General features: G+C 42.7%; 1 protein-coding gene across 1 annotated transcript; it reads right to left on the bottom strand.

Moving 5' to 3' along the window:
• Nucleotides 1-53,754: 53,754 nt before the first annotated feature.
• On the bottom strand, nt 53,755-108,296 carry LOC141145238 (immunoglobulin superfamily member 1-like). The gene is made up of 9 exons (XM_073631753.1): nt 108,178-108,296; nt 107,828-107,978; nt 103,949-104,233; nt 95,951-96,241; nt 88,721-89,005; nt 86,683-86,994; nt 84,473-84,574; nt 80,846-80,886; nt 53,755-60,178 (listed from the first exon to the last, which is right to left on the bottom strand). The coding sequence occupies exons 2-9, from the start codon at nt 107,895-107,897 to the stop codon at nt 60,152-60,154; spliced, it is 1,413 nt and encodes a 470-aa protein (XP_073487854.1). The 5' UTR covers nt 107,898-107,978; nt 108,178-108,296; the 3' UTR covers nt 53,755-60,151.
• Nucleotides 108,297-144,179: the final 35,883 nt, after the last annotated feature.

Here is a 144,179-nt window from a genome sequence, read left to right as displayed (position 1 = left end):
ATGGCTGACAGTGGTAAAGCCACTATCAGTTTTTTTTTCGTTCAACCCAGCGGGTTAAAAACAAATTGACAGCTCAGGTCGGAGCTGCTGTACTAACAATCTGATGTTAGTACAGCAATCTCCCCCTCTGCACTATTGTGTCATGACAGAGGGACCCTCCACCCCCACCACCACTCTAGTCAGCGCTCTCAGCCTAGGGTGACCATACATTAGCCTGCCACCAGATGCAGCTTGTCATTTGCCACCATCGCCTGCCACCAGATGCAGCTTGTCACTTGCCACTGTAGCCTGCCACCAAATGCAGCTTGTCACTTGCCATCGTCGCATGCCACCAGATGCGGCGTGTCACTTGCTGTCGTCGCCTGCCACCAGATGCAGCTTGTCACTTGCCACCCATAGCCACACTAAGTATATAGAAGGACATGTAAGTGAGTGGCACCATACTGGTAGCAGGTTTGTGCACTTAAGGTATTAGTAAGGCTAAATCTAACTATTGTTAAAAACGCTACCTCCCCCTTCCTACTGCTTATCCTTCATATCATGAATAAAAAGATCTGTACACTTACCTTTTTTTTTAAATCCGGGCTGGTCATAAGATTGAGCAGCTCTGCAGTTTTGACATCACCCATGGCCTAGCCATTGACATCACTCTTTCCTTTCCCATGCAGTAGTTGCTTACTGACAGAGAGAAGCCACATGAATGAACCAGACCAGATAAAAAAAATAGGTAAGTATACAGATCTTTTAATACAGGGTATGCCGGATTAGCAGGAGAATGGGGAGGGAGCATATTTAAGAATAGTTAGTTAGCCTTTTCTTCAGCTTTATATACTCAGAGATCCTTGGATAGGGATCCCAAAAACTAAGAGGCGACCGTTAGAAACATCCCCAGTGCCATGAATGGGGTGCCAGCTTGCAGCCATGGTTTAAGTGCAAGTTATCTGCCCTGGGTTTTAGTATAGGGGTCCCTTGTCCCTGAACACAATCACTAATACCATAAAATGATGACATCTCAATTTAAAATAATCTTTATTAAACAGAAACACTAATCTACTTTTATTTATATTCATATGCTTACCCACATTATTATTCTAAATATAAAGAGTTTCTAAAGGTAGACTTTTTTTTTACCTTAATGTATTTTTTTTTGAGCATAGAGAGAGAGGATGCCACAGGACAAGAAACTGGCAGTCATGTTCCCCCAGCTACAGCATACTGCCAAGTTTGCTCCAGTGACAAGGAGGGAGGGGATGATTGGGCACTGACTGTACTTGGGTGCCTGAGAGAAGAGAGGAGGAAGAGGCACAACTCCAACGAGGCAGAATGTCCTCTAGGGGGCAGCTTAAGGGCAGCCACCCTATTGCATCACACCGCAGCTCTGCAGGGGGAAAGGCGCTGCTGACTCCCCGCTTTTAAGAGTTCTTTGATGTGGGCCTTTTTCAACACGTGTGCAGCAGATCGCACCCTATGTCTGAAGTGGATCAAGCGTAGCCAGAACAGCAGCTGCTTGGGCACCACATGCTTGACCAGACATATGACGACCTGCCATGCAGTCTGTTGGCAACAGCACTTGAAAGACCCACATCATAGAAAAAGACGGACTTCTCCTTGCTCCTCATCTGGGATCTCCAACCCTACTATACCACCAGTCCTCTCAAAAACCTACACTGAGAGGAATGAAGGTATAGCAATAGGTGTCCCAAGTACTTGCAGCCAATCTGCTAGCAGTACACCACCAATTTATTTCAGCAGGCAAATTTCACTACCCCAGTTGCTGAACCGTAAAAATAAATTCGGTCCCAGCCATCCAGATGCTCAGTGTCTAAATGTTAGCTTGGCCAAATTGCTAGCACTGCAACTGCTGCCTTTTCAGCTGGTAGACTCTGCCCCCTTTCGTGAATTTGTGGAATATGCTGCACCTCAGTGACAGATTCCAAAACGCCATTTCTTTTCACGGAAGGCCATTCCAGCTCTCTACCGGCATGTGGAAGATAATGTTTTTGCCTCGGTGGACAGGGCGGTCAGCAGTAAGGTTCATATTACCGCTGACTCGTGGTCCTGCAGGCATGGGCAGGGACGTTACCTTTCCTTCACGTTGCACTGGGTAACTCTACTGGCAGCTGGGAAGGATGCAGGACAGGGTTCAGTGTTGTTGGAGCTTGTTCAGCCACTATGCCTCCAAATGCTAGTGGTGATTCTGCCACAGCTCTCTCCTCCACCCCCTCCTCTTCTTCTTCCTATATGGCCTCTTCTGCAGATTTGTCCTCTGAACCAGCAGTGCTCTGTAAGCGTTCAAGGGGCTACGCAAGCAGTCAGGCTAAAAGATGCCATGTGGTGCTTGAGTTGGTCTGCCTAGGGGACAGAAGCCACACTGGGGCAGAGATTCTGGCAGCTCTGCAGGGGCAGGCCCAGAGGTGGTTGACGACATGCCAGCTTCAGCCAGGAATGGTTGTATGCGACAATGGCACTAACCTCTCCGTGTGCCAAACATGTTCCATGTTTGGCACACGTCCTGAATTTGGTGGTGCAGTGGTTCTTGACCAGGTACCCAGGCTTACAAGATCTCCTGAGGCAGGCCAGAAAAGTCTGTGGTAATTTCCGCTGATCATACAATGCCAGTGCTCGGCTGGCTGATATTCAAAGGGAATGCAACCTGCCCACCAACCGCCTTATTTGTGACATGGAACTCAATGTTGGCAATGCTGCAGCAGCTGCACACACAGCATCAATGAGTATCCGTGCGAGTATGGCACCAGGACAGGGTCAGGGGAGCTTGGCTTCTTTTCACCACGCCAGTGGTACTGATCAAGGATGCATGCACTATCCTGTCACCATTTTTGAAGGCCATAGGGATGGTAAGCTGTGACAATGCATGCATCAATAACACTGTCCCTCTAGTCTTCCTGCTGGAGCACACGCTTCGTGAAATCATGGACAGGGCACTTGATGCAGAACAGTGGGAGGAAGAGGAGGACTTCCTTTGCACTCAAGGCCCCCTCTATCCAGATAGCATTCCTGTGGGTCTGCCAAACACACAGGACGAAGAGGAGGAGGAGGATTGTGTCAGCATGGATATAGAGGATAACACTCAGCAGCAGTCTTCAAGGAATGATTGTCAGTCCCCAGAATTCCAAGGAGTTGTAAGTGGCTGGGAGGAGGTATTTACGGATAATGTGATCCTTAGTGACCCAGAGGACTCAGAATTGAATGTCTCTGCAAACTTACGCTGCATGGCCTCCCTGATTCTTCAAAGCCTGCGAAAGGACCCTAGGATTCATGGTATCAAGAAGAGGGATCATTACTGGCTGGCAACCCTTCTTGATCCACATTACAAGGGTAAAGTTGCAGAACTCATCCTGCCTTCACAGAGGGAGCAAAGGATGAAAAATCTTCAAAAGGTCTTGAAGAAAGGTTTGTGTAATGCATTTCCAGACCCTGGGAGGTTACCATTTCCTGGTGCTGGACAATGTGTTGCTGAGGCTTCATTCAGTCAGAGGAAGACTGGTGGAGAAGGTGGCTGGCTGACCAATGCCTTTAACCACTTAAGGACTGAGCCTCTTTCTGAGATTAGGTGTTTACAAGTTAAAAACAGTTTTTTTTGCTAGCAAATTTCTTAGAACCCCCAAACATTATGTATTTTTTTCTAACACCCTAGAGAATAAAATGGCGGTTGTTGCAATAATTTCTGTCACACAGTATTTGCGCAGCAGTCTTACAACAGCACTTTTTTGGAAAAAAATAAGAAAACAGTAAAGTTAGTCCAATTTTTTATATTGTGAAAGATAATGTTACGCTGAGTAAATTGGTACCCAACATGTCACGTTTCAAAATTGCACCCGCTCGTGGAATGGCGAAAAACTTTACCCTTAAAAATCTCCATAGGCGACGTTTAAAAAATTCTACAGGTTGCATGTTTTGAGTTACAGAGGAGGTCTAGGGCTAGAATTATTGCTCTCACTCTACCGATCGCGTGTGTGGTTTGAACACCGTTTTCTTATGCGGGCGCTGCTCAGGTATGCGCTCGCTTCTGCACACGAGCTCAGCGGGATGGGGCGTGTTTAAAAATTTTAATATTTTACCTTTTATTTTTTATTTTTACACTGTTCTTTTTTTTTTTAAAAAGTGTCACTTTTATTCCTATTACAAGGAATTTTTCAAATGAGTCACTCAGTCAATTAACCCGACCTGCTTAGAGCCACCCGGAAACAATACTCAAGAATTCTGCAATGAATTATCAGATTACTTCATCGACAAAATCGACAACATCAGGAAATCAATTCATCAGAAAAGAACAACCAACCTCACTCAACCAAAGCAAAAAGAGGATATCAACACGAACATGACACAACCACCGAAATTTTCTTTGTCACCAATCACCACTGACATGACTATAAACATCATCAGAAGCCTTCAAGACAGCACATCACCAAACGACATAATTCCCACAAAACTCCTGAAAGAATGTTCCGACATCTTGGCCCCTACTCTTACACACCTCATAAATCAATCATTCAAAGAAGGGACTGTACCAACCTACCTCAAGCAAGGCATCGTCAAACCCCTGCTGAAGAAACCCAATCTCGACCCTAAGGACCCTAACTACCGCAGACCGATAACAAGCCTCAACACCATCTCCAAGATTATGGAGAAAGCAGTAGTACTGCAGCTACAACGCCACCTGGACACACACCAACTCCTGGACCCTCTGCAATCAGGCTTCCGCCGGGCCATGGCACAGAAACAGCACTCCTCAAAATATGGGACACCGCCCTTGAAGCAGCAGATGACGGAGAATCAAGTCTCCTGGTACTGTTAGACCTCAGCGCAGCATTTGATATAGTGGACACAATACTTTACTTGTCCGCCTCTCAGAAGTGGCAGGAGCTACAGGTCCTGCTCTAAAAAGGCTTCCATCCCTCCTAGAGAATCGCTCTCAGATAGTGAAACTAGGAACATTCACCTCGGAAACCCGGGCAATCTCCTGCGGACTTCCTCAGGGCTCACCCCTGTCACCAGTGCTATTTAACATCTGCATCCGCCCACTTCTCAATATCATCAGGAAAACGGACCTCTACTTCCACTCATACGCTGATGACACCCAACTCTACTTTCGCATCACCGGACAAAAAAAACATCATCGACAATTAGAGGAATGCCTCACTGTAATAGATGACTGGATGACCATCAGCTCCCTCAAACTTAACGGTTCAAAAACAGAACTTCTTCTCCTACACGCCAACAAAAATTCCAAAATTAAGACCCCGTGGACACCTCCCACCATCCTCGGACAGACCATCTCTCCAAGCATCAAAGCCAAGAGTCTCGGAGTCGTCTTTGACTCAGGAATGACAATGGATGCACAAATAGGATCAGTGGTGAGCGGATCCCACCATCTCTTCCGCCTCCTACGTAGACTCATCCCCTTTATGCCAGAAGAGGATAAAGCGGCAGTTGTGGGAACAATTATCAATTCCAGACTCGACTACGCAAATTTGCTCTACGTAGGACTACCCCAATATCAGCTTTCGCGCTTACAACTCATTCAAAACATGGCGGCAAGACTGTTAACAGGAAAAAAACCCTGGGAATCTATTTCACCATCCCTAAAGTGCCTACACTGGCTAACCCTAAAGAATCGGATCAAATTCAAGACCCTCTGCCTCACCCACAAATGCATAAAAGGAAACGCTCCACTATATCTCCAGGAGGAGATAAAACACTACACACCTAATCGCAGCCTTCGATCAGCTAACCAAAACCTCCTCATCATTCCCAAATACCGCTACAAAGCAAAGGGAGAACGAAGATTCGCAGTCCAAGGACCTCGACTATGGAATGCTCTTCCGACCCACATCCGCATGGAAGAAAACCATCAGGCCTTCAGGAAAAAACTAAAGACCTTCCTTTTCTAAGAAGCTGGCAACAGAGAACGCATTCTAGCGCCTTGAGGCGATTCAGTTCGCATTTGCAGCGCTCTACAAATCCTTCATTCATTCATTCATTCATTCAAGGAATGTAAACATCCCTTGTAATAGAAAAAAAGCATTACAGGACCTCTTAAATATGAGATCTGGGGTGATAAAGACCTCAGATCTCATATTTACACTAAAATGCAATGAAAAAAAATTAAATGTCATTTAAAAAAAAAAATGTCTCTTTAAGAGCTATGGGTGGAAGTGACGTTTTGACGTCGCTTCTGCCCTGCAATGGTATGGAGACGGGTGGGGGCCATCTTCCTCTCACTCGTCTCCATACCAAGCCAGGGAGAACAACCTGATCGCCTCCGCCACTGCCGACAGCTCTGGTAAGCAGTGGAGGGCAGCGGAGAGCGGCGGGAGGGGGGTGGCGCTCTCCCGCCGCCGATAAAAGTGATCTCGTGGCAAATCCGTAGCATAAACCACTTTTATCTGAAACTGGACCGCTCACTGAAGAAGAGGATACTGGGGTTATGGTAGCTAGCTGCTGCCATAACAACAATAGCCCTCTTCAAAGTGCCAACGTTTATCAGTGTGAGCGGGTCCGGAAGTGGTTAAACAATTTTTCAGTCCTCAGCGCCAAGGTCTGATCGATTCAAGCAACCATTGCCAGTGTCTGCATTATATGGTGCAGGAATATCTAGGGGCAAGAGTAGACTTGGAGACCTTTCCAACAGAACATCCGCTGGGTTACTGGGTCTTGAGGATGGACCACTGGCCAGAACTTGCTCAATATGTAATTGAGCTACTGTTCTGTCCTGCATCCAGCATGCTTTCTGAACGCACATTCAGTGCTGCTGGAGGGTTTGTAACGGATCAAAGAGTATGCCTGTCCACAGACTCCGTTAATAGGCTCACATTCATAAAAATGAATCAGGATCAGCAGCTATCAAGCACCTTCCTTGAAGACTGCCTATGCTGACTATCCTATTCCTCCTCAATCTTGATGATGCTAGCTTCCAACAATATTTTTGGTTTAGGGCACCACCACCACCACCCAAGGCCCAATTTTCTGCCCCTGTTTAACAGGGGAATGTAATTACAATTTTTGATATAATATTTCACAGCAGGGCCTGTTCCTGCACCCAACAAGAGTAATTGTTAGGGCTTACAGTGTTCTGGCACCACCAAAACCAAAGGCCCAATTTTTCTGAGAACAAACGAAAAAGCCTGGACGGCAGCACTCAGATACAACACCTTTATTCGATTAAAATCCAACGTACAGCAGTCAATCCATATGGTACAAAAGAGGGGGATGCAAGCAGCTTACATGGTTCAAACCTGGATCTGGTGCTTAATCATAGCTAGTGTTCTGACAAAACGAATGTGAATATATATATGTGGTGGTGGCCAATGGGAAAAAAAGTATCCCAAGGGCCACTCCCACATGAATGATTAGTCAATCAAAAAATATGGAACAGCTGTGACTGGGGAGCCCCCCAGTCCACAGCTCTCACATAGACAGGTAAAAAAAAAAACAAATACTCACAATCACATTGACACAAACATAAACCAATTACAAATAATATATTACATATTAAAATTGGGTTTATATAACCACATTAACATGTAACACTGGGTATAACTCATGCGACATAACATAATAATGTTAGTTTAAAAATTGGCATTATTATCCACACCGCATGTGTGAAAGACTCACACATGTGTGTGTTCAGTTATCAAAACCCACCAAGGAACTTCCATGTGTTGGATGTAAACGCAAAAACAGAAAAATATATGTATCAAATCAAAAAACTAAAAACATGTTAACCAGTTGCCGACCGCCTCACGCTGATATACGTCAGCAGAATAACACAGGCAGGCAGAATCACGTACCTGTACGTGATCTGCCTCTCGCGGGCGGGGGGGTCCGATCGGACCACCCCCCGGTGCCCGAGGGGGTCGGCGTTTGTCCCCCGGCGATCGGAGGTGAGGGGGAGGCCATCCATTCGTGGCCCCCCCCTCGCGATCGCTCCCAGCCAATGGGATCATTCCCCTGCCTCTGTATAGTACACAGAGGCAGAGGAAATGATGTCATCTCTCCTCGGCTCTGTATTTTCCGTTCCGGTGCCGAGGAGAGAAGACTGCAAGTGCACAAACACTACACACACAGTAGAACATGCCATGCATACATTACAACCCCCTTTACACTTTACCCCCCCGATCCCCCCCCCCGATCACCCCCCAATCACCCCCCTCCCCCGTCACACTGACACCAAGCAGTTTTTTTTTTCTGATTACTGCATTGGTGTCAGTTTGTGACAGTTAGTGTGGTAGGGCAGTTAGTGTTAACCCCCTTTAGGTCTAGGGTACCCCCCCTAACCCCCCCCTAATAAAGTTTTAACCCCTTGATCACCCCCCGTCGCCAGTGTCGCTAAGCGATCATTTTTCTGACCGCTGTATTAGTGTCACTGGTGACGCTAGTTAGGGAGGTAAATATTTAGGTTCGCCGTCAGCGTTTTATAGCGTCAGGCACCCCCATATACTACCTAATAAATGTTTTAACCCCTTGATTGCCCCCTAGTTAACCCTTTCACCACTAATCACCGTATAATCGTTACGGGTGACGCTGGTTAGTTCATTTATTTTTTATAGTGTCAGGGCACCCGCCATTTATTACCCAATAAAGGTTTAGCCCCCTGATCACCCGGCAGTGATATGCGTTACCCCAGGCAGCGTCAGGTTAGCGCCAGTACCGCTAACACCCACGCACGCACCGTACACCTCCCTTAGTGGTATAGTATCTGAAGTCCTCCCAAGTACCCCTACCCAACGAACCCCCCAAAAAAGATGTCTGCAGCAAGCGCGGATATAGGCGTGACACCCGCTATTATTGTCCCTCCTGTCCTGACAATCCTGGTCTTTGCATTGGTGAATGTTTTGAACGCTACCATACACTAGTTGAGTATTAGCGTAGGGTACAGCATTGCACAGACTAGGCACACTTTCACAGGGTCTCCCAAGATGCCATCGCATTTTGAGAGACCCGAACCTGGAACCGGTTACAGTTATAAAAGTTAGTTACAAAAAAAAGTGTAAAAAAAAACAAAAAAACAAAAAAAATATAAAATAAAAAAAAATAGTTGTCGTTTTATTGTTCTCTCTCTCTCTCTATTCTCTCTATTGTTCTGCTCTTTTTTTACTGTATTCTATTCTGCAATGTTTTATTGTTATGTTTTATCATGTTTGCTTTTCAGGTATGCAATTTTTTATACTTTACCGTTTACTGTGTTTTATTGTTAACCATTTTTTTGTCTTCAGGTACGCCATTCACGACTTTGAGTGGTTATACCAGAATGATGCCTGCAGGTTTAGGTATCATCTTGGTATCATTCTTTTCAGCCAGCGGTCGGCTTTCATGTAAAAGCAATCCTAGCAGCTAATTAGCCTCTAGACTGCTTTTACAAGCAGTGGGAGGGAATGCCCCCCCCCCACCGTCTTCCGTGTTTTTCTCTGGCTCTCCTGCCTCAACAGGGAACCTGAGAATGCAGCCGGTGATTCAGTCAGATGACCATAGAGCTGATCAGAGACCAGTGTGGCTCCAAACATCTCTATGGCCTAAGAACGAGCTACGAGCATTTCATGACTTAGATTTCGCCGGATGTAAGCAGCGCCATTGGGAAATTGGGAAAGCATTTTATCACACCGATCTTGGTGTGGTCAGATGCTTTGAGGGCAGAGGAGAGATCTAGGGTCTAATAGACCCCAATTTTTTCAAAAAAGAGTACCTGTCACTACCTATTGCTGTCATAGGGGATATTTACATTCCCTGAGATAACACTAAAAATGATAAAAAAAAAAAAAATTATATATATATATATATATATATATATATATATATATATATATGAAAGAAACAGTTTAAAAATAAGATAAAAAAGTAAAAAAATAATAAAGAAAAAAAAAAAGCAACCCTGTCCCCCCCCTGCTCTCGCGCAAAGGCGAATGCAAGCGTCGGTCTGGCGTCAAATAAACAGCAATTGCACCATGCATGTGAGGTATCACCGCGAAGGTCAGATTGAGGGCAGTAATTTTAGCAGTAGACCTCCTCTGTAAATCTAATGTGGTAACCTGTAAAGGCTTTTAAAGGCTTTTAAAAATGTATTTATTTTGTTGCCACTGCACGTTTGTGCGTAATTTTAAAGCATGTCATGTTTGGTATCCATGTACTCGGCCTAAGATCATCTTTTTTATTTCATCAAACATTTGGGCAATATAGTGTGTTTTAGTGCATTAAAATTTTAAAAAGTGTGTTTTTTCCCAAAAAAAATGCGTTTGAAAAATCGCTGCGCAAATACTGTGTGAAAAAAAAAAATGAAACACCCACCGTTTTAATCTGTAGGGCATTTGCTTTAAAAAAAATATAATGTTTGGGGGTTCAAAGTAATTTTCTTGCAAAAAAAATAATTTTTTCATGTAAACAAAAAGTGTCAGAAAGGGCTTTGTCTTCAAGTGGTTAGAAGAGTGGGTGATGTGTGACATAAGCTTCTAAATGTTGTGCATAAAATGCCAGGGCAGTTAAACCCCCCCCCAAATGACCCCATTTTGGAAAGTAGACACCCCAAGCTATTTGCTGAGAGGCATGTCGAGTCCATGGAATATTTTATATTGTGACACAAGCTGCGGGAAAGAGACAAATTTTTTTTTTTTTTGCACAAAGTTGTCACTAAATGATATATTGCTCAAACATGCCATGGAAATATATGAAATTACATCCCAAAATACATTCTGTTGCTTCTCCTGAGTACGGGGATACCACATGTGTGAGACTTTTTGGGAGCCTAGCCACGTACAGGACCCCGAAAATCAAGCACCGCCTTCAGGCTTTCTAAGGGCGTAAATTTTTTATTTCACTCTTCACTGCCTATCACAGTTTCGGAGGCCATGGAATGCCCAGGTGGCACAAACCCCCCCCCCCCCCCCCAATGACCCTATTTTGGAAAGTAGACACCCCAAGCTATTTGCTGAGAGGTATAGTGAGTATTTTGCAGACCTCAGTTTTTGTCACAAAGTTTTGAAAATTGAAAAAAAAAAAGTTTTTTCTTGTCTTTCTTCATTTTCAAAAACAAATGAGAGCTGCAAAATACTCACCATGCCTCTCAGCAAATAGCTTGGGGTGTCTACTTTCCAAAATGGGGTTATTTGGGGGGGGGGTTGTGCCACCTGGGCATTCCATGGCCTCCGAAACTGTTATAGGCAGTGAAGAGTGAAATCAAAAATTTACACCCTTAGAAATCCTGAAGGCGGTGATTGGTTTTCGGGGCCCCATACGCAGCTAGGCTCCCAAAAAGTCCCACACATGTGGTATCCCCATACTCAGGAGAAGCAGCTAAATGTATTTTGGGGTGCAATTCCACATATGCCCATGGCCTGTGTGAGCAATATATCATTTAGTGACAACTTTGTGCAAAAAAAAAAAAAAATTGTCACTTTCCCGCAACTTGTGTCAAAATATAAAATATTCCATGGACTCAACATGCCTCTCAGCAAATAGCTTGGGGTGTCTACTTTCCAAAATGGGGTCATTTGGGGGGGGGGGGGTTTGTGCCATCTGGGCATTTTATGGCCTTAAAAACTTTGATAGGTAGTGAGGAGTGAAATCAAAAATTTACACCCTTAGAAATCCTGAAGGCGGTGATTGGTTTTCGGGGCCCCGTACGTGGCTAGGCTCCCAAAAAGTCCCACACATGTGGTATCCCCATACTCAAGAGACGCAGCTGAATGTATTTTGGGGTGCAATTCCTCATATGCCCATGACCTGTGTGAGCAATATATCATTTAGTGACAACTTTTTGTAATTTTTTTTTTTTGTCATTATTCAATCACTTGGGACAAAAAAAAAAAAAAATATTCAATGGGCTCAACATGCCTCTCAGCAATTTCCTTGGGGTGTCTACTTTCCAAAATTGGGTCATTGGGGGGGGGGGGGGATGGTGTACTGCCCTGCCATTTTAGCACCTCAAGAAATGACATAGGCAGTCATAAACTAAAAGCTGTGTAAATTCCAGAAAATGTACCCTTGTAGCTTGTAGACGCTATAACTTTTGCGCAAACCAATAAATATACGCTTATTGACATTTTTTACCAAAGACATGTGGCCGAATACATTTTGGCCTAAATGTATGACTAAAATTGAGTTTATTGGATTTTTTTTATAACAAAAAGTAGAAAATATCTTTTTTTTTCAAAATTTTCGGTCTTTTTCCGTTTATAGCGCAAAAAATAAAAACCGCAGAGGTGATCAAATACCATCAAAAGAAAGCTCTATTTGTGGGAAGAAAAGGACGCAAATTTTGTTTGGGTACAGCATTGCATGACCGCGCAATTAGCAGTTAAAGCGACACAGTGCCAAATTGTAAAACGTGCTCTGGTCAGGAAGGGGGTAAATCCTTCCGGGGCTGAAGTGGTTAAACAAGTGTGTACATACAAACACATGGACTAAGGAATGATACCGCATTCACTCCGAAACCGTTAATAAAAATCAAAAGCAAAAAACAAGAGTTTCCTCTATTCATATATACAGTATGTCAGGAGGGCTGTAAGAAAAGTTTCTTGATATCGTTCCTAATCGATCCATATGTGGATAAAGAGACCCTATAAAAGCTCACTAAAAAGAAAAAAGGCAAAAAAGAAGCAAAGAAGAAGCAAAAAAAATCACAGAAAAATCGCAGTAACAATAGCAAAAAAGCAGAAAAAATAATAATACCTAAAAGAAGAAAGGCACAAAAACAAAGAGAGCCCCGGAAACATCAAAATCGCATGATTATATATTTATAAATTTCATATGTATGATGTTAATCCTTGTAGCTCACTTCACATTAATAGTCTCCTATCATTTTCCGCCCTCCACTGAAAAGCTCACATACTCTACCTTGATCACTCTTCAGCTATCACATACTAGGATCCTCATTTCTTGTTGTTGACAGTTTATAGCTGATTATTATTGTTCCTTCATATAATTTATTACTATTGTAGTTCTCAGTGTTGCTATCAATAATCCGTATAATTATTTGTTTCATATACATATTTATGAAGGCAAACATATGATTTTTAGGGGGAAACAATAAGTCAATGTGTATGGTATATGTGAGCGGACAGCAGATGTAAATGATCCTGTCCACAATTCTACAAGATACAAAATATCGTCAAAAATTGTGATCACCGATGATCGGCTATGGGTTAGCCAATTAAAGGGAAACAATCAATGCAATATCAGTATAGTGTATTTCCAAATGTTGGAAGTATGCACATGTAGCGCCCCCCTGAGTATACTGGGACCCAAGAGACACCTCCAGATACGGGAGCAGGCTTACATTCACCCCAGGGCTGAGTCCATGGCAATAATGGGAAGTGAGAACAAATACGGGCGCCAGTCACTTTAGTATTTTTCAATGCTTTAATGAAAAACTTGAAAGAAGTAGTAGTAAAGAGGTTGAGGGGAGGTTGCAGATACCTTTTTGTAGCAGATCACTTACAGACCCTTCAGAAGAGAGGACAAAACACAGCTTTCTCTCTGTAAATATTGTATGGCTGGGTAGATCTCTGCCACAGACCTAGCAACCTGCAAGATGTCTGGATAAGCCTCTCTCACAGACTTAGCAGCCAGCATACGCCTGGATAAGCCTCTCTCACAAACTTAGCAGCCAGACAGTTAGTTACCTTGATTGAATTGTAGAACAGCTTCCAGTACCAGAACCTTTAAGCCAACCCGGCGATACTGTAAGGGTAGTTTGAATATAGAGCAGCTTCTTCACAGTGCCAGAAACTTTAAGCCATCCTGGCAGTACTGTGAGGGTAGCTTAAAGATAGGTGCGTCCTCCAAGTAAGTCACCAGACCCTTCTGAGAGACCAGCCTTCATCCTGGCTCTATCCAGCAAGGGTCCTCCCCTGGATCTCCTCAGCTTGGCTCGGCTTCCTCCACACAGGCAAGACAGCCAAAGGACCACCTCTGCGGTACTAGGGCCCAGACAGGCTTCTGGGCCTACTAGCACAGCTGCAGTGACGCAACCCTCCAGCCTGGAGGGCCACAAAGTAAGAACTGATCCCTAGCACATGGCATCTGTCCCATAAATACTCTTCCCCAGAATGCACAGCAGCAAGAACCTCCCACTGGGCTGTTTCTGAAAGAAGAATATTAATTAAAGTTTCACCAAGTTGTTATTCACACACTGTCCCATGGTACCAGTGACACCTACTGGCAACAGTGGAAACTGCACAACCAAGTAAATTCCAGAACAGATTTAGAAAACTATATACATTAAATCTGAGCTGGTTACAGCTCAGCCAAAAACTACATTTACCTACGATCACCTGATCAAAAAGAGCAGGGTGCTACACACCTAGGGTGTTGTACACCTAGACTTTACATATAGGAATAAGGAGTCCTCACTGCAGCCCTAGTCATTAAAGCTGTCAGCTGTCAGTGTTGTCAGAGCAGAGCAGAGCAGACCTGTGCCCCAGTGTCAAGAGCCGTAGCCAGCCTCCAGACGCCCAGTTCCAGTCCACAGCCTCCCAGGACACACCGCTCCGGCCAACACTCTGCCCTAGCCCGGCCTGCCGCTCCCCCCCTGCCTCCACACCTATCGGCAGACCCGCACCCCCCCACCCCTTTTCTAGCTGTGACATGATCGTAGCCTCACCAGGGATGCTTACCTAGGACAGACCGCGGCTCGGGCCTAGTCCGGCGGCCATCTTGGGACACCCAGACGTGGCAGCAGCACCCCCCCAGCCTCCTGGAGCGCATCCTTGGACTCCAGCGGGTCCTACCGGGACCCGGCCCCCCCACCCGCCCAGACCCCTGCCCTCCAGTGCCCCCTCCACAGCATTCTATCATACAGCGGCTTGGGCCTAGTCCGGCGGCCATCTTGGAACTCCCAGGGCGGCCGCAGCTCCCTACAGACCACCCGGAGCCCATCCCGGGCTCACAGCAGCACTCTACAGGGACCCACCAGCCCACCAGTGCACCTCCACAGCCGCAGTCTGGTCACCTCGTCCCTAGCCGCTAGACTCGGGGGGACACACCGTGGCTGCGGCCTAGCTCCAGCCCACCTCCTCAGCTCACCCCTCTCTCTCCGCGGGCAGTCGCCCTTTCACCCCTGAATATCACCGCCGTCTCACCACTAGGGCACAGGGCAATACTGAGAGCAGGACAATCCTCGGCTCAGGCCTTGCACCGGCATTCATCTTGATCCCTCCAGACGCAGCTCAGTACCAGGAAGTAGTAGCTTAGGTCAACCTCAGTGCCCTCCTTGGTCCGACCCCTACCCCTCTACTCATCACCGACCAACCGGGGTCAGGTATGTACACGGGGCCACCCTCTAGCAGTTGATCGAGGGACTCAGTCCGATCGCCTCTGGGGTCAGGAAGGAATTTTTTCCTCTGCTGTAGCAATTGGCCAGCTCAGCTAGGGGTTTTTGCCTTCCTCTGGATCAACAGGAGGGCGGTTAGGCCTGCATGGCCCCTCCACCACCACCACCAAGTCCCATCGCACTGTCTTCAACGCCACCTGAGGCAGCGGCTTTCTTCAGACCATCATCTTCTCAGCAACAGAAGCAACAGCACCCTTCAGGACCACCATCTACTTAGCAACTTCACCATTGATACATCAGTATCATCACCGCATCATCCTACCTTCAGTAATTTTCTCGTCATGTGCAACTTCAAGTACTCAGCGAACGCTCTACACAGGCTAAGAAATACCACCTCAACATTAACAACTTCTGTTCATAAAATACTACAGAAAGAACAACTACTAAGGACCAACCTACAATCAACCATCAAATATAGGAAGACAACAATTCAACCACAACAATTAGCATGCGCTCTGATCAACACCAGATCTGCAGTCAAGCACAGACTGGAAGTACACGACTTCATCACCCAAAACAGCATAGATTGCCTCTTCATTACCGAAAGCTGGCTAACACCCGACTGCCAAGCCATCCTAACCGAATTAGTACCTGAGAACTACAGGATCCTAACGGAGCACAGAACAGGAAAAAAAGGAGGAGGCCTAGCAGTGATCTTCAAATCTCACCTCGCGCTCACCAAATCAACTGTACAGAACTCAGTGCCTTTCATGGAGACACTCACCCTACATCTACAAACTACACCCCAAGACACTATCCACAGACCACCAGGACCGAAGACAGACCTCCTGACACCCTTCACAGAATTCATGTCAACTCACACCCTGAAAACCAAAAACTTTTTGGCACTTGGAGATTTTAACTTCTGGGAAAACTCCACCCAAGATCCTATCGCCACCGCCTGCATTAACCAACTGAAAGAATTAGGTCTTCAGCAACTGATAAATGCTCCCACACATGGTTCAGGACACATTCTGGACCTCATCTTAAAACAAAATATGGACGTCAACATATTCGACAATCTACCTCTACCATGGACGGATCATCACGCTATCAAATTTAATATCGCTACCAACACCACCCTCCAAAAATGGAAACTTTACAACACACTGGACAAGATCTCAGAGGAAACTACACTCCGAACTCTTCAAAACCACATTATCAAACAAAATAGCACTCAACGGAACAAACACTCAACTCCTTAAACAAGGCATTACTACAAACTGCGGACTCAGTGGCTCCAAAATGTAGAACACACTTCCACAAAACAACCTCTGGATGGTTTAATGGCACTCTTACTTTAATAAAGCAGGAACACAGACGAGCTGAAAGAGCCTGGAAAAGAAACTCCACAAAGGAAAACCACACAAACTACAAAGCACTCATGGAGAAATATCACAAAGCAATCTTCAAAGCAAAAAAGGAACATTTCTCAAACACCATCTCATCAGCCTTAAACCGCCCTTGGGAACTCTTCAAAATAGTCACCAAGACTATGAACCCTACCTGCCTAGAGCCCCCAGGAAACGAAACCCAAGAATTCTGCAATAAACTATCGGATTTTTTTATCGATAAAATCGACAACATCCGGAAAACAATTCAACAGAAAAAAACAACCAATCTCATTCAACCAAAGCAAAAAGAAAAAATCAATACGATCATCACACAAGCACCGAATTTTTCACTGATCCCAATCACCACTGACACCACCAAAAACATCATCAGAAGCCTCAGAGACAGCACATCACCAAACGACATCATTCCCACAAAACTCCTGAACGAATGTTCCAACATCTTGGCTCCCACTATAACACACCTCATCAACCAGTCATTCAAAGAAAGGACTGTTCCAATCGCCCTCAAACATGGCATCGTCAAACCCCTCCTAAAGAAACCCAACCTTGACCCTAAGGACCCTAACTATTGCAGACCGATAACAAGCCTCAACACCATCTCCAAGATTATCGAGAAAGCAGTAGTACAACAGCTTCAACACCACCTGGACACGCACAAACTCCTGGACCCTCTGCATTTAGGCTTCCGCCCAGGCCATGGCACAGAAAAGGCACTTCTCAAAATATGGGACGACGCCCTCGAAGCAGCTGATGATGGAGAATCATGTCTCCTGGTACTGTTGGACCTCAGTGCAGCATTCGATACAGTGGACCACAATACTCTACTCATCCGCCTCACAGAAGTAGCAGGAGTCACAGATTCAGATCTACAATGGTTCACATCCTTCTTAGGAAATCGCTCCTAGACAGTGAAACTAGGAGCTTTCACCTCTGAAACCCGCACAATCTCTTGTGGAGTCCCTCAAAGTTCACCCTTGTCACCAGTGCTCTTCAACATCTACGTCCGCCCACTCCTCAAAATCATCAGAAAATTGGACCTCTGCTTCCACTCATACGCTGATGATACCCAACTCTACCTTCGCATCACTGGAGAAAAAGACCATCATCAGCAACTAGAAAAATGCCTCACTTTGATAGACGACTGGATGACCACTAGCTCTCTTAAACTCAACGGATCAAAAACAGAGCTTCTTCTCCTACACGCAAACCAAAATTCCAAAACTAAGACCCCATGGACACCACCCACCATCTTTGGACAGACCATTTCTCAAAGCACCAAAGCCAAGAGTCTCGGAGTCATCTTTGACTCAGAAACGTCAATGGATGCACAAATAGGATCAGTAGTCCGCCAATCTCACCATCTCCTCCGCCTGCTACGTAGACTCATCCCCTTCGTCCCAGAAGAGGACAAAGCAGCAGTAGTTGGAACAATCATCAATTCCAGACTCGACTACGCAAACTCCCTCTACATAGGACTACCCCAATATCAGTACCCCAATATGCGCGCTTGCAACTCATCCAAAACACGGCGGCAAGACCGTTAACAGGAAAAAAACCCTGGGAATCCATCTCCCTTTCCCTGAGGAGCCTACATTGGCTAACCATAAAGAACCAAATCACTTTCAAGACCCTCTGCCTCACCCACAAATGTATACAAGGAAACGCTCCTCAATACCTATGCGAGAAAATAAAGCACTACACACCCAATCGCAGTCTTCGATCTTCTAACCAAAACCTCCTCCTTATTCCAAAAACCCTCTACAAAACAAAAGGAGAACGAAGATTCGCAGTCCAAGGACCACGGTTATGGAACGCTCTACCTACTCACATCTGCATGGAAGAAAACCATCAGGCCTTCAGGAAGAAACTCAAGACCTACCTCTTCTAAGAAGCTGGACAACACAGGACAGATCCAGCTCCTTGAGGCGATTCAGTTCGCATTTGCAGCGCTATACAAATCATTAATTCATTCATTCATTCACACATATGGAGTAGATCAAAAAATTCAAAAACAAAAAAGTCAAATGGCAGAGAGCCAACAGTGAAGGGACAGGAAACAAGAAACAGCAAAGAAATTAAGTGGGAAAGGCGAGAGGCAAAGGGCAAGAAGACGAAAGCACAGCAGTAGCTGACAGAGTACAGAATGGGACAAGATAGAGAAGGGATAGTTGATGGAAGAGGACGAAAACCATCTCCGAATGAAAAATATCAGACCCTATTGTTGGTAGAAAGATGCAAAATTGAAATCAAATAGACATGCATTTTCTACATGGTCCTTTATTCATAGAATTGGGACATGTCACACTCAAAGTTGAGGCCAGCAGGTTTTCTGATGTTTAAATTAAATATCCAGTGGATTTCTTGTCTGCATAATATTTTAAATTTATTGCCCCCTCTGAGTGGTCTTACTATCTTTTCCATCCTCTGAATCACCAGACTTGATATGTCCTTGCTGTGGTAATCGTTCCAATGTCGTGCTATGTTGGTGGCATGGTTTCTATCTATATTCGTAAAGGTGATCATAAAGCCGATCTCTTAGCCTGCGTGTCGTCCTACCCACGTACTGTATGGGACATGATGTGCATGTAATCACGTAAACCACAAACCGTGTATTACAGTTGATGAATGATTTGATTTTATAGGATTTGCCAGTAGTGACAGAAAGACCAGTGTCACCTTTCTTGACAAAAGGACAATATGTACAACTTGCCCAATTTTTCTGCCCCTGTTTAACAGGGGCATGTAATTACAATTTTTGATATAATATTTCACAGCAGAGCCTTGACCTGCACCCAAGAGTAACTGTCATGGTTATGCAATAGAGTTTGTCTGTCAGCTTACCTGTCTCCATGTGTTCATCTCTAGAGACCAGCTGACCCTCACCTGACTGCTTTTGTGAACTCTCCTCTAGCATGGCTCCACCCCAGTTCCTATCAGGGAACCCTATATTAACCTGTGCACTGAAAGCCAGCAGTGCTGGTCAACCATTGTGTGTTAGCTTTCGTGTGTACTTGCTGTGTTTCCTACATCTGATTCCAGTTACTGACTTTGGCCTGTTCTGGCGCCACCAAAACCAAAGGCCCAATTTTTCTGCCCCTGTTTAATGGCACGAGGTTCCCCTTAAAATTCATACCAGGCCCAAAAGACCTGGAAATGGACTGAGGTGGAACCCACGCCATTTTTAAAAATGATTTTTATCTATAATGCCGGGATCCGACAATGCATTACAGCCGCAAGCAAGTTTTAAATTACATTTTTTCCTTTAGAAATGTAATTTTGCTGTGGTACTGTTATAAACGTGGGAAAGATGCGGTACTTTACAGGCAGACTAAGGAGACCCCCCCAGGAATGATATTTAAAGGAATATTTCATTTTTATTGTATTATTTAAGCATTATTAAAATCACTGCTCCCGAAAAAACGAAAAAACGGTAGTTTTTAAAACTTTTTTTTTTGCATTGATACATGTTCCCTGTGGCAGGACCTAGGTCCCCAAACACTTTTGATGGCAATAACTTGCCTATAAGCCTTTAAAATTTATTTATTATTTATTTATTTCAGGTACTTATATAGCGCCGTCAATTTACACAGCGCTTTACATATATATATTATACATTCACATCAGTCCCTATACCCTCAAGGAGCTTACAATCTAAGGTCCCTAACTCACATTCATATACTAGGGCCGATTTAGACAGGATCCAATTAACCTACCAGCATGTCTTTGGAGTGTGGGAGGAAACCGGAGTACCCGGAGGAAACCCACGCAGACACAGGGAGAACATGCAAACTCCAGGCAGGTAGTGTCGTGGTCGGGATTCGAACCAGCGACCCTTCTTACTGCTAGGCGAGAGTGCTACCCACTGCACCACTGTGCCGCCCATAAAATAAAAATAAAATAAATGAGCACTTTTTCATTTTTCATGTTCGCGTCCCCTAGACTTTAACGGTGTTCACACAAATTTTTTGCCTGTTCGCATGTTCTGCTGTGAACCGAATCGGGGGTGTTCGGCTCATTCCTACTTATGAGTATGCTGACCATGCAAGAACTGGGATGTTTTCAGCTTCCAGGAATTGTGTACAGATCCTTGCAACATGGGGCCATACATTATCATGATGCAACATGAGGTGATAGTCGTGGATGAATGGCACAACAATGGGCCTCAGGCTCTCGTCGCGGTATCTCTGTGCATTCAAAATGCCATCAATAAAATACGCCTGTGTTCGTTGTTCATAGCATATGCCTGCCCATACCCAGAGGCAGCTCTAGACTTTGTGAGGCCTTAGGCAAAACTTAGACATGAGGCCCCACTCAATCTCATAATGGGAAAAATAATTCAAGGGATGAAAATGAACTGTATTAGGAGGGTACAGTATAGGGGAGTGGACAGTACAGGGGGTAGGTAAGTGGGCATAATAAAGATATATTTTCCTCAAGCAGAGCTGCACAGGGAAGCTGCTCTCACAGATCCTACCTATTCTGGTAGGCTGTCACAAAGAGAGAAATAAAGGGAGATGGGTGGAGAAGGAAGGAAGGAAGCAAGGAAGGAAGGAAGGAAGGAAGGAAAGAGAAAAAAGAGAAAGAAAGAGAGAAAGAGAAAGAAAGAGAGAAAGAGAAAGAAAGAGAGAAAGAGAAAGAAAGAGAGAAAGAAAGAGAGAAAGAGAAAGAAAGAGAGAAAGAAAGAGAGATGGAAGGAAAGAAAGAAAGAGAAAAAAAGATGGAAGGAAAGAAAGAAAAAAAATGGATGGAAAGAAAGAAAGAGAAAGAAAGATGGATGGAAGGAAATAAAGAGAAAGAAAGATGGATGGAAGGAAATAAAGAGAAAGAAATATGGATGGAAGGAAATAAAGAGAAAGAAAGAAAGAAAGAAAGAAAGAAAGAAAGAAAGAAAGAAAGAAAGAAAGAAAGAAAGAAAGAAAGAAAGAAAGAAAGAAAGAAAGAAAGAAAGAAAGAAAGAAAGAAAGAAAGAAAAATTTCGCCTAATTAGAGAGCCGCCTTTGCCCATACCATAACCCCACCACCACCATGGGCCACTCAATCCACAACATTGACATCAGCAAACTGCTCACTCACATGACGCCATCCACCCTGTCTGCCATCTGCCCTGTACAGTGAAAACTGGGATTCATCCGTGAAGAGAACACCTCTTCAAAGTGCCAGATGCCATTGAATGTAAACATTTGCCCACTCAAGTTGGTTACGACGATGAACTGCAGTCAGGTGAAAAGCATGCAGATGAGCTTCCCTGAGACGGCTTCTGACAGTTTGTGCAGCAATTCTTTGGTTGTGCAAACCAATTGTTGCAGCAGATGTCCGGGTGGCTGGTCTCAGACAATCTTGGAGGTGAAGATGCTGCATGTGGAGGTCCTAGGCTGGTGTTATTACATGTGGTCTGCAGTTGTGAGGTTGGTTGGATGTACTGCCAAATTCTCTGAAATGCCTTTGGAGACGGCTTAGAGAAATGGACATTCAATTCAAGGGCAACAGCTCTGGTGGACATTCCTGCAGTCAGCATGCCAATTGCACGCTCCCTCAAAACTTGCAACATCTGTGGCATTGCGCTGTGTGATAAAACTGCACATTTTAGAGCGGCCTTTTATTGAGGCCAGCCTAAGGCACACCTGTGCAATAATCATGCTGTCTAATCAGCATCTTGATATGCCACACCTGTGAGGTGGATGGATTATCTTGACAAAGGAGAAGTTCTCACTAACACGGATTTAGACAGATTTGTGAACAACATTTGAGAGAAATGGGCCTTTTCTGTACATAGAAAAAGTCACAGATCTTTGAATTCAGCTCATGATAAATAGGGACAAACACAAAAGTGTTGCATTTATAATTTTGCTCAGTGTATATAAGTGACAATGTATCTAAATGATAACCAAATATTATGTCAAAAGAACTCAGATTGAAGCAATATCCTTCTCTGACTTTACGTACAAGTAAACTCAAATAATTACCACATGGTATTTAGGACCAGGGGCCTTATGGAAACGTCCCTCCTGGGAGCAATATCCGTGCACATTGAGTTGTGATGTGAGGACTGCAGGGGGATGTGAATCTCTCCATTGAGGGATTAACTGATGACTGAGCTAGCCATCCAAATAAGGTTCTAAAAGAGTTTGTTATTATTAGTAAGTAATGTGTATAATTGTGTTCCAAATAACCATGTTACTAATATGTAAATTGGTTGCTAATTGAAACCCAAATCCTGAAGAAAAATAAATAAAACATTGAAGTAAGTGTAATTATGTGCAAATACACAATGAATATGTGATAGGATGAGACATCCCAGTGGGGCATAAGTCAGTGAGCACTAGTTACATGTAAAAAGTATGTGTTAAACTATACAAAAGAAATAAAGAAAATATTAATATATATTTTTTTTATAGATGTACTATTTTTACTAATTCTGTATGAATTTATTAATGAATTGATCAAATCATGTTGTAACACTATTACCATCGTTTGAGTAGACTAATCAAAGACTTGTTTTTTGTTTATGCATTTACTTGTTTGTATATGAATCCATACTATGTTTATTTGCAGTATACCGACTACTATATACACTACTATGGCTTCAGTTTGTTAGTGCTAATGAATAAATAAAATCAGATCATTGTAAGCACCCCTGTCAATGTTAAATTGTTTGGGGGCGTGGCTAGCCGGCGGAGACGATGGACGCATGGTAGACTAGCTCCGCACTATCCTGGGCTATAACGGGGGAATACAGCGACTAAAAGCCCCATCTAACTTCACAAGATACCGGGTGCAAACCGACAACATTCCCGGATGCCTTCCTGCAAAAGAAAAGGCACGACAAGACCAGGGAAGATGACTGATTTTCTCATACAGCCGCGCCATCTCCCTGTCCAAGATGGCGCCGGCAGACATGCAGACGATACGCGCGGCCTCAGCTCCGGCACACAGAGAAGCCAGCATGGGAGACAGGGATCCAGCCACACATCCACCAACCCTCCTAAGGGACAAGGTCAGTACCCACCACCCCCATCTGCATCATCTAGCCCTGCAAAAAGCAAGTTGAAAATGTCATCAGTTTCTGCAGAGACAGCAGACATCAGTGGCTTTGAGTCCTCCCTTGATGACACTAGAGAACTACAGGACTCCATTATTGACTTTCCCACACAAAACCAGCCAGTTATGGACACAACGCTCAAAGACATGCTGGTGTCCCTGCGTTCTACACTACATGCTGACATGCTAGCATTCCCACAGCAATTCAAAACAGAAGTGGCAGCAGTGGATTCCAGAGTAACTCACATAGAGTCAAAGATAGGCGAGTTTACATCTACCTTCAATGACCTAGTAGATGCACATAACGACAGGGATGATGAAATCCACGCCATTAAAACAAAATTAGCAGATTTGGAAGACAGATCAAGACGTAATAATGTCAAAATTCGGGGGATACCCGAATTGATCAAGCCCCCAGACCTAAAAGAATACTTCACAAACATAATGAAAACTGCGCTTCCAGAAACGCCCCTGGAGGAACTGATCATCGATCGGATTCACCGCCTTCCAAGACCCAGAAATATCCCGGACCATCTCCCCAGAGACACAATAGTGAGAATCCACTTTTATCATATAAAAGACCAATTTATGATGATAGTCAGAAGAAGAGAAAACCTTCCACAAGAGCTACAGGATCTTTCCTTCTATGCTGACTTGTCTGCATTCACCATGCAACAGCGAAGACAGCTTGCAACAATAACTAAACCACTAAACAACCATCACATCCAGTACAGATGGTTGTACCCAGCTAAGCTACTAATCACAAAAGAAGGCAAATCACAAGTGATTACAAATATTAAAGAGGGAATCCGTCTCCTGAGAGATTGGCAACTCATTGATCCAAGCAACAACGGGTACGACAAGCCACATTCACCCTCCTCCACCCGAGCCAGTTCTGACACAGAAACGGGCTGAAATCCAACAAAATCAACAACAAGGAACCCCAATTGACCCAGGAACAGCCACTTAGCCATTGTTGCTTTACCCCCTTAATTAAAAACGGAATAATATCCGTACAGATTCCTTACGGGATCGCTCTTTTTATTGCTTGGTTTGGTTACTCTATCCTTCTTGCACTTTTTTTTTTTTTTTTTTTCTCTCTCTTTTTGTTTTTTGTTTTTAATCCTAAATACAGGAGCAGAAGTACGGACACATAGAACAGATATACCCGGACACCAGAGCCCTTTGCCGCACCATCTCCACCACGAGGATAATCAACATTATCAAATCAACCCACCGTCTTCCTACATCACTCACTCCACTAAAAGGTACGACGCACAAAAAACATCAGAATGTCTTTTACTATCACATCGTTAAACTTTAAAGTTCTGAATAGCCCTCATAAACGACAAATGGCCTGGAAGGAAGCGTCAAGGTTAAAAAGTGACATCATATGTTTTCAAGAGACACACTTTATAGCAGACAAACCCCCAGCATTCAGTAATCGCAGATTCCCCCAAGTTTTTACAGCAAACGGCCCAAAGAAAAAAGGGGGAGTAGCAATTGCTATAGGAGACAATATCTCATTTTCAGAAATCACAACTCATCTGGACACTTCAGGCAGGTATATCATACTAGTATGCGAGATCTTTTCAGTGAAGTACACTCTAGTTAACATATACCTGCCAAACAACAACCAATTGCGATTCCTTAAAAAAATATGGAAAAAAGTTGAATCCCTGAAACAGGGTCATATAATCTTGTGTGGAGATTTCAATGCAGTACCTGACAAAACCATTGACTGTACAAACCCTAAACAAGTGACTTACCGAAGAACAACACTGGAAAAATTTATCAACACATCGGAACTATTCGACGTATGGAGGTGCCAACATTCCTCAGAGAAAGATTTTACCTTTTTTTCTAATGTGCATAACACCTACTCGCGCATAGATCTATTTTTGGTAGACAAATTTTTATTGCAGAAAATTGTAAAATCAGACATTGATATTATATCCTGGTCTGATCATGCTCCAGTTTCCATTAGCATGGGAGGGAGGAATACCGAGACAGGAGCGAATAGATGGCGGAACGACATTTTCACTATGTCCAAACCAGAAAATCTTAAATTACTTAGAAGTTCACTAAAAGAATTTTTTTAAATTAATGCTCCTTCGGTGTCTGACCCTTTCACGCTGTGGAACACTCATAAGGTGGTCATAAGAGGACTATTAATACAACTAAGTGCTAGGGCCAAGAGACAAAAGGCGGCGAGGATCAATGACCTGCTAAATAAAATAAAGTCCCTAGAATCATCCAACAAACAAAATTCTACCCAAAAGACAAGAGACTTACTATTCTATGCCAGACAAGAACTAAGAACTACCCTGGTTTCTCAGCAGGAGAACTGCCTTCGCACCTTAAAAGCACAAAACTACCGCTGCAGCAACAAGGCGGGGAAACTGCTGGCAAACCAATTAAAAGAAAAAAATGGCAAAACAAAGAATTCCGCACATAGAGAACCCCAAATCTAAAAAAAAAGTCTTTAAACCCAAAGAAATAGCAGACGCCTTCTGTGATTACTATGAGGCATTATACAACCTCAAGGATGACCCTAATACACCCCAACCTTCAGACAATCTGATCTCAGAATTCCTGGAAGCTATAAACCTTCCAAAAGTCCCACAACCAGCACTTATTAAACTAAACTTACCCTTCACTACCCATGAAATTGAGAAAACAATTAAAAACATGCCTCATGGTAAGTCACCAGGACCAGATGGTTACTCATCTGAATATTATCAACTGTTTAAAACGGAATTATCCCCTTATTTAAAGCAGGTCTTTGATACCGCAATGTCTAATGCCTCGTTCCCAAAAGATATGCTAACTGCTACTATTATAACGCTGCCAAAACCCGGTAAAGACTTCTATGCTCCACAAAATTTTAGACCCATCTCTTTGTTGAATGTGGATGTGAAATTGTACGCTAAGATTATAGCCAATAGATTGTCATCATTATTACCAGATCTCGTCAACCAAGACCAAGTAGGTTTTGTATCAGGCAGGCAAACAAATGATGCTACTAGAAGAATGGTAAACATAATCCATCTTGCGGAGGAATCTCAAAAGCCTTCTCTGCTCCTTACTTTGGATGCGGAGAAGGCCTTTGATAGAGTTCACTGGAGATATCTGACCAAGGTACTAGAGAAATTTGGTTTGATAGGCCCAATCCAACAGGCAATTCTGGCTCTATACTCATCCCCATCTGCATATGTTTTCACTGAAGGTATGTTCTCCAGAAATTTTCAAATAACAAATGGGACAAGGCAGGGGTGCCCACTGTCACCCCTAATCTTTGCATTGATTATGGAACCACTGGCAGAAACAATTAGAGATAACACAATGATCAGAGGCATCCCATCCCAAGATAAAGAACACAAAATATCATTATTCGCGGATGATGTTATCTTAACACTATCTGACCCGTACAAATCATTAAAAGCAGCACACGCGACACTAACACAATTCAGCAAAGTAGCATATTATAAAGTTAATGCCTCCAAATCCAATATTTTAGGAATTGCAATTGACAAAACCACTAAATCAACCATGCAAAAAGACTTTCCATACCCATAGTCCACAGATTCAATTTCCTACCTAGGATTACAACTAACAACACCCGTAGCCAAACTATTCAAACTCAACTACCAACCTTTATTGAATGACTTCAAGAAAGATATCCTTAGATATCAGAAACTTCACCTCTCATGGCACGGCTGCCTAGCAGCATATAAAATGCTACTTTTACCAAAACTAATGTACCTTTTCAGGACCCTCCCAATACCTATCCCAACCCCCTTCTTCAAGGCTATGCAAACACAAATGACAAACTTTATCTGGGAAGGCAAAAGAGCAAGATTCCCAGCTCAAATGCAAGGGAAACACAAAGAGGTGGGAGGACTAGGAATTCCAAATTTAAAAGACTATTACGCTGCAGCAATTCTAGATCAACTGAGAAACTGGTTTAGCCAAAAAGAAATAAAACACTGGAACAACAACTACAACTAAACAACTAGAACAAAATTGGATTCACCCTAGATCCCTTCAATCACTCATACTAGCACACAACATACATCCAATCGTAGCTCAAATTAACCATCCCACTATACAGGCTAGTTTACAGGCATGGTCTCATCTAAAAAAGTTCACCAATCCCAAAGTAAGCCACACGGAAATTCCTATCCCACTAGAAGCATTTTACTGGCTGATTCCGAATATCTCTCTGACACAATGGCATAAAGTAAACATTCTATTAGTGAAAGACATAACATGTACAGGCAGTGTAGTATCTTTTGGTGTACTGCAGGAAAGATTCAATCTACACCCTTCAGAATTCTTGACACACCTACAGATAGTTTCATGGTTTAAGACATGGAAAGTATCTGACTCTCAAATCCCAACACAAGCATGGAAATATCTTCAATCCTCCAACCTTAAAGCAAAAGGCATATCCCAGATGTATGCCCTAATCAATGATAAAAGAACATTCACGAAATTCAACACATTAAACAGATGGGAGTCAGAATTGGGCCAAAAATTCACTGATAAACAATGGTCACTAGCATTCCAATGTAATCGCAGATTCTCAAGGTACTCTAACTATGAGGAACTGGCGGCAAAACTATTAGCAAGATGGCATTACACACCATACATGATGGCAAAATTCTCTAGTGAAAATTCTAACCTGTGCTGGAGAGGATGCGGACAGGTGGGAACATTGGTCCACATGCTCTGGTCATGCCAGCATATTAGAAGCTTTTGGTCAGAAGCATTCAAATGAATAGCGATAACCACAGGTGTTTTTACCACACCCTCGGTTGAGAAAGCAATTTTAAGTATAAACATGGTAGACTACCCAATACTAGTCAGATCAATAGCGATGCATATTCTATTTGCTGCCAGGTCCTTATTAGTGAGCAGATGGAAGTCCAATGAAATTCCAAGCGTAAGAGAATTGAAAACAAAAATCAATATAATTTCTGAATATGAAAAAATAATGGCAATCAAAGATGGCACTCGAGCAAAGTACACGTCCAATTGGAATCTATGGAACACACTGTACCAAAGCTACGTATAATCTGTTACCTGTAGTGGGATATCCACTCAAGATAACCTTTTTTTTCTTTTTGTTTTGTTTTTCTTCATGCTTTATTACCCTACTGTTTTTGTATTAATGGTGTTCTGTTTTAACACCATAGTCTTTACCTCAATGGGTTAAATATAAAACAAGGAACAAGTTCAATTAAGTCTCACATATTCATTAAAGATAAGTTACTAACCCATGATCTACAATGACAACATATTATACTTACATTGTTGTTAAACACATTGACAACAATGCATTTACTGGAAATTACAAGTGGTAATATACATGGACTCATATTCACTCTGTATGTTTTACTTTTTTGTATCACTACTCAACACCGGTTGAGGAAACTTGATGTATCTTCTTAATCTGTACACATGTTAAATATTAATAAAAACTATTCTTAAAAAAAATAATAAAAAAAAAAATGTTAAATTGTTTGTCTCATTCCTGTAAACGGATACATCTGGAAGAGAGCTTTATCTTTTAAAAAGCTAATTTACTGTCTGGATCACCAGATGAAAATAGAAGAAAGAAAGCATAAAAATGAAAACTAAATGCGACGATCACATCTAAAAATTGGTAAGCTGCAATATAAATGTTTGCTTTCTGCCTTAATACTGCTTTCAGCGTAAAATGCAATGATGGGATTAGTATTATTAAAGCGGAACTCTGCTTGGTCCCTTGTACCTATAGGTAAGCATATAGAATAGCTCTCCCGTAGATAAATATCTTCTAAATATGTACTGTTTAGTAGATATTCACAAGTTCTGCACCCAGTGACATCACTGGCACATGTACACTGTGCTTTGGATTGAGGGCACACTGAATGCTCCCCCCAATCCAGAGCATTGTGCCACGATCATGATTCCCATGCGCATGCGCAGGAGTGACATCATCGCAGCTCGGCCATTCAAACGGCCGGAGCCCGCGAACCTGCAAGGAAGACTGGGTGAAGATGGAAGCCTTGGTAGCGGAGACAGCGCGCCACATGTGGGATCCATTTCACAGGTACATTTGTCATAATGTGCTAGGAATAACATCCTCTCTAATGGCTGCAGATTTTGTAACCTGGAGACCACCCACATTAAGTAATTAATTCTTGGATCTAATAAATCAGTGTTGCCACCTGGTTGCCTCTTATAGGGTCATTCCATAGTGCAGGCACTAGATGTCGCTATTGTACATTTCATAATACAGGATCTAGACGGTTTCATGAATTAAAAAATAACCAAACAGTAAAGTTAGGGAAATTTTTTTTGTATAATGTGAAAGATGATGTTACACCAAGTAAATACAGTAGACACCTAACATGTCACACTTTAAAATTGCGAACACTCATGGAATGGTGCCAAATTTCGGTTTAGTGCTAGTGCTAGAATTGTTGCACACGCTCTAACGCACGTGGCGATACCTCACATGTGTGGTTTGAACGGTGTGTACATATGTGGGCGGGACTTGCGTGTGCTTTCGCTTCTGAAGGCAAGCTACCGGGGACAGGGGCGTTTTAAAAAGTTTTTGTTATTGTTTTATTTTAATTTTTTTTATTTTTACACTTTTTTTATATTTTTATTTTTTTTATCACTTTTATTCCTATTACAAGGAATATAAACACCCCTCGTAATAGGAATCTATTTGACAGGTCCTCTTTATGGAAAGATACGGGGTCAATAAGACCCCACATCTCTCCTCCAGGCTGGAAAGCATGAGATTGTGAAAAAGCAAGCTGTCTCATGCTGACAGCTGCGATTGCGGCTATGTTGACATCCGGGCCTCCAACGGTCATAGAGATGACTGGTGACCATCTGGTCACCGGAAGTCTCTATCGTCGCCATCCGGTGCTGGCCGATTCTTTCTCCCGGCCCCCGATGGCACGGGAGAGCCCGGAGAAGAACCGAATGGCGGCGGTAGGGGGGAATGTCCCCTTCCGTCGCCTATAAGAATGATCAAGCGGCGGAACTGCCACTATGATCATTCGTATCGTGCACAGAATCGCCAGCTGGAAAGAATGATATCTGAATGATGCCTGTAGCTGTAGGCATTATTCAGATATCCACACTCAAAGTCAAGGACATTTTTTTACTATGGCCCGGTGTTTCTCTAGCCCATACTATTTTTCTTTAAGTTTGGCTGGATTTTAGAAGGTTTAGAACATCTGTCAGTTTTTTATTCAATTTTTTATTTTTTTTATTTTTTGTGGCACCATTTGGGGCATTTCCCTCAATTCTTATCCCAGTGTTGTTACCAGTGTATGAAGTGGGAGAAATCTGGCATAATTTTTTTTTTGTTTTAGTAGCGCTATACAAGGTTATAAACTCTCTTAGCTATTTATTGTTGTCTGTGTCCCAATTGAAGAGTCCAGGATTACAGGTGAAGAAATACACTATATTACCAAAAGTATTGGGACACCTGCCTTTACATGCACATGAACTTTATTGGCATTCCAGTCTTAGACCATAGGGTTCAATATTGAGTTGGCCCAACACTTCTGGGAAGGTTGTCCACAAGGTTTAGGAGCGTGTTTATGGGAACGTTTGACCATTCTTCCAGAAGCGCATTTGTGAGGTCAGGCACTGCTGTTGGACGAGAAGGCCTTGCTCGCAGTCTCTGCTCTAATTCATCCCAAAGATGTTCTATCAGGTTGAGGTCAGGACTCTGTGCAGGTCAGTCAAGTTCCTCCACCCGAAACTCGCTCATCCATGTCTTTATGCTTTGTGCACTGGTCCAAATCATTTGGTGGAGGAGGAATGGTGGTGTGGGGTTGTTTTTTTAGGGGTTTAGGCTTGGCCCCTTAGTTCCAGTGAAGGGAACTCTTACATACCAAGACATTTTGATTCAGGATGTGGAATTCCCTTCCACAGGCCGTGGTCTCAGCGGGGAGCATCGATAGTTTCAAGAAACTATTAGATAAGCACCTGAACGACCAAAACATACAGGGATATACAATGTAATACTGACATATAATTACACACATAGGTTGGACTTGATGGACTTGTGTCTTTTATCTACCTCACCTGCTATTTAACTATGTATTTTATACAATTTCATGCTCCCATCTTTGTGGGTACAATTTGGGGATGACCCCTTCCTGTTCCAACATGACTTGCACACCAGTGCACAAAGCAAGGTCCATAAAGACATGGATGAGCGAGTTTGGGGTTTAAGGAACTTGACTGGCCTGCACAGAGTCCTGACCTTAACCCGATAGAACACCTTCGGGATGAATTAGAGCGCAGACTGCGAGCCAGGCCTTCTCATCCACATCATTGCCTAACCTCACAAATGCGCTTCAGGAAGAATGGTCAAACATTCCCATAGACACACTCCTAAACCTTGTGTACAGCCTTCCCAGAAGAGATGAAGCTGTTAAAGCTGCAAAGGGTGGGCCAACTCAATATAACCCTGTGGACTAAGACTGGGATGCCATTAAAGGTCATGTGCGTGTAAATACTTTTGGTAATATAGTGTATCTACTCAACCGGCTTCAGACAGAAAAAAAATGAAAATGCAAAAACCTGCATACCTGTGGGATCCCTCTAGAAGCTGAAAATCACTGTAGTAGATACATCTAGATGGGCGCCATTTATTGAATCCTTTTTATTTTGATAATGAATGCAAAGAGTTCTCCGATTTGGTGAGATGGAGAGGTGGGGTGTTGACATTATACTTTCTGCCTCATTCAATCAGAGAATGCTTGAAATGTATTCAGAAAATGCAAAGCATTCTCTGAATGGTGCCCGTGCTAAGCAGCTGACCTCCTGTGTTCACAATGCAGCAGGCCAGCTTCTCAACGCTGGACCTGAAAGCAAGTGGAGATCACTGGAGTAGCAGTGTCTGCTTCCATGTTTTCCAGCTTCCAGGGGCATTGGCCAGGTATAGTTTACACACAGAAGCGGCTCTTTAATTAGGCAAATTAGGCAGCCGCCTAAGGCCTCGCACTCACAGGGGCTGCGCAGCCGCTTAATTTGCCTGTGATTGGGGGCGTGGTCTCAGCATGGAGGTGTGAAGACCTTTAGTCTCAGAGCTCCTGGCCAGCGGCTCCCCTGCAGCTTCCCACACATTGCTGGTACCTACCGGTACCTTGGATACCCAGGAAAACGGACCGCTGATCTGCCTACAAAGGTTGCAGCATGAATCGCTTTCTGAAGCCACAAAAAACGGCGGTGTTTTCCAAGATGGCGCAGAACCTGCGCCATGCGGCTGTCAACGCAGAGGGAGAGACAGCCGCTCCTGGGACTGACTACGCCATGCTACGCCATGCAGCAAACTTTTCCCTACCTTCCGAGATCTCTGGCAGTGTCCACTAACATGGAGGAGGTCATACTCAGCCCGGGGCATGTTTCCCCCCCAGCCTCAGCCCTTCACAGGTCACAGTGAGTAAACCCCACCACCTCACTCCATTTAGTTCAGACTCTGCACATAAATTATGAAGACTGGGACATGGGGGCACAGGAGGGGCTAGGAATCTCTCGTCTCTCTCGCCCCCCCTCTCTCTGTCACCCCCTCTCTCTTTCTCTCTCTCATCTCCCCCTTCTCTCTCCCCCCCCTCTCTCTCCCCATCTCTCTCTCTCTTTCCCCATCTCTCTCTCCCTCCATCTTTCTCTCCCCCCTCTCCTCCCCCATTCTCTCTCCTCCTCCCCCTCCCTATCTCTCTCTCTCCTTCCCTCCCTTTCTCTCTAGAGGGGTTGTCACCTTGCTGGATCCCAGATGTTGTATTGGCTGCATATGTCTAATAGGTGAGGAGGGTGCCCTGCAAGTGGTGCTGATCACCTGTGTGCTAGATCCGTGCATCTTTCTGCAGCTATTTTTCTTGCTTGAAATATTTTTCCCATTATGGACGTGAGTGGGGCCTCATTTCTAGGTTTTGCCTAAGGCCTCACAAAGCCTAGAGCCACTACTGTTTATACATAGTTACATTGGTCGATACCTGAAATTTCTCTTTTAGCCCAACATGCACATTTTAACATGTACAGGTAGTCCCCGGGTTACAAACAAGATCTGTAGATTTGTTTTTAAGTTGAATAAGTATGTAAATTGGTACAGTAAAGTGTAACTCCAGCCCCAAAAAAATAATTTTTATGTTTTTTGGAAGGGTTAACACCCCTGTAATGCTTGTTTTGCTGTCTATGCCCCTGCTCAGAAGATTTCACCTCACATTCTGTCCCTGTGACAAAGGATTTTGAAAATGTTGGCTTGTTGTGAAAACAAGGATGGGTGATAAAGCTTCAGTGGAGACACCTTTTTCCTTTGATAACTCTTACAGGAGTGAATTTCCCTTCCTAGGGGTCGATTTCCTCTCACTTCCTATTGTCTCCCTCTGTATAAGTCACATGTTAGTTGGAAGTTTATGTAGCGGGTGCTATCTGCAGCGCTGTCTCCTACTCTCCCCACCTGTGTCCCCCTTCATCTCCTGTCAGTGGGGAGGCAGGCTTGCAGAGGACACAGGAGTGGCTGTGCTCTGTGGGCAACTGCGGGTGTCCCCCCCGCTCAGAGCACCGCCACAGCAGAAGACCATAACGGTATGTAAGGAGAAGGGAGGGTTAAGCTGTGGGCGTGTGTGTCCCTCTCCCGCCTGCCGCTCACTCTGTCCCCTCCACTTGAGTCCGCCGTTCAGAACACTGGCAGCGGTGCTGTGACAAGGGGAGAGCATGTGCTGTCAGTACATCTCCCCCGCTCACCCCCCCCATCTCCTGTCACAGCATGGGAGCAGGAGAGAGAGAGGCTCTGTGAAATCCGGCCGCCAAAGCTTCCTTCAGTCCCCCTTCTATTGGCTGTGGACCAGGGACAAATCAGAGGAAGGCAGGGGAGCACCATGGGAAGTATAGTCCCAAAGACAGGCTGCAGCAAGGGAGCCCCTAATGGAGTAAACCACAGCTCCCAGCACGCTCAGGACAGGGAGGAGGGGAGATCTGGAGCCCAGGAAAAAGGAGAGGAGGTGACAAGCCTGGAGATTGAGGAAAGAGTGACAGGAGGGAGAGTGAGGAGAGTGTGACAAGAGAGAGAGGGAAATACTGAGCCTTAAAAAAAAGTCTTTTGCTGGGCCACAGTGTACACCCAACAGAGAACTGGAGTGGTGAGGTGACAGGACTGTGTGGGGGAACTCCACCCAAGGGAGAGAGAGAGTCACATGTTTGCCAAGACTACTGGGCGAGTGCTGCCAGGAGACTGAGGGAAGCCAGAAACAGTGTCACCCACCTGCTCCGCCACTGTTCAGCCCAGGGACCCTGCTCGGTAACCCAGCACTACCCAGCCCAGCGGAGATGACCCACACCGCTTCAGGGATCGCAACATCCATCCGGGTCAGCTGCTGTCCAGTCCACTTGTCAGTTTCGCTACCAGTTTGCCTGATCGGCCAACAGGAGGTGATCCAGTGCCTTACAACATTGCCAGGAGCCTGAACCAGCATTTGGAAGCCCCATAGTGTCATCGTACAAAGGATTGGTGAGCGGATGTAAACCGAAACATCCTTTTTAACACAGTATAGATACTGTATGCAGACACCTATTCCCCTTTTTATTATCGGAGGATGCTTGTTCGGAGCCGCTACTATTAGCCGGTTTGTCCTTACGGAACATCCAAGATGATTACTTCCTCAAATTTGCTTAAATAAACCTACTCTTAAAACAAAGGGCCCCGTTTGCTAGCAGAAGACTCTAGTACTCTTCACCCCAGGACCTGTAAAGTTACGGAACTGTGCTTACTGTACTTGTTTAATCCATTTCTTTTCTTTGTGTGTTTGCCTCTTAATTGTGTTTGTGGCCCAGAGGGAGCTGAGAAGTTGACAAATCTTCTCTTCTCCCTCTCAGCATCCGTGTTATGGGCACATAGATTACGGTTTCCTTTTATACTTACAGTTGCTAAATATTGAATGTTGTATTGATACTCTGCAGTAAGGTTTAACAGGGCTGTAAGTTTCTAAATGTTTTAAATCTTGATAATATATTCAACTTGTTTATCACTACCAGGTGTGTGTCTGTTTTGGTAACAATGCACAGCCAGGATAATGGTATTTTCCACTTGTGTCCTTGAACGTGTTTGCAGTCATTTTATTTAACCAGGTGTGCCAGAGGGGCTGAGATCATTCTTGGAGTTGAGGTGGAGGTTAGAGAACCCAAAATCACCAAGCAGCTACACGTTGGGGCTCGGAATCCTCTTTTCTACTAGCAAACCTCCAAGGAAACGCCACAGAGAGTGTCATGATGGACCCTGCCGCTGCAACCCAGTGGAGTAAGGAGGAAAATGGCTAACGGGAGTCAAATGTTGTAATTGGCATCCCTGGGGTGGCCTGGACTGAGGAATTCACCAGTCAAGCTGTGAAGACGTTAGTCCCAGATCAGAAGGCATGGGTGATAGATGTCAAGCCAGATCAAGAGAACACCTGCACGTATGCCCTGATAGAGTGGCGGAAAGGATCCCTACTTGTTTCCAAAGGGCCAGCGTACAGTTGACTGGTGATGTCGAATCTCGTCTAATCCAGCTGAATGTATTGGATGTGAGCCCAGAAAGTTTGAGCCAAGCAGCATCGTCAGAGGATGCTACCCCACCGGCACCTGGAGCAATGATAGGACCAGAGTTCATTGCTGCCTTGGGAACCTTTGTGGAAAGGTGCCAAAAGAGTAACCCAACATACACTGGGTCCGGATATGGAAAACTGAGGCCTTTTTCAGGACAGCAACCAGTGCCAGCCGGAGAGGACAGCTTTGAGGGTTGGCTGGATCAAGACATGCAAGCTTTAGATGAATGGGACATTCCTGAGGCCCAAAAAAACAGAGAGTTACTGAGAGCTTAAGAGGGCCTGCCTCAGAAGCCATTCACAATGTAAAACTCAGCAAACAGGATTGTACTGCTTAGGACTACTTGAGTGTTCTGCAAGACGTGTTTGGGCGAACAGAAAAGGCCTCTGCCCTTATCTATCAGTTTGAACATACCTATCAAAATGAAGGGGAGAAGCTATCTGCCTATATGAGATGTCTGGACAAGATAATTCAAAAAGTATTACTAAAAAAGCGCTAGGATCCCAGGTCAGTAGATGAGGTTCGGGCACAACAGGTTTTGAGGGGAGCTCAACCCTTAGACCCTATCACAATCCAGCTGAAAACTGGAGAAGATGGAGGAATCTTAAAGTATCCTGACTTAATCTGGGTTGTACGGGAAGAGGAGACCATGCTAGAAAACAAAAAGAAGACCCAGAAATCAGAGCCTGTTGCAGGGGTTAGAGTAGCTAGTGTGACTGATGGCAACACAGAGATAGAACTTTTGAAATCCCAATTGATGGAGATGATGATGACAGCTAGGACCACTGTCTCACCTGTTAAGGTAGTTGCGGAGTACAAGCAGTCCGCAAACCCTATGGTTGTCCAGGTTGAGAAGCCAGGGAATTGAAGGGTTTGCTTCAACTGTGGAGGAGTTGGGAACTACCAATGTGTTTGTCTATGCCCACCGAAGTCTAAAATCCAGTGTCCAAAGCTAGCAGGAAACTTCAGAGGGTCCAGGTGAAGGAGCCAACCGGGTGCTCACTTACAGCAGTTAGCTCCATGATCAAAGACGCAAAGAAACCACAGTGGAAGCCCAAATCTTTGCAGAGGGCCCCGCTGCTGTTTCTGAGCAACCATAAAACCCTCTCGCCCCGACCTCAGGTTCCTGGTCGCTGAGAGTAGATGCACACCAGCCCTCTGGGGCTCAACAGGAACAAAAGCAAAACCTGAAGTCCATCAAGAATGGGGCACAAATACAGATGACAGAACAAATTAACTACTCTGCTCCCGGTAGAATTCCTGACAAACTGGTGGGACCTTCTCCTTTCGCGTCAGTCCAAGTAGAAGGCATCTATACAAAGGCCCTTCTAGACACTGGGGCGCAATTTACCCTGCTATATAGAGACTTTTAGGACAGGCACCTCAAACACTTACCCCTGCAAAAATTAGAGGAACAGGAGATATGGGGTATTGGAACCCCAAATTTCCCATATGATGGATACTTACCGGTCAAGTTGACTTTTGACCCCTCCGTGGCCAGACAAACAGAAACATTTGGTGGTTCAGTGTGCTGGATCTGAAGAGTGGGTACTATCAAATCCCCATGCACCCTGAAGATAGGGAGAAGACAGCGTGTATCACCCCATTAGGGTTCTTCAAATTCGACAGGATGCCTCAGGATCTGTCTGGCGCTCAGACAACATTTCAGAGGCTGATGGAGAAGACAGTAGAAGACATGAACCTGATCGAAGTGCTGGTATACCTGGACAACATCATCATCTTCAGCTAAACCCTTGAAGAGCATGAAGAGCGTCTGGAGAAAGTCCTGAAGAGACTCCATGATGAGGGATTGAAGCTGTCCCTGAGAAAATTTCAGTTTTACCAGCCATCAGTTAATTACCTTGGCCAAGTTGTGTCCACTGAAGGAATATGAGCTGCATGTTGATGTAAGTCAAAATGGGCTAGGCGGGGTTCTGTATTAGGAGCACGATGGTCACCTGCGGCCTGTTGCTTATGTGAGCCAAAGTCTTGCACCTGCTGTGAAAAACTACCCTACTCACAATTTGGAATTCTTGGCTCTAGTGGGCAGTGGTGGACAAGTTGAAAGACTACTTGTATGGTGTAGACTTCGTGGTCAAAACTGACAACAACCCACTCATGTATATACTCACCACAGCAAAACTGGATGCCACCAGGCACAGGTGGTTGGCCACCCTATCTGGTTCCTGACACACAGACCTCACTTCCTGTGTGAATGTGTGCTTTAGCCACATATTATGTTTTTTTCCGCCCTACTGCTTTGTTATACTTCAGGATGTTTCCTTTGTGTCTTATTGGCTAATTTTTGGCGCCAATATGGTCTGCCAGATCCTCCCCCCCCTCCCCTTTTGGCGCCAAAATACACTATATAGCAGTTGTTCACTTTCAACCCAGGAACATCTCTGTATTCTACTGGGGATCTACATCCAATTCTACCTTAATTCTACTTTATCCTCTGCTGTGAAGTTACTTTATTCTTTTTTATTGAAGCACAAATGGATCCCAAAACTTACTGTGGGGTTTTTATTTTCCTCTTTTTTTGTGTTCTTTTTTATGTGTTACCATAGGCTCCCACAGTGCATTTGCACAGTTCCACATGGACCATTGAGCAGACACGGTTTATGGGCTCATTGGTGCCCCCCCCATGGTTGCTGCAGTGCTACTATTTATTATTGGCTATTTACTGGCCCTTCCTCGTTGGAACTGAACCCCGAGATTGGTTGTAAATGGAAACAGGTATACATCATCTTGTTTTCCTATACTATGACCTCTGTATACACATATACATTCTTTTCTTGTTATTCTTATGTTTTTTTTTTTCTTTTCTTTTCTTTCTTCCCTAGTTGATGGTCATCCACCTCTATTGCTAAGACCTTGATGTCTATATTTGAATAAATTTGAACTACAGTTTTTGAACTTGTGAAAGCCTCTTTACAAGGTAATTTAGTGGACTAACATAGTGTCTGATCTCTGGGCATAGGCTATTTTTCATCCATTGTTGTACGATATTATATGTTTATGTGTTCACTTTTTTATCAAATCTTTTCTCATTTTAGTGAAACCCTCTTGTGTATTAACTGAAACCTGAATGTGCCCTGAAGAAGTTCTATACGAAACACGTAGACACATTGGGGCCTGTATCATGTATATTTTTTATATAGATGATTATTTACTATCTTTTGTCAATGTCTTTGTATTGTATGTATTTATACTGAATCAAATTGATTATATTGTTATTTTGATTATGCTTTCTCAGGTTTGTTGTGCCTCTAAAGTCCGCTCAGGGGGTCCTTGTTGAACCCCCTTCTTTTTTCTTATGACATACAATTTATACGGATGTGGCCATAGGAGTGTCCCTTTTTTAAAATTTTTTTGCTCTGAAGAGGGGACTCAACTGAATCCAGAAGGGATACAAGCCTTGTGTCAGGGAGCGGAACATCAGGCAAGAGGAACAACTGGGGCAGAAGCCATAGGAGTCTCAGTGGCAGGTATCCCCAAATACTACTGTGATTTGTCCCAGGTCAGGGATAACGGCCTACCTAAGCTTTCAGATAGGGACTTAAGAAAGGACCAGATGGAAGATCCCCTCTGTAGTTTGACACTGAAGGCCCCGGAGGGCCAACGCCCAGATCTACTGCTATCAGACTCTCCAACAGAAACACGACTAGTACAGAAATTATGGGATTGACTGGAGTTAAGCAATGGGGTGGTCTACCGAAGGGGCCCCTCAGATGATCGTGAAGATAAGTGGCAGCTATTCTTACCAAGAAGGCATAGGGAAACTATGCTGGCTGCCTTACATGACAATCATGGCCACCTAGGGCCCGAGAGGATATTCAAACTGGTGCGAGACCGGTTCTATTATACAGAGGAAGACTTTGCCTCACAAAGCTGCCCCAATGAGCCATCTTCAAAGTCAAGGACCACTGGAATTAGTTTGCATTGACTTTCTGTGTCTGGAGCCTGACTCGATTGGACAGGGAAATATTCTGGTGTTGACCAACCACTTCACACGGTATGCCCAGGCATTTCCAACTAAAGATCAACAAGCACCTACTGTGGCCAAAATTCTGGTAGAGAAGTTCTTTGTCCACTACGGCCTATCTCAGTGTATTCACTCTGACCAGGGGAGAGACTTTGAGAGTAGACTCATTAAAAGACTGTTAGACCTGTTAGGTGTTCAGAGGTCAAGAACCACAACCAAGGGGATCCTCAGCCGGAACGCTTTTATCGCACCCTCCTAGATATTCTTGGGACTTCTACAGCTGAAAAGAAGCAACATTGGAGCAGGCACATTGCACAGGCTATTCACCATATAGGCTGATCCTCGAAAGAGAAGCTCGACTGCCAGTTGACTTAGCATTCTGCACCTCTTTAGAACATACCTCAATGGTGTCACACAGAGGATATGTGGACCACCTGAGGAAGAGTCTGAAAACAGCATATGAAAAAACTCAGGCTGCCTCAAACACCCAGGGCCATTGAAACAAGCAAAACTTTGACCTGAAGGTGAGAGTACATGATTTGCAGCATGGTGACAGAGTCTTACTGAGGAATTTGGGCATCCCTGGGAAACACAAACTGGATGATCGGTCAAAGTTGCAGCCCTACATCATCTGTAAGCTATTGCCAGGATTACCAGTATACCAAATTTGCCCAGAAGGAAGCACAGGCCCGCTAAGGACCTGGCACCGGAATCATCTGCTACCTTTATCAGAAGCGGTTTGTATACCTCATCAACTAAATCCACAGCCTATTCAAACCACCTCTCAGGAATAACCTCCAGTAACCAAAAAACTTGCCACCAAACATTGTTGCAGAAGACAGTGAGGATGAAGTAATGGGCATGGACTGGCTGTGGCAGTCTACGCTGTCAGAGACTGCCACTCCCCTTTCTCCCAGAGAGGCAGATACGGGAACCCTCAGGCCTGAGGCTCTGGAGTTCATTTTATAGAGACAACCCTTGGCAAGCCAAGGAGATTTTTCTAGTTCTCTGACTGTAGAGGACATAGGAGCTCCTCAACCTTCTGTAGAATCAGAGGAAGAGGATACTATACCCGAAACACCTGAGCCCAAAGAGCAGAGAGGAAAGCGAACAATTCGCCCACCAAAAAGGCTGGCATACAATACTTTAGGCAAAAGTTCTTAAGAAGCTATCCTCACATCTCAGAGAACGCACAACCTGCCAACCCTTCCCACTACAGATTTAGTGGAGGGTGACTCCAACTCACCCCATCTAGGTGGGCCATCCCAATATCGGTGGCTTGTGGGCAGAACATCCTTCCCTCTTATGACAAATGGTGGGAGGTTCCTCTGTCATATTGGTATGTACATGCCAATTTTTTGTTTTCCTACATGTACTAACCTGCTTTTGCCTCCAGATGTACTTTTAAAAGTGTGTAACAGGTTGTGGACACTATATATTGATGGATACTGTCCTTCTCTCTCTCTGGTGGAGAGAGTATGTAGCGGGTGCTACCTGCAGCACTGTCTCCCGCTCTTCCCACCTGCCCCCCTTTCTTCTCTTGTCAGCGGGGAGGCTTGCAGAGGACACAGGAGTGGCTGTGCTGTGGGTGGCTGCGGGTGTCCCCCCCTCGAGCTCAGAGTGCCACCACAGCAGAAGACCGGACCAGTACATGGGGGGAAGGAGACTGTGGAGATAATCTGGGGTGTAGAAGCCGCCTGCCCAGAAACCAGATCATTTACACCAACATAAATACATTAAAAAAACAATACCAGTAAAATATGGTTTAGCAGGGACTGGACAAATTTCGATCAGTGTGTGGCTGTTCCTTTATATATTTGATTCTACTCATTGTCTTGTTTTAATATGCTGTTTTTAACCACTTCGGCTCCAGAAGATTTTACCCCCTTCATCACAAGACTGTTTTTTGCTATTTAGCATTGTGCTATTTAAACTGGTAATTGCGCGGTCATGCAACGCTATACCCAAATGAAATTTATATCATTTTGTTTTCACACAAATAGAGCTTTCTTTTGGTGGTATTTGATCACCACTGTTTTTTTTTTTTTTTTGCAATATAAATGAAAAAAGACCAAACATTTTGAAAAAAAACTAATATTTTTTACTTTCTGCTATAAAACATAGCCAATAAAAAGATAAAAAAAAATAAAACGTCTTAATAAATTTTGGCCAAAATACAGAATTCTGCCAGTTTGGCCAGTATAAAGTATTCTGCTACATGTGTTTGGGAAAAAAAGTGTATATTGATTGGTTTGCGTGAAAGTTATAGCATCTACAAACTATATATTGGAATTTTTAAAATATTTTTATTTATACTACTAATGGCGGTGATAAGCAAATTATAATGGGACTGCATTAGTGCAATCTGACACTAACTGACACTGGGGGGACTGACTAACTGCCACTGACATCACCAGTGACCCGAATACACTGATCAGTGCTAATAATATGCTAATAATATGCACTGTCACTGTACTAATGACACTGGCTGGGAAGGGTTTAACATCTAGGGTGATTAAGGGGTTAAATGTGTGCCTAACAATGTTTACTGTGTTGTATACCTACACAGGGCTCTCTTCTGTCATTCGCTCAGCTGATCAGAGGGTTCTGGCCATAAATTATTGTCCGGGACCCACTGATCGGCTTGTGCTGTAGCAAATGGCAGCATAGCCAGGGAAGCGGGCACTTGCTTGTGCGCCCCCCTACCCGGAAATACAAAATCATGTACATGTACTTGATCCAGAACAGTGGGGCCACCATGCCGCAGTATAACAGCAGTGGGTGGTCCTTAAGTGATTTTAAAGAAGGTGACCATTGAGTATGCATTTTTATCATTTATGCATTTTAATTGCTCAAATTTTTGACAGGTTTACTGTAAGGTCACCTGTCTTATGATATAATTCAGACTTGCCTACTTTGTGATTTAAATGGCTTCCTGTTTTGCCAGCACACCCCTCTCAAGCAGGGCAGATGTCAGTTAAAAGTAGGACTTTGTTGAATAAACGGTACCAGTTTTTCCCATGGCTGCAATGTCTGACCTTGTTCTAGAAATGCTAGCTGCCTGTCAGTTATGCTGATGCTCAGGCTTCAGTACTTCCTGAGGCTCTGACACATACAAAATATGCAGGTCATCAGTGTCAGAGGAAAGTCAGAATTCTTTATTGTATACTCCTTCCAGGGCACTGACTCCAACTATTGAAGTAAGAGAATCAACACAACAGCCGGGCAACTAGAGAATTTAGAAAGAGGATCCTGTAATAGCAGTAGCCTATTCCTCCCATGACTAAGTGCAAAATGCAAAGCATGCAATACAAACTATTCTTTTATGGATCTGGAATGAATTCTAACAGGTTGCTAGAGATTACTGCACTTTTCAAGGTTTCATGGAAAAAAATATTGCAAAAAAAAAAAAATTTTTTTAACTACTTCAGCTCCAGCACATTTTACCCCCTTCGTGACCAGTGCATTTTTTGCTATTCGGAACTGCTATATTTTAACTGGCAATTGCGTAGTCATGCAACACTGTACACAATTAGATTTATGTCATTTTTTTTCACACAATAGAGCTTTCTTCTGGTGGTATTTGATCAGCACTATAAATGAAAAAAGACCAAAAGTTTGAAAAAAAACAATATTTTTTTCTTTTTGCTATAAAACATATCCAATGAAAAAAAAATCTTCATAAATTTAGGCCAAAATGTATTCTGCTAAATGTGTTTGGTAAAAAATAAAAATTAAAAAATAATCAAAATAAGTGCTATAAATGGAAAAAGGCCAAACATTTTGAAAAAAACATTTTTTACTTTTTGCTATAAAACATATTGAATGAAAAAAAAAAATTTCTTCAGAAATGTAGGCCAAAATGTATTCTGCTACATGTCTTTGGTAAAAAAAAAAAAAAATCCCAATAAGTGCATATTAATTGGTTTGCATGAAAGTTATAGCATCTACACGGTAAATATGCTGAAATTTTTTCTTCATACTAGTAATGGCGGCAATCACCGACTTATAGTGAGACTATTATTATTGTGTGGCGTGAAATTTGACACTGACACTGAGTGGGAACTGACATCCCCAGTGACACTGGGGACTTTATATGAGGCATGTCACGAGAAGTAGAAGATAAAGCTGTATTTTAAAGCTGACATCTGGAAAACACATGTTGGTAGAATAAATCATCTTGCACTAATATAGTGGTTCTCAACTCTTGTTCTCAGGACCCACCAACAGGCCAGATTTTAAGTATTACCTTGGGGAGATGCCGACTAGAATACTGCAATCACTGAGCAGCAAATGATATCACCTGTAATGTATTTCAGTTATCTTGCAAACCTGGCCTGTTAGTGGGCCCTGAGGACAGGAGTTGAGAACCACTGCACTAATACATAAGATATATACATAGACAATTACATAAGTGACATAAAATGTGAAAGCTAAAAAGTCTTGACATCTTAGAACTCTACTTGTTTCGTGGATCCTGTCCACTCATCAGGAGTATGATGCAAGAGATATCTATAAATGTAAGTGTAAAGAATATATGATGGTCAATGGTTCCCCAAAGGGGGAAAAAAAGAGGACAGAAAATCTAAAAAGGACACAAATCCTAAATACTTACAAGTCAGCTCAAAAATTGACCCAGCGTCTGGGAAGGGGGATAGGGGCATCATATATTACGTCTCTGAGGCAGAAAAGCCTGTCCAGGCCAGGGAAAACAGCCAAAGAGCCAGCCAGGTTTCCAAGGTGCAGTTCATGGGGAGAATAGAATAGTAAAGACACATTTGGCCCACATTAGTCTGAAAGATACATGTGTGTATATATATATATATATATATATATATATATATATATATATATATACAGTGCGGCAAAAAAGTATTTAGTCAGCCACCAATTGTGCAAGTTCTCCCACTTAAAAAGATGAGAGAGGCCTGTAATTGTCATCATAGGCATACCTCAACTATGAGAGACAAAATGTGGAAATAAATTCAGACAATCACATTGTCTGATTTTTGAAAGAATTTATTTGCAAATTATGGTGGAAAATAAGTATTTGGTCACCTACAAACAAGCAAGATTTCTGTCTCTCACAGACCTGTATCTTCTTCTTTAAGAGGCTCCTCTGTCCTCCACTCATTTACCTGTGTAGCACTAACTCTCGGTGGAGCTGCTGGTTTAAGCGGGCTGTTACCTTCACTCTCGATACCTCTGTTTCACCGGCACCGGGTCTAGGGTTCTGTTGAGTTTACCTCTGGATGATATAAGCACCAACACTTGAGTACGTTTTCAATGCTTTATTGAACCAAGTAACAAAGTAAGTAGCAGGAAAGAGGCAGGAGGAAAACTGCAGGGAAGCTCAAATACCTTTCTTTAGGTTTCTTTAGAACATCCTTTAAAGTTGAATACTGTAATTGAATGCAATCCCCTTTTTGTGGTACATGATCTTTGCTCGCCTGGATAGGCCTCTCTCACTTGCCTAGCAGCCAGTACGTAGCAAGAACAAAAGTCTCTGCCACAGACTTGCTTGAATTAAACCCGTACGATCCTCTGCCACAGGATGTATTGGTTTGTGATGAATGTCAGACACAGTACTTGATCCTTTAGGCCAACCCGGCAGTACCATGCAGTAAGACTACTTCAGGATGCGTCCTCCAACCGAGTCACCAGGCCCCTCTCCAGACCAGCACTCTGCATGATCCTTCCATGATGGGTCCTCCCCTGGGATCTTCTCGGTTGTCCAGCTTCTTCACTCTGGATAGACAGCTCAGGACCATTCCTCGGCTGCTGTGGTAGGCCCCAGACAGGCTTCTGGGCCCACCCACGCGCCGCAGCGACGCGGGCCCCGGAACGGAGGACCGCGAGGTGGTACTCTAACACATACCTGTCGGCCAGGAGGGCCAGCAGGTGGCTGAAAACGAACCCCTAAACATGGCGTCTGTCTCATAAATATCCTCTCCCAGAATGCAACTTGGAGGACCACCTCCACCGAGTTGTCTCCGGGACAGAGGAGCACTCATCTGCTTTAACACGTTGCTTTTCCAACACCCGCTGGTGTTGGTGTCCAATGGTGACAACGACACCCAACACCCGCTGGTGCTGGTGTCCAATGGTGACAACGACACCCACCGGCACAATGTGGAACCACACGCAACGTCAGCCAAGCTGGAACAGAGGCAAATCTAACTTCCTATAACAAGCAATTCACTAAATTTACCTATCAGAGGGTAGATCATAAATCTACCAGCGCTACACCTGTATTAATGTCACCCGTTTGAACTTGTTATCAGTGTAAAAGACACCTGTCCACAACCTCAAACAGTCACACTCCAAACTCCATTATCGTGAAGACCAAAGAGCTGTCGAAGGACACCAGAAACAAAATTGTAGACCCGCACCAGGCTGGGAAGACTGAATCTGCAATAGGTAAGCAGCTTGGTGTGAAGAAATCAACTGTGGGAGCAATAATTAGAAAATGGAAGACATACAAGACCACTGATAATCTCCCTCGATCTGGGGCTCGACGCAAGATCTCACCCTGTGGGGTCAAAATGATCACAAGAACGGTGAGAAAAAATCCCAAAACCACATGGGGGGACCTAGTGAATGACCTGCAGAGAGCTGAGACGTAAGAAAGGCTACCATCAGTAAAACACTACGCCGCCAGGGACTCAGATCCTGCAGTGCCAGATGTGTCCCCCTGCTTAAGCCAGTACATATCTGGGCCCGTCTGAGGTTTGCTAGAAAGCATTTGGATGATCCAGAAGAGGACTGGGAGAATGTCATATGGTCAGATGAAACCAAAGTAGAACTGTTTGGTAGAAACACAACTCCTCGTGTTTGGAGGAGAGAGAATGCTGAGCTGCAACCAAAGAACACCATACTTGCTGTGAAGCATGGGGGTGGCAACATCATGCTTTGGGGCTGTTTCTCTGCAAAGGGAACAGGACGACTGATCCGTGTACATGAAAGAATGAGTGGGCCCATGTATCGTGAGATTTTGAGTGCAAACCTCCTCCCATCAGCAAGGGCATTGAAGATGAAATGTGGCTGGGTCTTTCAGCATGACAATGATCCCAAACACGCCGCCCGGGCAACGAAGGAGTGACTTCGTAAGAAGCATTTCAAGGTCCTGGAGTGGCCTAGTCAGTCTCCAGATCTCAACCCCATAGGAAACCTTTGGAGGGAGTTGAAAGTCCGTGTTGCCCAGCGACAGCCAAAAACATCACTGCTCTAGAGGAGATCTGCATGGAGGAATGGGCCAACATACCAGCAACAGTGTGTGACAACCTTGTGAAGACTTACAGAAAACGTTTAAAAGAGAACGAAAGAAAAGCACCTCTGTGTGCAGGTATTTAATAATAACAATATCAAGTTATCCACACTTACAAGCAAGTAAGGAGAAAACAGCTACAAAGGAGGAACAGCTCCTAGATCAGTCCCAGCGTCCATGGCGTGGATTCGGCAGAGTAAGTCTGAAGGGATGGCCGCGGTCCCCCGCCAGGAGAGAGCAAACCGCTGTGTCACTTGAAAAAGGAGAGCGCATGCCCAGTGGGAACTTCGCGCATGCTTTGAAACGCGTTGTGGTCCTCTTCACTCCGGTGACGTCACACGCCCACGAGCACCCTTGTTTGGATTTTTCGTTCTTTTTCATGTTTACTAGAGAGCTGACTCCGCTCACCTGGAAAGCTTGCCCTCAGCGCGGGTCTTCACACAGAGACATTTTAGTTGTTCAATTACATTTACCTTATCACAAAGTTTATTGCTATGGACTGGTTATTGCTATGGACTACCTATAACAATCTTCTGCAACTATAGCCTTGCTCCTATTTTTAGCTAATTGATTATCGACTGGCATTTTATATTGATTTTATATTGCATTTTCTATTGGTCCTGTGCGCTCGCATGTATTTGTATAATTACAGAAAACGTTTGACCTCTGTCATTGCCAACAAAGGATATATAACAAAGTATTGAGATGAACTTTTGATATTGACCAAATACTTATTTTCCACCATAATTTGCAAATAAATTCTTTCAAAAATCAGACAATGTGATTGTCTGGATTTGTTTCCACATTTTGTCTCTCATAGTTGAGGTATACCTATAATGACAATTACAGGCCTCTCTCATCTTTTTAAGTGGGAGAACTTGCACAATTGGTGGCTGACTAAATACATTTTGCCCCACTGTATATATATGGGTGAGTTTGATCAATAGGGGTATCAAGTATTAGCATGATGAGCCCAACATACCCAAGCGGAACACCGAAGTCAGTGAGGAGAAAAAAAGAGAAAGGAAAATGAAAAATTGTAATGAACAATCCACCAAGACATACTGGTTCAGAGCGAGAATTGTGTATATGGTAGAATCAAGCAGCAACCAACACAAGTCATTGGAGAAAGAGTAAAAAAGTGCTGGATACCGAAAACAAAAAGACCCCACCGAACTCTTATGCCCCGTACACACGGTCGGATTTTACAACGGAAAATGTGTGATAGGACCTTGTTGTCGGAAATTCCGACTGTGTGTAGGCTCCATCACACATTTTCCATCGGATTTTCCGACACACAAAGTTTGAGAGCAGGATATAAAATTTTCCGACAACAAAATCCGTTGTCGGAAATTCCGATCGTGTGTACACAAATCCGACGGACAAAGTGCCACGCATGCCCAGAATAAATAAAGAGATGAAAGCTATTGGCCACTGCCCCGTTTATAGTCCCGACGTACGTGTTTTACGTCACTGCGTTTAGAATGATTGGATTTTCCGACAACTTTGTGTGACCGTGTGTATGCAAGACAAGTTTGAGCCAACATCCGTTGGAAAAAATCCTAGGATTTTGTTGTCGGAATGTCCGAATAAAGTCCGACCGTGTGTACGGGGCATTACGTGCATGGTGGCTTAGGTTGAAGAGAGCATCCAGTGCCCCTCTGGTGAATAAAGCAGAAAGGATGGTCTACTGGCTGGGCTTGGCTCTTATACCCGAGACTCAGGGCAGATCCCCACCAACGTCATGCTGAACGCCGAATACACTGGAGGCGGCAAGGGCATAGACGACATCTGACGCATGCGCCGGAAGTAGGTACACGCCCACCCACCCACCCATTGGCGTCAGATGGACAAAAATCTACAGTAGTGATCTGTGCTATTAATATGCACTGTCACACTGTACTAATGACACTGGGTAGCAAGGGGTTACCATCTGGGGCAATCAAAAGGTTAACTGTGTGCCTAGTGTAAAGTGTTTACTATGTGGTGCTTTTAATAAGGGATGTGATAGTTTTCTATTCCCTGTGGCACATCCCCGCCGTCAGTTGAGAGATCTGTGCCGTTTACCAACACAGATCTCTCTCCTGTTTTCCACTCCGCCGATGAATCATTGGCAGGGTGATTGGCATGTACTTGAGCCAGTGACAGCCAGGGCATGACTGGGAATAAAAACCAGCCCTGGAAATAATTTCATACCAACCCCATAGCATTAATATACCAGCCTAACAGCATAACGTCATTAGTTTCTTGTTCATAAAAGGGAAACCCATGCATTTTAAAGCACATTTGAAGAGTGTATTATGCACTATAGCAAGCCGCTTGCTATGAGGGCACTCATGCACCCAGAAGTGGGGACAGGATACTTGTCAAAAAACAGGTATCTGCTCCCCCTACCCCAAAAGGTGCCAAATGTGGCACCAAAGGAGGGGAGGAAGCAAATAAGCAGAGCTACCACTTTTGGATGGAACTCCGCTGTAGAAAAAAGCTTACACCTATGCTTTGTGGTAAAACATACAGTATGTTACTGCAATGCACAGTAGTACACCAAGCACACCTTTAACAGGTTCCTATTTATTTTGAATGACACCCGAATGCAGTAATAGAATGCATCTCAGCTGCACCTGAGTTGCAGATCACCACAATAGTTGGTGGTTGTGCTTTGGCAGGCTATTTAAATAACTTGCCTGCCTTAACCTGGATGTATTACCATAAGTCTCCGCATGCCTGGCGGGAATTGAGACCTTAACCAGCGGCGCCTGCACTCCTGCACCGCATTCCCGCAAGCCCCTCACGGAAATAAAGATTCACTGCAGCGGGCCCACACTGTAGCAGTAAAACTACAGTGCGCGGTCAGCAAGTGGATAACAATATAGCATATACAATTGTTAGACAAGCCATATTGTCATTGAATGTTATTAAAAATGACCTTTCATTTTCAATCTGTAGCTCTGCAATTTTATGTAAAATTCTATGCAATATGCCAAGTGAAAAAGCCACTTCCATTCAGATTCACTCTGCAGACAACAAGCAGTTTTTTTTTCAGAGCAGAAACTGGTAAGAATCTGCAACAAAGTTTGTTAAAATCCTTGCAATGTACACTGATCATCCAGATGGGATTGTTTTGTTTTTTTTTTTCTCAACAAAAGTGGAGTTACGCTTTAAGAAGTAGTACTCCTTTTAGTATGTGAAAGAAACATCATGCAAGCTCTTTAAAAGAGAGCTCCAGTTTTGGACAACAAAATGTATATACATTTTCCTTTTTTTTTCTCCATAAAGTTTTTATTGATTGAACAGAAAATCAAAAACAATATAACAATACATTTTCTTTACAAGTTCTTTTAACCATGTCAGCTTTTGCACCTGTATATCCTAAATGGACCAGAGAAATTCTTACATTTCTACTTTGGGCCTATTGGTTCAACAATAACTTTGTCATTGGTTATAATACATATAATATAGTAATATAATACATATATTATTTTTTGGGACACACGAGGATTTTCTTTGGCAATCATTTCAAGCAAAATTAATTTTATTTTTTATGCAATCTTAAAAAAGATGTAACAAAATGTACAAAAAAACCAAACAAACATTTTTTTGTGGCGTTAGTGTTTTGTTTTAGGCTCCGTTTTCCACTAGTGCAACTTGTCATGCGACTTTGGACAGCTAAAGTCACATGACAAGTCACAGCCCATTGATTTCAATGGCACGCATTCCCATCTATGTGACCTAAAGTTGCAGTGACTTTGAAAAGGTTCCTGCACTACTTTGATGCGACTTACAATGCAACTTTGATCCAGAGACTGTAAAGTTGGATCAAAGCTACACTCAAAGTCGCACTCCAAAGTCGCATGCTAAATCACGCGACTTTGGGGTCGCAATAGTGAAAACGTAGCCTAAGAGTAAGATTTTAATCAAAGTATAAGTGTATAATAAAAGTGCAACTTTTAATCTGTGATTTGTCCTATTTAAAGAGACACTAAAATAACTACAATTGAGCGACTGGTACAAAATCATGGCAAATGTATTTACAATTAAAATAAAGGCAGTTTCTAACATTTTTTGTTTGAAGAGACACAACCAAAATTAACAAAAAACAAATGAAAAGAACAAAAAAAAAAATTACCGTACATGTGAGTGATAAAAAAAAATGAAAAAAAAATACAAGAGTAGGAAGAAAAAAAGCTAATGATAAAAGAGGGAAAGAGAAGAGTTCAATTGGGCTGGGTATAGTTAACTAAGGTAAACATGAATTACATAGCAACATTTTGTATCCTCAAAAGTATACATTTTTTTTCACTTGTGAGTTTGCTGTAACTGATATTCTATATACAAATCAAAGGACACTAAGGCTGGGTTCACACTAATGTGGTCTGCCGCATCGCATGTCATTTGTACAGGAATCACACCAGATGACATGCAAATTCAGTGCGGTTCTAATTGAGCCATACATTATGTATGGCTCAATTTGCACTGGATCTGCACCAAAAACTTGCAGGATCCTTTTTTTGTCCACACTGGAATCGGATTGCATGGGTGTTCAGACCCATGCGATCTAATTCCATCTGATTCCACAGTTCGCACTGCTTTCTGCGAACCGATTTGGGGGTGTCAATAACTTTATGTTGACACCTGCAGCGGTTCGCCGAGCACGGTGTGAACTGCCAGAGATTCAGATGCAGTGCAGGAACCGCACAGGAATCACTGCGATTCCAGCACCACATCAGTGTGAACCGTGCCTAAAGCCTCGTACACACGATCGGATTGTTGGCCAACAAAACCATGGACTTTTGTCCGAAGGGTGTTGACCCAAACTTGTCTTGCACACAAACGGCAAGGAATTGTCGGCCAACAAATATGAATGTAGTGACGTACTACAATGTTTTTCAGCTATTTAGCGCCCCCCTTTGGGCTCCTTTTGCTAATTTCATGTTCGTAGAAGTTTGGTGAGTGTTGATTCGTGCTTTTCATTTCGCACTTTTCAGTTTGCGCTTTTCAGTTTGCGCTTTTCAGTTCTTTTCTGAACGGCCGTTCGTCAACCAGCCATGTTGCGGAATCGGAAGAGATAACGTGCCATTTACTATTGGCCTTGGAGTTATTGCTTTGACATTATTTTTTGGTTGAATAATGATTTGATTTGTTATATTTTCTATATATTTTTGGATGCATAGTATGCACTTTTTGGTTAACTTCTTTTGGCAGATAGCATGTCTTATTTGTTTTTCTTTTTTAATGCACAATAAAAAAAATTGTGTAGAATAATACTTGGCTATGTGTTTTACTTCAAATGACAGTTTGGGAGTAGGCAGTTACATTTTCAAAAATACAATGTAAAATTAACAAGGGACACCAACATAGTTGTATCCTTGATCTTTAAAACTACGGAATAATGGTGTTGTGGTAACTTGGCCAAATAATACAAAAAAAACATAATAATATTATTCTTGATATCACTAGAAAAAAAAGCCTTTGAAAATTTGTTTGCAATAATTCCATCAGTATCACCAGCAAAGCAGCTTCATTATTATCCCATTAAAGAAGAAGAGAATTGTGCGCTGCGTTTGGAGATTTCATAATTTGCCGCGTCACAAATGTTAATTCTCCATTACGAATGCTAGTTTACAAGACCGACCGCTTCTGGCTCGTCCTTACTTCCGAGCATGCGTGTTTGTACTTTGGACTTTTGTCCGACGGACTTGTGTACACACGCTCGGAAAATCCGACAACAGACATTTGTCTGCGAAAAATTTTAAAATCTGCTACCCAACATTTGTCTGCGGAAAATCTGACAGCAATTGTCCGATGGAGCGTACAAACGGTCGGGTTTTCCTCCAACAGCCTGTCATCACACATTTACCATCAGAAAATCCGATCGTGTGTATGAGGCTTTAGGCTTCATTCACACGGATGTAAAAAATGCATATACAAGTGTTTTTTAATTATAGATCTGAACATAGTTGTATTGTTTTCAATGTAGCCTTTCGCACAGGTGTGTAAATATGCACTGCATTCAGATCAGTAAAACAAGACCCCAAAATCTGTGCCTTGCACATGTGCTTTATGTGCTTATGCCTATAGACGCATGAATACACATTTGTAAGTACGTAAAATAAAGTCTAAACTAAGGGGAAGAATAATCTATCATTATGTATGTATACGTGTCTTTTTTTTTTTTTTAATCAGAGGCAACTTTATTCAAAAGCAAGGTAACAGGAGCACATGGTACAAACATTGCAGAAACATAATACAGGGAGTTGATGTATCACACAGACAGTGTAAAAGTGCCACAGATTCCATCAGCAGGGAAACTTGCAGAGAAATACAAAAGAACATTATATAAGATTTTCACAGCAGGGAAACTGATGTGGGATTCCATATGGCAGTTTGAGATTTTTCTCCTAGAAAACACACATGTAATAACAGCAGTAACATTTTTATGGCTGTGTGACTGAAACCTTAACGAAGTAACATATAAAATAAGTAGTCTAAATATGCTATAGAAATAACATTGTTACCGCATATTTATCAATAAAGCTGCCAAACATTGTTTCCTGTCGCATCATGGCAGCATACACGTTGGGTTATGACTCCGCCTCCACAACCTGATAGGACCACATAGCTATAAATTAGAGAGTAGACACCCGTCCCAGTATTCTCTTATTTTTCCTCACCTGTCAGGACGCACGGATCAGCACCCCCTTACCGCTTCGCCCCAGCCAGGTTCTAGCCTCTCCTGGGTGGAAGTCCTTCTTGTACAGCCTCTAAACCAGCTAAATGGAAGGAGCCCGACTCTGGTGATCTCAGGGGCACTCTCTCTCATCTCTCAACTGTCTGCCACAATATAAGCCTTAAACAGGCTTCAGGTGTAGCAGCCCACAAAAGCCTTAAACAGGCTTGCTGGAGGATTGGCCAGGGAAGCTTCAGTATGGCCTTATGAAATAAGCCTTAAACAGGCTTAGTTGTGTGCAGTGGTCTCCATCCCCCCCCCCCCTTTCCCCCTCTCCTACCGTTTTTTTGTTGTTTGTTCCTCTCTGCTGGGCTCTGTTGTTCCCCAGCTGCTGCCTGTGATAGCCGAGCGTTCTCGGCGTCCTCGCGCATGCGCAGTCCGTCACTCTGGGCGCCTCTATGCCGGTTTCCAGTCTCCAAGATGGCACCGGGTGTCTCGCGGCGCTACTGCGCATGCGCGAGCGTCCGACGCTCATGGCGGCGAATTTAAAAACCCAGCACTAGCTGTATGTGCTGCTGCTGGTTGCTGCATGTGTCAGATCGCTTCTCATTACCAAGGAAAGAGGGAAAACGCTCTACAAAGGTGGGTGACCTTCTCCTATTCAACTTCTGTGTCAGGATCCCTGCTTTCTCTCTCTCTCTCTGCATTGCTGCTTGTTTTTCTCCCTGCAGGTTTCCAGTCCGCTCACCATGGAGACCGCTGCCCCAGCAGATCACCGCCAGCCTATTAGGTAAGGGGGGGGAAGACAAGGGTAAGTAGTGAAGATTGAAAAAGAAAGCACTTCTAACACTGCCTAAATTGGTCAGCCCTACCAGGTCCTCAAGAACGACTGTGTGAAGACAAAGAGAGTCCTCACGCAGGAGAAGCCGCTCCAGACATAGACGGAGCTGTTCCTACCACAGAAGAAGCCGCTCGAGGGGAAGCCGCAGAAGAAGCCGCTCCAGGTCGCATTCCCGGCATGGTCGATCCCGCCATAGAAGGTCATCCTCACGCAGACATCGTTCCCCTGCACGCCACTCCCGTCCCGCAGGGAACGCATGCTGGATTTGCGTTGCAGCGGCTCTTCCGGATAAACTGGCCTATCAAAGATGCCTGGAAGAGGCCACAAGAGAGAGAGCCTCGGAAGTCGGAGACTCAGCTGGGGCCGTAGCCCCTCAGGCTTCCATATCAGATGTGGATTTTTCCACCACTACCTCTCCAGCCCGGGCTAGCACATTAAAGGAGCAAGACTCCCTATCTGATAATGAAGGTCTGGAGGTGTCGGCCGGATTCGACTTCTGTCTGATAGAGCCGTTTGTTAAATCAGTTAAAGAAGCAATAGGATGGGAGGAACCCCAGGAAGCCCAGCCAAAGCAAAGGAAGTATTTTCCTCAGCTTAAGAAGGATCCAGAAGCTTTTCCGTTCATTGATGAACTGGAAGACTTAATCAAAGAAGAATGGCAGAGACCAGAGAAAAAGTCTAGTCTGAATAACAGACTCCTGAAGCTATATCCACTCAAGGAGCCTAAGGTGAACCCTCTGGTGTCCCCTCCGGTAGTGGACGCATCCCTGATGCGCCTTGCCAGACATGTTACCCTCCCGTTAGAGGATGCGGTAACATTTAGAGATGTCCTCGACAGAAAGATCGACACGAATCTTAAACGGGCTTACCTGTCAGCGGGAGGTGCCCGCAGGCCTGCGATAGTTCAGAAAGCCTGCCTGAAGCTGAGGCCTCCTAGAAAGCCTTTGTTTCCAACATGGGACTTATCGACTGTCCTAGAGACCCTATCCGGAGAACAATTCTTCCCACTCGAAGACGTCTCTCTCTGGGACCTGACTCTGAAGGTATCGTTTCTAATTGCCATCACATCAGCAAAGAGGGTCTCAGAAATGCAAGCTCTACTGATCAAGGAACCATATCTGATGATTTACCCATACAGGCTAACCCTGAAGCCTTCAGACAGATTCATCCCAAAGGTCTCCTCCTCGTTCCACTTTAACCAGGAGATTGACCTCCCGGCCTTGGTCACAGATCAGGGCACTCCCCATCCTTTGGATTTCAAGGGCAACATTCTGCAATACCTCTCTGTAACCGATTCTTTCAGAAAATGTGAAAACCTTCTAGTCATTCCACATGGGTTCAGGAAGGGCCAGGCAGCTTCTGCCCGTACCATCGCCTCATGGCTCGTGAAAGCCATCAAGAAGGCCTACTCCTTAGGCTCCTCGCAAATTCCGGAAGGTTTAAGGGCGCATTCCACCAGGGCAATGGCGACTTCATGGGCAGCTTACTGCAGAGTCTCAGCGGAAACCATTTGTAGAGCGGCCACTTGGTCTTCCAGAAACACTTTCATTTCCCATTATAAAATAGACGCTGCACGCTTAGCAGCAGTTGAATTCGGGAGAGCCGTGATACAGGCCAATTCTTCTGTTTCTTGTCAATAAATTTATTTTGCTTTCCCACCCAGTTTGGCGAGTTACTCCCCAACGTGTATGCTGCCATGATGCGACAGGAAAATGGAAAATTGTATACTCACCTTTCCGTAATTTTCCTTTCCTGTCGCATCTTCATGGCAGCATACAATCACCCTCCCTTTTGAGGTGACATGTGTATATATATACAGAGAATACTGGGACGGGTGTCTACTCTCTAATTTATAGCTATGTGGTCCTATCAGGTTGTGGAGGCGGAGTCACAACCCAACGTGTATGCTGCCATGAAGATGCGACAGGAAAGGAAAATTACGGAAAGGTGAGTATATAATTTTGCGTTTTGCAGGCTTCATTTACACAGGTGCCACTATCTGCACTCCAGCAGTAAATGCTGAGACCCAACTGCAATGTCATGCCACAGGGGAAAGGAAAGTCCAACAATGGTTACATAATTACCTTTGTCTTCTAGTCTGCAGCTGTTATGCTATGTTTCTGTACAACTATGGCAACCTCAAGGTTTTTCACAAACCTTACATGTTTATTGTTTGTTTTTTTTATTTTTAAAATAAATACAAAAAGGAAGAACTATTCCTTAAATAATATAAAATCAGTGCAAAAAAATACCAATCGATTGCCATGCTGTCCCTGCCATTTAGTACTGGATTTATTACTGTGTTGCCTACAGTGGTGTGAAAAGCCTTGCTTCCGCCTGGGTTCACACTGATGCGAATTTACAGCGGGTTTGATGCATTTAGGAACACACATATTCGCAGGTCATGTAAAAAGCATAGTATTCCACGGCTTTGGTTCACATATATACGTTGCAAATTCGGTGTGAGAAAAAAAAAGGTTCCTGTGCGTTTTGACTGCGGATGCGATGCAAATTCCTGTGGTGGAGTGAAAATTTTATCTTCATAGGCTTCAATTGAACTTACAGTAAACTCGCAGCACACAGTTCACATCTCTGCAAATTGTTCACTGTCTGCTTCCTGAAATTTGCGGTAAAATTGCAGTAAATTTACGGAAAGGGCCGGTTCACACTGCAGCGATACCGGAACCCTGCAAATCCACTGCGGGTTCCCGCATCGCATATCTCCCAGTGGCAGTTCATACTGCCCTATGCGAACTGCTGGGAGTGTCAGTTTAAAGTTAATGACGCCCCCAAATCAGTTGGCATATCGCAGTGCGATCTGCAAACTCAGACAAGAATCGGATCGCATGGGTGTAAACACCCATGCGATCCGATTCTGCTGCAGACCAAAAAAAGGGTCCTGTGCAAGTTTAGTCTGAATGTGATGCAAATTCAGCCAAACTATCTGTATAGCTGAAATCGCATCGCACAGAGATCGCATGTGATTTGCACTGCAGTGTGGTGCGAATCACATCCGATCTCGGACATTGCACCAGTGGGAACCGGCCCTCACACAGGTAAAAAAAAAAAACAGATCAAATTCTCAGTACATTGAATCGAAGTAGTGTGAACCTAGGCTCAGTACATGTAGAATTTTTGCACAATGGAACTTTGGTATCATTGTGGACTTTTGAAGACAGTTTTTTAACTTTTCAATTTTTATTTCTTTTTATTTTTTTTACATGGGCTCCTCAAATTGAGATATTTCTCATGGGCAGACCATCAATACTAATTGTTATGATTACAAGCTAGTCTGGGCATGAGAAAACCAAATGGCTTGGACATATGTAGAAAGACAGTTAATAAATAGTTGGTATTAAAGTATTGCAGTTAGATATGTTTGTCATAAATTAATGATGGCTGCCTAGATGTGTGGAACCGCCAAATATTTAGCGGGAATGCTTCAGCAGTCCCACTATTGTTATTCGTTTTTTTTATTTATTTTTCATTTCAACGTTATTATTCCGTACGTTTTTTGGCTCTGCGTAACTTCTGCATACTTTCACTTATTAAAACCATTCAACTTTTAAAATGTTCGGCTCTTTCAGCTAATGATGGGACTTCTTCAGCTTTTTTTCTACTATTTATACTTTTTAAAATATTAAGCTTTTTAACACTTTTTTTTTTTTAATATTGAAGTGAATGAGAGCATGCTTCAAATCCTTAAAATCTTCTTCCGCTCCCAAAAGTTTCAGCTCCTTCATACTTTCACCTACAGACGCCAAACAAACGTTCACAAAATATTCAGCTATCTGGCTATATCTTTTCAGTTTGATATCTTTTACAGTTTTTGTGAAAAAGCTGTTTAAGTTTAGTAATCATTTCAGGAAATTTTATCGATTAAACAGAGTGTGTATTTGGCTGCTTAGAGTGGATGATGTCATAGCTAGAGTACAGAGCCTTAAAAAAATGATCTTAGTTCCTTCTCTATAAATTGCTCTCACACCCACAAGATCTACTTGTCATACACGATTTATACATCAAAACGTAGGTATTTGTGTCTAGTTTCAGGCAATGTGCTCAGTTTTGTGATACGCCTTTTACGTTTGGCTGGTTGAGCTTCCAAATGACAAGAGTTCTACACTTTCTTCCATTGACTGTCCTGTATAAAATTCTTCACATTTCCCAGCGAAACGCACAGCCAACTTCTTTTTTAAATCGCTGACATGCCCACATTTTTAAGTTTATCAACATAAATTTTATACCGATACGTTCACAAAGGCCGTGTTTCTCTAACGGTGAAGTCGCTGTTTCGATAGCATGTACTGTTGTGGATTTATTAAGGCTTGTTTGAAGGGTTCTCTCACACTGTCTCTGACTCATTAGGTGTGGGGATTAATGATCAAGAAGCTTTTCAAAAAAACCTTTAAATATTCCACATCTTTCATACATTAGTGGTGTTGTTAAACTTTTTAAATGAAATTCATGTTTATTTTAAAACCATTCCTACTTTTCCAACTATTCTCACTTCTTCAACTTTTTCTTACGGATTTAAGCTATTCATCCAGTTAGCTTTAGCAATTAAGCTATTCAGCATTCCCACTCATTTTCTCCAGGAAATTAATTTTCTAGTGGACAATGCTATTTTGTTTGTTTGTTAGATAATGTCTAGCATATTTAAATTGGCTGAAAGACTGTGTTTGGCTTTATTCAAAAAAGGACTAGAAATAAGTTGTATCTGAAATGGATTTTGACACAAGCAGGGTACAATGACACAATGTACATTGGGGTACAATGTAGAGGTTACAGATTTGAAAATGATCACTGAGACAGTACTGACTGCATATAACATACATACTGAAAGTAGAATCTAATCCCAAACTTATGTGAATGATGGATTTTATAAGCATCTATGTTCATTGTTAAAAAAAGTACCCTGAGTTATTATCGTCATCAGAAAATGTACTCCATCCTTCTGTTCACATATGTTAAATGCAATTACTTCTATTCCCGGATCTTTGCTTTCATAGCTATTGTTTAATGGAAAAGTCATCATCGTGTCACTGCCACATGCTACAATGAGGTCACTTTGCACCCACCCTATAAGAAATATATAATTAATGAGCATTAATATTACAGTTTTTGTTGTTATTATGATCTATGTAGCTAGATCATATTACAGAGTACATAGAACAATACACATCAATCCATGTTTCTTAACATTTTAATCTAAATGGTATACACAACAGTGATAGAAGCACCAGTGTTAATTTTGGCAGCAATTTCGATTCCGTCTTAGTTATAGTCGTTGGGCTAAAATGCCATTTTAGTTTTTTTTTTTTTTTTTTTTTTTTAAATCAAAAAGGTGTTTATTGAACAAGTTCACATAGTTTCCAATGTACAAGCATTATACATTAATACATTTTCATGCAAACGGTACAGTCTATCCATCATCTATTACCAAAGTCTTGTCTAAATACCAAAGATGTGTATAACATCACAATACTCATCAAACCTCTGACCTTTAGTCTTTAGTAAACCTCATGGACCTCCCCCAGGACATTGTAGCAATCTAGACAGTACCAGTTCCCTGGGACTTAGTCCAGGGGTGTCCAACCATGGTGCCCAGATTCTCTCAAATCTATTAGAGCTACCCCTATGTTGGTAAATACATTTTTCCATAGTCAAGGTGTTACCCATATGTGTTATCCAGGACGTCACTGAGGGTGGTGAGACCGATTTCCAGCCAATCAGTATAAGTTTGCGTGCCTGGAACAGTGCCCTAGTGAGTGCTATTCTAGTCATCTCTTCCGGGACAATATCCTCTAGGACCCCTAATATACAGTGAATTGGATCCAGGGGAATGTTAGTCTGGAATACTTGATTAAGTGTCCCCAGTACCTCGCTCCAGTACCTATGGAGTTTTGGGCATCTCCAGAGTAAATGAATGAGATCACCTTGATGTCACTCACATCTACAACACAAAGAGTCTGGCCTTCTACCCATTTTATATATTTTAAGTGGAGTGTAGTGCACTCTAAGTACTATATATAATTGGGAGACCTTTTGGGTTACATTTAGAGAGCATATATTAATAGATTGCAGAACTTCCTCCCATTGATCTCCCGTGAGTGGACCTACATCCTTCTCCCATAGGGACGGTGCCTTAGTTGGGTGAGATTTTAAAAGTTGCATCAGTAACATTTGATAACAGTGTGAGATAAACCCTTTAGTTTCTGTGCTGGACTGCAGCAAATGAAAATTGAGGGTAGTTGACTGGGTCCAGGGAGTAGCGTCTCCCTGCGCGCCCACCGCATGTCTGAGCTGGAGATATGGGTAGAACATGGTAGTTGGTAAATTATACTTGGCTTGTAATTCCGAAAACGGCATCAGCTTGCCATTCCGAAATATATGAGCTAATAAAATAATGCCAAAAGAGCGCCTTCTGGGGCCCTGTTGTAGTTTTGCTAGCTCGACATAGGAGAGATTCCCCCATATCGGACTATATTCTGTGAAACCTGTCACCTCTTGCAATTGCCTTCCCTTGTTACACATTTTCTGGGTCAGAGTGAAAGTGGGTGTCTGTTTATTAGATTTGTGGAACAACTGGGCCTCCAGACCCATCGGGATAGTCTCCGCTCCAAAGCCAATCAGCATCAACTGCGCCGATGAGCCGGTCGGATCCCGGGCCATGGAGCCAATTAAATGCTGTAGTTGAGCTGCTATATAGTACATCCAAGGGTTGGGTACTGCCAGCCCTTCGCTGTCTTTAGGGTGCTGCAATTGTTCCAATGTAATTCTAGGGGTGCCCGCATTCCATAATAGTCTTCTAAAAAGGGTGTTAACCACCCTAAAAATCTTTAGGTGTATCACAACCAAGGAGTTGTGTAGGAAATAAAGTAGCTGTGGCATTAATATCATTTTTATTAAATTGGCCTTACCTGCCAGCGAAAGTTTAAGCCTGTTCCATGTGTTAATTTTGTCTCTAAATCTGGACAGTAAGGGATGTATATTTAAATGACAATATTCCGCAAGTTTAGGTGAGATTTGTATGCCCAAGTATTTGAATGAGGACTTTACTGGAACCGAGCAGGAATCTGGCAAATTCACCACTCCCTCCTCGTCCAGCATCATCAGAGCCGACTTAGACCAGTTAATCGTCAGGCCAGAAAAGTGGCCGAAACCTGAGATAATGGTTATCACCTCAGCCAAAGATGTGGTGGTGTCTCCCAGGAAAAGCATCATGTCGTCAGCGTACAACATAATCTTCTCATGGAGGCCACCGTACTTGAACCCTGTGATCCCCTGACTTGCCCTTACCACAGCTGCCAGTGGCTCAATAGCGATGGCAAAGAGCAGGGGGGACAGGGGGCATCCCTGCCTTGTGCCCCTGCCCAAAGCAAATGCACGAGACATCCTACCAGACATCCTGATGGTCGCCTGTGGGGAGGCATACAGCAATTAACCCAGGCTATGAATCGGTCCCCAAACCCAAACCGGGACAGTACCGCCCATAGATATCTCCAGCCCATGCTGTCAAACGCCTTGTTCGCATCTAGAGACAGCAGAACCCTGTTACCCTTATTGTCAGACTGTAGCTGCATGTTTAAAAATAGGCGTCTGAGGTTGGTGGCCATGGATTTTTACGGCATAAAACCTGCCTGATCGGGGTGTATTATGGAAGTAATGATCCGGTTGACCCGCAGCGCCAGGACCTTAGCCAGGATTTTAACATCACTTTGAAGGAGAGTTATAGGCCTGTAGGAACCTGGGTCAACCGGATCTTTCCCAGGTTTCAGTAATAAAATTATGTTAGCTCTAGTCATTGAGGGCGGCAGACTGCCCTCCTCGAGAGAGGCATTGAAAACTTCTAGCAAGTGCGGCATAATCCACTCACCATACTGAGAAAAGACTTCCATGGGGATGCCATCCTCCCACGGCGCCTTGCACGTGGGAAAGGAGCATGCCGCAATCTATTGCTCTTCCAATGTCAGGGGAGCCTCCAGCGATTGTCTGGCCTCCCCTGACAGAGATGGCAGCTCAATCCCCGACAGATAGGCCTCAAGCTCACTATCTGAGTAGCCATCCCTCGCACCGTATAAATCATTGTAGAAGGATGCCAGCTCAGATATAACGTGTTCGGGGTCATTGACCACCCTACCATTAGTTGTGCGGATCGCTCCAACTGCCGGGGACTATTGCTGTGACCTGGCTATCCTTGCCAATAGGCGTCCCGTTTTTTCCCCTTCCTCATAAAATGCCAACTTATTAAAAAACCTCTTGCGTTCTGCAGCGGAGGATCTCAAGCGGTCCAGGGAGTCCTGAGCCGAAATCCATGCCTCCCTTGCAGAATCTGTGGGATCTGTAACATAGGATAGTTCCAGCTGACGCACCTGGTCCCCCACCTGTTCCAGTAGGGCTGAGGAGTTTCTTTTAACTGTAGCTATCTCAGCAATAAACACCCCCCTAAGGTAGGCCTTGAAGGCTTCCCATTTTTGAATTTTATCCGTATGATGTTTATGAGATTGGAAGAATCGCTCAATTTGGGTTCTTATTTGCTCTGGGGAGTTAAACAGTTTAAGCCAGAAAGCATTAAGCTTCCACGGCGCCTTAGGTAGCGAGGTAGGGGGTTGGGTAATCAGCCACAGGGCCACTGGTGAGTGATCAGACACTCCACGAGGGAAGTATTCTATCCTAGATGTGTGATCAAGTATATTAGGTGTACCTATACTAAGGTCGATACGGGACAAAGAACCGTGGGTCTTGGAGAAGCATGAAAACTGCTTCACCTCAGGATTACGTATACGCCATATGTCAATCCAACCCACCTCCGCCAATAGGCGGCTGAGCGCTGTACCCCTGCCACCCTTGGGGGAAGGAACTGGGGGATGCCTATCCAATTTGGGATCTAGATAGCAGTTGAAATCTCCCATAATCAGCAGTGGGACATCAGGTTTGCCTGCCAGGTACGTCAGCAACAACTGTAACACTTCCTGTGAAAACGGGGGTGGGATATATATAAAAGCTATCAGCAATGTTAAGGTATACAGTTAACAGTAAATAAATACAAATCTGCCAGAAGCATCCACCGGCGAGTCAGGTTCCTGGTATACTAATGCTTTGTGTATCAGTACACTCACCCCACGTGAATAAGCAGAGTGAGTGGAATGATACGATTTGCCAGGTATTGCAAACATCCCACATTGTCTCCCAGGAGGTGAGTCTCCTGAAGGCCAATAATAGCTGGATGGAATTTGAGCAAACCAGAGGAGATCATGGTCCTTTTTAAAGGGTCATTCACTCCGCGCACGTTCCATGATACTATAGGTGTAGACACCATTGCAAACTGTTAAAAATACATTGAAGGGGTGCTCTTCTAAAGATCAGACTGATTTGGACTGTACGGTGGCCCAGGTGTATTGGATCATGTTACATCAAAAAACAATCTCTCTGCAAAGGGGTTGCACAATGGAAACTCAGCGTTAGAGAAGGATGGACAGTCTCGTGCAACTGCGCGGCAAAACAGTAGAAAACATAGCAAAAATAAAAAATGTTGGAAGCCCTGAATCCGGCCATGATGAAACGCACACAGCCAGTACTGTCCAGGGGCTGTAGGGTATGCTGTCTGTTCTGATTATTAACGCCAACAGGGCTTTGAAACAGTAGCCATGTAACCCATGACTTCACATAGCTTACAAACACCCAACACGGTGACATCACCGTGAGGGCCGGTGCTTTTAGTGAAAATAACTGGTGTTAAAGAAATAACAATTTTCCAGAGGTAATCACTCGCTGTGTGAGCAACAAGTATAGTTCCTCTTTAGAGTGATAAACATAAACGGGGAATTGACGCCCTGTATTTCCCTGCATTACTTCTGCCAGGTCCGGTTTATCCGGCTCCATCTTCTCGGCCTTGGCGGCGCAGAACTTGCTCATTGTGATCCAGCCAGGTCGCAGCATCTTGTGCATTTTCAAAAAATTGGTTCTGTCCATTGGCCGTCACCCTTAGCTTGGCTGGGAACATCATTGCATAGGATAACTGCAGCCTTTGTAGCCTTTTCTTGACATCTGCAAATTTCGATCGTCTGCTTTGCACTTCGGCGGAGAAGTCTGGATAGAATGAGATTTTGGTGCCATTATGCTTGACAGTGCCCTTTTCTCTAGCCAGTCACAGTATCACCTCTCTGTCCTTGTAATTCAAGAGACTGGACAACATTGATCGTGGGGGGTTCCCAGGCGGAAGGGGTCGTGGGGGCACCCTGTGGGCTCTTTCTACAGTATAAATGGGGGAGAAAGCTTCTTTGCCAAAAACTTCCTGTAGCCATCCTTCAATAAATGTTGTGGGATCACGGCCTTCCACTTTTTCAGGGAGCCCCACTATGCGTACATTGTTGCGTCTTAGACGGTTCTCAATTTCATCAGTTTTACTAAGGGCTTGAAAGGCGTTTTGAGTGGCCATCCTGACATCTCTGTGAAGGGGGGCAACTGGTCCTCCACGACGCTCACCCGACCCTCCACTGCTGTGGTTCTCTCTCTGATCTTTTGGAGATCCTGACACATAAGGGACACTGTTTCCCTCAGCCCTCCAAATTTCTCCATCAGATCATCAACAGAGGCAGTACATTTGTGCACAGCATGCAGGATTTCACTCAGAGAGGGCTGAGCATTTTCTTCTGAGGGGGAGTCAGATGGATCAGACATAAGGTCCTGCTGCATGTCTAATGGCACTGTGTCATCTAGCATGCTTGTGTCTTCCCTGTTATCCAGCTCAGAGGTGTATAAGGGTTGATATGAGCCAGGCAGGGGGGAGTCAGAGCGCCCAGCCAGCTTTTGAGTATAGTAAAGCATGTCCCTGGATTGCTCTTTGGTTTTAGGGACTGGACTTACCCCCCTGCTCGGATTTCTTCTCCAGGCTGCGCTGTGCTTTGGGAGGCTGAGACTGGCCGGCGCCATCTTGGTCAGCTTGGGATTCCAAGGCCTCGGTCTCCGCTCGGTTCCCCCGGGTCATCCTCAACTCAGGACGGACGGCCAATGGCACCAGACGACTCCAGAAGGTATCAGGCAGCCTTCTGGGGCAGAAACTGGCTACATCGGTTGTGAGGAAAGGATGATAGACAGGATCTTCAGCAGGAGCTCCGTGCAGCAGGTCTGCTCACATGCCTCGTCAGGCCACGCCCCCCTCCCCGCCATTTTAGTTTTAGTTATATTTTTGTCTAAATTGTTTTAGTTTTAGTCATGTTTTAGGCGACTAAAATCTTCAGTACATTTTAGTCGACTAAAATCTCATACATTTTAGTCAACTAAAATCGAATGCGTTTAGTTAAATTGTAATGCATTATTTCAACTTTTCTCTAGAATTTCCAAACAAATGATATACTCTTGAAGTAAACATCTAATACGATGTTATTTAAGGTATTAAAGAGGTTGTAAACTCTGTTACAGCACTTGTACCTACAAGTAAGCCTATAAATAAGGCTTACCTGGAGGTACTGTAATTATCTCATGGATTTAGCCATTGTGATATACAACATTTTTTTTAAATAAAACCAAGATTCATAAACAAACAAAAATATTGACTGATTTTTCTGTTTATTCTGTTTATACCAACAAGGGTTTATCTATATACCCTTAATTTTTTCTGTTCAATGCTTCACATGTGGGGTGTCTCTCTCTCTCTCATCTTTATCGAAAGCAGAGAATAGTAGATTTTTTCAAAAACAACAACATTATGAAATGGGGGAGCAGGTAGATCTAATTTTAGCGGTGATAGCTCGTAATCAAGATGGCCCATCAGGCATAGCCACTATTAAAAATATACAGTTCATGGAACAATTGTATACGATATCATGAGTATTCAGAGTAGATTTGTAGATTTCTATACTTTATTATATCAATCCAAAACAGTAAATGTAAAGAATCAAAGTACACAATTTTTGGAAAAATGTGGTATTCCAAAACTTAATGTAAATGAGAGAGAAATGTTGAATAGTCCAATAACTCTGAAAGAGTTAGAGGAGGCAGTATCCCAAACTCAGAATAATAAGGCTCCTGGACTAGATGGGCTACCATCTGAAATCTACAAAAAATATGGCCAGATCTTACTTCCAGAACTCCTTGAAACGAGGCATATAACATGCAAGAACTCCCTAAATCTATGCAAGAAAAAAATAATTACAGTAATCCTAAAATTGGGTAAAGATCCATTAAAACCAGACTCATATTGCCCTATCTCTCTACTTACCTCTAATGTTAAGATCTTAGCTAGGGTACTCGCAAATAGATTATCTATGTATATTAATTCCTTGATTCATAAGGACCAAACAGGGTTTATCCCCAATAGAGCTGCCTCTATAAATATCTGCAGACTTTTTTTGAATATGCAATTTCCCAGGGATAATGGTGGGACTAGTGCCATATTGTGTCTGGATGCCCAGAAAGCTTTTGATATGGTAGAATGGGAATATCTATAGACTGTATTGTCTGCCTTTGGAATTGGTCCGGGCTTTTTAGCCTGGTTGAAACTGTTGTACAAGGATCCCAAGGCAAGGTTGAGAATCAATAACACAATGTCCCCATTCTTTCCATTATCTAGAGGAACCAGACAGGGATGCCCTCTGTCCCCTATGCTGTTTGCATTGGCGATTGAGCCTTTGGCCATCACCATCAGACAGTCAGAAGGGATAGTTGGGTTCTGTCACTCAGGCAGGGAGGATAAAATTGCCCTTTATGCAGATCATGCGTTGATTTTTTTGGGAGATACCTTAGGCTCATTGGTAGAATTAATGACACTCATCTCTGCGTTTGGGCAATTCTCGGGATTCCAAATCAATTGGGAGAAATTGACATTTTTGCAATTGAATGATATGGAAATCCCTCTGCCCGATCAGACATCACAAATACAAATTAAACATAGGGTTAAATATCTGGGGATCGAGGTTACTAGAAATGTGAAGGATTACAGTGGGGATGGAAAGTATTCAGACCCCCTTAAAATTTTCACTCTTTGTTATATTGCAGCCATTTGCTAAAATCATTTAAGTTCATTTTTTTCCTCATTAATGTACACACAGCACCCCATATTAACAGAAAAACACAGAATTGTTGACATGTGAACAGTCACGGAGTTGTTGTGAAGCCACTCCTTCGTTATTTTAGCTGTGTGCTTAGGGTCATTGTCTTGTTGGAAGGTAAACCTTCGGCCCAGTCTGAGGTCCTGAGCACTCTGGAGAAGGTTTTCGTCCAGAATATCCCTGTACTTGGCCGCATTCATCTTTCCCTCGATTGCAACCAGTCATCCTGTCCATGCAGCTGAAAAACACCCCCACAGCATGATGCTGCCACCACCATGCTTCACTGTTGGGACTATATTGGACAGGTGATGAGCAGTGCCTGGTTTTCTCCACACATAGCGCTTAGAATTAAGGCCAAAAAGTTCTATCTTGGTCTCATCAGACCAGAGAATCTTATTTCTCACCATCTTGGAGTCCTTCAGGTGATTTTTAGCAAACTCCACGTGGGCTTTCATGTGTCTTGCACTGAGGAGAGGCTTCCATCAGGCCACTCTGCCATAAAGCCCCAACTGTTGGAGGGCTGCAGTGACGGTTGACTTTCTACAACTTTCTCCCATCTCCCAACTGCATCTCTGGAGCTCAGCCACAGTGATCTTTGGGTTCTTCTTTACCTCTCTCACCAAGGCTCTTCTCCCCCGATAGCTCAGTTTGGCCAGATGGCCAGCTCTAGGAAGGGTTCTGGTTGTCCCAAACGTCTTCCATTTAAGGATTATGGAGGCCACTGTGCTCTTAGGAACCTTAAGTGCAGCAGAAATTTTTTTGTAACCTTGGCCAGATCTGTGCCTTGCCACAATTCTGTCTCTGAGCTCTTCTGGCAGTTCCTTTGACCTCATGATTCTCATTTGCTCTGACATGCACTGTGAGTTGTAAGGTCTTATATAGACAGGTGTGTGGCTTTCCTAATCAAGTCCAATCAGTATAATCAAACACAGCTGGACTCAAATGAAGGTGTAGAACCATCTCAAGGATGATCAGAAGAAATGGACAGCACCTGAGTTAAATATATGAGTGTGACAGCAAGGGGTCTGAATACTTAGGACCATGTGATATTTCAGTTTTTCTTTTTTAATAAATCTGCAAAAATGTCAACAATTCTGTGTTTTTCTGTCAATATAGGGTGCTGTGTGTATATCAACCTCCCTGGCGGTATGATTATTTCATATTTTTGATGCTGAAAGCGGTACAATTATTTTGCATGGAAATTTGGCATTTTTTATTGTAGGCCTGTAATTCTTAGGAATAACTCACTTAAATCTGTCCAAACCAGAGTCTAGTAGACATCTCGGGCATGATCAAATTTGAAACACGAAATCATAAATTATAATATAATAAATAACTATAAATAATTATACCAAATAATAATATAATAATAATAAAAATTATTCAATAATGTAATCAAATAAAAAACACTGAAATTTGCTCAGTTGCAGAATTGTCGCTGTCATTACTTTTCAGTGTTTGATGACGGATCTCCCCACAAATCACTATCGCTCAATTCTGCGAGTGATTCTAATTTATTATCGCTGTTTTCTAGCTGGTCTAAAACCACTTTTGATGTAAAGGGATGGTTTTGGTTGCTATGGACAATCTCCAGTTTCCAGGCAGAAAGAACTGTTTTTATAATATAAAACTGCATGCAGGGCACTGGAGAAACCACTAGGGACAAAAGGGATGTGAAATAATTTCATACAGTAATGTAATCTGTAAGATTACAATATATTTATTGTGTGTGTTTCACTTTTTGAATTTGGTGCCGTTCTCCGTCCCCGTGCGTCGCAGCACTCGCAGGGAACAGAGCTCGGCTCTGTGATGAATCAAGCGGAGGACAAGCCTCTCACACTGCGGGGAGATATCACAGGATCCTGGGGACAAGGTAAGTAAGCTCTTCCTGGATCCTGCGATGCGATCTCGTATAAAATGAACCTCTCTGTCGCAAAAGATGTAGGAGGGCTCGCTATTCCACATATAAAAAGTTACTTTCTAGCCTCGCAATTACAGCAGTTTTCTGGTTGGATGGAAATATCGGAGTCTGAGGGCTTGCTGTTGCCGTTATGTAGGGATTACTCACTTGTCTCCTTATTAGAGACAGGGACTATTCGAAGGGTAAAAGGTGATGATGATTTATGATTGGCAAATTATTTGATAAAATATGGCAAGAAATGAAAAATATCACCAATATAGAGGGGTATACAACCCATACCCCAATATGGGGGAACTTAGGTATGAAGTATTGGGAAAACTGGAAGGATTTGATCTGTGGCAAAAACAGGGGGTAAGGTACCTGAGTCAATTATTTCAGGAGGACACTTTAAAATCTTTTATTCAAATAATGGAAGAATATGAAATCCCGAAGAATAGGTTTTTTCAATACCTCCAGCTTAGACATGCTATAAAAGCACAGTCCCGCTCCTGTGATTTAAAATTAAGATTAAATAGGTCAACAATAATCTCCCTATTGGATTCTAAAATACATAAGAAAGGACTTATATCACAACTATACTGGGTACTATATACTAAATTTCAAGATTTGGTAGTTATTCCATGAAGGGCTCAATGAGTACATGATTTGGGCCCAATATCAGATGATCAATGGTCAATGGCCTTATCTACAGTCCCTGATGTATCTTTATCTACCACACAAAAGTTAACACAACTATTTATCTTACACAGGGTGTATCATACTCCAGAGAAACTATTTAAATGGAAACAGATGGACTCCCCTCTCTGTCCTCGATGTAAGGGCGAACCTCATTCATATGTTATGGAAATGTCCCAAACTTCATTGATACTGGGGGGGGGGGGGGGGTAATCGGGACTATTAACAGCTTGTTAGGAATGGGATTGCCACTAGATCCAGGTTTGTGCTCGTTAAATATGATGGAACCAGCCGGGATCTCGAGTGGTGATTATATCACACTATTGAGAACAGTGGTGTAGTGGATAGCACTCTCGCCTAGCAATAAGAAAGGTCACTGGTTCGAATCCCAACCACAACACTACCTGCCTGGAGTTTGCATGTTCTTCCTGTGCCTGTGTGGGATACTCCGGTTTCCTCCAACACTCCAAAGACATGCTGGTAGGTTAATTGGATCCTGTCTAAATTGTCCCTAGTATGTATGAATGTGAGTTAGGGACCTTAGATTGTAAGCTCCTTGAGGGTGTAGGGACCGATGTGAATGTATAATGTATATGTAAAGCGCTGCATAAATTGACGGCGCTATATAAGTACCTGAAATAAATAAATAAATAAATAAAATTGAGAAGCCTGTTTCAGATGCGTAATTTAATAGCTTAAAAATGTATTTCAGTACATGCCCCAGCAGTGGAGTAGTGAAGAATACAAATTAGGGAAAGTCAGTTAAAAGAAAAATATGTGATTTTGCAACGAGACTGTCCAGGGAAGTTTGAGATTATATGGAGAAGGTGGTTGGCCGATTTTGGCCCGGATATCAAAGGAAAATTATAGTTAGCAAGGGCTCAGAGGGCAGAGGGAGAGAGGTTTGATTTTGAGTAGGGGTGTTTTTTTTTTTTTTTTTGTGAGTGGTTTTATTTGTTGACATCAGTATCTGGGTTGTATGTAGAGTTTGTTTGTAATATACTGTATTTTTTTCAGTATGTTAAAATCAATAGAAAGAGTTATTGGATTTAAAAAAAAACATAGAAAAATCAGCTTTTTTGGTCAGAAATTTACGCCTTATACCTGCAAACGTTTGCAAATACGCGAAAATGTGCACAAATGCGTGCAAATGCCCAGTTACATATTGTGCAGAATGAGAATAAGTTTCCGCGAGTGCACACAAAAATGCGCCAAGGCATATACGCGAAAATGCGTGTAATATGAGCAAATACAAAAAAAAATAAAAAATAATAATAATTTCTGAAAAAAGTAGATGCATAAACAGGAGTATCATATGCAAGAGGCCTAAAAGTGACCTCTTAATTTCAACTCATATACATTGATAAATTAAAGCAGTATTAAACCTAAAAGCAAACATTTATTATAGTTCAGCTTACCAATTCTTAAATGGTATTGCTGCATTTGTTTCCATTTTTTTAGGCTTTATTTCTTCTATGTGTATCTGATGATCCAGTGAGCAAGTCTGTTTATTTTCAAGAGCACAAGCTAGCAGAATGTATCAGTTTACATGGATGAGACAAACCAATTAACAATGGCAGGGCTGATTAAAATGATCAGCTTTTATTTATTCATGCAAAACCTTTATCCCAAAAGGAAAAAACGATTTGCTGTAAGTGATTATAAAGTGTGAGCTGGAGTTTGCCCTCAATTTGTTAGTGTATATAAATCTGCTAATACATTTAACATTACGCTCCCCTCCAGACTGACAATGCTACTGTCTGCTGAGCATCCTGTTTTCATTCATCCAGAGTTGTGTCTCACTAATACAGGAGGTGTGTTACTGGCCAGATCGCCAGGTGAAAACAGAGTGGAAAAGCCAAAGAAAAGAAAACTTGTGCAGCCACCACATCCAATGATTGGTAAACTGAAATATAATACATTTTTTGTTATTCAAATAAAATGTATTGTAGACTGCAATTTCAGCCAGGGGAACCAAATTTAGTTGAATTTTTTTCGAAAAACCACAAGCCCCATATGTCAACTTATACATGGAGATTGTTTGGTTGACAATAGACTAACAAATTTAGATGAACTTGACTAATAAATTAAAGTAGAACTCCAGATTACACTTTATAATCAGTTACAGCAACAATTCTTGCCTTTTGGGATAAAGGTTTTACATAAATAAATATAGGCTGATAATTGTAAGCACCCCTGTCTGTGGTAAATGGTTTGTCTCATCCCTTTAACTGTTACTTGTAATAGACAGCTTGTTAAAGGAAGTTGAAAACAAACACATTTACTAGCAGCATCACCAGGTGAAAATAAAAAGATACACACTAAAAAAAGAAAATGAATGCAGACACCACTAAGAATTGGTGGCCTGCAATTTAATAAATTTTTGTTTTTTGTGTTTAAAACCACTTTGAGGGTTCATGTTGACTGGTGTTTGTGTCAAATGCTGCACTTTTCCCTTAAAGGCATACAGCTGTGTTTGAATAGAAAAGCAGCGTGAAAAAGGCTGTGTTTGACCTTCACAGTTCCACAGTTCAAACATACCTTTAGGAGGACATGTTGCGTCCAAAGAGATGCAGTGCAATGCAAAGCAGGTCAACTGAAGCCTCTGAACTTCCATGAGTGCTGTTCCTTTAAACTAAACGGGAACTTGCTGACTTTACTGTTTTTGCATTTGAGAGCAAGCATTCCAAATGCACATCAAATGCAGAATAACCATGCTGGTTTACATGAGACCTAATAATAATACAAATCATAATTTAGTGTAGCACCCTCTATTAGATGTACATAGTTAGTTGTTAGTGTAGGTACATTTGGCTTGGCTGAGAGCCAGGCCTGGGTTAAATCTGGATCAGGGCTGAGTAACTCAGGGAGACTGGAATACTCAGCAAGCAGCATTTCAGGTGACTCCCCCTGTTTTCTGGAACTGTGGAGAAGTTTCCAGTTGCAGTGGGGTGGAGTCTAGGAGGAGTTGACTGGAGTATTGATGAGAGCAAAATAGACTGGTAGGGGGAAGGCCACCTCATAGGTACTGATGAGTCAGGCAGCAGGCAGATGGAGATGGAGTGCTGAGGAGGCTGTCCGTGGCCCTTGAAGGCACCTTCTAGTCTGGGGGGTTACTCCAGACCTGGGGCTTGGGTGCTGGAGGGACCCTCTACAACACATGGAAGAATCCTTTCCTGGAGGCACGGGACCAAGTGTGAAGACAGCAGGAGCAGATCAGCACATCCAGGAAATCTCCTGAGAAGTCAGCCGAGTGTGCTGGTGAGTTAGCAGTCTGGGAGGACTGTGGAAAGAGTGTCGATCTGGAGGACTGGTAGAGAAGTTACCCAGGAGGGCTAGTGAAAGGGACAGTTGCAGCCAGGTGGGTTGACAGTGCCTGAAGAGGTGGTGCTGGGATCAGTAGCCACAGGAGTGATTTTGCTGGACACTGCAACTTTCCTACACACTTAAAGGGGGCCTTGGGTTCCTGCCTATAACAGGCTGCTGTTTTAAATCTGACTAAGTGATTTTTGTCAGATCTACAAAGAGTGGGGTTTATTTACTAAGGCTGGAGAGCGCAAAACCAGGCTCACTTTTGCAAAGAAACCAATCAGCTTCTAACCTCAGCCTGTTCAAAAAGCTCTGGCAATAAAATCTGGACGCTGATTGGTTTTTATGCAGAAGTGAGCCCGATTTTGCACTCTCCAGCTTTTGTAAATAAACCCCAATGTGTCAGCTGAAATTCTGCAAGTGTGCTGGAGGAAGTGAGGAGTGTACAGTATATAGACTGTATATAGGAGAAGTTGTCCCTGAAGTTGTTTGAAGTCAAGTGTGCATCTCATAATTTCCCAAACCCTATCCAAGTTATTAACCCCAAACAAAAAAACAAAAACACACTAACTCAAGTGTGCCTGTGAAAATTCAGTGTGCCTGGCTGTGCATGGTGGGGGATCCCATTCTTCTTGCGGCTCCTTAGGGGTGCTCTACAATAGTAATGTTATTAGAGGTGAACTGTATGTAAATAGATAGAAACTGTGCTCAGTGCTAGAAAATTTAATTAAATAAGTCAAACACCAAAATGCCACAGCTGCACTCAAAACAGCTCAACACTATTAGGTTAATGGTATTAGAGGTGAAGTATAATTGTTTTTTAATTTATAGGTTTATAAAAGAACATTATACCATTTACTACTATAGTGCTAAATCCTTACTTTTCTAATAAACAACACTACACAAAGTACAGTGCCTTGCAAAAGTATTCACCCCCCTTGGCTTTTTACCTATTCTGTTACATTACAGCCTTTAGTTCAATGTTTTTTAATTTGAATTATATGTGATGGATCAGAACACAATAGTCTAAGTTGGTGAAGTAAAATTAGAAAAATATATACATAAAACTATTTTTCAGAAATAAAAAACTGATAATTGGCATGTGCGTTTGTATTCACCCCCTTTGTTATGAAGCCCATAAAAAGCTCTGGTGCAACCAATTACCTTCAGAAGTCACATAATTAGTGAAATGATGTCCACCTGTGTGCAATCTAAGTGTCACATGATCTGTCATTACATATACACACCTTTTTGAAAGGCCGCAGAGGCTGCAACACCTAAGCAAGAGGCACCAATAACCAAACACTGCCATGAAGACCAAGGAACTCTCCAAACAAGTAAGGGACAATGTTGCTGAGAAGTATAAGTCAGGGTTAGGTTATAAGAAAATATCCAAATCTTTAATGATCCCTAGGAGCACCATCAAATCTATCATAACTAAATGGAAAGAACATGGCACAACAGCAAACCTGCCAAGAGACGGCCGCACACCAAAACTCACGGACCGGGAAAGGAGGGCATTAATCAGAGAGGCAGCACAGAGACCTAAGGTAACCCTGGAGGAACTGCAGAGTTCCACAGCAGAGACTGGAGTATCTGTACATAGGACGACAATAAGCCGTATGCTCCATAGAGTTGGGCTTTATGGCAGAGTGGCCAGAAGAAAGCCATTACTTTCAGCTAAAAACAAAATTACACGTTTTGAGTTTGCGAAAAGGCATGTGGGAGACTCTCAAAATGTATGGAGGAAGGTGCTCTGGTCTGATGAGACTAAAATTGAACTTTTTGGTCATCAAAGAAAACGCTGTGTCTGGCGCAAACCCAACACATCACATCACCCAAAGAACACCATTCTCACAGTGAAACATTGTGGTGGCAGCCTCATGCTGTGGGGATGTTTTTCAGCAGTCGGAACTGGGAAACTGGTCAGAGTTGAGGGAAAGATGGATGCTGCTAAATAGAGGGATATTCTTAAGCAAAACCTGTACCACTCTGTGTGTGATTTGAGGATAGGACGGAGGTTTACCTTCCAGCAGGACAATGACCCCAAACACACTGCTAAAGCAACACTTGAGTAGTTTAAGGGAAAACATGTAAATGTTAGACATGTGCATTCGTTTTCGTCCGAATGCATTTTCATCCGAATTTGTGGTATTTTTGTTATCGTTTTAACAAACGATAATGAAAGTGCAGAATCGGAAAAACGAAAGATCCGACATAAACAAATGCTTTATTATTGTTTTCGTTGCTACAACAGTTCAGTATAGATAGGAGATTCGACATGATGATGACAATAACAATCTGTGTCCATCAAACCTGTGGTCGAATGTGCCTAACCTTAATTCTATTAGTCCAAGATTATTCTACATAGAGAGAAAAGATTCGACATGGAGAGAAAAGATTCGACATAGGGGAGAAAAGATCACTGCTGGAATTGGGTGGGGGAAGTAAAATAAAAATAATGATGATGATGAATGTTATTGGCTGATTGTAACCAAAGAGGAGGAGCAAAACTAAGTATACACGTACAGCCAACTTACTTTCACTTACGATTTGCTAGCAGAGAGAGACACACACACTGAATCATTTCAGAAGACAGTCAATCTTACAGTAGCTGGTCCGTTTGTCAGAGAACCTGAATTATTTAGCAATTAAGCATAAGCACAGCAGCAGAACAATAGTGAAGCAAGCTACAGTTCAACTTAACTTTTTCATAATAATCTGCTGCTATTGTTTTAGTGTTGTGAACTTGATAGTGATACTAGTGTTGCTAGTGTTGTGATAGCCTCAGAGGCTGCCCGTGTTGTGGGGGGGGATTTATTATTATAGATTCTATATTATAGATTGAGATTCTATATAGATTCTATATACCCTATCTTACCTGTCTGATCAGTGATCACTATCACCAGTCCATTTTCTGTTTGAACTATATACATTCAACATGAACGATGAAGATTCGACAAAGCAGCAAAAAACATACAAACGTTGAATCTTTGGCTTATGGTGTCTGTTGAAAGTTCTAAGAAGATTCGACGGAGCAGGTAAACTATACGGCGACGTACAGTTTAGCTGCTCCGTCGAATCTTCTTTGAACATTCGATAGACACCATAAGCCTTCAATGACAGATTCGACCTTAAGTAATTTGGATTTTCGGACGAATGCAATTTTTAACGAAAAGCGAAATAAATAAAAACGAATTTCGGGAGTAACCAAATAAATGTATTTTGCGGACAAAAACGAAATTCTGAAACAAAATATTTCAGTGTGCACATGTCTAGTAAATGTGTTGGAATGGCCTAGTCAAAGCCCAGACCTCAATCCAATAGAAAATCTGTGATCAGACTTAAAGATTGCTGTTCACAAGCGCAAAGCATCCCTCTTGAAGGAGCTGGAGCAGTTTTGCAAGGAGGAATGGGCAAAAATCCCAGTGGTAAGATGTGGCAAGCTCATAGAGACTTATCCAAAGCGACTTGGAGCTGTGATAACCACAAAAGGTGGCTCTACAAAGTATTGACTTTAGGGGGGTGAATAGTTATGCACATTGACTTTTTCTGTTATTTTGTCCTATGTGTTTTTTGCTTCACAATAAAAAAAACACATCTTCAAACTTGTGGGCATGTTCTGTAACTTAAAGTATACAAATCCTCAAACAATCCATGTTAATTCTAGGTTGTGAGGCAACAAAACACGAATGCCAAGGGGGGGGTGAATACTTTTGCAAGGCACTGTAAATCGAGGAAGCCTCTTCGCTTCAGTGTGTTCAATAGATATGGGGCCATTTAATAGGAAAGCTTAGCACTCTGTCTGCTCCTGCCGAATGGAAATCTAGATGAGACTGTCTGTAATTGCAGAGGAGGTCCTCTCACCTAGCCAATTAGGTGACTCATTCAACAGTATGTAACCTAAAATTCTGCTATTCAGGTCTCAACAACATGGGACATCTACTGTAGGAGTACCAGACTTGCACGTATCGCTTTTTTGTCACAAAGTGATAAATATGAAATATTAATTTGCGGTATTTAATATCTATCTTACAAATGAAAAATAACGTTTCCAAAAATGTGCTTTTTTATTTTTGTACACAATGCAGCGATAGATGGAAACACACTATACACTCTCTTTGAATGGCATTTCTTTACAGTATTTTACTGAATATTGTGATATTCCAATGTTATATCTCACTGGAGACAGATGAACATATTTTTGTTTCTGAAACTCCAAATTGACCATTGAATATAGAACTCACATTACCTTACTACAATTTGTTCTTAACATTTTATGTTTTTTCCCTTGTATTATTCTTGTAGCACCCACTAGCTGTGTTGCTAGAGTGCTAGAGTTTTGTGTAGTGTAGGTAAATTTATGCAGACTTGGCTCTTAAACAAACCTGCCAGTTTTTTTTCTGGGTTGGGCAGAGATCCAGGGAGAGCTGGATGACTCACAGGCAGCATCACTGAGACCCCCCCCCCCCCCCTATTTCTATAATGTGCTGGAACCTTATAGAAAGATGGAAGGGGAAGTGAGGTGGAGCTGCCTAGAGTATTCTGAGGGCCCTGACCAATCCCCAACTTGGGTTGGCAGGGGAAATACTCTGGGTCAGCCCAGCTGGGGAGGAGTTGTTCAGGTGGAAGCTGGAGATGGAGTGTTAGGCTGTCGTGGCCTTTGAGGGAGCTCCCTAGTCTGGGGGGGGACCTAAAATCACAGAGGTGTCCTGGCCAGGAGGCACTGGATTCAAAGAGGACTGTGGGAGAGCACTGTCTCCAGGAGGGCAAGGAACAGCCAAGAGGGCTGGTGAGTGACACACAGTCAGGAGGACTGGGATGGATGCCTGAAAGGACTGGAATGGAGCAGTCTGGGATGGGTGCAGAGCCAGACAGGAGGACTGTGGAAGCACGGGCAGTGGAAAGGGGCAGCTGCAGCCAGGAGAGTTGGCAGTGCCTGAAGAGGTTGTACTCGGAGCAGTAGCCTCATTTAGGATGGTTAGCACTCAGAACTACCTATTTTTTGCTACACCAAATGGGCCCGTGGTCCCTGCCTGCAAAGGGCATTTGCTTTGAGCCTGACAGTGTCAGGTCCCCACAAGAGTGCTAGTTGGTCCTGGGAGCGATAGTCTGCAAGCAATATGTTGTGGCGGTGAAAGAGAAGAGGTTGTATATACTGGAGTGTATATAGTTTAGTCCCTATGTATATTTCTTCAATCAAGTGGGCATCCCATACTGCATGTATCCCATCCCCATTCAAGTTTGAAAGTGCAAGGACTTCTTCTTGACTCGTGTGCTTGGAAATTCATGTGACTGGCTGTGTAGGGTGGGAGTGCTGCATTTGGGGGCTCATTCTGGGATGTCTGCCCACAGGTAACCTGCCAGGCTTTGCCCCTAGCAAATGGAGTTGGTCGAGCCAGGGAAGTGTGCTTTGTACCAGAGAACGTAGAGGGATTGAATCGGGGAAGGACTTACTGTTTGTGTTCTGCCTGCTTGTAATTGCAATACCCAAGTGCCATTTTCCTAAGCAATTCGTGGGATCTGCCTTCAAAGTTCAAGTTATTGCTGCCCTGCTTACCAAGTTAGCCCAACCGTGGCTGGGACGGACACTTGTGCTAAACCTGCAATTTAGTGAACTTTACCATGTGCTGTCACCCGTGGCAACCACGCCTATGGATTACAAATATGTCCAGCGATCTGCTACGGCTGGACATTGTGACTTTATGCTCCAAACTTCTGCTTCATACAGTAAAGTATGCCTGGAGAAATCTACTGTTCCGGGAAGATCAGGGTAAGCCAGCAGGTGCTTCTGGGTGGGACTGTTCTGATTATGTTCCCTTCAGTGAGGCATGGGCTAACAACTATTGTTGCTACAGGCAACCACCGTGAAAGTCAGCAGCCGCCTGCTCCCAGTTGCTCGGGCACAGTCAGTGCCAAGTGGCAAGTTCTTCAAGTATCAGAAGGCCTGCAAACTTCAGTACAGCTAACAAAGGGTTACAGCCACGCGTTCGGGAAGAGACCTGCTTAGCAGTTCTGCAGGCGCCAGCCCATCTGGAAACTTGGGGGTGGAACTACCAGCCTGTAAACGTACCTCTATGTTAGCCTATGTGGCCATGCCAACGTAGGTGTTTACAGGCATATTAAAAGAGGAGCTTTTAGAGTCTGGAAAAAAAGCACCACCAGCACAATCAGATTTTGGGCAGAAAAAAATGCTGAATGCGCTTAATAACGTCTAAACTCTAGGAGCATTTAGTACTTGAATGTAAATGAATTCCAATGTCTAGGAAAAAACAATATTCTGGCCAATTAAATCAATGCACGCCCAAATGCTTGACTCAACTAAATATGTTTAAGCTTGCATAAAATTGCAAGAATGAGGCTTTAGGTGCATTTTTTACCTGCCAGGAGAAAAGGTGTCCAGGGGAGGAAAAACAACTTCCTAAAAATGCTGGGTGCCTATGCATATGGTGGTGACGCTTTAGTTTTGTTGCCTTTTGAATTAAACATCTTATCTGCAAACTTGCTCCAGGTCACTGACACTTCCAGGTGTGTTAAATACCTACTTCCCCAGCTGCATGCTGTGGTTCCTCTTGCTGACTTTTATGTCCTGTAGTGATGAGTGAGCTGGTGAGTGGAAATACAGCATGCGATGGGAGGAGCAGGTATTCTTGCAAAAAAACAGGAAGATGGGTCCTCTGGAAAGGTGAGCATAGATGCTTTGCTTTTATAGACTGGGCTTATATTACAAATGACCTTGTGGTGAAAGGGTCACTTTAAGTGACTGAATTACATAAAATAAATGTTACTCACATTAGAATGTGTCTTAGATTCCGGAACATCTTCTGGTGGATCTGTGAACAAAACAGAACAAAATACACATATTAATATGAGTACTGGGCATCGGATTAATTTACTAAAGGCAGAGCTAGGTGAGCATTTTTTTTATTTATTTTTGCCTTGCACGTCACATGCAGTGAAAGCATGTCTCAGGAACATCTATGCTGACATTTCTGACATTCCAGGCATGCACCGCTACTGTCAGAGGCGTATCTAGTGAAAATGGCGCCTATGGCAAGCACTGAAACTGCGCCCCTATCAAAACAAAAAAAAAAAACAGCTAACAAAACTACAGTACAAGTCAAGCTCTTTAATCTTTCAATTAACAAATTATGGCTTGGCACTACATAAGCTGCCCGATGGGTCAGTTCGCCCCTGCTCTTTAAACAGTCCACATTCAGGGAAAGTTCATGTACTGCAAAGTTTGCAGTGCCTGGACTTTCACTGAATGTGGACTGTTTAAGGAGCTTGTTGCACAAATCACTTTATTACACTTTATGATATCTATTTATTTAATCCATATTGAGCACTATTTGATTGTGCGTGTGTGCCAAGCAGAAGCAGCCAATCAAATATAGTGCTCAATATGGAATAAATAAATATGCATAGCCATAGATATCAGAAATAAAAGTGTAATAAAGTGATTTGTGCAACAGCAGGTACTACTTTTAAACAGACTGTAGATGCGACTACAGGAAATAACCAGAGACTGCAAATGCGACATACTACAGGAGATGACCAGAAACTGCGAATGTGACATACTACAGGAGATGACCAGAAACTGCGAATGCAACATACTACAGGAGATGATCAGAGTGCGAATGCGACATACTACAGGAGATGATCAGAGTGCGAATGCGACATAGTACAGGAGATGACCAGACTGCGAATGCGACATACTACAGGAGATGACCAGACTGCGAATGCGACATACTACAGGAGATGACCAGACTGCGAATGCGACATACTACAGGAGATGATCAGACTGTGAATGCGATATACTACAGGAGATGATCAGACTGCGAATGCGACATACTAAAGGAGATGATCAGACTGTGAATGCGACATACTACAGGAGATGACCAGACTGCGAATGCGACATACTACAGGAGATGACCAGACTGCGAATGCGACATATTACAGGAGATGGCCAGACTGCGAATGCAACATACTACAGGAGATGACCAGACTGCGAATGCGACATACTACAGGAGATGACCAGACTGCGAATGCGACATACTACAGGAGATGATCAGACTGCGAATACGACATACTACAGTTGATGATCAGACTGTGAATGCGACATACTACAGGAGATGATCAGACTGTGAATGCGATATACTACAGGAGATGATCAGACTGCGAATGCGACATACTAAAGGAGATGATCAGAGTGCGAATGCGACATACTACAGGAGATGACCAGACTGCGAATGCGACATACTACAGGAGATGACCAGACTGCGAATGCGACATATTACAGGAGATGGCCAGTCTGCAAATGCGACATACTACAGGAGATGACCAGACTGCGAATGCAACATACTACAGGAGATGACCAGACTGCGAATGCGACATACTACAGGAGACGATCAGACTGCGAATGCGACATACTACAGGAGATGATCAGACTGCGAATGCGACATACTAAAGTTGATGATCAGACTGTGAATGCGACATACTACAGGAGATGATCAGACTGCGAATGCGATATACTACAGGAGATGACCAGACTGGAAATGCGACATACTACAGGAGATGACCAGACTGCAAATGCGACATACTACAGGAGATGACCAGACTGCGATTGCAAAATACTACAGGAGATGACCAGATTGCTAATGCGACATACTACAGGAGATGATCAGACTGCGAATGCGACATACTACAGGAGATGATCAAGTAGCCAGTTTTAAAATTTAAGCTTTCAGCAATACACAGCTATACAGGACGGTAAATAACATTGCCAGGGAGGGTTTAGCATAACAGTGAGTCTATAGGCAGAAAGACCTACCTGGCCGGCCGGGCTTACCTCCCGCTCTCAGAGGTCCGGAGGCGGAGCTTTTCGGAGTAGGGGTGGGGATTTCGTGGTAGGGGGGCTTTAGCGGTAGGGGGCGGGGCTTTCAGCGGTAGGGGCGGGAATATTCGTGGTCCAGGGCAGGGCTCTCAGAGCTCCAAGAGAGGTGATCTCAGCGCTCCGAGCACATACAGAGTACATGGGGCGGGCCAGGGCAGGGTCAGAGCGTTAGTGGAGCTCCCAGCCCCGCCCCTCCCTGCAGAGCCTCCCTCAGCCTAAGCCGAGCCCTAACAGCTGGATATCTGATAGGAGACCGGCGCCGCGATCCGATAGCCTGTTTACCTTGCATGGAAAATTGCACTTTGCACTGGAATTTTCCCCAGAATTTAGTGAATGTTGTGAAATTTGACTTTGCAAAGAATATCCAATCATGTGTAGCGGGCACCTACTTTTGAGTATGTGACCTTTTTGCTAGTTTAGAGTTTCAGATAAATTTAGGCAGGCTTGTACCATTATAGCAGGCCTGTTTGTTTATTTGGGATTTGAGTGACAGGTAGTTTGTATGCGAGTTCTGGCCAATCATTAATTTGTTTGGCAGGAGGCGGGAATCTCATATAAAAAGCCGGGTCACATGGTGAGTCAGGAGTTTGAGTTTGGAGAGGAGCCCAGCCTGGTTCCCGGAGGGGAGAGGTTCCCCCTCCGGGGAGCCAACGGAGCCCCCCCTGCAAGGAGGGTGGGGAACCGGCGTCCGTAGAGGAGTAGATGACACCGTACAGCATGTAGTCGCTGGTGTCGTTGGCCGCCCCTGCAGGGAAGGGAGTGTGCCAGGAAAGAGGAAAGGGAACAAAGAATCATTGCAGAAGAAGTAGTAACTAAGCAGAAGGAAACTGGGCGATCGATCGTTTATGAGTGGCACATGGACTATTGATCACGTGAGTGAAAGCCCAAGGGAAGGGTACTGCCAGAGCCTGAGGGATGTTGGTACGCAAGTCAGTGAGACAGGTGATGATGGCCTGTGACTTTGGGTTCAACAATGCCCCGGGATTCCAATCAGTCAAGTGGGAGGAGTTATTCAGAGTGACTTTTCTTTAGCTCAACTTGGAAGTACCATGCAGATGGGAAGTAGTGGTAAAGAGGTGGCGGTAAAACTACTAGTACACATATAGAGATACGGACTGTTCTTGGAAAGTTCTGCAGATAAAGAAGTTGTTCAGAGTGACTCTTTATCAAATATTCTCTATTAAATCTACTTCCATCCTCCCCGATGAAGAAATCACATAGTGTTTTCTTATTATCCGCAGTGATGCTAGGTCTTTGCACGAGAAGCAAAGAAAAGATTACAAAGCAACAAAAGAGCATCTCAAAAGAAAACCCTTCTCCTATCCCAGTTTATGTTACTTAATAAAAGCAAGAGAAAAATGCAATATGGACTGTTTCTATTCTTATGGGCTGCGATGGGCTGGGTGGTAAACGCGAATTAAGGATATAATAATTAATCAGCCGCTCCTTCGGGGATAAGCGCTACACATGTATAGCAGTAATATTAAAATGAATAAGGTGGCTTTTGAGTAAATAGTTCGTACCTTTTTTGCCTGAAATGACCCAATAGACCAAACTGACAATTATGATCAATACTGCAATCCCAACAGCAACTCCCATAGCGATCAGCCACAGCAGAGATCCAGCTGAAAATCAAAAGGATAAGACAAAATCACAATGTTTTCTGAAATGTAATTTACACAAAACGACATAGATATTTAAAAAATACACAATTTCATGAACCTATCAACTTAAAACAGACTTCATTTGAGATTTATCAGCATAAAAGTCTCACGCTACTATTTTGAGTAAAAAAAACTAACTCCTGTCAGTAGATAACGAGCTCTTGACTACCAATCAGACTGTACAGTCTACTGTTTTTAGTCAGATATCATGTGTATACAGATAATTACAAGCAATATACAGAAACACGATTTTCATTACAATAACCACAGTGAGAAGTTATTTAAATGAAAGGTTCTCAACTGCATTGCAAGAGGCAAAGTAAATTGATCACAACAGTATAAGTGGCTACAGCATAGGTGTGCACAGCCTATTGCATTAGGGTGTGCACCCCAAAGCTCAAACATGTGCATGTACGTATATACACCGACAGTGTAAGTAGAGCAGTGGACAGTATCAGTAGCACAGAGATTAGTGTCAGTAGGGCAGTGGACATTGTCACTAGTTTTTACTATTTTTTTTATTATTATTTAAATTTTAATTTAATTATTTTTAAATTTTTTTTTATTATTTATTATTATTTCCAATTTTTTTAGGAGCCCCGTTAGGGGGCTTTGGTGAAATATCAGGGGTCTAAACAGGAGGAATCTGCGCCACACAGAGTAATTAGGGTGTGCCCACGCACACCTGGTGCACCCTGTGCGCATGCCTATGGGCTACAGCTAATATATAGATACTGTATATACCAAGGGGCAGTGGCATATCTGGCACCCTGGGCTGATCATTTTTCAACACCTCCCTTGCCTACATACACACATAAAAAGAAATGAATTAAAGGACTATAGCGCCACACGCATGTGGTTGTGGGCAAATTGTGCAGTGGGAGGGGCTTAAAGGGCCATGGCTAAATAAAACCCCTTCCTCTTCTAGCTTAACCCCTCAGTAGAGACCCCTTCTTCTAGCCTAACCCCGCAGTACAAACCCCCCAGTACAGGTCCCCATAGCCTGATCCCTCAGTCCAGACCCTCCCTCTATCCTAACCCCTCAGTACAGACCCCCCTCTCAGCCTAACCCCTCAGTACCAACCCACCCTCCATCCTAACCCCTCAGTACAGAATCCTCCCTTCCATCTTAACCCCCTCAGTACAGGTCCCGCAATACAAACCCCCTCCCCAGTATAGCCCCCCTCCATCCTATACCCTCAGTATTGACCCCCCTCTCAGCCTAATCCTTCAGTACAGACCCACCCTCCATCCTAACCCCTCAGTAGAGACCTCCCCTTCCAGCCTTTCTCCTCAGCGCAGACATCTCCCCTTCCGTCTTAACCCCCTCAGTACAGGCCCCCCAATACAAATCCCCTACCCAGTACAGCCCCCCTCTCAGCCTAACCACTCAGTACAGACCCACTCTCCATCCTATCCCCTCAGTAGAGACCTCCCCTTCCAGCCTTACTCCTCAGCACAGACATCCCCCTTTACTCTTAACCCCCTCAGTACAGGCCCCCCAATACAAATCCCCTCCCCAGTACAGCCCCCCTCCCAGCCTAACCTCTCAGTATAGACCCACCCTCGATCCTAACCCCTGAGTACAGACCTCCCCTCGCAGCCTAACCCCTCAGCACAGACATCCCCCCTCCATCTTAACCCCCTCAGTACAGGCCCTCCAATACAAATCCTCTCCCCAGTACAGCCCCCCTCCCAGCCTAACCCCTCAGTACAGACCCCTCAGTACAGACACCCCTCAGTACTGACAGAACCCCTCCCATTTTAACCCGTAAGTACAGTTTACCCGTTAGTGCAGATCTCCTCCCTCTACTTACCAGATGCAGTGGCAGATCAGAGTGAGGGAATTACTTCTCACAGCTGTGTCATGTGAGCAGAGCCAAGGGGGAGTCCTCCCCTTGACATTAAACTGCCTCTATCAGACAGGCAGAAGTGGCTAGAACTGTTTTAGCAAACAATAGTTGTAACTTTCTATAAACTCATGTGAGAGTCAATAACATAGTTGGAAAGGAGGGATGACATAAAGGCTACTGTGCAGACATTCAAAATTATTATTCGTTATTACATACTTGTTACTATAATGATCTCAACTTGCGGGCTCGCTGGTGACAGCAGTAAACGTCCCTTGATCTCTGCTGTGTATTGACAAGAGAATTTGGTAGGGGAGGTGTTATTATTTTTCTTCACAGTGATGGTTATTGCTGCTGCTCTTGTCTGCGGTTTGTAGGTATGTACACTGGTCACCTCATCTGTTTCATTAAGAAAATGGAATATTGCCCTTTCATAACTTTCCTTGATAATGCAGTGCAGAGTTACATTGCCTCCATCTTTGATTCTTCCATTAGGAGGGTCTGCAGTCAACAATGGTGGACGCAAATGATCTGTAATGTAAAAAAGTAATTATTACCTTATAAGTTTGCCCTATGCAACTAGCAGACATCCTTTTAGACCATAACTAGTTGATTGGCACCCAGTGGCGGCTGGTGCTAAACTTTTGGGGGGGCTTCAAACCAACCCCCCCCCCCAGGTCCGCACTCACCCCTTCATGGTCGCGGCACCGCGGCTTCCTCAGCTTCTCCTCCCGCCCAACACGATCTGCCTCCTGTCCTGATTGGCCAGGGAGGAGAAGCCGGAAGACAATAGTGCAATAGTGATTATTATTGAGTGGGTGGGTTCAGGGCACAGTGTCCTGTGCCCCGAGCCCAACCTTTTTCCTTGTCAAAAAGGTTTTTATTGATTGAGCAAAAATGTTTAATACACATTAGATACAATAAATAATAATATTATAACATAAATGGTAAATGGTACAAGCTCATTAGTTAGCTAACTACGACCAACATTTGTCACAGCTCATGCGTGTCACATTTGTTCAACAATTTTTTTTTTAAAAAGAAGACCTGTAAGTGTATGTGAAATTTTCCACCACAAAATGTACTCAGCCAATGAGAGGTAATGACTCCATTTTTATTTTAAAAGGCCTAGAGGACCGCCTTTTAAGTGGTGGGGTTAACGTGTTTCGTCCTGAAAGACGACTTGAGAAAACAGAGCTCTTGCAAGAGTTTACATCACAAAATGTACTCAGCCAATGAGAGGTAATGACATTGCAGATAGTGAATCAGTACAATATCTTCCATTTAACATTTGGTTACTGTCTGACCAAAGGTATGAAGGAGATTATGTGTCAGGTTAAATTGTCTTATTTGTTGGACCAGAGCTTTGGAAATATTGTTTATTAAATCAATACATAGGTAAAATATAGTAAAAAATGATTTTGAGATGTAAGGAAGAGGAAAGGAAATAATAGTAGGAAAGATAGTAATAGAAGAGAAAGAATCCACAGGATTGACCCAGGTAACATGGCACGATTTCTGATGATACTAAGAACGCTATATTTTCATACTGATGGGGTATAGTGCCTCCCAGTTTTTAGAAATCTGGATTTATAAATTGCAAATATCTGAGTTTGATTATGACTATCAGCTACCAGAGCCCAACCTTTTTCAAGCCAATTAGAGTCTCACTGACTGGATCACCAGATGGGAATAGACGGAAGAAAGCATAAAATAGAAAACAAAAGCTGCCATTACATCTAAGAATTGGTAAGATGCAAAATAATAAATGTTTGCTTTTGGGTTTCATACTGCTTTAAGTGCCTTGGTGTGCTAATTTATTTGATTTAGTTATATTTGTCATTTTTATTTGGTACTATCATTTTTTTTAAATTTACATTTTATTCATTATTTTCTCATAAAAAAAGCTGATAAATAAAGAATTGTCCACATTTCAGTATGGGTAAGGATATTTCAGGATATTTCAGTATCCTTGAGTTTTACTTTTCTCAGTGGGGTCTTTCTTTAGGATGATTTTGATTGCAGTTTGAATATGGTGTCACAAAATGAGCTACTGAAAAATTGTAGCCAATCAGTTGGACAAAATTCTACAATCAAACCTGTAGATCCTCCAAGTCAAAAACAGAGGGTGCCCTGATATATACTGTATGTCCCCCTTTTCTGTAACAGGTAAAACCGTTCTGACAAATCTTTATACATATATTGGATCAGTGTATTTCAAGATGCCCAGTCATTTTCCTTACATTTTTATTCTTACCTATAACATAAATCTCTCTTGCATCACTTTGAATGGACGGGATTTCTCTGTTGCTTTTTGGGCTCCAGTACATACACATATATTCAGCCTGATCGTTTTTTGTTATGTTGTGCAATGATAATAACCCTTTGCTGGATAATGGTCCTATGATCTCTTCGTCTCTGTAGAAACGATACTGGGTTACAGCAACTGGAGAAGGAGCCAGGCACTCCATAGTTACATTTTCTCCCTTTATGAATGTGGCATAGGAAGGCACAAAGTTCAACCATGGAGCGCTAGATAATGCTAAAAGAAATAGTTTCAGATTAAAAACAGAATGGTAAAAAAATAATAAATCTTAAGTAAATGCAAATATGGACAGTGCAGTAAGGCATTGCAATCTTACCGGTTTTGACCTGTTCATACAATACGGACAACCAATGAATGCACGTTCTGAGTTACTGTACATTGCATAATACATACCTCCCGACATTTTGAGATGGGAATGAAGGACACCTACTAGCAAACGTATGTAGGCATAGGACACGCCTCCTGCCACGCCCCTTAAAGGGGACATAACCCCCCCAAAAATGTAATTAAATCCACAAGTGCTTTTTTTTACCACTATTATTCCTTTAAAATGGATTTTAAAATTGACAAATGCAGCAATTTAGAATTTGTAAGAAGGGTTTAGCACTGGGAAACTTTTTGAAAGATAAAAAGTACATTTTATATACAACTATATATATCAGACCAAAATGAGGGACAAATGAGGAGGAAAGAGGGAAAGAGGGACATTGCTCCAAATCAGGTACAGTTCCTCAAATTCAGGGACAGTTGGGAGCTATGCATAATACTTTCATTAAAGAATAGCTGAAGCCAAAACTAGGGATGAGGTTCAAGTTGTGCCATATCACATGCCCCAGGAGGCTTCAGGACTATTCAGAAAGTGTCACGCGAGTTCACGCATGTGCAGAGGGGGGCTCCTGCATCCAAGATGGTGGTGTCAGGAGCCCGGCTGTGTGAAGACAGCGCTGGACCCCAGTCACTGGTAAATATCTGATTTTTAAATGTCGGAAATTCATCTTTGCCACTTGCTGACCACCCACAGTACATTTACTGCAGGCAGCCGGCACAGGCAGGCTGTAGTATGTACATTTACATGATCCAGCCTGTTCTGGGTTAGGGGCATGCAGCATGCCGCCCCCACGACCGCTGTGTCCACTGGACACAGTTAATTGTGGATCCCGGTACATGACCACATGATCACAATGGCAACAAAGCTGTTATGCATGAATTTCATTCCTTACAGCTGTTTCCTGCAGAAAGATGCTGTGATTGGCCCACAGCTATCGCATGGTACTTGGGCCAATCACAGCACCCAGTAACATCAGTGATCATCATTGTAACAGCAATCAAAGTGTGTAAAAAAATCCCTAAACACCCCCACCCCCATTTAAAAAATGTTTTAACCACTTCAGCCCCGGAAGATTTGGCTGCTCAATGACCAGAGCACTTTTTGCGATACGGCACTGCGTTGCTTTAACTGACAATTGTGCGACCGTGAGACCCTGTACCCAAACAAAATTGACGTCCTTTTTTTCCTCCACAAATAGAGCTTTCTTTTGGTGGTACTTGATCATCTCTGCGGTTTTTATTTTTTGCGATTTAAACAAAAAAAGAGTGACAATTTTGGAAAAAACACAATATTTTGTACTTTTTTCTATAATAAATATCCCCAATTTTATTCTAAAAAAAGCTCTCAGTTTAGGCCGATATGTATTCTACATATTTTTGGTAATAAAAATCACAATAAGCGTATATTGATTGGTTTGCGCAAAAGTTATAGCGTCTACAAAATAGGGGATAGATTTTTGGCATTTTTATTATTTAATTTTTTTTACTAGTAATGATGGCGATCTGCGATTTTTATCATGACTGCGACATTATGGCGGACACATCGGACACTTTTGACACATTTTTGGGACGATTGACAATTATACAGCGATCAGTGCTATAAAAATGCACTGATTACTGTATAAATGTGTGAGAAACCATGAACCAGACCGAGACAGAAGTACAGTAAAATCACACTTGTTTAATAATAAAAATAAAAAGGTAAATAGAGTAAGCGTAGTCAAAGCATAGCCAGAGTCCAGTAACCGGATCGGGTAATCAGCCAAGCCAGAGTTCAGTAACCAGTTCGGGTAATCAGCCAGGCTAGAAGTCAGGGATCCAAGTAGAGGAACAGCAAGCAGAATAAGGAGCCAGAAGGGATGTCAGCAAAGCCAGTCTTTAAACAGAAACACAGGAGATGGTTTCTTGTAATGTGACCAAGGCGAAGGCAGGAATGAAGTGAGCTGGACGTCTTAAAGTAGGCGGGACTGATGAGCAGATCCACAACAGCTAATTAACTGTGGAAAGAGAAGAAAGCTGGCAATTAGCCGACAGCTGAGCGGCCAGCTCAGAGAAGGAAGGGCTGAGCCAGCCCTGACAAAATGTCACTGGCAGGGAAGGGGTTAACACTAGGGGGCGATCAAGGGGTTAAATGTGTTCCCTGACTGTGTGTTCTAACTGTAGTGGGAGGGGACTGACTAGACTATAGGAGATGACAGATCGTGGTTCCTAGCTATTAGGAACTCACGATCTGCATCTCCTCTCGGAACAGAACAGAGATTTGTGTGTCTGCCTCTCGTGCCCACGATCGCTTGTGGCCGGGGGTCAACGCGGCCGTCGGTCATGAGCAGCACCACCCCCGCAGTGCAGCGGTGCATTTGGGGGGGGGGATTTGTACTGTACTGGGATTTAAAAGGCAACAAGACATGATATAGGCCCTCAGTACATCAAGATTGATCAATTTTCAAATATATACTGTTTACCATAGTTTGTAAACATTATAACGTTAACGCATATCAATTGATATACACTTATTGGGATTTTCTTTTACCAAAGACATGTATCTGAATACCTTTTGTCCTAAACGTTTGAAGAAATTTGATTTTATTAGATATGTTTTATAACAGAAAGTAGAAAATATGGGGGGTGGGGGTTCAAACTTTTCAGACTTTTTTCATTTTTATAGAAAAAAATAAAAAGCTCAGTGGTGATGAAATATCACCAAAAGAAAGCCCTATTTGTATGAGAAAATGATATTAATTTCATTTGGGTACAGTGTTGCATGACAACGCAATTGGCAGTTAAAAGCGCACAGTGCTGAATAGCAAAAAATGGCTTGGTCGTGATGGGGGTAAAACCTCCCGGAGCTGAGGTGGTTAAATGTGATTTGTTACCCTTGTTCCCATGCTATCGTTATCAAATGCAATCATGCCACTACCTAAGCTGGCCACACACTAAAACACTTTTCTCGTTATTAGTGGAACATAGGCATACTTGCTTTTCTTTTTACACATGTACATAATTTCTGCAGACATTCTTTACCGGTATTGTCTTGACAATTCATTATGTACTGAGCAGGAAAATTCAATGTGGTTACCAGACTTTTCTATAGCCATGTTTGTTGAATTGTCACAGTCAGTGTTCAATACACCATGCTATGATCTTGCAGACTTTCTTAACTTTCTTAACTTTTCATAATGACTTAAAATATTTGCATGTGCAGTAAATAAATAATGGTTTCCTTTTTAAGGGAAGAAGGTAGCGCCAGAGGTTTTCCAGCAATTTATTACTAAATGAACAGACTACTTCCTTTCCAAGCAACTTACTGACTGCACGGTCATCTCCTGAAATACAGTGCACTGCTGTATCCCCAGATTCAATACATGTTGCTCTAAGCCTCTCGTTTAAATAGATTACCTGCAAATCTGCAGTTGGAAAAGTACCAAAAAATGGTATGTTTAAAGTGGATGTAAACCCAATGTCATCCTTTCTAAACTACTGCCATAGGGGTTATCTATAAGGATATACATGCCTCCTGCATTTATCTTTACCTGTCGAATGTCTCCCCTCTGTCTGTTATGAGAGCCGAAAAACTGCAGATTCTGTGGGTGGGTCTGTTGCCTGGAGCTCGGTGGGTGGAGTCGTGATGTCAGACTCCCCGCCCACCTCTACACTCCCCTTGTCAACATGCATTTTTCTCCTGTGTATTTCTTACACTGAATTTCTGCTATGATCTTTAACATCCAGTGAAAAGACAGGAAAGTAACCACATGACTTCAGCATGCCCAGTTATGCTGAGGTGTGGAACAGCCAATTAAAAAATAATGCATGTCTTATTCTAGTGCATGAGATATGTAAATCACCTGTCACTCACAGCAAGGGGGAGGATTTGACAAAGTTTTTCTCTATTTGTCAAGATTTATCTCACTGAACAATAAAAGGGGATTGCTCAGAGATGGATTAACTCTTTGTGGCAAGACTGGGCTCAAATGATAGGAAATCTTATACTCTACGGGTTTACATCCGCTTTAAGTAAGAACCAAAAAAAAAATTCAGAAAATTCTCTCTATTGTTTTTCCTATCATTGAAGAGACAAACTGATGCATGAGTGATATCAATTGCACTCCCAAAGATCTGCAGGTAGTTAAATGCCTTCTACTACTTTTTTTCCCAATATATTTTGTTATTTCTTCACAGACCAGTATCTGCTCCTACAAATCTTTTTTCTAAAGTACATGGTGGGCTCTAATCCTTTGCCCCCATTAAAGTGGTTGTAAACCTCTGAAATGGAAAATGAACAAATAATATCCTTCTATAATGTGTACTTGCCTTGCTCCAAAGCACCTAGCGTGACTTCTGCTTTAATTTCTCTGCTATCTGCATGAATCACTTCTGACAGTCTATGCCAACACCAGACAATACCGGTAGATGCGGCCCCCATTCCCCCAGAACACAGCAGGCGATCAACAGTCTCAGCTGTACATGTTTCTCTATGAGATTGTGTAGGGGGGTGCATCCATTCCCTCCATTCAGGTCTCATATTACACTCAGCTCCCTGTTCTATGCTTTGCAACAATGATCCCTGCCCTATACCTCTGGAAGTTCAGAAATGCTGTGTAAACTGCATGCTTTAGGAGGCTGTAGAGGAGAGGGGGGTGCAAATAAACAGGTACAATTTATATAGGAGGATTTGTCTCATCTCTGTGTAAGGTAAGTCACTTCAGTGGAAATATGTTAGGATTTAAAACCAATTAAATCCCTACAACTTCAGCACCATCAGGCATGTGAAGGCATAAACATGTCAGGTTCTTAGTATTTAGCACATACAAGCTTATGCCAGTAGGTATCATTGTGTGCAAGCCTGCATTTGTGTGCACAAAGTACAGTCACATATCATTAGCTCAATCTACATCCTAAATATTCACATAATAAATTGTTCCCTGTTTAACTAATGTATAATATGCACTATAATATACACTGGTTTTCCAGCTTTTTTGTATAGAGTATAGCACTATAGTTATTATTATTATCATTATTATATATGATCTTCCAACAGAGATTACAATTCAAATTAATGTCTCTTTAATACTGAAGATATACTAAACATCTTCTCGCACTTTATATTCACATTCCATAAATGTACCATAATCAGCTGCCTCACCCCATCTCCCCTGCATTGCATCTATATTTTCTTTTGACAGAAAAAAATGTGCATGTTTTACTTTGGATGCCTTTGAAAAGATTTAAATAAATATTTACAATATAAAATAATTCAGACTCAAAGCCCTGCCCTTCTGGATGTGCCAAATTCTCAGATCATGTCCCTAGCTTTTCCATTTATGTTTTCTTTAGTAAAATGCATTGCATTGGTTTGAATCTACTATGCTGACCGCAGCAGAATTTTATATTCTAATCTGAAGATTAAAACTGAACTCCAGCCTTACCTCCGGTCTTGCACAGTTATACAGGTTCCTCTCCTATACTGAAATTGCTTACTCTGATTTCACTGAACACTGTGAGGTACTTTTAGAAGTTGCAGCAAGTCAGATAGAGTCTACCTCATTTCCTGGCTGAAGGATGTGCATCATCATTAGGCCTTTAGTCCCCAGTCTCACTGTCCCTGGCCCACCCCTTTAATTTATTAGATTTCAGTCTTTTTCAATCAACCAGGCTCAGCATCACATGTGGACAGCATGCCTAGGAACTTCCACTCTTCCAAAAAGTCCGCCCACAGTTTGCGTCAGGCTTGAGGATCTTGAGAGGAACACTGAGATAGGGTGATGTGATGTTTTCCAGAAGCTATTTACAGCACCCTTTTTCTCACTTACCATTGAGAAGAACAGATCCATTCTGTTGAAAGTTCTTTTTCCTAAGTAGTCTGATTTCAACAGAGTTTTTGGTTGGTATGGCTTAGTGTTCTGAAGAATTTGCTATTGAGAATAAGAACCATATAAAAGCTTTAACATAAGTAATTGCGAAAGTAATTCTCAATATTGTTAAACCTGCAGCTTTATTAAAAAAAATACCTGGTCATCATGCCATGAAGGCACCTACTATTAAAGGATCACTTTATTAAAGGAACACTTCAGTGCCATCTTCCTGATTTCGACATCTCCTACATTGTCATGTATAAATGAAATTAAAAAAAGAGAGAAAAGTGCTGCTACCTAAGTGTAGCATTTATTAAAAAAAAATCAATAAAACGAAAATCAAATACTCCAATCACATGGATTTAATATATTAAAAAGCATATCCATAAGAGGGCCAGCACATGGCAACCTTCCAGATGGTCAATGGCGAGCAAACAGCTGTGGGTGGATGTGATGTAAGGTGTTTGGAGCCAGGAAGTCAACCAAGGGAACACCAGAAAGAACTAGCAGGAATAGCTAGATGATACTGGGTGTCCTTCAGCCAGGAAATGAGGTGGGCTCTATGTGACTATGCTGCAATTTGTAATGCACACTGGGACTCAAAGTGTGCAGTGAAAGTAAAATAAGCAATTGTAGTACAGGTGAGTAGCCTGTTTAACTGTGTAAGACTGAAGGTAAAACCAGAGTTCAATTTAAAATATTTCTGAAGGCAGGAACAATCTGTATCATAACACAGAGATAATTATGAGAAGCCTTTTAAAGTAACTCAAGGCTTTTTCTGTTGGAATATTAAAAGTTGCACAAGCTAGGATAAGCAGTTCGAAGAATCAAAGGGGATTTCACGCAGGTTGTGGGTTAGAAGAAATTTTTTTTTCATTTTTTTATATTTTTTCATAGTTGGGTTTGTAGGCTATGCAATGCCCCGCAGAGAAGAATTTATGCTAAGCCATACATAAATCCTCAGCTTGTAATAACAATGTCATACCTGTAACAGTAATCGTTTCTTGCATACTTTTCGGTGAAAAAAATGTCCTCTGGTGTCCCGATATTGAGTATTCACAATTGTATGTCCCAGAGTCCCGTATACTCAATAATTCAATGTGGTGGACGGATTTCAGAGTATCATGGTAGCTTTCCAATTTTCTGGAATCTTTTTGAAACTGATAACTGACCTGAGTATTTACAGGGGGATGTTTACATTCCAAACTTACAGATTCTCTTTCAAAGTAAAGTGATTGTCTAGGTTGTACTAGCAGAAGTGGTTGAGATGGCTGGTCTAAACGAAAGAAAAAATAAATTAAATCTTAAATACATTCAGAAAAAATGAGTAAACTGATATGTTGAAAGCCGCATTCCTTTAAACCTGATTAATTTTGCATCTTTATCTCTAAGTTGCAAATCATCACTTATTGAATAATAATAGTAATAACCAAAGGTGTGCCCAGCCTATTGCATTAGGGCAAAGTTTCTAAACCGGGGGCCCCAACGGGTTCCACGGGAAATCTACATTATGGCGGATGTATACCGCTGAATGTATTTTCAATATTGTCCTTAATGCGCGCTGACAATCGCATGTGCGCATGAATACCTGATGGTACCTCTTTAGTTGCGGCTCCTATAAATTCAGGGGATGGAGCAGGGGAAGAGTGCAGAGAGCGGGAATGGGAGCAGCAGAAGGAGTAGATCTTCTGTGTATATGGCAGAGCTGACTGGGTAGGAACATGTGGCTCAATCGGAAGGTGAGCTTCTACAGGGGCTCTCTGCCTTCCCCCTGCACTGTGCAATATGCTACAATGGCTTTCTGTTTACCCTGCACTCTGCATTACCATAGCTATAAGAGTCTATAGCTGCAGCAATGCAGAGTGCAGGAGGGACAGGCAGCCATTGGAGCACATGACTGGAGGTTAGAGATGGGGGGGGGTTGGATGGACAAAGCTGGCAGGGGCACATGGCTGCATTGGGACATGAGAGCTGCAGGAGGCACAGAGCCAGCAGGGACACGAAGCATGTGGCTGGATTGGGAAGTGAGAACTGCCAACCAGAGCAGTGTGTGTATGTGTCTCAGAGAGAGAGCACATGGCTGGATTAGGAGGGGAATGCCTTACTAGAGCCAGGATGCACTGTGCCATTCATTGCTTAGGTGATGGCGGCCAGCTTGCCCACCCATGGTCAAACCACTCATGGCAATTGATGACTCTGATCTAGGACAAGCAGCATGCATGGACACTCCCAGCACTCAGGAAAAGGGCATCCATCTCCTTGAGACCTCCTTTATCTCCAGCTGCCACGCTGCTGGAACCAAAAGGTAGGGCTTTGTGAAAAGATCTATGTGATTGGAGGGCTCTGTGATAGGGGGTAGGTATGACTGGGTGGTTCTGTGATGGGGGTTTACGATGGGGCTCTGTGTGATGGGGACACTGATCTGATGCAATGGAGAGGTTTCAATGTGATGAGGGGACTTCCATCTCCTTGAGACCTCCTTTATCTCCAGCTGCCACGCTGCTGGAAACAAAAGGTAGGGCTTTGTGAAAAGGGATCTATGTGATCGGAGGGCTCTGTGATAGGGGGTATGTATGACTGGGTGGTTCTGTGATAGGGGTTTACGATGGGGCTCTGTGTGATGGGGCCACTGATCTGATGCAATGGAGAGGGTTCAATGTGATGAGGGGACTTGTGTAAAGGGGGCCTCTAAGTATAGGGGTGACTCTGATGTATTGGAAGGTTCTTTTGTATAGGGGGACTTTGATGTAATGGGGGGCCACTGATGTGAAGGAGGGACTGTATTGTGATGGTGAAATCTGACACTGGGGGGCCTCTTATGTAAAGGAGGGCTCTGATGTGATGGGGAGACCTCTGAAAAGAGAGATCTCTGATGTGATGCGGAGGCTCCGATGTTATTGGGAGACTTGTGTAAAGGGGGCCTCTGATGTATAGGGGCGACTTGATAGAAGGTTCTTGTGTAATGGGGGGGCTTTGATGTGATGGGTGACCTCTGATCTAAAGGGGGGCTCTGATGTGATGGGGAGACCTCTGATGTAATGGGGAAGCTCTGATGTAATGGAGAAGCTCTGATGTGATGGGGGATTCGTGTAAAGGGGCAACTCTGATGTGATGGAGGGTTCTCATGTATATAGGGGGACTTTAATGTGAAGGAAAGACTGTAATGTGATGGGGGAAAATCTGACACTGGGGGGAGGGGGCTCTGATGTAAAGGGAGGCTCTGATGTGATTGGGGGCCTCTGATGTGATGGGGAGGCTCTGATGCACTGGGGAGGGGTGTAATGGGGGTCTCTAATGTATAGGGATGAGTCTGATGTGATGGAGAGTTCTTGTGTATAGAGCGGACTTTGATGTGAAGGAAGGACTGTAATGTGATGAGGGAAATCTGACACTGGGGGGGCGGGCTCTGATGTAAGGGGGGCTATGATGAGATGAGGAAACCTCAACATTATGGTGGACTTCTGATGTGATGTTTGGACCTCTGATGTGAAGTTCAAGGTTCATCAAGGTGGTTGTGTGCATTGTCCAAGGCTCAGGTTTCCAACTGATAAGTAACATATATATACATTTACATTTAGAGTGGAGTGCTTTGAGATTTTACATACTTTTAACTTATTTACACCTGAAATTAGATCTTGTGTATGGCACCATCGAACAATACAGACTGGAGGGGTTAAGCAGAGAGATGGAGCATGTGACTGAAGCCACAGGTGACATCCTGTGTATGGAAGTGGTGATGCAGAGAGGGGGAGCACACTGCTGGATCAGACTGAATTTAGCAGGTGATGAGTTCATAATAATTTTATTATGGAATAATAAGATGTCATAAAGCTTTGCTATGATCTCAACTCCTGCTACAAGTCTCCTCCAGCCACGTGCCCCTGCTCTTTGATTCCTCATTCTGAACTGGCAGGATCCAGCACTGACAGGATGTCACCTCATGATCCAGCCACATGCTCCCTCTCTCTTCGCTCCTCTGTGGTTCTGCCCTCTGATTTTCACAGGAGCCACAACTACAGAGGAGGTATCTGGTTTCAATGTGTGCTGTCTGTGCATATTGAGAACTGCATTGGGCAGATATACAACTGCCACAAATTGGTTTGTGACAGGACCCCTTCGGACTTCTGTTAATGCTGTCAATTAGTGCACTGTTCCCCACCGGTCCTCCTCTTCTGTCTGTCCCAGCCTTGCATGTGATATTACCTGGGATGGACAGGAGGAGGGCTAGCTGGGATCAAGGGGATATAAGGCATGTTACACCAGCTTCCCTGCGCTGCTCTGCATGTGGATGAAAGCGACTCCCTGTACTGTGACCTGGTGACCCCCTCATTGTACTGTGCCCTGGTGATCTCCCGGCTGTACTCTGTCTTCTGTCCTTTTATGAAAATTACCAATTTATCACTTTCTGTGGGGCAGATTGTGTTACAAAGCCGGGGACGAAACTGCAGCTTCAGGACTTAAATTTGCAGGCCTTTCGGTTTGAAGAAGTGTTGGCTGAAGCCTACCTACAGTAAGCAGTAGTTCGAAAGCAGGAGTGCACGCGGTGAACAGAACAACAAGAACTCTTGTAAGTACTGCTGTCCTCTTTGGGAATGACGTAAACTTCTACTGCAAGATAGTGACCACTGGGCTCTTCCCTCTGTCCTTTTACTAACATGACCAATTTACCACTTTCGGCAGGGCTGATTGTGTTACAAATCAAGGAACGACACTGCGGCTTCAGGATTTGGCTGAAACCTACCTACAGGAAGTGGTACTTCAAGGCAGAAGTGCACACAGTTGACGGAACAGCAACCACTCTTGTAAGTACTATGTTACACTGTGTGATTTATTTGCAGAAAAATGTATACATACATGATACCAGTGCTCTGTTGTCAACAGGGCACACAGAAAAAGAGTTTTCTTTGTGCCCTGGTTATCTCCACATTGTACTGTGCTCTTTTCCCCTGATGATCTCCACATTGCACTGTGCCCTGGTGACCTCCAGAATTATACTGTGCCTGTGCACGCAGAAACAACGTTTTCTTTGTGCCTTGCAGAGACAAGTTGAGTTTTTCAACTGCGTTGATATTTTGCATTGCAGAGTGTATTTTCCACTGGGAAGCGATGCCGTGTATGTAGATTTAGCACTGAGAACCAGATTTGTGTAATAAATTGAAGAAAGACTTTTGCTATATAATGCACAGGTATTAGTGAAATTGTGGTTAATTTACAGTAGTATGCCATTGTGTTTTTTTTATTAGTTGTTTTAAAAACAAAATGGCTCAAGGTCCAATGTGGCATTTTGTTGAGGAGGAGGAGTGAGGTACAAGAGGATAGTACAGCTTTATCTTCTACTACAGAAAATACTGATAAGGCTAGTGAGGCTAGTGAGGAAGAATTACAACATTCTGAGTCCTTTGCATGCAATGCTTGACCTAAAAAAAGTCAGCCTTTACAGAGATAGTTACCTAACTATGTTTTTTTCTTGGACAGGTGATCCACATTGTCCCATTCCATTGTGCCTTATCTGTGGCAAACAACTTACAAATACAGCAATGGCTCCAGCAAAACTGAAAAGACACTTGACTATAAACCATGGTCATTTGGTATCTAAAGGTGCCAATTATTTCAAACGGCTATTGGAATCTCAAAACAAGCAAAGTGCAGCTTTTGTTAAAAAGTCTCCATTAGTAAAAACGGCACAGGAAGCAAGCTTTTTGATGGCAGAAATTATTGCCCAGAAAAGAAAAAGTCACATAGTTGGTGAGAATATAATAATGCCAGGATGTAAAATTATTGTAAATCAAATGCTAGGAGCCACTCTCAGACAGGACAATAAGTTGGCGTATTGATGACATGTCACATGATGATGAAGAGGTCTTGTGTGATATCCTTAAAAAAACAGCTTCGCTGTCCAGGTTGATAAGTCCACCAGTATCACCCATGCATACCAAATTATAGCATTTGTACGATTTGAAAATAGTGGTGAAATTCAAGCAAACTTTTTCTGCTGTAAAGAGCTGCTTGAAACAACCAAGGGTCAAGATATATTTAATGTTTTGTCTGCCTATCTGGAATCACAAGGCCTGTCTTGGAATGGTTGTGTTGGAATCTGTACTGATGGTGCTCCAATCAATGGTTGGCTCCATGAAAGGCTTTTTCTCATTTGTAAAAAAAGCAAAATCCTAATGTTGTCAAAACATACTGCTGAAAAGTGTTCTGGATGATGTGACAAAAATGGTGAACTTTATTAAACAAAGACCAGTTCACTCAAGAATGTTTCAAAAACTTTGTGAAAGCATGAAGAAGGACCATGTAAATCTTCTGCTACATACAAAAATCAGGTGGCTTAGCAGAGGATGAGTTTTTGAGCTGAAAGAAGAACTAAAGGAGTACTTTCAAGAAATGAGTAGGTCAGATTTTGCTGAGTGCTTTAAAGATGAAGAATGGCTGCAGAAACTTAGCTAACATTTTTAATCACATAAACCTGCTGAACAAGTCTCTGCAAGGTTCTGGAGAAAATATCCTGACTTCAAGTGACAAGATACTTGGATTCAAAAGGATATTGAATCTTTTGAAAAGCCATGTTGTTAAAGGAAATCTGGAGATGTTTCCTCTGTTACTTGGCCTTGGAAATAAGGAAGGATACCGGCTTCTGTTCAGTCAGAGAAATTGAATTTAAAAGAACAGGAAGAAATTTGTGGTTTGCAGTCTGATCGTACCCTCAGGATGAGGTTTGATTATATATCCTTGGACAAATTCTGGATTTCAGTCAAAGAAGAGTATCCTGCCATTTACAGAAAGGCATTGAATGTTTTACTACAGTTTTTCTACTTCCTACATGTGTGAGCAAGCTTGATATGGTTTAATTTCAGTTAAAGATGAAATTCGTGTGTGCTTATCTCAAGTTCGACCCAGAATTTAGCATCTGTGCAGAAAAAAGCAAGCCCAAGTTTCACATTAAGGAGGTAAGTGTTTTTACAATATTTATTCTATTATTTGATACTGTTTCTTTATTGCTGTTATATCTACAGCTCATTGATCAGATCCAATGTTCTGTGAGCTGTAGATCTGAATTTTTTTTCAGGGGTTCTCAAACTTTTTGCCAAGGGTTCCCTGAAGGTTGAGAAACACTGCATTAGGGTGTGCACCCCAAAGCTCAAACACACATGCTTTTCTCTGCAGCCTCAGCTGCACAGGGCAGTGAACGAATGGGAAGTGCTCTATGCTGAGCATCTTCCTTTTCATTCACAAACTGAAGCATAGTAAACACAGTTTCTATGCTTCAGTTATGAAGGAACACAGTGAGTAATACTGAGTGGTCACTGTGTCCATTTAGAAAAGTAAAGCGCTGGTAAATGACATTCACTAGCCCCTTCCCCCGCTCTCTATCCTGAAACATCCCCCGCAGAAGCTGGGGGGAGAGGAGGGAAGCAAGCAGCACTGCGGAAGGAGAGCAACACAGCAGCACTCTGGGGAGGGACAGTAGGGTAAATTGGCACTGCATGTAGTGATTAGGGTGTGCCAGGCACAACTGACAAGCCCCCCTGTGCATGCCTATGGTAATAATCATAATAATAATAACTTGCTATGCACTGTATATAATAACTCAGGTAAACAAATCAAATACTGTATATTGCAACCTTATTAGTTATTTTCTCTAATTTCTCTAATATCCAATTACTTGCTTTTAATTTTTAGTGATAAAAACTAGTAAACTATATTTTATATATATTTATACAGACCTTTGCAGAAAGGAGAAAAAAAAAATTCCATAAAAAAAAAATTCCCATAACTGTTTTTCTTCTTTTTGTACAGTGGCCAATAGCAACAATACTCTTGCAACTTCACGCAAATGTATGATTTTAGTCTTTGTCAAGCTTTTACTGCTATACTGAGACAACCATGTTTCTGGCTGTGAGTTGTACTTTCCAGTTACCTTGTTTAAAGTGCCCATTTCCTTGGGAATCCAAAATTCTGGCGTAAGCAACCCTCTAGCTTATTTTTAATTGGTATGTAATAATGTGCACATCTTATAGGATATACAGTAATGACCCTACTCTACACACTGCCCTCTAATCCCAGGAAACTTGAGAAATCTATCCTTTGTGTTTCTCAAGCATCAGGGACCTTGAACTAACCACTTGACAAGTACTTTAAGACTACAAGAATATCTGCACTTTAGAGAAGAGAACCAGATGACTGAATTTCAGTAGAGGTAGGTCAGTCAAGGATAATTTTACTCATTGGAGGTGGCAAAAGCCATTTAATCCTGCTTTACTAAAGAAAATGAATGAGGCCACAGATAAATTGGTAGAGAATGTTTGCATTGTGAGCTCACATGTGGGCACTGATATTTGCACACATAGCGAATACAGTCCCCATACCTATTTAGCAAACCACACAGAGTCAGGCTCTTCTTCGGTGTTCAATGTGTGTGTTCTAGTTTGCCTAGGTGTTGAACATCCAAATAATGCTACCTTTGTGTATTCTGTTCTGATAAGGTGTACTAAGAAATGTGCACCTCAACAAAAAGAGAAAACAAAACACGACCAACTAGCTAGGCAATTAAATGATCCCGTGTCAAGCAACATAATTGGTAAAAATAAAGGCAACATATGCACAAGAATTTATCATTGGAAAACTGTTCAGAGGCAACAGCATTTCAAATTGTGTACACACGCTGGACATATCCACAGCAGGTAAATCTGCTCTGTTATACCCATTGTTCATCATTCACTACAGCTTTTATATTTTACTATGATTTTGTGGTTGTATTTAAAGCCCATCACCAGGTAAAACTTGCACCCCTTCTATATGGATTTCCTCAGAAGAACACTGCTACCATCACAGCGCATTAAATTGGAAGCTCAGTCAATATAAGCATGCATGTTCATGCACACAGTTCAGGAAAAGTTTGCTTAGCAGTAGGATAATGCCAGTTTAAATTAAATAGATTCTGTGTCTGGTAGAAGAAGAAATAACACCCACAGGTACTTACCCATTATAGTCAAAGATATAGGAAAGCTGACATCTGATTCCCGCTTCCCTCTGGAATCTAACACCCAGTATCGACAGCTATAGGAACCAGCATCGCTTGTTTTTGCTGAAGATAATCTTAGCCTGTTTGATATTTCCAACCTATGAATTTCCCGATCGTTCCTATAGAATTTATATCCATGTATTGTAAATTCAACAGTAACTTGACACTGCAGAGTAACAGGCTCTCCTGTCAGGTATGTTGCATAGTTGGCTATGAAGGAAATGCTTGGCTGCTGAAGACTGGCTGAAAAAAAGTAGTAAGGATACTTTATTTAAATAATTTTTCTTATATCACTCTATAGTAGAATTTATGATATTGTAGTTAGGACACTGTATTACATTCGCAAGTTATTAATTAATCAGTTGTCCCAAAGTTTGAAAAATCTACCAACTGTTGTGCAAAAATGAACTGTTGTTGTAACACCATCATGGAATTTTTAAATAAAAAGAAGACCAGATAGGGTCCAAAAAGTAAACATTCTAAGTATGTAAATTAGAACACAGAGTTCCCTCTGTTGCCAAGCAGCTATCACTCTGTGGAAAAGTGACAGCTTTACATATAGTATTCAGATACCAGATTGGTCAACGTTATCATAATGGTACATGACTCAAAAGTTTTGGAATCAGTGGCACTCAGCACTACACAAAAATTCTGAGCAATGGCATGTTGGTACGTTGAGTTGATTACTGTACTGATACAATTATCTGTGTGTAACACTCTGTTGTGTTTATCTCCCACCTCATTCTATATTTGAAAATTCTACTATCATCTATAATGGTTAAAGGCTAAATTAACAATTTTATTCATGTACATATATCATCTATAATAATTAAATAATAGATTTATGTTTAGGTAATGTAAGAAAAAAAATATTAAGGGCATATTTAAAAAGCAGTGAATATGATATTCAACAAACATTCTCTGCAGGTGAAGCAATCACTGTCATTTAAAACACATGCACCAGGAATATTTACCTGAAAATAATGTTTGGTGATTTCCACTAAAATATATAAATATAACCCTCAGGCTGGGTTCACATATGAGCCACATGGGGCTCACAGCAGGGGTCTGGTGCGTGTTAGTTCACCGTTTCAGGTCCGATTTCAGCCTGAATTTTGGGCTGAATTCAAACCTGAAATGGACCAAAAGACGCACAGTGTTATGGTGCCAAATGCACCGGACCCGCTGCAGAGATATGTGATATAGTCTCCATAGAGAGCCAGTCAAAATTTACTGCAATGGTGTGAACCCAGCCTAAGGGAGTTATTTACTAAGACTAGAGCATGCAAAATCTGGTGCAGCCCTGCATAAAAAACAATCAGAGCCCATTCACACAGGGGCAACTTTAGATCCGACTTCAAGTCGCCCCAAGTCGCCTCAAGTCGCGCTACATGAAAAAATCAATGTAAGTGAATGGATCCATCTTAATGCACACTACTGCAGTCGCTCCGACTTCAGAAAAGGTTCCTGTACTACTTCAATCCGACTTGAAGGCAACTTGTACCCATTGATTTCAATGGAAGTTGCCTCCAAGTCTGATCACTGTTCATACTGAGGCAACTTTACAGGAAGCAGAAAGGAAACAGAAAGTAATTTCCTCCACTAAACAGCCAGCCCCCTCCTTCTCACACACAGCTAATAAGCTCTGATTGGCCACTTGTAAAGTTCCCTGTCCTGGAGGCGACTTCAAGTTGTGTTGTAAGTTGCCCCAAGTCGTGCTGTGATTCATACTCAAGTCGTGTCCAAGTTGCCTCCCAAAGTCGCGCTGGAAGTCGTGTTGCCCCTGTGTGAATGGGCTCTTAGTATCCAGGTTTCATTGTCAAAGCTTAATTGAACAAGCTGAAGTTAGGAGCTGATTAGATACCATGTACAGCTGCTCCAGAATCTGAGTACTCCAATTTTAGTAAATTCTCCCCTTAAAGCCCATTTCACACGGGACGGATCCGTGATGATCCGCCCCGTGAACCTCCGCTTGCTCAGCAGGGATCGCTCCGTTGATCCCCGCTGAGCCGGTGGATGACTGGCGGTCCCTGCACACTGTGCAGGGACCGACCTGTCAGGTCTCTGCTCTCCCCTATGGGGGATCAGATGAACACGGACCGTCTGTCTGTGTTCATCCGATCTGCTCTGCAGACGGATAGAAAAATAGGATTTTCCTCCATCTGCAGAATCGGACGATAGAGGGGACAGATGATATCGGGTGTCAGCAGATGTTCATCCGCTGACACCCGCTATCCCATAGGGATGCATGTATGTCCGTATTTCATCCGAAAACGGATGGATGAAATACGGACATATGGTCCACAGGTGTGAAAGGGGCCTTAGCTCTGGTTCACATTGGTATGATTTGACATGCAATTTGACATGTCAAATCGCATGTCAAATCAGCAGCAATTGCCCGGCAATGGCAACGCCCTAATCGTTACGACGCTGCCAATTTCAAAAAGTAGTTTCTATACTACTTTTTGCGATTTTGGGCTGCGATTTACATTGACATCTGTGCAGAAACCCGCACAGTTGTCTCTGAAATCACGGCCGAAATCGGGATTGACATGCGGGAGTGAAATTGTGTAAGATCAGCTGAACTCGCACGGCTTTATTCCCACAGCTGAGTGTGAACCTGGGTGTTGGTTTGTATTTTTCTAACATATATATATATATATATATATATATATATATATATATATATATATATATATATATATATAAATATATATATTATTCAACACATGTCAATTTATATTTATTTATTTGACTATGTATACCAACATTGACTGTCAAATGCGATGTAATGCGTCATGTCAACATATGAAATCCTTATGTAAGACTATGGATTAAAAAAAAAGAAAAACACAAATTTTCTTATGATGGTATTTTGTTCACCCCTGAACTTGAGACTGCCAATACTTTGTAGTGGAAATTTGACAATGTAGATCTAAAAAGACATTCAGAGAACCCACTAACTTGAGGATACAGTGGAATATAATAACAATAATTATCACCATCATTATATATATTTAACTGCTTAAGGACCAGCCGTCGCAGCTTTACTGCGGCAATGTGGCTTGATCCCGCAAATCACTGTTATTATACATCGTCTTGTACATGGCGATTGTGTAAAAAAAAATAATAATAATAATAATGCCATAAATCTTTCCCCTATTTTGTAGACGATAAAACTTTTGTGCAAGCCAATCAATATACGCTTATTGCAAATTTTTTTACCAAAAATATTTAGAATACATATTGGCCTAAACAGATGAAGAAATTCATTTTTTTACATTTTTTTTTTTTGGGGGGGGGGATATTTATAAGAGCAAAAATTTAAAAAAAGTTTAAAAAAAAAAAAAAAATATATATATTTTTTTTTTTTTTTTTTTCTTAAATTGTTGCTCTTTTTGTGTTTATAGCGCAAAAAATAAAAACCGTAGAGGTGATCAAATACCACCAAAAGAAAGCTCTATTTGTGGGAAAAAAAGGACTTCAATTTTGTTTGGGTACAGTGTTGCACGACCACGCAATTGTCAGTTAAAACGACGCATTGCCATATCGCAAAAAATGGCATGGTCATTAAGGGGGAAAATCTTACGGTCCTTAAATGGTTAATCTCCTAAAAATATTCTAAATATCTCTATATAATCTTCCCGAGCAGCAATGAAACTCTGGGATTTTTAAAGCAAAAATAGATGTGACTTTGTTTATATACAAGTTGATTTAGATTTTTTGGAAACATGGCAATCACTGAAGATGGCCCTTGAAAAAGGCTACCTATTGCAGTTGGGATTCCAACAGGGTAGGTGGCACATATGTAGGATGGAAGTAACTTGTCACACTGACCTTCATACAGCTTGAGCTCTCCCAGAAGACAAAGCCAAAATTGGAAGCATAGTGGGAAATTATGGCGCATGGCTTAGGAATAAGGCACAACATATACTAGTCAGAACATCCTTGGAGAGAGATGGAGAACTGTTCAGCATCTGCTTGTACCCTATACATGAAATGGACAGTGTTAGAAGAAAATCACTCTATCGTGTTGAAGTTATTCTTCTACTTATTGCATAAAAATGTTTAAAAAATAAATAAATCGTTTTTTCTCTAGAACAGTCAACCCCACCAGAATATCCAATATTACGTCATAGGCCTAGTTAAGTTTCTTAGTTAATTTGTAGAAAGATGTGAATAATTACCTTGTCGTAGGAAGCCACTTGTTCCAGGTTAATGTGATTGTGATATTTCTGTGGTGTGTTCGTCCCAGCCCCTTTCCTCCTTACGCATCTGGGATTGCAGCCAGCTGTAGGACAGAGGCAGGGGAGGCTTTATTGTTACAAAGAATCTCCTGCTGGCAGCTTGGGCCACAGGACCAAAACAGGAAGGGAAGAGCAGCAAAGGAAACCTGATAAATACAGGAGCAATGCGGAAAGACACACTTGTATTAAGCATATACACTTTATACACACTTACACTGAACAATGCCCACTCACGTATGTTTAAATAAATATAGGATTCAAATGTATGCACACATTTTTTGAAGTATAATTTTCTATATAGGGGTTTGATTGAGAATGGAAAACTCCAGCTTTTACTGTAACCCCTCACTTATAAGCTCTAAATTGCACTACTGTAAAATTTACAACAGTCCTACATTTTTCATTATAGTCTGTCCCTGACCTTGGTGTCTGTGAATTCCATTAGTGTCTACAATAGGACAACCTAGTTCATGGTGCATTTTATTTAAAGAAACCTGTACTGGAAAATAAGTAGGCTACCTTTATTGAACTCTCCTTTGAAAAATTTTACTTGTCTGACTATTATGTTGATCTATTCACTTTGATATTCCCTGATCCAGAATAAAAATATTAGTTCTGAATTTCCTCTGTTTACATGCTTGTTCTGGGTTAGTTATTTAAAAAGTACTAATTCCACGTGCCAAGTAATTTTAAAAGAAAGTCAGAAAATGCAGCTCCTTTATTTCTCTCAGTATGGATTTCCTAAGTCATGCCACGCTGTGCCCAAATTAATTTTGTTTTTTTTCTTTTTATATTTTTTTTCTTTTTATATTTTTTTTTCTTTTTATATTTTTTATTTAAAATATTATAATTACTCCCAAAATGGTATTGGGGTGGTTAAGGTGCACTAGCCTTTAAAATTCGCCCACTGAAGCCAAGTGCAACTATTCTGTTAATATTAGAAGAAAGTTCCCTAAAGGATTAACTTGCATTGCACTGAAATGGCTAGATGTCATGGAAGAAGCCAAAACATTTTTAAACCACCACCAAAACAATTCCACAACCATTGGTCAGTGACACTTAACAAAATTCAGAAACAATCCCACAAGCATTGCTTGGTGGCAATTTAAACCCCTCCCCTATCATTGGTGCTTGTTAGCATTTTAAATTCACCCAAAGCACAGCCTTCTCTGCTGAAACCTGGAGGATTCAATTAATCCTCCTTCTTCCCCTTTCTCCATTGTAAGAGGAAGCAGCAGCTCTCCAATGTGCGCTCCAAACTACTGTTTATATTTGTGATAGTTGTAAATGGCAATCTTAGCTATCTGTTATAAGTCACACCCCTGGCAGGTTATGTAGGCACACTCAAGATGTGCAATTTTAAGTGAGAGCTTTGACAGCTTGGTTTTCATCAGGCTACCCCTCAATGTGTGATGGACCATTGACCCTATTGGCCCCTAATCTACTTTTCTGCTGGTTGTTGTCAGGTCACGGTCATAGGCGTGCGCACAGGGTGTGCCAGGTGTGCCTGGGCACACCCTAATCACCCTGTGCTGGGCAAACTCCCCCTGCTGCTTGGCTGCAGAGAAAGGGACTGGGGAATCTCTGTCCTCAATCCCTTTCCCTGTCTCAAAGTGAGACATCAGGGGTCTGTTTAGACCCCTGATATCTCACCAAAGTCCCCCAATGGGGCTCCTAAAAAAAAATTTGTAAAAACAATAAAACAATATTGTGAAAAAATATTGTAAGAAATAATAAAACTGTAAAAAAGTAATAAGAACATATAAAAAATAAATAACTGACACCGTGCCCTGCTCTACTGACACAAACATCTGCCCTACTGACATTGTCCATTGCTCTACTGCTCTAATATATATATATATATATATATATATATATATATATACACACACACACATACATATACACACGCACATGTGATTTAGGGTGCACACCCTAATGTAATAGGCTGCGCACACCTATGGTCACGGTCTGCACATTTGTCCCACCAAGGGGTTGTAGAAGAAGGTTGGCTACAGTAAGGAGATGGAATAAAGCCATGGTCTAACATATGGCTCACATCTAAGTCATCTTCACCCAACATCTTAGCACTGGAGACAAATTATAAAGTCCTAACTCGCTGGTACCTTGTACCCGCTAGAGTGGCAAAATATTCACCTAATACCTCAGCTCTTTGTTTTCGAGGATGCCCAGAAATAGGCACATATTTACACATATGGTGGACGTGCCCAGTAATCCAAACCTTCTGGAAGGAAGTCTTCGTGATTGCATCTAAAATATTTTAAAAAATAATACAACCAGATCCATATTTAACTTTACTTAATCTAAAACCGGAATGGTTAACACTCTCTCAATTCAAACTTATGATCCAACTAATAACGGCTGCAAAACAAACAGTGGCCAAGACATGGAAATCTCCTACATTGGTACTAGCAGAAACAATTCACAGAATGAATAATACAATGTCCCATGCTAAGATGGTAGCCATCGATCAAAATCAAATTCCAAAATTTGAAAAACTTTGGCATCCTTGGATAAAACAACAGTTCCTGTCAAACTTCAATGACTCTGTCCTGTTGCCATGGTAACAGATTAAATGACTTACAGAGATACCCATTCTAAGGCTTGAAAGAGAACTAAAAAGAATAATAAACTGACGAGCGGGACAACCTTGTGGACCATACCTCTACCTTTCAACCCTTTCTCTTCTTTCTCTTTCCTTTTCTCCACCTTACGATTACAGCTCATTATCAGAATTTATTTGACCTATATACACTCTACTTGTAAACAATATGTATAGTAGGTATAAATCATTTAAATACCTACAAAAGTAACTAAGGAAATGATATATATCTTTAATTTAGGTTTACGTGAACCCAATGTTTAATATTTGAAATTTCATGATATTTACCTATATAAACCCTACTGTAAAACAATGAGCTTACTTTATAGATCCTTGTAAACTTACTTTATGTATCTTTATAACATTGTATACTCAATAAACTTCTTTTGACAAGGAATAAAGCCATGGATCTGGGTAGACATCAGGACAGGCATGAGCAGGAAGGTAGCCAGGTCCACGCAAGGGTCTTGGCAGGTGGTGAACATGAGAGAAGTCAAGTGAATCCAGGTAAGCAACAAACAGGCAAATGGCAGGCAAGTATTATAGTTCTTAAAGTGGAAGTAAACCCTGATGGGTTTTACTTACTTCTTTTGCCCCTGCAAAGTAAAAGCATAATGTATTCAAAAGCATGAAACATGGGAATCCAACCTAGTAAAAAGGGGTAGTACTCACCCTATATATAAGGGGGGTATAATCAAAATTAACTATAACCAAATTGCAAAACAACAAACAAAAAGACTGTACACATCCAACTGAGTAAACTACATGTTTATTACATGACACTATACAAAATACGCTAGCAAAAAGAATCCCTAACAATCCCCATAATCTCTCAGAAAAGCCCCCACCTAAACTAACCCAGAATTACCCCTGCATACTGGGACAAGATAGCACCACCCCTAGTATGCCAAACGAGGGGTAGGAGATGCAGTCCCAGCAGGCAGCCGAGCCCGCCCTCTCCAAAACAACCACCCCTCTCACTCAAATAGTGGCTCTATTCCTACCAGGGACCAATGTGGACCTGCTCCCAAGGGGTACAGTTTTACACCTTAAAGCCAAAATGGGCATATGAAGCACTGCCTCAATGGAGCTAGGGTGCAAAGTCCTGGTTGATAGCTAGACCTGCTAAACCTGTTGATGTACCCACACAGTCATAGGTCAGTCAGTCAATATAAAACAGTGCTAATCAATGATTGAAGATGCCCTGATATCCAAACAGGCCCAAAGATACTCTGGTGTCCGGATAATTTGCGCTGGTAACACAGATGAGTGGATCAGCCACATGAATAAACAGTCCCGACTACTAATACCCGTTAAAGATTGTCCATGAGGAGATGTGGAAAAAGACAGCAATGGTGGAGTAGTAGTGAACTATGAAGGTAAACTTCTGTGTATGAATGGGATCGCTGTGCACAACACTGAAGAAACTGTCTGCCTGATACATGTCTCTTTAGTGTGAGTGACAGTTTCTTCAGTGTTATGCACAGCGATCCCATGTACACACCCAACATATAGTTAACTCAGTTGGGTGTGTACAGTCGTTTTGTTTGTTGTTTTGCTATTTGGTAACTTTAAAAGTCCTGACAGTGATTCTGCGAGTACCATTGGATGGGATGTCCTTGTAGGGATTCTGCTACTACTATTGGAATTCCTGGCAGGGATTCTGGAGGTTCTGGCAGATATTCTGATAGTAGGAAATATGGGGTAGGTATTATGGAAGTCCTAGCAGGGATTCTGTGAGATCCATAACATAATGTTCTGATCGACTCTGTGCCTTTTGCTCACTGTCTAATGACCTAAATACACAAAAGGGTAATTTTTAAACTGCCTGTCAGATTAACTGCTCCCACCAGCAGCCATTTTACTACAACAGTCAGTAGGGCAAGTAGGACTTCTTATGGCTTTCTTTCAACAATGGCTTTCTTCTAAAGGCCAGATTTGTGTTCACGACTAATGCTGCGTACACGGGATCGGATTTATTGTTGGAAAAAGATATGACGGCATTTCCAACGGGATTCCGCTCAAGTTTTCCTTGCATACACATGGTCACGCAAAAATTCGCTGAAATTACGACCATCAAGAACGCGTGACGTACAACACTACGTCGAGCCGAGAAAATGAAGTTCAATGCTTCCGAGCATGTCGAATTGTTTCCAAGCATGCAAAGAGAATTTTGCACGTCGGAATTGCCACAGACGATGGCATTGTAGGATAGGAACTTTTCCCGACCGAAAAATTGAGAGCATGCTCTCAATCTTTTGCTGATTCTTCTGCCAGCAAAAGACCGATGGAGCATACACACGGTCGCATTTTCCGACGAAAAACTCTCGTCGGTCTTTTGCGGGCCGAAATTCCGATCGTGTGTGTATACGCTGCATTATAGTTGTCCTGTGGACAGATTCTCCCACCTGAGCTGTGGATCTCTGCAGCTTCTCCAGAGTTACCATGGGCCTCTTGGCTGATTCTCTGATTAATGCTCTCCTTCCCCGGCCTGTCAGTTTTGGTGGACAGCCATGTCTTGGTAGGTTTGCAGTTGTGCCATACTCTTTCCATTTTTGGTTGATGGATTGAACAGTGCTCTGTGAGATGTTCAAAGCTTTGGATATTTTTTTATAACCTAACCCTGCTTTAAACATTTTCACAACTATATCCCTGACCTGTCTGGTAGGGGGCTGAATACAAATGCACGTCACACTTTTCACATATTTATTTGTAAAAAAATGAGAAAACCATTTATCATTTTCTTTCCACTTCACAATTCTGTGCCACTTTGTGTTGGTCTATTACATAAAATCCCAATAAAATACATTTACGTTTTTGGTTGTAACATGACAAAATGTGGAAAATTTCAAGGGGTATGAATACTTTTTCAAGGCACTGTATATGCAGATGTCATGTAATCCAAAGAAGAGGCAACTGTAGGGACATTGCCTGGTATCAGGGCTGGGCTCTTAGCACCTTCCTTCTCTGTGTTCAGGCTGCTCAGCTGTCAGATAATTGTCAGTAATCTTTGATCCCTCAGTGGCTCACCTGATTAGCATCATCTGCTCGTAAGTCCCGCCTACAGCCAGCCCTTTCTGGTTATTTAAACCGCCTTATTCATTCCTTTCCTGCCTTCGCCTTGGTTAACATATCTGGAGAATCTCTGCTGTGTTCCTGTGAAAGACTTTGCCCGTTTGACATCTCTTCTGGTTCCTGATCCTGTTCTTCTGCCTCAGACTTCGATGATCTCTGGTTTCCTGATTACTGGCCTGTCTGACTACCCGCTTTGGTTACTGATCCCTGGCTTATGTTTTGACCAAGTTTACTGATGTACCATTTTTACTATTTACTATTATATTAAAAGGTGTGATTTTTACTGCATTTCTGTCTCAGTCTGATACATGGTTCCTGACACCTGGTTTGTAATACATAGTTATATTGGTCCAGATGTATGTTTGCATATACCTGTAGGACTGCTGTGGAAGCGGGGAATCATTGTAGCAGTGGATGCTGCTACAGTGATTGCCACAGTCCTCTGGGTCCCTTACCGAGCAGCTGAAATGCTGCATAGCGACCACAGGCAGTCACTTGCCCGGCATAGCTGCCATTCAGAGAATGCCTTACAATTTTCTTAATAAATGCAAAGCATTCTGTTATTGTACAAGTTGCACCTTCCCGCCTCTCCACCTCATCCAATTAGAGAAGGCTTTCCATTCACTAAGAAAAATACAAGGCAGTTTCTGAATGGCTTCCGCAACAAGCAGGCAATTCTTTGTGGTTACTCTGCAGCAGGATGGCCACTCAGCATAGGACACAAAAGAGCATGGCAATCACTGCAGTATGAGCAATTACTAATATGATTCTCCACTTCTACAGTGGTGCCAGAGGTATGGAATATTCATACTTGCATTGCTCTAAGCTGGATTAATGTAACTATGCAATACAATCTAAATCTGGAGCTGAGCATTAAGCTGGAGTGTCACTACTCCAAATTTAGTGCTGCAGCTAAGCTGTGAATTGTTGCAGTTTCTACATTGGTTGGGTTTCCTTTAAGTTAAGACTATTTACTTCTGCCTGTTGATGGGGAGTGTACATGGCAGATAGAGAAATAAGTAACAATATTACGGAGTTATGAATACTTAGTCCTCTCTGCCGAATTTCTAGCAGGGTTAATGCAGGTGATTCATGTTGGGGACTGATAAAAAATATTTGGGGTTGAGGAAGGTCTTTGTCCTTCAAGGCTTTTTCCTGTGAGGTTGTGCTGGCGGTTTTCACCCCTCAGACTTGTTTCTTGAAAAGGGTCTTGGCTGCAAGGGGAGCCTGAGCCTGGGCCTAGGTAATGTATGTTGCCTTGCTGAAAGATACATCCAGAAAGAGTGGAGCAAGAAAATGGCTACCTGTGTGAAGCCTCTTGGGAAGAGGCTTCACTGCTGAATAGTGTCCTGAAGTGCTGGGTAAAATCTGCTGCCGGTGAACATTGCAGGAAGTTCTGGTTGCTTATCCTATAAGGTACTTGTGTTGGCTGGTTGTGCCTAACAGGCTACCAATATAAATTGCCTGCATTGTCTAAAAGGCCTATAGCCTATATTAACTGTTGCTATAAGAAAAGCTACATTTGCCCATTTTTGAACATCCTCTGCCCTTATCATTTCTCCTTGACCTTATTGCACTTTACTAAACACTTTTATCATACTAAAGTGACTAGCACCCAATTCTTTTCACTCCACTAAAAGTTAAAGATTCCACCCTGAGAGTTGAAATGCTTGCCCACCAAGATACCCAGAAGTCATTCTCATTATGGATGATCTGAGTGTTTAGTCCGAATGTAAGTTCAGACTAAGCACTCACTGTTCAAACATTTGTTTAAATGCCAAATATGACATCTTTGAGTTGTCAATAGTTGCTAAGGGAACAGTGGGTGTTTGCACCCGCCATGTTCTTATGAACCACTGACATAACCTGGCCCAATCACTTACATGGCCACAAATCCCTAGCCACGTAAGCAAAGGGGTGGGGAAAGGGGGTGACATCATTGCCCTCGGTTACTGCCAGGCGTTGTGCTTGAACTGGATCCCTCCCCTTTTCCTGGCATGCTAGGCTGCATGCTTGGATGAGTGTCTGTTATAGATTTTTTGGGGGAGAACCACACTCTGTTGAGCACAGTGAGGAAAGATGTGAGAGCTGATTGGAGGGAAGGGACACACCCTCTTCACACAGCACAGAGAAACAGAGCCAAGGTTGTCAATCAACTGGAGCTCCATCCCCTGTCACCTTTTTTTCTCTTGGTGTCAGGAAAACTTGTCAGAAGTGATTCATGCTGATGGCAGAGGAACGGACAGCAGATAGAAATGACAGTTAGCAGAAGGTTTTCTTTGTGTGTTTGTTGGGTATATATAGGGGAGGTGATCAACTAAAAAGATGTGCCAGTGGAGGGTAATATATAGTAAATATATTGCAACAAAGTTAGGTACAGTAGGATTTTAAATACCCCTCCAGTGATCACACAAGTACACTTATGTAAGAAAAAATATGTACAAAATATTTATTTTAATAATAAAATATTAAAAACTCATGTCAAATTGTGATGGCTTGCATACTGATACCAGAAAAACATTATCCACTACAAACATGTATAGCTGTTTGTCAAGATGAGAAACTAGGGTCAGCGTGTTTTGCGGAAGTCACCGCTTCTTCAGGACCTCCTAGCCTCTAGAGATCTGCGCTATAACCGAATGACGGCTACAGTGCGGACCTGCTTTGCCGGGACTACCTCCATTGATGTCGTCCCGTGCACGAGCGGCCCCGTGCACGGCGCACTCTGTGATCAGTGAGTCTATGGGACTCGGCTGATCACAGATCGGAGTGAGGGGTCGATCCCGACCCCTTACCACATGATCAGCTGTCAGCCAATGATCAGCCAATGAGCTGATCATGTGACATCAACAGAGCCGGTAATAGGCTATTTTTTATCCTCGCGCTGACAGCGTGAGGAGAAAAAAAAAGACGATCACCGGCGGCCGTGAGAGGGACATCGGTCTCTATCACGTCAAGCACCACTAGATCATCAGTGCCCACCTGTGCCCTCTGCCAGTGCCACCTAGCAACAGGCAGCAGTGCCGCCTACCAGTGCCCACCAGCGCCACCCATCAGTGCCCACAGTGCCACCCATCAGTGCCACCCATCAGTGTCCACAGTGCCACTCATCAGTGCCCACAGTGCCACCTATCAGTGCCCACAATCAGTGCCTCAACAACAGTGCTCCACATCAGTGCCACCTATCAGTGCCCATCAGTGTGACCTACCAGTGCCCATCAGTGCCGCCCATCAGTGCCGCCCATCAGTGCCCATCAGTGCCGCTCATCAGTGCCACCTATCAGTGGTACCTATCAGTGCCCGTCAGTGCCACCCATCCGTGCCACCCATCAGGGCCCATCAGTGGCCATCAGTGCCGCCTTATCTGTGCCCATCAGTGACGCCCCTTCTGTCCCCATCAGTGCCGCTTTATCTGTGCCTATCAGCGCCGCCTTAACTGTGCCTATCAGTGCCGCCTTAACTGTGCCTGTCAGTTCCGCCTTAAATGTGCCTATCCGTGCCCATCAGTGCAGCCTATCAGTGCCCACCAGTGCTGCCTCATCAGCGCATATCAATGAAGGAGAAAAATTACCTGTTTGCAAAATTTTGTAACAAACTATGAAACATGATTTTTTTTTTTTTCAAAATTTTACATCTTTTTTTGTTTGTTTAGCAAAAAATAAAAATCCCAGCTGTGATTAAATACTACCAAAAGAAAGCTCTATTTGTGGGAAAAAAAATAGCGCTGAAATAGCACTGAAAGCTGAAAATTGGTCTGGGCAGGAGGGGGGTTTAAGTGCCCAGTAAGCAAGTGGTTAAATGTACATGATCACACAAGTGGATTCTAAGAACAATATATAAATATGAATATAATTTGCAAAACATCAAAAAATAATTTCATTTATTTATAATAATCATTGGGTCAGGGAAAGAAACAAAGTACCTATCCTCAAGCAGTGACTGAGAGCAAGGGAGGGGGAGAAAGAAAACATTATATCTAAATATGATACCTTTTTCAGGGATTTCAATTTATATACTTTTCATGCATCTTGCAACTAGAATAACAGTATACAGAAATGTACTGGTGGGATATCCAGCGAGGTACAGTCTCGCCAGCCCATGGGAGAAAGATCATCCCCACAGGAGATGTAAAAAATAGGGAGCAAATGACAATAGCTGGCTAAAATTGGGAGCAATTATGTGAATATATTAGGGAGTGTCCTCAATATGTGGGAAAAAAAAAGAAAAAAACTAAATTATTTTTAATCAATATAATTGTAGTGTAAACAGGTGAAAACAAATATAAAATCCAAAATGTATGTAATGAAGTGATGGTGTAACCAGCTATATCATATGTTCTCTAGATCAGTGCTCTACAAAAATATAATATAATGTCTATGGCATTCAGGCTGTCTTATAAGTATATGATGACAATTATCTGTTTATGAGTTTATGAGCAGTTCTATAAGTGTGAGTGTCTTCAATATGTGAATTTGAAGTAATACGGTGTAGTGCAATAAAACTACATCAGCTGTGGGGTTCAAAATAAACAAAATTCATTTCAAAATGTGTGATTGTTGTAAAAAGTGAAAGCAAATGAAAGGAAACGATCTAAATAAGAGTGATAAAGTGACAGTGAAACCAGCTAAAATCTATGGTCTCTAGATAGGTGCTCTGCATGGATGGAATGTAGTATAAATAGCAATCTGGCCTCCTTACCTTTATACAGAAAAACCTCAGAGTTTCCACATGGTGTGGTAGTATGAGGAGCAAGCCTGGTTTGGAATAACATGCCTGCCTGTATAAATACCCCACCTGAGGCAATGAACAACTCCTGAGGCCGCCCATTGCAGTCGGACGGGGAATAATCCCGTGGCCCCAGGCTCGAGTGCAGTGGGAGGGCTCCTTCTCCAACCCTATAACATTATGCTCCAGGTGGAGATGGAGCAGGTGTGCCCTAATATAGGGCTAATGGGGACCGAACGTCCCCTAGTATGCAGGGTGGGGATCGATGCCAGGATTGATGCAGATAAGCCGCGCCATCTCAGCATCGACGGAAGTGATGACCAGGAGAATGTCACTTCCTGTAGAGCAGTGCATTCCACCATGGAATGCACACTGGAAGTGACGATAATGCCGTGTACACACGACCCGACTTTTCATCGGACTAAACTCCGAAGGACTTTTCAATGAAGTTCCAACTGAGTTCGATTGAAACGGACTTGCCTACACATGATCACACCAAAGTCCGATCGTTTCGAACATGATGATGTACGACTGGACTAGAATAAGGAAGTTCATAGCCAGTAACCAATAGCTGCCCTTGCATCCTTTTTTGTCCGTCGACTAGCATACAGACGAACTGATTTTTCGATCAGACTCGAGTCCATCAGAAAGATTTGAAACATGTTCCATTTCTAAAGTCCGACAGATTTTTCGACAGAAAAGGTCAGATGAAGCTCACACACGATTGAATTGTCCGACGGATTCGTTCCATCGGACCAGTTCAGTCAAAAAGTCCGGTCGTGTGTACATGGCATAAGCGTCCACGTCGTACACAATTGGGACCCATAGTGATGGAAAACAGAGACATCCTCCCAGCCCTGTGGGGGTAAGAGAACATGGGCCAGCTGGAGAACCATTGCATGGATTATTAAACAAGAACAAGGTTGATTAAATAATAATGAAAGAAAAATTCCCTAAATTTGGTAATCAAAAATAATGAAATAAAAATAAGGGTAAAAGTGATTATGGACAGCAACAGAGTATAAAAAATTGTTGGTAAATAATATTAACGGGAAAAACAAAATGAAAGTATTAATGAAAAAATAAATAAATAATAAAATAATAATAGTATATAATATATATAGTATATAATGGTATTAAATCTGTCTATTTTAAATGTATTTATGTCAAATAGTTGGAACACATCTCCTCCTTCCCCGCAATCATCTCCACTAGGGGCATACAATCTATAAATCACATATTACAATCATATACATAACTACAATAAAGCATAAAAAAATGATATAATCATAAGAAAAAGTGGTTATGCCTCTTTTGCGTATTGGTGAAACAAAGTGCATCCTGGCTGGTAAAGGGAAGGGGTGCCCTTTGTTTCACCATACAAGTACCTTAGAGAAACGCTACATAACTTATAGTATCATTCAATCCTGAGGGTTAAGTGGCCTGTAAATTGAAAATCCATTTAGCCTCCACTTGAAGTATCTTGAATTGTGGTGAGTCTGTTATCCATTTATCTAATAATTTGCGTAATTGAAAATCTTTTGCATATGTTCTGCCATGTGGCACCGCTATAGTCCATCATTTTAGCACTGGGTTAACCACTTATGACATACACTTAATATTTAATTCTAATCTTATCAGATAAATAACCGAAATTTGCAAAATCCAAAATCTCAAAAGAATTAGACATAATACCTTCTCCTCCAAGAAAAACAAAAAGTATTACATACAGTATCTCACAAAAGTGAATACACCCCTCACATGTTTGTAAATATTTTATTATATCTTTTCATGTGACAACACTGAAGAAATTACACTTTGCTACAATGTAAACTAGTGAGTGCACAGTTTGTATAGCAGTGTAAATTTGCTGTCCCCTCAAAATAACTCAACACACAGCCATTAATGTCTAAATCACTGGCAACAAAAGTGAGTGCACCCCTAAGTGAAAATGTCCAAATTGGGCCCAAAGTGTCAATATTTTGTGTGGCCACCATTATTTTCCAGCACTGCCTTAACCCTCTTGGGCATGGAGTTCACCAGAGCTTCACAGGTTGCCACTGGAGTCCTCTTCAACTCCTCCATGACGACATCACAAAGCTGGTAGATGTTAGAGACTTTGTGCTCCTCCCCCTTCCATTTGAGGATGCCCCAGAGATGCTCAATAGGGTTTATGTCTGGAGACATGCTTGGCCAGTCCATCACCTTTACCCTCCTTTAGCAAGTCAGTGACCGTCTTGGAGGTGTGTTTGGCTATCATGTTGGAATACTGCCTTGTGGCCCAGTCTCTGAAGGGAGGGGATCACCCTGCTGCAGTATGTCACAGTACATGTTGGCATTCATGGTTCCCTCAATGAACTGTAGCTCCTCAGTGCCGGCAGCACTCATGCAGCCCCAGACCATGACACTCCCACCATCCATGCTTGACTGTAGGCAAGACACACTTGTCTTTGTACTCCCCACCTGGTTGTTGCCACACATGCTTGACATCATCTGAACCAAATAAGTTTATCTTGGTCTCATCAGTTCATAGGGCATGGTTCCAGTAACCCATGTCCTTAGTCTGCTCGTCTTCAGCAAACTGTTTGTAGACTTTCTTGTGCATCACCTTTAGAAGAGGCTTCCTTCTGGGATGACAGCCATGCAGAACAATTTGTTGCAGTGTGTGACGTATGGTCTGAGCACTGACAAGCTGATCTCCACCCATTCAACCTCTGCAGCAATTCTGGCAGCACTCATACGTCTCTTTCCCAAAAACAACCTCTGGATATGACGCTGAACACGTGCACTCAACCTCTTTGGTCCACCATGGCGGGGCCTGTTCTGAGTGGAACCTGTTCTGTTAAACCGCTGTATGGTCTTGGCCGCCGTGCTTTAGCTTAGTTTCAGGGTCTTGGCAATCTTCTTATAGCCTAGGCCATGTAGAGCAACAGTTATTTTTTTCAGATACTCAGAGAGTTTTTTGCCATGAGGTGCCATGAACTTCCAGTGACCAGTATGAAAGAGTGAGAGTGATAACACCAAATTTAACACACCTGCTCTCTATTCACACCTGAGACCTTCTAACACTAACGAGTCACATGACATCGGGGAGGGAAAATGGCTAATTGGGTCCAATTTGGAGATTTTCACTTAGGGGTGTACTCACTTTTGTTGCCAGCGGTTTAGACATTAATGGCTGTGTGTTGAGTTATTTTGAGGGGACAACAAATTTACACTGTTTTGCTAGCTGTACACTCACTACTTTACATTGTAGCAAAGTGTAATTTTTTCAGTGATGTCACATGAAAAGAGATAATAAAATATTTACAAAAATGTGAGGGGTGTACTCACTTTTGTGAGATTCTGTATATAGTTACATAGTAGGTGAGGTTGAAAAAAGACACAAGTCCATCAAATCCAACCCATGTGTGTGATTATATGTCAGTATTACACTGTATATCCCTGTATGTTGTGGTCGTTCAGGTGCTTATCTAATAGTTTATTGAAACTATCGCTGCTCCCCACTGAAACCACCGCCTGTGGAAGGGAATTCCATATCCTTGCCGCTCTTACAGTAAAGAACCCTCTACGCAGTTTAAGGTTAAACCTCATTTCTTCTAATTTTATTGAGTGGCCACGTGTCTTATTAAACTCCCTTCTGCAGAAAAGTTGTATCTCTATTGTGGGGTCACCAGTCCCTTTATTAGCTTTGTTGCCCTTCTCTATACTCGCTCCAATTGCAGTACATCCTTCCTGAGAACTGGTGCCCAGAACTAGACAGCATACTCCAGGTGAGGCTGGACCTGAGTCTTGTAGATTGGGAGAATTATCGCTTTATCTCTTGAGTTAATCCCCTTTTTAAAGCGGAGCTCTGCCAAAATTTTTTTTTTTAAGTCAGCAGCTACAAATACTGCAGCTGCTGACTTTTAAAACATGGACACTTACCTGTTCAGGGCGCCCGCGATGTCGGCACCTGAGGCCGAACTGTCTCTCGGTCCTCGGGGGCTACCTCCTCCATCTTCGGTAAGGGAATCAGGAAGTGAAGGCTTACGGCTTCACTTCCCGGTTCCCTACTGCGCATGCGCGAGTCGCGCAGCGCAATACGGATGGTCCCTGCTGTCTCTGGGACCTGTGTGTTTCCCAGCAGACAGCGGGGGGGGGAACAGGAAGTGGCGTAAATAACCGCAGATTCTGCAGCTATCTATGCCGGAAGTGGGTACAGATACCTGTAATATACAGGTATCTGCACCCCCCTCCCCCCTGAAAGGTGCCAACTGTGACACCGGAGGGGGGGAGGAATCCGATGAGTGGAAGTTCCACTTTTGGGTGGAACTCCACTTTAATGCATGCCAATATTCTGTTTGCTTTGTTAGCAGCAGCTTGGCATTGCATGCCGTTGCTAAGCCTATTATCTACTAGGACCCCCAGGTCCTTTTCCATCCTTAATTCCCCCAGAGGTTCTCCCCCCAGTGAGTAGATTGCATTCATATTTTTGCCACCCAAATGAATTATTTTACATTTTTGCCATGTAGTTGCCCACCCCATTAATTTGTTCAGATCTTCTTGGAAGGTTTCCACATCCCGCGGAGAAGTTATTGCCCTGCTTAGCTTAGTTTTGTCTGCAAATACAGAGATTACCCCATCCTCCAGGTTGTTTATGAACAAATTAAAATAGGATTGGTCTCAGCACAGACCCCTGGGGGACCCCACTTTCCACCCCTGACCATTCCGTGTACTCCCCATTTATCACCACCCTCTGAACTCACCCTTGTAGCCAGTTTTCAATCCATGTACTCACCCTATGGTCCATGCCAACAGACCTTACTTTGTACAGTGAACGTTTATGGGGAACTGTGTCAAATGCTTTTGCAGATATGCCAGGTCTACGGGCCTTCCTTTATCTACAAGATAGCTCACCTCCTCATAGAAGGTTAATAGATTGGTTTGGCAAGAACGATTCTTCATGAATCCATGCTGATTACTGCTAATGATACAGTTTTCATTACTAAAATCTTGTATATAGTCCCTTATCATCCCCTCCAAGAGCTTGCCAACTATTGATGTTAGGCTAACTGGTCTGTAATTCCCAGTGATGTATTTTGGCCCTTTTTGAAAGTTAGGTAGTAGGATTTTCAAATACCCCTCCAGTGATCACACAAGTACACTTACAGTATGTATGAAAAAATATGTACAAAATCCTTATTTTAATAATAAAATATTAAAAACACGTGTCAAATTGTGACACTCCCTAATATATTCACATAATTGCTCACAATTTTAGCCAGCTACTATCATTTGCTCCCTATTTTTTACATTTCCTATAGAGCTCTACTCTTGGGATGATCTTTCTCCCATGGGCCGGCGAGACATACTTCACTGGATATTCCACCAGTACATTTCTGTATACTGTGTGGTCTAGTTACAAGATGCATGAAAAGTTTATAAATCAAAATCTCAGAAAAAGTATCATATTTAGATATATTGTTTTCTTTCTCCCCCATCCCCCGCTCTCAGTCTCTCCCTTGGGATAGATACTTTGTTTCTTTCCCTGACCCAATGATTATTATAAATAAATGTAATTATTTTTTGATGTGTTGCAAATTATATTCATATTTATCTTTTGTTCTTAGACTCCACTTGTGTGATCATGTACATTTAACCACTTGCTCACTATACCCCTCATTAATCCCTTTAGTCTATTTTATTGTCACTTTTTGGTTGCTGCTTTCTTCCAGTCAGTCTAGGCCTAACAAAGCTGCCATCAGTACATATCAGTAGTATATTCTTACCTATTTGTATTTCCAACCCCTTCTCTTGGTTACATTACTAGTGGTGTTGTTACTGTTTATGCTGGTTCAGAGGCTCAATTCTAACTGTACTTCACATCCTTTCTGTAATGTAGGGTAGAGGATGTGTGGTGAAAGTCATGTCCTCTATGCTTCCTTCCTCATTGGGCACCAAGCAAAGGTCACATAAGAGGCTTACCCCGGGGTGGGTTCTTCTGGCCTACGCTAGGCACTTCAGATTAGGTCACTTCCTTACACATGGGGTACCTTTACTTGAACATAAGACTGAACTCTAGTAAACTCTCTTGATGTAATTATACACCACCAAGGTCAATGATGCATTTAGGAGGGACATGCAGAGCCAATACCCTGTCCACCTGTCCAGCGTATCACTGCTACCTCACTCCCAGTAACAGTATAGAACTCCACTGTGCACTTAGCGCTGACTCCATACGTGCACTCACTTAACTCTTCCTCTTCTGTACCTGTTTACAGGCTGGGGACCTCTGCAGTGCTGATATGCTCTCATTGCTATGGGAGATGGACCTGCTCACAGAGAGATTGTTGACAACAACTCCTCCTGCTAGAAGCTCTCCCACCTGTCACATGTACATGCTTATGACAGATGCTAGAGAAACCTTTGTTACCCTTGGTAACCACTTGTATCTTCACACTATATTAACTCTTGTACTGATATCTTTATACCCCAATTTGCTTAACTGACCCAAACTCTATACAGTACTATGTGTTTACACTAAAGGTGTACTTGCATTAGACCCTTGAGTCATTTCTAACTAGGCAAAGTTGCAAAGGCTTTACTGAAAAAACTTGATCATTCCAGATAACAACAGTAACTGTTTTTTCCTAACATCCCTAGTCCCTAACTCAGGCTTGTGGCTGCCCCAGCATACCTGCACAGGAAAGAGTCAATTTCATGGTGGCAGTGTCCAGGATTGGTATGTTCAGGGCAGACTACAGGTCCCAGCAGTTCCTCTAGGCTGTAGCAGGATCCTGAGGGCAGGTGTGCATCAATTGTCACTCTGGACTCGACATATTCAGTAGGCCAACAGGACAGTAACCTTCTTGCATGCTCCCCCAAATCAGACCCCTGTCACATTTTTCTGTTCAAATTCTTTTATTGGTAACAATCAATAAACTACAACTGATAATCTCAGTTAGACATTAGTAAACATAACTTACACAAAGTCTCATGGTAAAGCAATACAGAGAAAAATACGTATTGGATGAGATGATACAGGATATAATTGGGTTAACTAAATGTATACGTACAACGGAAGCTCAAAGAGTGCTGAAACTTAAAGAGGAGTTCCACCCGGGGGGGTGTCAAAAAAAAAAAAATTAAAAGTCAGCAGCTACAAATACTGCAGCTGCTGACTTGTAATTGGACACTTACCTGTCCCTGGGTCCAGCGATGCGGGGGATCGAAGCCCCTCTCGTCCCCCCCCTCCGCTCGTCGGCGCCGGCATTTCAACTGTGGGCGCCGGGCTGTGGCTTCACAGCCTGGCACCCACTGCGCATTCGCGAGCGGCGCCGGGCGCCGTGATTGGCCGCTCAATCACCTGGGACCTGTAATGGGTCCCAGATGATTGACAGGAGGGAGGGAGCAGAGCGGAGCCCTTCCTGTGCCGAGGGGGAAGTGATGTCACCAGCCCAGGCAAAGGAACAGGCAGACTACGAGGGACCACCTAGCAACAGGCATTTAGAGGTAAGTGAAAAAAAAAATATCCAAATGTTTTTTTGTTTTTTCTTTTTAGAATTTTTCCAGGTATTTTTGTTTTTTAGGTGGAACTCCACTTTAAGAGGTATAGACCTATTACTATAGTATGAATAGAATAGGAGAGTTCCTCTGTAAGTTGAGAGCTAGGAATCAGTGGGGTAAGTTATGTCAGTATGTAGCATTACCAGTGGTGAGTTATAAGTAAGGAGGTTAGTTGGAATGAGGGGAAAGTATCAGGTAAAGGAAAGCTAAGAGAGAAAAGAAGTAAGAGTAGGTAGGAAGGGGGTGGTCGGGGGGATCACACAGGCCTCTGATACATTGTAGTGCAAGCCCAGGATGTCAAAGGGGGACTAAGGCTCTAATAAACGGTTGCCAAAGGCTGGAGGTAGAAAATGTTCCACCCAGGGAAACCAGGTTATGAGGTGTTGGGGAATTCTGTCTAAAATTGTAGCTTTGATTTTGCTATGTATCATAGCTTGGGTGGTTCCATTTTTTACTTCAGTTATGTTTAATTTTGGGGTTTTCCAGGCTCTAGCTACCCTGTCACATTTTTATACAGCACAGGACCAGTGGGTCAGTTTCAAGAGAGCCTGCCTGGGAAACATAATTAACACTAAGCCTCCTGACTGGGGCAGCAATAACTCTACCTGCCTTTGTGTCAGATAAAAAATTGAATGTCAATCAACTGTTATTATGTTTAATCCTATTTATGTCCATTATAACGTGCAATATACAGAGTTATGCCCCGTACACACGGTCAAATTTTCCGATGGAAAATGTCCGATCGGAGCGTGTTGTCGGAAATTCCGACCGTGTGTGGGCTCCATCGGACATTTTCCATCGGATTTTCCGACACACAAAGTTGGAGAGCAGGAGATAAAATTTTCCGACAACAAAATCTGATCGCGTCAATTCCGACCGTGTGTGGCCTGTTCCGACGCACAAAGTGCCACGCATGCTCAGAAGAAATTCCAAGACGGAACAGCTCGTTCTGGTAAACTTAGCGTTCGCAATGGATACAGCACTTTCGTCACGCTGCAATGTTAAAAATGGTTTAATACAGCGCACTCTCTTCTTCTTTATAATGTGACAAGAATTAAGAAGTTTTGCTGCTCATATTCACACACACTTCTCACAAAGTTTTATTTTTGTTTTTTTATTGGGATTCCCTGAATGTATTGTTATTAGTTGTCACATCTGACAGAATTTTTTTTTTTTTATTTAATTTTTTGGGGGATTTTAAGCCTTTTTTTTATTTAATGTTTGGATTTTTTCAAAGGCTGATCTTTGTTCAATGTTATTTTTATTTTTACTCCAGAATATTTTTGTGTGTGTTTTGTGTGTCAAGTTACCCCAACACCATTGATATCTTTTATTATTTAATCTCAAGGAGATTGTTTGGTGTTGGTGTCCCTTGTTAATTTCACATTGTATATTTGAAATGTACCTGAATCCTCACAAAAAAACTGTCATTTTTGAAGTAAAACACATAGGAGAGTATAGTTCAAAACAAAAATCCTTTATTAAGGGATCAGAACCAAACAAAGAGGAAGGCAACACTGGATCAACAAGAGAAATTAGCGAAGCCTGGGCCCCCGATGGCAGACATCAATTCTTGAACATCAAAATTGGTGGCCTGAGGAGTCCATATGTAAGGGAGGGCAGTCTGGTCCAGAATTCGCAGAGATCCGGATAGCAGCAGATGACATGTGTGTCCCCAGACTGTGGTACCACAAGAGGCTGCATTTTTTGGCCGACCAGACTGGATCCAGGGTCCTCACTTTCTGGTCTTCCTTTCACGTTTCCTTCCCGGCTGTGGCTGTGCTGTTGGAGATGTGGCAGGAGGAGGAGTAGGACCTGGAGGAGGACTGGGAGGACCTGAAGGAGAGGGAGGATGAGGAGGAGGACCTGCAGGAAGAGGAGGAGGACCATCGCAAAGGTGTGTCTGAGCTGTCATTTGGCCCCTCATACCTTTGTTAAGAGCCTCCAATATGAGGGACTCACACATGACTTGTTGGCCCTCCTCCATCCTCTGCATTTTATATGCAATGACGGCAGCAATGTCCTCCTCCACGGTGTGTGGTGCTCCCAGGACCTCTGTAGCCCTCCAAAAGAGTCCTCTGGTAGCCTCCTCTAGGGCACTCCTCCTACTGCCACTTTCTCTTTTCAGGGGGGGTGGAGGGACCTGCAGATCAGCCAGCCGGCTCGGCCCGGCCACCTCCTGGCTGAGACTTCCCTGTGTATGAAAAAGGGACATGGTTTTAGTTTTTGCTTCATCAATCACAATCCTAAATTAGTACTCCCAACTAACATCTAGTTAACCTCCCTGGCGGTATGATTATTTCAGATTTTAGGTGCTGAAAGCGGTACCATTATTTTGCACAGAAATTTGGCGTTTTATATTGTAGGCCTGTAATTCTTAGGAATAGTTCACTTAAATCTGTCCAAACAAGAGTCTAGTAGACATCCCGGGTATGATAAAGTTTGAAAAACGAAATAAAAAATTATAATATAATAAATAACTATAAATAATTAAAACACATAATAATATAATAATAATAAAAATTATATAATAATGTAATCAAATCAAAAACACTGAAATTTGCTCAGTTCCAGAATTTTAGCTTTTATTACTTTTAGTGTTTGATGACGGATCTCCCCACAAATCACTATTGCTCAATTCTGCAAGTGATTATAATTTGTTATCGCTTTTTTCTAGCTGGTCTAAAACCACTTTTGATGTAAAGAGACAGTTTTGGTTGCTATGGACAATCTCCAGTTTCCAGGCAGAAAGAACAGTTTTATATATATAAAACTGCATGCAGGACACTGGGCAGACCACTAGGGACAAAGGGGATGTGTAGTTATTTGATACAGTACTGTAATCTGTAAGATTACAGTATGCTGTATCTATACTGTGTGTTTCACTTTTGAATTTGCCGCCGAACTCCGTCCCCGTGCGTCGCAACGCTCGCAGGGAACGGAGCTCGGCACTGTGAATCGAGCGAGACACAGCGGCTCGCCGATCACAGCGGAGAGACATCGCAGGAACCAGGGGACAAGGTAAGTAACCTCTTCCTGGATCCTGCGATGCAAGCCCGAGTCTGGCTCGGGGATACCGCTTTTGGTATGTAAAATCCACCCCGAGCCAGACTCGGGAATACCGCCAGGGGGGTTAACATCATTGATTGGACAAGCAGAAAAATTTAGAGGAATGCTATACCTGGCTCAATCTAGGCTCCTCCACATGCGGCCTGGAAGGCCCAGGTTGGGTGTCAGAAGCCTCAGCCGGGGGGGGAAGGAAGCGTGGAAGGAAGACTGGAGAGGGATGGCCTGGGTTCAGTCTGGCCTGCCAGAAAATGCAGCCTGTCGTAGTACAATATCCTGGGGACATAGATGTCATCTGCTGCTCTGGATCTCTGTGAATCCAGGACTTTCTTGCGCTCCCTTAGATATGTGCTCCTCAGGCCACCAATTAAGATCTTTAAATAGGTGATGTCTGCCGTGGGGATCACCTGCTTCACAATTTCACACAATTGCACCAGTGCTGCCTTTCTCTTTGCTTGGTTCTTGAAATGGGGGTGGTTAATCTCCCACAGACAGGGCAGTTCCCTTAACATATCTACGAATACTGACATGAAGTCATTGTCTTTCAGTAGCATATCCATGTTCACTGCAAGACACAACACAAGACAAAGCATAATGTCAGACAAAACTCTCCTAATCTTGTTACAATATAGGCCTCAATGTAGAAGCAGTATAGGCACAAGTTTGTCTCTTACCTTCGTTCTTATGATCGGCGCGTCCAATGCTCCTTCCTCCGCTCACAGATCGTACGTAATACGCACGCGTGTTACGCTTCATACACACTGCGCATGCGTGTAACTCCGCCTACCCCTGACGTTCTTTCTAGTCTATTCCCCGCCCCTTTCCCTTCGGCGCAGTGGGGGAAGAGAACATGGCGGAGTCACAGCAGGTGCGTGATAATTGCAGGAACGAGGAGGAGGAGGAGGAAAGCCCGGATCCGGACACGTCCCAATCCAGAAGGAAATGTTTTAAGGCCACAAATATGTCCTTTGGGGAGATGTTGGAGATGGTCGACATCATGAAGAAGTCCGACTATGACGGAAAGTATGGACCTTACCCCAACCCCAATATCAGAAAGGCCAAGATCATGGCGAAAGTGATCAAAAGTCTGCACAAGAATTTCGGGGTACGACGATCGAAAGATCAGCTCAGGAAGCGGTGGTCAGACCTGAAATTGAGAGAGCCAGAGCAGTACCGAAAGATCCGGAGAGTGCTGCAAAAAAGTAAGTAGTTGTGCTGTGTTCCTATTCTTTCTGTCTTTATTCCGTTCGTGCTGCTCCATATGCTTTTATTAATTGTAACGTTTAAAAGGGCAACTTTAATGTTCATGGGCCCATTATTCGTTCGTATCAAACATTTTTCTTTCGGCCTCTAAAACACCATTGTTTAGGCCATATGCATTTTCCCACATTTTTTTGGGCCTACTTGGATGCCAAATATTTGTTTGTGTAGATGGGTTTGTTACTAGAATGAAGTGCAAACTAGATTCTGTGTAAGGAGAGGACACTGAGCAGCTGTTTTCACATTTGGACACTGGAGCACTAGTGTGGGACACAAGAACACCATTTTGATTAGGGGGCCACACAGGTGCTCCAGTGTATACTATAGGGGGGGCTACATCTGTGAAGCTTGTACCAAACAGGTAAAGTATTGCAGCTTGACAAAGGCCAATAAAAAAAATACATCTTGGAACTCTGCCAAAACAGACAATTGTACCCCACTTCCAAGAAATGTTTCCTATTTCTAGTTCTGCCATCAAATATCTGTGTGCTAATTATACCATTTTTGTTTTACATAGGGGAGAAAAGACTCAGAGGACACCCCTCATCCGAGGAGACCACAGACCCCCCACCTCTGGAAGAAGGGGAACTAACACCAACCCAAGAAGAGCAGGAGGAAGAAGAAGATGTGGTGGAGATTGGCACCACAACAGGTGAGTGTCTGCGACCACAGGCTCAGGTAAAAGAGATGGATGGTGGCAGATTTTTGATACCTGTTTTTGTTTTCTTTCTCTCTTTTTAGGTGATCGTGATGTGAGGGATCCAGAAAGTTTCACATCAGAAAGTGCCCAGATCCTGATCGGGGAGATCATGGGGTGTAATGTAGAACTGCCAAACATACAGCAAAAAATCAATGATGTGATTAAAAAAAATAGTAACATCATTGATGTTTTGGGGCGAATTTAAAACCTCACAAAATCACTTTTTGGATTGTGGTCCAATCTTTTAAAACTTTTTGCAATGTTTTGAAAAGCCAAATTTGGAGGATGCACACAGTGTGTCAACATGTGCTATCTGCCATCACGGGAGATCAATGGACGCGTTTTGGGGGTGCAACCCCTTCCTCAATTATAAAGTAGCGTTGAGGAAGGGCTTGCTCCCCCAAAACACGTCCCTTGATCCACCCTGATGGCAGATAGCACATGTTGACATTCGTAAATTGGTGTGCATCTTCCAAATTTGGCTTTACCAGGGGTGATTTCCCCCCATCTGAACGCTATATCAAACCCAGTTCCTAAATACTGATGTCTGATATAGCCTTCAGGTTTTACCTAATGTGAACTTTGTAAGTTCAAGTTTTTTGGCTTTCTTGTTGATTTTACACAGGCCTGTTTTATCTGAAATGGACATTTCGATTTTTGATAATGCTACTGCAAAAATTGTTATACAACAAACATGTTGGTTTGTTTTAAAAACCTTTGGTAAATGCACATGTGATTGTGCAGGTATAAAAAAGTTGGTTACTCAAGAATGTGTGGATTATTGTCTCAACACTACAACACTTTTGGGGTGAAGTAATTGCTGTTTTCAGCAAAAATGGGGGTTATTTCCTAAGGGCAAATCCTCTTTGCACTACAAGTGCAGTTTCAGTGCAGTTGCAAGTGCACTTGTAGTGAAATGTGTTTTTGCATTTAGGAAATAACAGCCAACAGTGCTTTGTATAATAAGGTTACACAATCACGACATTTTCTGGACTCAACACATTTCTGTCAGGGTCAGCTAAAACAAACACAAGCAGTAAATGTCCACAAAGAATTTCTTTTTTTTTTTATTATAAAAAGGCTTCACAGATTGTCTGGCATATTGATAGCCCCCTTACCCGCAAAGATCTCCAGGTAGCGTAACCGGACATCACGGTCACTCAGGGAGGGCAAGCCAGGACGGCCACTTTCAAGCGCCGTCAGTGTGGTTTGATGTATGATTCCGGTCTCAGGCCCAACTCAGCTAGCATAGTTGGCCGAATGTTTCCTTAAAAAGTTATGGAGAACACAGCCCGCCAGTATAATATGGTTCAGTTTATACTCCGCCATATGGATGGGTGTCAGAAATAGTCGGAACCGGCTGGCCAGGATTCCAAATGTGTTCTCCACCACTCTTCGGGCTCTGGCCAGCTGGTAATTAAAAACCCTCTGTTCCGGGGTGAGGGTCCTCATTGGGAATGGCCGCATCAGGTGGTCCCCCAGCACAAACGCTTCATCAGCAACGAACACAAATGGGAGTCCTTCCACATTGTCCTCTGGAGCTGGCAAGTCCAAGCTGCCATTCTGGAGACGCCTGTAGAACTCCTTCTGGGCAATGACTCCACCATCGGACATCTGGCCATTCTTCCCCACGTCCACATACAAGAAGTCGTAATTTGCCGACACCACCGCCAACATCACTATACTATTAAACCCCTTGTAATTATAATAGTACGACCCCGAGTTGGGTGGTGGGACGATGTGGACGTGTTTCCCATCAATTGCCCCTCCGCAGTTAGGAAAGTCCCACCGCTCGGCAAAGTGGGAGGCCACAATCTGCCATTCCTGTGGCGTGGAAGGAAACTGTTGAGGAAAAAACAATAAACATTACTATTTTTACTCTGAAACATGGCAAGCAGATTAGACACAAACATTATGGGGCAACCTCCAGATAGCATTTAGTAAGGGGAATTTAACAAGGCCAAAGTATAAGGTACACCTATCATATTCCCCCTCCCCCCTCTCATGGGCCATTTCTAACATTATAGGGGGTGTGTGGAAATCTTGAACAGGTAACCCTCTTCACTTCATTGAGAGATGAATGCCTAAATAATGGGTATTACTTTGAACAGACCCTCCTTAGTTACACTATTGGCAGCCCACTGGACAGGTAAGAAGTGTCATAATACAAAGATATAAATACACATTGTACACATTTGAGGACATTTGGACATTCTGCTATTACCTATCAAGATAATAATAGGATCCAAAAAATTTAAACTGTACCATTTGAAAGTATACAGGCAGGTCCTTGCACTACATGCTTTGGGGAATTCATCCATAAATCTGAGCAATAAAGAGGTGGGTATAGTGTGTATGGGTTTGGCAAAGTCAGCAGATAGATGATTGAGGATAGAGAATTGGGATCAGCTGACTTAGCAGTTGGGGGAGGGAGGGTTACTAAAAATTATTTGGAGACACCACAAAAAAAAGCCTCTGGCACTCTGCCTGAATTTAAATCAAAAATAACATTTCCAAACATTTTAGGGGGTGTTTGGGGTAAAGCACTACTATGGAGCAGATAAAATACATTGTTAAGTGACTACATGAGGTGAATATAGGGCAGAAGACACCATGCTGGGGAGGTTAGTGAAGGGCAAATATGTATGAAGGACCTAAAATAATAATTACATAAAAATCCAGCATGCATAAGGACAAAGGGGACATTCACAGCATATTACAATCATGATAATTAGGGAATGAGGAAAGAAATACAATATATTAGCAAACATTCAATACAATAAAATGTGATATAAAAGGATAAAAATCTTACCTTCATATACTCCTTCTGCAGGACCTGGATGATGGCAGAACAGGTCTCTGGGATAATGATACCCAGAGCCTGGGGGGAGATGCCTGTCGAGAACTTCAAGTCCTGTAGGCTTCTCCCTGTCGCCAAATACCGCAGGTTAGCGACCAACCTCTGCTCCGGAGTGATGGCTTGCCTCATGCAGGTATCCTGCCTGCTGATATAGGGGGTCAGCGAAGCCAACAGACGGTGAAACACAGGGTCCGTCATCCTGAGAAAGTTCCTGAAATCATCAGGATTATTCTCACGGATCTCACGGAGCAAAGGCATATGAGAGAACTGGTCACGCTGAAGCAACCAATTCTTGGTCCATGAACTCCTCCCCACCCTGTTCATGGACTGGACTTGTGTCAAGGTCAGGACCCCAACACCAAGCCCCCGCACAGCACGAACTCTACGAGGAGTACGCATACGAAACATGGCTAGAAAATGGTCGGCTGCTCAGAACGAAGTAACAGAACGCACTGAAGAACAGCAAGGCCTGTGAAGAGCGAACTGAAAAACAGTAACGAACGAACAAGAATACAATGACTACTTAAAGTCACGCGGAACTTGCTGCACGCACTGAAGAGCAGATACAAACCCACAAGCACAAACTGAATGGCAGAAAACGACCTGAAAGCCACGAGTCTGAAAAAGCGCGAATCGTCTCTCACCAAACTTTTACTAACACGAGATTAGCAAAAGGAGCCCAAAGGGTGCCGCGCTTGGTTCTGAACCGGCCTTTTCTAGTCTCGTCGTACGTGGTGTACGTGACCGCGTGGTTGGCGTTCGGAAATTCCGACAACTTTGTGCGACCGTGTGTAGACAAAAAAGTTTGAGCCAACATCCGTTGGAAAAAATCATAGGATTTTGTTGTCGGAATGTCCGAACAAAGTCCGACCGTGTGTACGCCCTATTACCCTTTTTATTCTCTGACTTGGTGTTCGTTTTCTGAGAAAACATTGTTGCTAGGTGTCAGGCACCAGTTCAGGGGGATTTATGGTGCTATGTGCATATATATATCTATGTATGCCTTTATCCTCCAGGTGAGTCAGAGAGGTTGAGATCCTTGGAAAGTCCAAGGCAGAGAATAAGAGGACCCATCCTTTGCAATTGGCTCCTGAGAAGCGTTACACATTACTGAAACTACTGCTCCCATGCAACCAAAATTTAAATCATTTTTTTTGCGTTGGTACATGTTCCTCAGGGCGTGATTAATCCCCATGTCATTTGACAACCCCTTTCCTATTAGCCTGTAAAATTAACAGAACTGTTCTGTAACATTTGGCTCAAATTGATTTAAATGGGGTTCAGATTCCGCACCTGAACTTTACTAATATTTGCTGGGCCCTGCTTGAATGGAACTCAGGTGTGTTAGACTCATCCCTAATCCTCATCTGCCCAGGGCTACACAATAGACATGTGCAATTTGTTTCTTTCTGAATTATTTTTTTACCGAATTTCGACAAATTCGTTAATTTGGAAACATCCTCTGGTACCCTGTAGGCAGACAAGCTCCTTGGACTGTGGAGGTGGATGTCTGTGAAGGTTCTCATTCATTCAGGTCAATCAATAAATCAAGGTAACTGGACTTGCTGTATTTTTCTTGAAGACGTTTTGATGGTCAGCCGACGAGCTTTCTCAATTCAGAATGACTTGTACAAAAATTCTTTGGGAATGGAAGATGGATGCAAGAGGTTTATCTGCTTTGTATTAAATGGATTATGTGCTTGAAATCTTATAAAAAAATTAAATATTTTATTTGAATCTTTTGGTTTTTATTTTTATTTTTTTATTTTAAAAGAGTAAAACAAACCATATTAAAATGGGAGTGGGTCTCTTATAAATGTATTCAGAATATTATCTATGTTATAGTTTTTTTTTCCAAGTCAATATTACAAAAATAACAGAAAAAATATATGTTGAAATGTCTTTATTAGACGTTAAACATTTTCAGAAAAACATATTTAAAAAATATATTTTCTAATATATATCTTTGGAAAATACATTTAAATTATATTTTTGGAATGTATTTACAAGTATATCTAAAAATATATGTTTAAATGCATTTTTTTTTTAGATGTTCAAAAATATCTGGAAAATATATTTAAAAAAATATATTTTCAAATATATGCCTTTGGAAAATATATTTTAATTTACATTTTTGGACTACATGTAAAAATATATTAGCGTAGGCCAATATATTGTAAATATATTTCAAATATATAATTTTTTTAATTAATATATTGGAAATATATCTTTCTTCCATATGGGTTGTCTCCCTCCAACTCGCAGTGGCGAACCACCAGCCCCCATTACGAACCGCACACTTCGCCACAACAATATTAACTTTTATTCTGGCTTTATTTACGCGCTCCACAGACCAGGCTCACCGCCAGGCCACCCTCCCAATGATGTCTGACCACACTATCACTGTTTCAGGGAAGGCCGAGCGAAGTCGGAGAAAATTCGTCAGATGGGCAAGGATTTGTTGGGCCTTTGCTCGATTTTGCACTATCTGTTCTCCCGGCGATCCTGTCACGGAGCCGCAGAACGGGGAAGTGCCTATGTAAACAAGGCATTTCCCCGTTTCTGCCTTGTGGCATGACAGAGATCACTGCTCCCTGTCATCGGGAGCAGTGATTGCTGTCATGTGAGTTGAAGCCCATCCCCCCCACAGTTAGAACCACTCCCTAGGACACACTTAACCCCTTCATCGCCCCCCTAGTGGTTAACCCTTTCACTGCCAGTGTCATTTACATAGTAATCAGTGCATTTTTATAGCACTGATCGCTGTATAAATGACAATGGTCCCAAAATAGTGTCAAAAGTGTCCATGTGTCCGCCATAATGTCGCAGTCATGATGAAAATCGCAGATCGCCGCCATTACTAATAATTTTTACTAATTTTTTTTTTTTTACCAAAAATATGTAGAAGAATACATATCAGCCTAAACTGAGGGAAAAAAAAAAATATTTTTTTATATATTTTTGGGGGATATTTATTATAGCAAAAAGTAAAAAATGTTGCTTTTTTCAAAATTGTCGCTCTTTTTTTGTTTATAGCGCAAAAAATAAAAACCGCAGAGGTGATCAAATACCAACAAAAGAAAGCTCTATTTGTGGGAAAAAAAGGATGTCAATTTTGTTTGGGTGCAACATCACATGACTGCGCAATTGTCAGTTAAATCGACGCAGTGCTGAAATGCAAAAAGTGCTCTAGTCAGGAAGGGGGCTGAAGTGGTTACAGTGACACCTCAAGTTCTGGGACTGTGTTAAAGTACCGTTGTTGCCAAAACTGTACTAAAGTACTAAAGTTGCTGTGAACTGTTGTACCTGAACAGCCTGTGTTATCAAGACTCTGATGCCATATCGTTTTGGAACTGTTAAGTAAGCACCTTGCCACTGCCCTCCTCATGTTATTTTCTACTTCTAATTACCAAAATAATACCGGTGCCACTTTACTTAGTCTCTGTGTGCCTTTACTCCGACTCGGGTACCAATCCTATTTAATTGAATTTATTTGAATGAGCTGGTTTACCTGTGTTTCTAACAGGGAAAAAGGCCCTAACCCTTTCTTGAAAACGCAGCCACATAAAACAGCATGGTGCTTTGGCAACGTGTGGTTCAACACACCTGAAAATGCTCTGTGTTTACCAATGTGTAGGGATTCCATTAGAAATTAATGGCACCCCTGTGTGTCTGCTAAACAGCAGCGTGTTTTGGCTGTGGGAATGCGTGAGATTTACACCCATTCCTACACCTGTAATAGTGTGAACCTAACTGAATAGCAGGTAACAAATATTTTGAACTGATATTCACACAGTATGGCTTTATATTTCACACAATCTGCGCAGAATACAATGCGGGAGGATTCCCGCATCCACACTGAATTTGTGGATGGGGGAGATGAATTTGTGGATGAGGAGAACTGAGCCATGTATGGGCATCTTTAGCAACCGCTGCTACTAAGAAAAGTTGCGCCACGTGCCCACCCCCTTCAGCTCTCTCTGCCATTCACAGAAGTCATACTGTTATTGTCCCACAATACATTACATTCAGTGAAAAGGGAGGGGAGATACTGTCATTCAACTTCTCCTATTCCATTCACATTGAATTATGTAAATAAGGGAGAGGATAGAAGGGGGCAGGCAAGTGGTGCAACTTTTCTCAGTAGCAGCGACTGTTGTTACCTCTCACAGTGCCAGAAGACACTCAGGACATTATTCAGTGCCTCTGAAGGAGGCACATCAAGGAAGATTTTAAGCAGAAGCAGCAGTCTGCAGGTAATGGATACACAAACTAATGTCTATAGTGTTGTATTCCCCAAAAAAGAAAAAAAAAACACTAAACTTCAGTTTCATTACTCATTTTGCTTTGTGCAGTTATGCTTATATTCCATTGGCAGGTTAGAAATCACAGTGCTCTGTACAGCCTACTTGACAGGGACCCCACCCCTATCATCATTATTAGCAGACACAAACATAACATAACTTACAAAATCCCTGCTAAATCTTAAATATAAAACTGTATTTATGTAGCAACCTCTACCAGAGGGTAGGTGCTAGTAAGGTATTTTTACTAGGTTATTCCAACACAGGCAAATTTAGGCAGGCCTATGCTGCAAGCTAGGCCTGTCTTTTTTGATCTGGGGGCTGGGAGTGGTCAGAGTAGCTGTGGGCGTTACCACCTGTGCTCTAGCTCTGGGGCGCCTCCCCCTGTTTCCAGAGAGAAGATTCTGGAAAGGGGGCTGGGCCTGGAACTGGAGTGGCAGGCAGCATGTGTGTGAGCCCTGACCAATCCCTGACCGAGATTGACAGGGGGCGGGCCTCATATATAAGCTGAGGTGATTCTCCACAGGAGTCAGAGTCGGATGGGTGAAGTGAGGAATGGCATGTTAGTCAGTCGCAGGAGGCCATCCCCATCTGGGGGGGGGTGCGCCGATCGCAGGAGAGGCCCGGGGAGAGCTGTGAGAGAACATTGCCTCTACATGTTTATTGGCAATGTCCTTGCCACCACACGGACAGATGGCAGGGAACTCCTGGGGCAGAAGGGCAGGTCAAACTGGCGGTACGCATGGTCCAGTCAAAGTTCCTCATCAAGGACTCAGGGCTGTTGGAAGTTTGGTGAGTGTTACCACAGTGGGGCTGGAGGTGCCAATCCCTGGAAGTGCCAAGGGGCTGGAAGTGCCAAGGAGAATGTGAAGAGAACTCTGCTAGTACATGGTCACTAGTGGAGTCTTCATCAATATACATGGTGGATGATGGGGAGCCCTGGATCAGAAAAGAGACTGTGGGAATCTGTGTCAAGTCGATGTAGCCTGCGGGCTCATGATTTGCAAGTTGGGCTGGCTGGGAACAGTAGTCCATATTTCCTAGAAGATATGCTTTTAACCCACTGGGCCTCCGGGGAGAGGTTCTGCAGGCCTCTGGCCTAGTAGCAGCGAGCAACAAGACCCATAGGAGGGAGGCTTATTCGGAGTGGGCCCCTACTATTCAATTAGAAGAGTACATGTCATATATCAATACAGTGACTACAAGTTTGTGCAGGAGGAACCAAGTTACAGGAGGAAACAAGTTATGTGCAGAAGGTTAAAGAGATCTAAGAACATTGCTTTTACATGGTCATTAGTGATGTCTCAGCCACCACACGGTCGGATGGCAGGGAACCCTTATGCCCCGTACACACGGTCGGACTTTGTTCGGACATTCCGACAACAAAATCCTAGGATTTTTTCCGACGGATGTTGGCTCAAACTTGTCTTGCATACACACGGTCACACAAAGTTGTCGGAAAATCCGATCGTTTTAAACGCGGTGACGTAAAACATATTTCCTTCGGGACTATAAACGGGGCAGTGGCCAATAGCTTTCATCTCTTTATTTATTCTGAGCATGCGTGGCACTTTGTCCGTCGGATTTGTGTACACACGATCGGAATTTCCGACAACGGATTTTGTTGTCGGAAAATTTTATCTCCTGCTCTCCAACTTTGTGTGTCGGAAAATCCGATGGAAAATGTCCGATGGAGCCCACACACGGTCGGAATTTCCGACAACACGCTCCGATCGGACATTTTCCATCGGAAAATCCGACCGTGTGTACGGGGCATTATGCTGCGTACACACGATCAGAATTTCCGACAACAAATGTTCGATGGGAGCTTGTTGTCGGAAATTCCGACCGTGTGTAGGCTCCATCGGAAATTTTTTGTCGGAATTTGAGAGCTGGTTCTCAAATTTTTCGACAATAAAATCCTTTGTCGGAAATTCCGAGCGTGTGTACACAATTCCGACGCACAAAATTCCATGCATGCTCTGAATCAAGTACGAGACGGAATCGTTCAGTCTGGTAAACTAGCGTTCGTAATGGAGATAGCACATTCGTCATGCTGCAAATTTTTTAATCTTTTAAGGCAGCGCATTCTCTTCTTCTTTATAATGCTAGAATAATTAAGTTGTTTTGCTGCTGATATTCACACAGAGTTTTCACAAACTGATTTCTTTATTATTTCTTGTGATCTCATGAATAATCATTTTTAGTTTTTCGCCAGATCTCCAGAATAATGTTTATAATTTTTGTTTATAGTGATCTCCTTTTTTTTTTGTTTTAAATCAAGATCTCATGTTTGTTTTATTTTTTTAGTGATCTCCATAATATTTTTTGTCGTTTTGTGTGTGAAGTTACCACAACACCATTAATATCTTGTATTTTTTAACCTCAAGGAGGTTGGTTGGTGTTGGTGTCCCTTGTTAATTTGACATTGTATTTTTGAAATGTACCTGCCTACTCACAAACAAACTGTCCTTTTTTAATTAAAACACATAGCCAATGATTTTTGTAAATAAATAGACATTTATTAAGGTGTCATAACAAAATAAAGAGGAAGGCAACGCTGGATAAACTGGTGAATTAAGCGAAGCCTTACCCCCACCACCTCCTGGCTGCCACTTACCCCTGCCACCTCCTGGCTGCCACTTTCCCCTGCCACCTCCTGGCTGCCACTTTCCACAGCCTCCTCCTGGCTGAGGCTTTTCTGTGTATGAAAAGGGGACATAGTTTTAGTTTATTGTTCATCAGTCACACACAATTTTGAGAAATCTGTTTAACAATGCTATACCTGACTCAAGCTGGGCTCCACCACATCTTCTTCCTGGGTGGAAGGCCCAGGTTGGACGTCAGAAACCTCAGCTGGGGTGGAAGGAAGAGTGGAAGGAAGGGTTGAGAGTGATGGCCTGATTATAGTCTGGTCTGACAGAGTACCACAGACTGGGTACATAAATGTCATCTGCTGCTGCTCCTAATCTCATGAAATCCTTGACCTTCTTGCGCTCCCTATTATAAGTGCTCCTCAGGCCACCAATTTTGCAATTCAAATAGTTGATGATTGCCGTGGGGATCTGCAGCTACACAAATTCCAGCAATTTATCCAGTGCTGCCTTCCTCTTTAGTCGATTTGTATATAAGGCAGTGTTTTTTCTGCCACAGACAGGGCAGCTCTCTGCACAAATCAATGAATTGGGGGAGGAAATCATGATCGTTGAATTTTATCTGCAAGACACAACACAAGACAAACCCTAATGTCAGGCTAAACTCTCCTAATCTTGTCCCAACATAGGCCTCAATCTATAAGCAGTATAGGCCACTGATGCCCCAAGTTAAAATTGTACCTTCGTTAGAACGATCGGCGCTTCTGCTACTCCTTCCTCCGCTCACAGATCGTACATACGACGCACGCGTGTTCCGCTTTATATACACTGCACATGCGTTAAACTCCACCCACCCCTGACCTTCTTTCTAGTATATTCCCCGCCCCTTCTCTTTTGGCGCAGTGGGAGAGCACATGGTGGAGAAAGAACAAGTGCATGAAGACAGGAGCAGCAATGACGAAAGCCCGGAGCCACGAACGTCCCGATCCCGGAGGAGATTTAAGGCCTCAAATATGTCCTTTGTAGAGATGGTGGAGATGGTGGACATCTTGAAGAGGGCCGACTATGATGGGAAGCATGGACCTTACCCAAACCCAAATGTGAAAAAGACCAAGATCATGACTAAAGTTGTGAAAAGTCTGCACAGGAATTTTGGGGTATGACGATCCAAAGATCATCGAGGAAACGCTGGTCAGACCTGAAATTGAGGGAGCACGATCAGTACAGGAGAGTTCTGCAAAAAAGTAAGTATTTGTCGTGTGTTCCTATTATTATTATTACTTGCATGCTGCTCCATGTGCTTTTCTTTACTGTTGTACAGTTTAAAATGGCAACTTTCAGGTTCGTGGGCACAGTAATCGTTCGTAGTAAACATCGTTTGTTCGCCCACTAATACGATGTTTTTGGCAGATGCAGGTTAACTACATTTGTTCAGGCCTATTTGTCTTAAAAGAAGTTTAGTACATTGTTGTCTAGATGGGTTTGTAACTAGAATGAAATGAAAACTTGATTCAGTGTAAGAAGAGGAGACACAGCAGCTGTTTACACATCTGGACGCAGGAACACTAGTGTGGGACACCAGAACAAACTTTTTAGGGTGTCCCACACAGGTGCTCCAGTGGATACTAGGGGTGTCTCCATGTGTGAAATTTTACCAAAAACGGTAAGTGTCAAGAAACGTCCCACTCCACTTGAGTGCCTCCGTCAGTATACCACTTCCTCCCAGTCTGGATATAGATATCAGATATTCCAACCACTCACAAAGCACAAAACAAGGTGAGACTTGCTTAGCTGCTAACATAGACTGTTTTATTAGAACCAAAATTACAAGTCTTTATATACCGTTAGAGGAGGTTCCTCCCTCCTGCTCATATTACTCTAACAATACAACGGTAACCTAATTAACATGAGCTAGTTTCCAAAATCATTTACCCAGACTAGGTGACTCAGAGATATGACCTTTAGGACACAGACTTGTGGTCACCGAGCTTCACACAGTAGTATAAACACAATAGCAGGAGCTAATTACAATTAACAATACAAACAACAATGAGTTGAATACTCTTAGAACCTGTGGTAAGCCAGACTAGACTTACAGACTAGACTAGACTTAAGCCAGACAACAAGACAGGTAGTTGGAGTTGATGATATTAGCATCTCCTCACAGTATGTGTCCCAACAGTATGAATCAGTCACTATTGCTAATATGGCAAATACAGGGCTCCCAGAGTCTGTGTGTCCTGGGGGACAAGGACCCGAAGCCAAAGTAACAACACCTCAAGGGTACCCCAAATGCCAGGGCCCATAATCTGTAGGCAAGAGGCTGACATTCAGTCCCCTCCAAAAGCCTCTGTCCTGGGTAAGTCTGTCACAGTAAGTATTCCAGCTTTAAGAAAGGATAAAAAGCATGTCTTCAGCTTGGAACTCTGCGAAAACAGACAATTGGACGACACTTCCAAGCAATGTTTCATATTACTATTCCTACCCTCAAATATCTGTGTGCTAAGTATACCTTTTTTTATTCACATAGGGGAGAAAAGACTCAGGACATCAGAGGACATCAGGGACCCACAACCTCCTAAAGAAGGGGAAATCACAAAACCACAACCTGAGGATGTGGAGGAAAGAGAGGTTTATGAATTGGGCGAAATAGTAGCCACAACAGGTGAGTGTCTGAGACCACAGCTTCAGGTAATAGATGGATGCCTGTAAATTTATAATACATGGTGTGTTTTTTTATTTTAGGTGATTTGGATGTTGTGGAAGAAGAAACACATTTCACAAGTGCAAGTGCACAGATTCTCATCAGGGAGATCATGGTGTGCAATAGGGATTTACAGAAGATCAAGGAAGCCATCAATGATGTTGAAAAATAACTCAAAAACATCATTGACGTTTTAGGCAGAATCTAAAACACACCAACATTTTTCAAATTTTTTATATTTTTCTAACTTTTTAAAAAAAATTTGAAAGCCAAATTTTGAAGATGCACACAGTGTGTCAACATGTGTTATCTGCCATCACGGGATATCAATGTATGCATTTTGTGGGTGCAACCCTTTCCTCGCAACTAAAGTAGATGAGAGGAAGGGGTTGCACCCCCGAAACATGTCCATTGATCTCCCATGATGGGAGCTAGCACATGTTGACCTCAGGCATGGGATCAGGAGGGAAATCCCCATTTTGA

The sequence above is a fragment of the Aquarana catesbeiana genome, linkage group LG01 (genome assembly GCF_042186555.1).
Source record: "Aquarana catesbeiana isolate 2022-GZ linkage group LG01, ASM4218655v1, whole genome shotgun sequence".
In the NCBI taxonomy this organism is placed as follows: Eukaryota; Metazoa; Chordata; class Amphibia; order Anura; family Ranidae; genus Aquarana; species Aquarana catesbeiana.
The sequence above is the reverse complement of the archived record's forward strand: the minus strand, read 5'-3'. Positions and strand labels throughout refer to the sequence as shown.

Coding starts and splice junctions, on each gene's coding strand:
- LOC141145238 (XM_073631753.1), bottom strand. CDS start 107,897: ATGCGCCATAATTTCCCACTATGCTTCCAATTTTGGCTTTGTCTTCTG. Junction 96,242..103,948: donor TATATCTTTGACTATAATGG/GTAAGTACCTGT, acceptor TCTTTCGTTTAG/ACCAGCCATCTCAACCACTT. Junction 86,995..88,720: donor AAGAGAGATTTATGTTATAG/GTAAGAATAAAA, acceptor TTTACATTACAG/ATCATTTGCGTCCACCATTG.